Source organism: Peromyscus leucopus, chromosome X (assembly GCF_004664715.2).
Source record: "Peromyscus leucopus breed LL Stock chromosome X, UCI_PerLeu_2.1, whole genome shotgun sequence".
NCBI lineage: Eukaryota > Metazoa > Chordata > Mammalia > Rodentia > Cricetidae > Peromyscus > Peromyscus leucopus.
In genome coordinates, this window is record NC_051083.1 from 59298684 (window position 1) to 59442862 (window position 144179).

At 42.7% G+C, this 144179-nt stretch overlaps 1 protein-coding gene and 1 pseudogene across 1 annotated transcript; both read left to right on the forward strand.

Moving 5' to 3' along the window:
- The first annotated feature begins 36634 nt into the window (after window positions 1–36634).
- Window positions 36635–37642, forward strand: LOC114703157 (annotated as a pseudogene).
- Window positions 37643–54623: 16981 nt separating this feature from the next.
- Fam155b (family with sequence similarity 155 member B) lies at window positions 54624–81431 on the forward strand. The gene is made up of 3 exons (XM_028883903.2): window positions 54624–55713; window positions 78010–78181; window positions 78574–81431. The coding sequence occupies exons 1-3, from the start codon at window positions 54844–54846 to the stop codon at window positions 78927–78929; spliced, it is 1398 nt and encodes a 465-aa protein (XP_028739736.1). The 5' UTR covers window positions 54624–54843; the 3' UTR covers window positions 78930–81431.
- The last annotated feature ends 62748 nt before the right edge of the window (window positions 81432–144179 follow it).

Below are 144179 nucleotides of genomic sequence, written 5' to 3' on the forward strand. Positions count from 1 at the left end.
GTGTTGGGGCTTTTGTATTCTGCTTTCTCTCTGCTAGTAAAACAAAAATGATAATTGACGAAAATCTTCAGTGATCATAATGATAATAGATAACATTTATGGAGTGCATTCTGTGTGCCAGTGCTGCAGTAGATGCTTTCAAATTATTTTCTCATTTCATCCTCACAACAACCTTGCAAAGTAAGTACCTTTTTAATTCTCACATCACAATTGACAAAACTATGGCTCAGAAATTGAAAGTGGCAGTGGAAGGCTATTCTAGAATCAAATCATGTTCCACTATCTTCCACTTAAGCAAAGTGTATGTATAGAGCTTAGAAATAATATAAAAAAGAACTAAGAATGCCCTTGAGAGCTGAACTGTTGAATTAATGTAAGATGAATATTAATAAAAATATGCAATAGCACCCTAATAAGACAGAATGGCTCCCTTGCCAGCAAGAACTTGACTGTAACCTGATGGAAGTTATTGGTGTGTCTAAAGAAATAATATATCAAATAGAAAGGGAGCTGGCCAACTATAGATGGATATACAGAACAAAAGAGTGATGCATGCCAGACACTTTCCAAATAATATAGTTACCTGGCCTAAGGACCTATCCCTGACATCCCACAGATTTTAGAGGAGTTTTCCAAATTTCTTGGCTAGGTTCTTTTATATAAATAATGTAACCATATCCCTTCATTTTCTATCATGTCCAACAAGCAAGTTTCTCATTATAATTTTGAATTCTTTTACTCTTTTCATGCATGTAAGAGGATTTACAAGTATGGTTTATACGTGGCTGTTACAACTGAAAGGACAATCAGCCTAAGAGAACATGCAGATAATGACAACATGGCTACCGTGCAGAGAAAACAGCTGACCATACCTTGTACCTTACACGATACTATAGAGCCACTGAATTGAGCAGCTGGAGCCTTTTTTTTGTCTCCAGAGCTCTTGTTATGGGCGAAAAATACAAATTATTTATTATTGAAGTCAGTTGATTTAGAGCTTTCTTTTATGTTTGGAAATATGGCATGAGATAGATTCCAAAGTCTTTAATCAAGGGGAATGGGATAGAATATGGGTGGGATGAGGGTACTGGTAGACAGTAGCACTGAAAAGGGGGTGGGAGTGACATCCAAAATCATATGAGCCTCATCTGCAAGATTTTAATAGCTTCTGAAAAAACTGGGGCTGGAATTGATGAGTCAGTGATTTACTACTCTTCCAGAGGATCCAAATTCAGTTTTCAGGACCCACATCAGGTGGCTTACCACCACCTGTAACTCCAGCTCCAGGGGATTCAGCACCCTCTTCTGTCCTCCGTGGATACCCACATGTGGTACACACACACACACACACACACACACAACACACACACACAGACACACACACAGAGACACACACACAGACACACACAAATAAAAATAAATCTGTCCATAAGAAAAAAAAAACACAGGACAAAATAGGATATGTGCTTTACATTACTGATGTGTGTGGTATGAAAAAGCAAGTGCTATGCTAAGGGACCATCTGGACTATAACTTTGGCAGGAGGTTGATGGAAGGTTTGAAGAAGAGGCTGAGGGAATTTTGTCAATCACAGCATGGACTCCAGAATGTTAATCTGGATCAAAAGAGGAAGAAGCGGATGACCTGGTCAATGAAGAGGAAGTGCAGACTTACTGAGTGGGAACATTCTATTGAGAATGAATTCTCTATGGGCAATGCCCATTTGCCCCAGCTTCATTTGCTACTCTTCACCAATATATTGTGTGATCAGGTGCCCGTGATAACTGCTTTGGCTGACAGGAAACACTGGTGGGAAAAGAAGTCAGAATGAGGTATCCCCACCCTCTCTCTGAGAATTTCTGGCAGTGGCAGTATCTCCCTCCATAATTTCAGCTTCCCATGGCCATCATCATGACCTCAGATTCTATTAACCTGACTTGGCTTTCCCTCTTCCCGTGTGTTTTCCTAGTGTCAGCAATCCCACAGGCTGCAGACCTCATCTCTGTACTGTTTGGCCGTTCCTCGTTTGGCTTTTCAGCTCTTCTGTAACCTGTATTACCACATTTTTATACTTAAGTATCTAAAGCTGTTTATTTTTCTCACACTGACACCAGGATTTGAGCGTGATTGGTGCTTTACCTTTTCATGTTAGACTTTGAACACTGTGCTTTGGCTGGCCGGGAATTCCTCTTACATGGGTTAGTCCTAGGCTCAGTTTCAGTTTCATGTGGAATATATAATTCCAGGACAAGTTAGTGTATGTAGTGTTCTTTCAAGTATCAGCTTAGAAATCTATTTAGATACCAAGATGGTCTGCCAGCAAGCATTTATTGAAAATGTGGATTGCGTTCTAGAAGTTTAATAAGAGTCCTATTATGATATTAAAACCTGGAAATGCTCTTGGTATAAGAAAAAACATTGTCTATTTTGAGATTCAGATGGTTTTAAATATCTTACACTACCAAATACATTTAAATTGTCATATCTGCTTCTATATCCTAAAATAGTCACCACACAAAAACAGATCTTATACTTAGTTTTGAACCATTTTAAGGCAATCTTTTCAGCCAAGGCTGGCCTAGAACTTGTGCCCCTCCCGCGTCAACCTTCAAGAGTACCACTACATCTGATTTTGAATCATTTTCCTTATTCCATTACTTTACTTTCTTTGAGACTGAGAATGAGTCTCACTCTCTTGCTCCGGCCCATGTTTTCTTGGGTGACCTTGAATTCTCAATGATCCTCCTATCACAACTTCCTGAATGTTGTAATTACAGGGGCTGGCCACTATTCCTGCCTTTACATCATACTTCCTGATCTCTTTTCTATCCTCTTGATTTTAGACCTTGCCCCTAATCTCCTTTTAGCTTTATTTTGATTTCTCTGGCCTTGATGTTTTCATGTCCTCACTGATCACAATCTGGTTATGGGGTCATGGGATAGTTTAGGTAACTTGTAACCCCACAATTTTAGTTTAGGCTGTTTTCTATGCTGCTTGGTCACCTTACTTCAGTGTCCCATGTGTGGTGCTCCACTTGATTTTTATCCAATTTCTATGTATGAGATCATTTCTGGTAGGAGGGGCCATCTAAGACATCTGTAGAAAGGAGGAATTCAGCCCTGAATGGTCATATGCTTTTTATTTCTGACACAGCATCTCTTTAGGGAGTCATTCCTCCTAAATTAGTTCATGAGATCCAGATGGGGAAATCATCCCACCTGCCACATTCACAGAGTTGTAAATGACCTAACTAACCAGACTGGGTAGATAATTTCTTCAAAGTATCAACGAGGAATTTCATTTGCCAGACTATTATTAATCTGTTCTAGACTAATAACTAATAACTTCGCTGACTTCTGTCACTGGCAGTCAAAAGAGTCTTGGATGTAGTGTTCAAACTTACTTTTCAGATTTTACCTTAGGGAAGTATTGATGAAAACAGGCCCCAGCATTTTACATTTGATCATACTAGGTAAAGTCATGGGATTTATAGAGATGAGATTATGGCAAACTATAACTTTTTGTCCTTTTCTGACTTCTCTACCATAATACATAAATTCTTGGAAGATCACAAGAAATTAGATCTGTTTGATTTTACATGGAAGGGATCTGGAACACACTTGTTTTCTCTGTCTCCTTGGTCCTCTTGAGAGCTGAGGTCCTTGAAAATAGGCAAGGTCTTGGGATCAGAAGTCACATAGGATATTTTTATTCCAGAACTAAGAGCATAAGGCACACACACCAACTGAGTGGGTAGCCAGCGTCCATGCTACTGAGTCAAAGGTAATCTTTTCTAGTCTTTGGATTCTCAATCTTTGGATCTGAGGGGACAGTAGAGTATAAAGAGTGTGTGTGTGAGTGTGTGTGTGTGTGTGTGTGTGTGTGTGTGAGAGAGAGAGAGAGAGAGAGAGAGAGAGAGAGAGAGAGAGAGAGAGAGAGAGAGAGAGAAGAGAGAAGAGATCCTGAAAGAGTTACTGTAAAGCAGTAATGCTCTGAATCTATTTCTCCAACTCTAAAATGAAGAATGTGCCCTGTCAAGGTACTTGTAACGAGTAAATATGATATCAGCTATGCTGAGACACTTTACATAGCCTTGGTGCAGAGAAGAGGGGCTTGGACCACTGAATGTACCAGGTTCTGCTGACTCCCCATTGGAGACCTTGCCTTGGAGGAGGTGGGAACAGGGGGTGGGTTGGAGGAGGAAGGCTGGGGGTTGGGAGGAGGGCTGACAGGGGAATCTGTGGTTGATATGTAAAATTAATAGAAAAATCTCTTAATAAAAAAAGGAGGAGAAAACGTAACCACAATAGCTCTCTGATAAGCATCTTTGCGACTTTTGGCCCCTACCACTCGCTCCCTGTGCAACAACCAGAAAGTAAAATATTCATCTTATTGAAATACAATTTATGTGCAAAAGCAAATCAATTCAACAGTAGCCCTTGATATTTGGTGGTGTGATTTGACAGTACACTTTGATGGGTTTGGACAGCCATCGATACTTTAGAAAACATCACTGCCATCAAGATCTAGAACATTTTCGTTATCTCCCCCAGTTGCTAGTGCTCAGTTACTATCGTAGTTACCTGCTTCCAGCCCACAGCCAGAGTCCCTTTTGGACATATAACTCAGCTCTCTTGTATTTCATGCCCTGCGATGACTTTCCATCCCTCAGGAAATTGGATCCTAATTCATTGCCATGCTCTCCCAGTGCCCTTTGTGTTCTTAATCTTCACACCTCACATCAGTCGGGCCTCATCATTTACTTCCTTCTAGCCAAGTTGGCCTCCTTTGTGTTCACAAAGCTTGTCAATTCTCACCTAAAGAGCTTCACTGTTTCCTCTGTTTGGAATCTTCTTCCTTCAAATATAATCATCTCACTTTTCTTCTTTTAAGTCTTGGTTTAAAAGAAAAAACTCTCTCAGAGCAGTCTTTCTCACAATAATTTTTTAAAAATGGACTCTACTGACTTCCCCTTATTTCTTGGGGGATTCATGAGAAAAAGAGCCCCCCTTTTTATTTATTCACAGACATATATTCACTCAGGGGACTGTAGTTGCCAGGATAGGAAGGTCCATTCTCCATTGTATTACAGTACCTAGGGTATAGCAAGCACTCAATAAGTATTTTTGAGTGATTATAGAATATTACCTGGAATATAAAACGTGTGCAATATTACTTTCTTCTATCAACCCCATCTCCTCATTCTTTAAGGAGATAAAAGCCATGCATGAAAAACTCACAGCTAACATCATATTCAAGCAAAAGACTCATTTTTCTTCAAAAACCAGGAACAACACAATGATGCTTGTCTTCACTATTTCCAATTAACATAATATTACAAGTTCTAGCCAGATAGTTTGGCAAGAAATATGAATAAAAGGCATCCAAATGGAAAGGAAGGAGTAAAATTATCTCTGTTCACAGATGACATGATATTATATGTAGAAAATACTAGAAATTTCAGAAACAACTGATAATGCTAATAAATATGTTCAGCAAAGCTGCAGAATGGAAAATCAACATGTAGAAATGATTTTTATTTTATACCAATGAACAATCACAGTAATAAACATTTCAGAAAAGAAATTAAGAAATAGTTCTATTTACAGTAGCATCAAAAGGAATAAATATAACCACACAAGCAAAGGCCTTGTATGCTGAAAATTATGAAACATTGCTGGAAGAAATGAAAGAGAACATCAATAAATTGAAGGGTAACTTGTGATCAAAAGACTCAATATTCAGATGACAATAATGTGCAAAGATTTTTATAGATTCAATGCATTCCCTGTCAAAATTCCTCTTTGTCTTGTTATTTGTTTTATAGAAATAGAAAACTCATTCTACAATTCACATGAAATATCAAGGGACCCCAACAATCCAAAACACTCCTGAGGAAAAAACGAAGGGTCGGAGGACTAACACTTCTTGATCTGGAAACTCCACATCTATAGTAATCCAAATAGTTTGCTATTAGCATAAGAACAGACATATAGACCAACGGAATAGAATAAAGAGCCCAGAAATAAACTCTTGCATATGTGAGCAACATTTTATTTTTGAGTAAAATGCAACTCTCAGTCTTTCAGCACTGAATACATTAGCTGTGAGTTTTTCATGTATGTTTTTTTTATCATGTTAAGCAAATTAAAGCAGGGATTTGGAGAGGATGTAAGTATTTATCTCATGTATGTTATATACCAGGTATGCTAATGTATTATTAAGTCATTCAACAAATATTTATTGACTACTACTGTGTGCTCTAGGCACTGAAATACACAAGGAAGCAAAATGCATATTAAATTGGGGAAAAAACAGTCTTTTCAAAAACTGCTGTTGGAAAAACTAGATATCCACTTAAAAGGAACTGTACCCCTTACTTGATACTAAACCCCCAAAAATATAATAATTCAAAATACCCGGGCTGTGGTGGCACATACTTTTAATCCTAGCACTTGGGAGGCAGAGGTAGGTGGATCCCTGAGTTTGAGGCCAGCCTGGTCTACAGAGTAAGTTCCTGGACAGCCAGGGCTACACAGAGAAACCCTGTTTCTAAAAACAAAAACAAAAAGTCAAAAGGGATCGGAGAACATAAAATCTCCAACTAGGAAACTCATACAAAACATACGAAAAACTCTTCCTGAAATGCTATTTGGCAGTGTTACAAATGACACCAAATGACTAGCAACAAAAGAATCAGTAGGTAGGAAAGACTTTCTCAAATGTAAAACTCTGATTTTGAGACTTTTGTGTGGTCCAGGCTGGCCTGGAACTTGCAATCCCCTTGCTTCAGCCTCCTCAGTGCTGGTATCACAGTAGGGTGCTACCTCCCCCACCATAAATTAAAAGCTATTTTTATACTAAAGAATACCAACAAGAAAGTGAGAGGATGTAATGAGAGACAATAATCACAAATCGTATATCTGATAGGAGTCAATAGCCAGACTGCATAAAAAATTCTACAACTTAATAACAAAAGTAATATCCAAGTTGAAAATAAGTGATAAACTTTAGTAAACATTTCTCCAAAGTAGACATACAAATGGTCATAAAAACACATGTAGGGACATTAAGCTTCAGTTATTACTTTTTTCTTTATTAAGAATTTTTTTGTTCATTTTACATACCAACCACAGATCCCTCTCTCATCCCTCTTCCTGTCCCCCAGCCTTTCGTCCCCATCCCATCCCCATCCCCTCCTCCAAAAAGGTAAGGCCTCCCATGGGGAGTCAGCAAAGCCTGGTACATTCAGGTGAGACAGGACCAAGCCCCTCCCCACTGCATTAAGGCTGTGCAAAGTGTCCCACCATAGGTAATGGGCTCCAAAAAGCCGACTCATGCACCAGGGATAGATCCTGAACCTACTGCCAGGGGCCCTTAAGCAGACCAAGCTACACAACTGTCTCACTTATGCAGAGGGCCTAGTCTGGTCCCATGCAGGCTCCACAGCTGTTGGTCTAAAGTTCATGAGTTCCCACTAGCCTGGTTCAGTTGTCTCTGTAGATTTGCCCATCATGATCTTGTTGCCCCTTGCTCATAGAATCCCTCTTCTCTCTCTTTGACTGGACTCTTGGAGTTCAGCCTGGTGCTTGGCTGTGGATCTCTGCATCTGCTTCCATCAGTTACTGTATGAAGGCTCTATGATGACAGGGTATTCACCAATCTAATTACTGGGGTAGGCCAGCTCAGGCACCCTCTCCACTATTACTATTAGTCTAATGTTGCTGTAGGGCTTCTCTCCAGGTTCCACCAAGCCCCGCAGTCCCACAATCCACATATAAAATAATCACTCAGACACTTATATTACTTATAAACTGTATGGCTGTGGCAGGCTTCTTGCTAACTGTTTTTATATCTTTTTTTTAAGATTTATTTATTTATTATGTATACAGTCTTCTGTCTTGCACATATCCATGCAAGCCAGAAGAGGACACCAGATCTCATTACAGATGGTTGTGAGCCACCATGTGGTTGCTGGGAATTGAACTCAGGACCTCTGGAAGAGCAGCCAGTGCTCTTAACCTCTGAGCCATCTCTCCAGCCCCTGTTTTTATATCTTAAATTAACCCATTTCTATAAATCTATACCTTGCCATGTGGCTGGTGGCTTACCGGCGTCTTTACATGCTGCTTGTCCTGGCGGTGGCTGCAGTGTCTCTCCCCCTTCTTCCTGTTTCCCCAATTCTCCTCTCTCCTTATCCCACCTATACTTCCTGCCTGGTCACTGGCCATCAGTGTTTTATTTATATAGAGTGATATCCATAGCAGTCTAAGAAGGAGTCATCCTTGTGGATTCCTGGGAATTTCCCTAGCACCATATTCCTCCCTATCTCCATGATGTCTCCCTCAAAGAAACAAAATAGCAATCACAATATGCTATTTCATATTCAATTTTTAGTTATTTAAAAGAAAAATATTCTTCTTGGGTGCACCCTCATCTATGTAACCCCCTAACTTTGTGACATAATTTTAATAACCCTTTGAGTCTAATCTGTGCTTTCCACACATTCCCAGGTGTGCAGCGATCCACTGGAATTTGGTCAATCTACTGGGGGCCTTACCCCTTAGAGAAAACTGCATCTCCCTCTCCAAGAAACTATCAACTGTCAGTAACTCTTTAGTTAGGGGAATGAGTGGGTGAACTGACCTCCCCTTTAGGTGCTAGAATGTTGGCTATCTTGATCTTATGCGGACAACCATGGCTGCTGTGATTTCTTGAAGGAAACAGTCCTGTCATATCCAGAAGACACTGTTTCACTCCAGTCTTCCCAGACCTTTGGCTATTAAGACTGTCCACTCCCTTTTCTATGACTCCTCCTGAGACTTGAGGGGAAAGGATGGTACAGATGTTGCCTTATGGCTGAGCACTCAATAGATTTTTTAACCAGTTGTGAGTTTCTATGTTAACCACCATCCACTGACCAAAGAAACTTCTCTGGTGAGGTCTGGGTGCTGTGTTAATCTATGTGCATAGAGATATGAATTTACAGGGCTGTTTTATACTGTGTTCATTTAGAAGAATAATAGTAGTAAGTTCATTCCTGGTGTCTGTGAGTTCCCCAGCCATAGGCTTTGACCCAGATTTACAGTACTAGGCATGCATTTTTTTCCTGTAGAGCAGGCCTTAAAATTAACCAGAATGTCACCACCGTAACATTCTTGCCAGTATTGAACCCACAGTATATCTTGCTACACTGGTCAATATTGTAATTTTCAACATTCACAGCTGGGTAAGAGGATTAATATTTTCCCCAGAAGTTTATGTAACACCTTTCATTACTGTGAAAACCAGCTAGCAGGAAGGAAGCTTCCTAGTCAGTACCAACTTAATTTCTTCATGGCCTGTGACCAATGTATGTGGTATCTTTAGGAATAGGGTCTTACCATCAAGTTGTGGTGGGCAAACAATAGCAAGAGCAATAGCCTATATTGTCTTGGGGGGTGGGTCTCCAGGACAACTCTTACCAACAAGACAAGGGATGGTATTACACATGTGTTAAAGCCTTTGATATGCCAACCCAGGAGAAGCATAATCTCCCATGTAAGGCAACTCCAACTAAACTTTTGTATATAAACACACACATTTGTATTTAAATAAATATGTGCATGTATTTAAGGAAGTTTATACAATAATAGGATTCCATGTGGCTCTTTAAAGCATTCTTGGTGTTGGTTATTCTTCCTCCCATCCTCTTACCTACCTTCCCAAAAGGGTGGGCATGAAATCACAACTGCACTGCCTCTTGAGTAGTTGGAATTGTAAACAAACACCATTATGGGTCTGAAGATTTAGACAGACATCATTTGGCATACTCTCATGTATTTGAAACATACAGTATTTCTAAGCACATAATTTCAAATGTTTAGAACTCTACTTTTAAAAATCTATTATTTTTATCTTATGTGTATGATGTGTATGTCTGTGTACCACATGTGTGCAGTATCCACTGAGGCTGCGGAGGATGTCGGATTCCCTGCAACTGGAGTGACAATTATTAGCTACCATGTGGTACTAGGAAGTGAACCCGGGTCCTTTGGAAGAGCAGCCAGTGCTGTTAACTGATGAGCTGTCACTCTAGTCTGCCTAGAATTCTAATTTTGGGGAAAAATTTATTGTTGCTTGCTCTTGAGGAAACAGTTTCCCAAGAATTTTGACCTTTTCTGTTTTTTTATTTGTTGTTATTATTTATTCATCATAGAAAAACTTTTGGAAATGGTCTTAAAGTTAGAGAAAAGGTTCAATGTTCTACCAAAGAAATTTCACTTTCCAAACCAAATTGCTGACATATGTCACCATCCCTGATTATTTTAGTGTGTATTTCCTACAGGTCAGAACTTTCTGTGCAGCACATTTATAATAAGAAAACAAATGCTAACATGTTCTATCATTTAACCTTTAGATTCTTTTCCAAGTTTTGTTACTTGTCTATGATACCTTTTACATACTAAAGATCCCATCTATATGTATGTATGGCTTTGACTCCATTAGTAGTTTCTCTATAGACTCCATTAGTCTATAACATTCTTCAGTCTTTTGTGGGTCTTCTGACCTGGAATCTTTGATGGTAGAATGCCTTAGTGTTGGAATTTTCTGATTTACCATTATTATTAGACTCAAAACATTGCTTTGGGCAAGTATATCACAGACATAATTATTTTGTTTTTTTCCCATTGTACGCTATCATATGGCTATAATTTTGATACTCTCATTAGTGATAATTTTTAGATTGATCACTAAAGGTGGTATTGCTTAGGTTTTTCTTGCATAATGTTATTTTGCCTTGTATTTTAGTGCTTTGTGGAGTAGCTGACATTGTATTACTCACTAACAATTCCTCATTAAATTAAACTTTTAATTTTTCATTTAGAAAAAGAAAAATGACAGGAAATAACAAGCATTGGCAAGGATGTAAAGAAATTGGAACCCTTGTGAATTACTAGTGGGAATATAAAATAATATAGGTACTGTGGAATACAATTTTATGATTTCTAAACAGAATTACTACATTGTCCTATGTTTTCATTACCAAGTATATTCCAAATTGTTAAAATCAGAGACTCAAGATATTTGTACATCAATGTTTACAGCAACACTATTTTTAATAGCCCAAATTAGTAAATAACCTAAATGCTCATAAACATGTGAATGGATAGGTACATTATAGTAAATACATATGATGAATATTTTCAGACTTATAAATGAATTTAAATTTTGATATATGCCGTAACATGGATGGACATTAAAGGTATTATTATGCTGCGAAGTAAACCAAATACAAAAGGGCCAATGTTGTATGATTATATTTATATGAGACACGTATAATTAGTAAATCCAGAGACAAAATAGAGACTATGAGGAGTGATGAGTTGGAATTTAGTGAGTACAGAGCTTCTACAGGAAGTCATGAAAACATTTTGGAAGAAAATGGTGCTGGTTTCCACTCAATATCATGAATGGTCTACTGAACTGTGCATTTAAAAGTAGTATAAAAGGCAAATTTTATATAACAGACCACATCTAGATTGCCCATAGTAGTAATATCTGAGTTTCCAACTTTAAAAATTGTAAAAGTTGAAAGATATACCATGCTAACACTAACCAAAGAAACTTGAAGTCCATATATACACTTTATCAAAAGAACCTTAGGACAAGGAAAGTACCTGGGATGAAGAGGGCTCTACCTGATGATAAAGGGATCAGTTTTCCAAAAAGATATAAAATGCATATGTGTTTATAGAATGTCAACATAAACAAGAAAAAAACTAACTGTACTGCAGAGGGAACAAACAAATCTACTATTATAGTTACAGGCTTCTACTTTTGATAATTGATAGATCAAACAAGCAATACACCAGTAAGGGTATAGTGGACCTGAAGAGCACTATTAATCAACTGGGCATAGTTGACATTTACAGAGTACTTCATGTACAAGAGAAGAATAGTATTCCTCGGCTTCTAAGAATCATTCAACAATACGAGCCATATTAAGAGCCATAAAAATTTTATCAACTTTTAAAAATAGAAATATTACAAAGTATGTTCTCAGTACACAGTGGAATTAGGCTAGAAATCTGTAAATGGGAAGATACTGGAAAATGTCAAAATATTTAGAGATTAAGGCACATATTTATAAATAACACAGCCAATGAAGTCTCAATAGAAAATTTAAAAATCCTTTGATGTAAATAAAAATGAAAATACGACTTGTCACAATTCTTCTGATGCAGAGATTTTTTAAAGGCAAATTTCTAGCATATGTTGGATATATTAGAAAAGAAAATCTAAAATCAGTAATCAGAAATTCCACTTATAAAACAAGATAAAATAGAGTAATTTAAGATTCAATCAAGAAGAAAAAACGATATATCAAAATTAGTACAGAAAATCAAGAACTTGAGAACATGAAAAAATGCACAAAATTAGCATAACAAAAGCCTGATTTTTAAAAAGCAAGTATGAGCAATAAAATGGTAGTTAGACACACCAAGATAACACACAGATTTCCAATATGAGATGTTAGAAGGATAGGATGTTAAGGGTCATCATTACTGATCCCTTGGACTATAAAAGGATAATAAAGAAATAATATGGATCAATAATAATGTTCTAAGCTTAGTTTCAGTAGTGAACTCTTCCAAATGCTCAAAGAAGATATTAATTCCCGACAATATTTTCTAAAAAGTAAAATAAAAAGAACATCTAACTTATGTAAGGCTAGCAGAGGTCCATGGATAATTACAAGAACAGAGAACAACACAGACCATTATATCTCATGATCATTAATGAAAATCCTCCATAAAATACTAGCAAATGAGTCCCAAAATGTATGAAACTAATTATGTCAATAGATACATTAAAAATCCTTTCCATAAATTCAACATTCTTTTATGTCAAACATTTCTCTCAACAAGTTAAGAATTAAGGAACACTTCTCCAATTTGACAGACATCTGTAAAATGTATATCAGCTTACATCAAACTTAATACTGAGAAACAGGATATTTTCTCCACATGATAAGGAACAAAACAAGGACATGTCTTCTTACAACTCACATTCATCATTATACTGAGTCCTAGATAGTGTAATAAAAAACAAAGGGAAATAAAATATGCATATTTAGAAATAAAAAACCTCTTTGTTCATAGATGGCATAATAGTTATTAGAATATCCTAAGCAATTAATATGAAAAACAGAAAGGAGAAAATAGAGTTTGAAATTTTTTTTTTTTTGTTTTTTCGAGACAGGGTTTCTCTGTGTAGCTTTGCACCTTTCCTGGGACTCACTTGGTAGCCAGGCTGGCCTCGAACTCACAGAGATCCGCCTGGCTCTGCCTTCCGAGTGCTGGGATTAAAGGCGTGCGCCACCACCGCCCGGCTAGAGTTTGAAATTTAAAACAATATAATTTACAATAGCACCAAAAAATGAAAATAGTGATATGCAACTTTAACACAATGTGAATAGGATCAACATATAGAAAACTGTAAAACCAGATCAAAGAAAGCAAAACTCTGAACAAATGGGAAAATGTTCATTGTCCATGGCTAGAAAAGCATGTTGTTAATATATAAATTATTTCCAACTCCATTTATACATGCTATCTTGGTCAAAATCCCAGCAACCTATTTTATGGATATCAATAAACTGATTACAAAGTTTATGTGAAAAATAAAAAAAGTCAGAATAGACAATAAAATATTGAAGAGTAAAGTTGGAAGACTGTCACTATTCAACCTCAAGACTTCCTGTGAAGCCACAGTAGTTAAACTAGTGTGACTTACTGAAAGAATAAATAGCATAGACCAATGAAACAAAAGAAACAACCAAAAAATAAACTCATGCAAACATAACTGACTTATGACAAAAAAAAAAAACAAAGGCAACAAAATAGAAAAAGGGTGTCTTTTCAAAAATTGTGCTGGAACAATTAGATATCACATGCCAAAATGACTCTAGCAAAAGACCTTACAGCTTTCATAAAAATCTAACTTAAAGTAGAATGTAGTCTAAATATAAAGTACAATATTATAAAACTTCTAGAGAATAGTGAATGAGAAAAATCTATGTAACTTTTTAGGTTTGACAGTTCATCTTTAGATACAGCACTGAAAATGCAACTCATAAAAGAAAAAAATTGTAAGTTAGATTTCAATTAAAATTCAAAACTTCTCTGTCAATGATACTGTTTAAAAAATCAGTGGTAAGCCATACATTAGAAAGGAAATATATATAATCTGAAATCACATATATAATAAAGGACTTGCACCCCACATGTATCCATAACACTTTAGATTTTTTTTGAGACAGGTCTCATTGTGTGGCCACGACTGGTTTGGATCTCAACATGTAAACCAAGCTAGCTTTGCACTCAGAGATTTGCTTGCTTCTTCCTCCCAAGTGCTGAGTGCTGGGATTAAAGGCATGTGCCCACCACACTGGGCTTACCAATAACACTTTAAATTCAACAATATGAAAATGAACAGTACAGTTAAGAAATGGGCAAAATACCTGAACAGACATTTCAACTGTTAAACTAAGGAGATGACAAATAAGCATATGAACATCATCTGCCACTAGGTAATTGCAAATTTACATGAAAATCACTTATTATTACATACCTATTAGAATTGTTAAAATATAAAAAATGAAAACATTCACTTCTGGTAATGACATAGAGATGTGAGGACTCTCAGTCATTGATAGTTGTATTACTGAAATGGTACAATGAGTTTACGAAACCAATTGGTAGTTTTTCTGTTAATTGAGTGAAGAGGCAGCCTCAAGAATGGAAGACAATCCTTCCAGCTATACATCTGACAGAGGTTAATATCCAGAATATACAAATAACTTAAAAAAACCACAATAGACTATGGAACCAAACAGAGAAGTCTCAAAGGAAGAAATATAAGTGGCTAATAACCACTTTAAAAAGTGTTCAACGTTGTGCTGGAGAGATGGCTCAGCGGTTGAGAGTACTTGCTGCTCTTGCAGAGAACTGGGATTTGGTTCCCAACATTCACAAGTGACTCACAACCGTATGTAATTTCAGTTCCAGGATATTCAGCACCCATTTATGACCTCCTCTGGCACAAAGCATACAGTGACATGTATACATATATTCAGGCTAACACTCATACACATAAAATAATGAATTTAAATAAATAGAGTGTTTAAACACATCATTAGTCTTTAGGAAAATGCAAATTAAAAGTGCTTTGATATCCTTCTCACCCAATCAGAATGATTATCAGCAAAGGATCAAAGGATAACAAATGCTGTTGAGGTTGTGGGGAAATGGAGACCCTTATTCACTGTTGATGGAAGTGTAAACTGATATGGTCACTGTGGAAATCGATGAGCTTCCACATGACTCAGCCATACCATTCCTGGGCATCTATCCAAAGGACTCTGTTTATTGCAAAAGAGATGATTGCTTATCAGTGTTCAGTGTGACTATATTCTGGGCTACCTGTCAAGACCCTGTCTTTTCAAAAGTATACAGGATGAATAAAATGTCCCTCACCCCACCCTTGTGACCATTCACTGTCAATAGTTCTTCAGAAAAGGATAGGTGTTTCATGGATACTTCCCTCACAATAAGTAGAAAATGAAATCAGTCTACATATCCATCAATTGATGAATAGGAAATGAAAGTATGGTATATAAATACAATGAGATTTTATCAAGTTATGCAGAAAAATGAAATTTGCAAGAAAATGAATGAAACTGGAAATAATTATACCAAATGAGATACCCACATCCAGTAGATAAATACTACACGTTCTTTCTCATATATAGACCTTGGTTTCAAATTTTCAGATTTCTGTGCTTAACTTAGAGTGAGTGTCTGTAGAGGCCAGGAAGCAAGAAAGGAGCCAGAGAGCAGGGGTATGCATTAAGATGTATAGTAAAAAACAGAGGATCTGAAAGTAGAAAGGGGGACTACTGGGAGTGAAAAGGTTTAAATAGGATGGGGAGGGAGGGTAGGAGAAAGGGGAGATAAAAGAGGATTAACGAAAACAAAGGAGACAGGAAAAGGCCATAGAGAAACCTATCACTTTATAGTCCAACCAAAAATATAATTTGAAAAGGAGCTTATACAGGTAGATAATGCTGCTCCCTGAAATCATGGTGGTGGTTTTGTTGTTGTTATTTGTTTTATCTTCGTTACTTTAAAATCTTTTTGAGATTATAATTTGTTTAAAACATTCCTCTCTTCAATTTCTTTCCTCCAAACCCTCTCATATAATGCTTCCTGTCTTCCTTCAAATTCATGATATTTTTTTGCTTCAAGAATTGTTGTTACTACATGCATGTTAGTGGGGAAATTTCAGAGCCAGGTGCAGGATATATTCTTATAAGTTATTGATCAAAGAGGACCCACAGGCTCCCCAAATAATGCAATTATTGTATTGCTCTTGGTTGCCCACCAGGGTTAGATGGTAAGACACTATTGCCAAAACATCACACACCTTGTCCACCGAACACAGAGAATCCAAGATGGAACTGAATTGGGAGCTTTCTGCTGTTTTGTGTTCATAGTGCCAGAACTTGCTGTGTAAGAGAAAAGGTGTTGATGGTTTTCCCCAACTGTGCACCCTGTATGATACAATACTGACTTTCCAGGCAAGATATTCCCACTGGTACAACATTTGAGGGGTAACCAACAGATTTGTGATAGGACTTGAGACACACACAATGGGAAGAAATACACTCTTCGTACTGTAAGCTGAACCCAAACATATGGCTAGGAGGAGGGCTCATAGGCCCTAGTGGGGAGCCCATCACTGTTGTTTTGCTAAATGGACACATTCTCAAATATATTCTAAATAATTATGTTCATGCTCACAAACTAGTGCTACTCTTGACCTTGCGCAGAGATGCTGTTGTTGCAGAAGTCAGTGTACTGAGAATAAATGACTATTGAAGTTCAATCATAAACAGTACACTTATATTGTCCCTGCCAATGCCCAGGGAACACTATAGAAGAAGGAGTGGAAAGAATGCAAAACCTGGAGGACAGAGAGAAGTGCTCTGAAACTGCCATCCAGATACACAATGGCTGTTACAATCATAAATATATAGTATCTGTCCATAGCTATACAAGGACTGCACAGGATTGGGCCCATCAACATTCCATCAGAAGTGAGGAAATTGCCCCTGAGGTACCTGTCCTTTCCTAAAGAACTATTGGTGTTTAATGGTTCCAGGGAAGTGGGTAACATGAGTCGCCTATGTTCCCCCAAATATCCCTCTACCCATGCTTATGTAACCAGTTCTAACTAAACTCAGTAGATACAAATAGTCATGAAAGCAGGAGGGGACATTGTTGTGAAGAAAAAGCATTCAGAGGAAGGGAACTGGGGAGAAGAGAGAGTAATGCGGGAGGATGAATGCAATCACAATACATTGTACATTGCATAGAATTTAAGAAATAAAGAAAACAGATTGGCAAATTTCTTACAAAGATAAACATAATCTTGAATGATACATCAGTTGCTCTTTTAGATATTTACACAGTTGACTGAAAAAAAACACATCCTTACAAACCCTGCACACTGTTTAGAAGATGGGGTCTTGAAAGGTAGCCTAACTGGGCTTCAGACTGGTGCTCTTCCTGTGTCAGCCTCTTGAGTGCACTATCGTGTCTGTCTGCATACATGTTTATAACAGTATTGTGCATAACTGCCCAAACAAGGAAGCAGTCAAAATGTCTCTTAATAGGTAAATCTATAAACTTTGGTACACCCATATATTCGGTGCTAAAGCAGAAATGAATGTCAATTCATGAAAACACATGGAAGAAAAAGTAAACGTAGTAAAATAAGTCAACCGAAAGAGACTATATACTATACCATTTAAAGAACATTACCTTTTAGAAAAGAGGCAGTTTTAACCACAACAATTAATGATTACTAGTGCTTCAAATGGTGGGAATTATAAATTGCTAGGCTTTCATTTTATGTCTTTCCCACTCCAGTCCTAAAATCACCCATTTCTCCAAAAAGCTCTCATTCATTTTTTATTGTTTCTTTAAGAATGGTATTGGAAACCAAGATCTGTATGGTTCCCTGCTTTCAGACAGTTGTTTCAGAAGGGGTGTTTTAGGACACAAAAATAACTCCATAATAATGCAATGCTTGGTAATATATATTTATCAAAACCAATAGGGTGTTACAGCACAAGGAATAGATCTCAGGGTACAGCTTGCAGCTCTAAGATGTCAGCTAGGTGGTCAGGGATCCTGGCAAAGAATGCAGACTATGACAAGAGACTCTCAGTGCACCACAAGTACATGAAACAATTTCAGTGAAAGAAGTGGAGAGGAACGGGTCCTGACCCCCACAGCTTTGGAAACATGGAATGTGTAGGAGTAACACAAAGATCTGTTCATAAGTACTGTGATAAGGCAGATAAAACCAGTTTCCCATGGGGCTATGTGTTATCAATTATGATGGTGCTATGCATACATACTGAAGTGAATAATTAATTATACAGATAGCCTATGGTGGGAACCAGATTTTCCACTGCTGGTGTAGAAACATACAGATAAGCAATAGGGGAAGGCTAAAATGATCCATGGGGTAAGTTAAAGTTGGAGACATCAGTATGAATTCAGATTTAATTCAGTGTAGATACAGATGGTTAAGTATAGAACTGGTTATAGAAATATGTATATACACATATTAATATTCATGAATGTATTTCTTTGTTCTCTCAGCAGAAACTGTCTGAAAGCAGTGAACCAAGCATACAGGTCTTGGTTTCCAATACCATTCTTAAGAAAAAAAAGTGCATGAGAGCTTTTTGGAGAAATGGGTGACTTTAGGACTGGAGTGGGGAAGACATAAAATGAAAGCCTAGCAATTTATGATGTCACAAATCAAGGAAGTGCTAATAAAATGCATACACTGAAGGTATGTCAAAGTGGTACTGGCTGAGGCTGGATGGTTCTTTTTCTCCTTCAGTTAAAAAATTAAGAGACACTGGATCACATAACTCATCAGTTAAGCTCTTGTTACTTGTAGAACACATGTTGAATGGCTCACAACTATCTGTAGCTCCAGATACAGGGGGTCCAATGCCTCTGTCATGTGTACATACCCACACAGAGATATGCATGCATATACATGAGTAAAAAAGAAATACAATCATTAAGAAAAACTAAAAGATAAGAAAGCAGGTGAGAGCAAAGTGAGAGTGAAGTGTTTGGAGTAGAGAAGGGGTTCCACAGTTGGCCCCACTGATCCTGAGGGGGTCTAGGCTTTCTTTGGGTTCAAGAACCCTCTTCCTGGTGATCTTCTTGTCTCCTCTATTGGTCCAACGTGTCAATGTGTCCCCCTGGCACAGGGAATGGGCTGCCCATCTCTTTCCAAGTGGGTACCTGCTGGTAGGGTCCCTAGTACTGAAATGATTGCTGGTTGATTACTTTTGGAACTAACCAGGGAGGACCCTGTTGTGATAACTAGGAAAAAGAAACTTAACAGAGAAGGGGAATTGGAAATTTATATCTTACCCCCTTCTCCCTTTTCCTGGGTCCCAAGGCCTCAAAAGGAACATAGGAGCCAACTAAAAGAATTCCCAATGGCTAAACCTAGAATCAATCTAGAAAGAAAAAAAAATAAATTAAAATATAACCCAATCATAACCTAAACCATAAAATAGATATCTACAAGTCTATGCTAGCACAAATAACAGGATAAAGTAATAAATAGGGAGGAAACAAATATTCTTTACAGAATAATTATTAACATTTATGTAGATATTAAAATTTATATAGATTCTCAAGAAGGGAGAACAGAATGACCAACTCCTTAGGTGTGAGTGAGACATAGTGACTTCCTTCCAAATGGAATGACATGGGGGGGGGAGAAACAGCAAATTCTAACAATACTACCTTGGCAAGATGAACAGCAACAGACAGAAATCATGATCATATGTATCCTTACACTATGTCATAAAATGATAGGTACTGTAACTCTGTACTCTTCCTTCAGGAATCCATGATCCAATCTTACAGCCTGTCTGAGAAGAATATTTGACAAATTCCATAGTGTAGGTTCTAGAAAATACTTAACTGGTACTAAAAAAAAAAATGCAAAGAAATCTGAGAGATTACTGTAGCCAAGAACTTAGGAAAAGATGCTGTCAGCATGTCATCTATTCTCAGTGAGATCCTGGAAGGTAAGAGTGATGGATGTTAGGTTAAAAACTAGGGGAATCTAAATAAAATATTGTTAGATCTTAAACCCAGGACAACAGGCTAACTGAGGTGTCTATTTAACATATAAAAGTGGACCTGGCCGCCAGGTTATCCCAGCATCCCTCAGTCCCTATGTGTTAAAGGATATGGCTGGTTTACCCTGCCCCTCTCCTGAACTCTCCAGCCCAGAGGTTCTTTCCTTCCTCTTGCCCCTCCCCCCATTAGCTCTTTCTTATAAAATCCAGCTACTTTGGCTATATGCTAGTCCTGGTTTTCTTTTTACCCCTTAACCTCCTGGCCTCTTGGCCTCCTGGCTCTCCCCCCCTGCTCACACGGGCATGTTCACTCTGAACTCTCCCAGATGTCTCTGCCTCTGGCTATACTCTCTCTAATATTTACAATAAACCTTCACCTCCACCATACCTAGGAACAGTCATGTCCTTCCTTTTCTTTCTTTCTTTCATTCAGATATAAACTTTAGCAATAATAATGTTTTTACTGGTTCATTATTTTGGTGAACAATGCCATACTCATTTAAAGCATTAATAATAAGGTAAATTGGGTTTGGGGTATATGGGGACTCTGAAATATCATTTCATTTTTTCTAGAAATATAAAGCTGTTTTAGAAAACAAAAACTACCTTAAAATATTCCATAATCCAAAAATGATAAAGTCCATATCACTGTGTTTATTCTCAGTTTCTCTTAAAGGTGATGTTGAACAGCATTTCAGTGCTTTACCAATTATGCTAATTTTTTGAGTGACGTTTCTATTTGTGTCTTTCGTCCACTTTTCTACCAGAGTATTTGGACTTTGGTTAATAGCTTGTGAGATTAAAAAAGGAAACCTTGTTCTTTATATGTGCTCTTTCCAAACATGTTGTTTGATTTCAATCTTGTTTATGACATGTTCTGCTATATAGAAAATTTTCCATTTTTATTTAGCCAAATCTGTCAATCTTCTCATTATGGTTTATGCATTTCGTATCTTGCCCAAAAAGGCCTCTGGTACCATGAGATAGTAAAAATGCTGGCTTACATTTCCTTCTGCTTTTACTGATTTTTTTTTCATGTTTTCTATTGATACACCAAAGTTTTGTGTGGCATAGATGTGAGGCATTACTATAGCTTTATTTATTTTCAAAATAATTAAATAGATATATCAACACTCCTTTTGCCTGATAACTTGCAATTGAGCCCTTTAACACTGTAAATTTACATTTGGAGTTTACTTCTGGTTTTTTTTTATTCTGATTCTAATGAAGTACTTCTCTGTTCTTGGGATAATATTACAACATTTAATAACTGTAGGTTATAAAAAGATTTTACTTTTAAGTATGTGTGTGTATGTATGCATGCATGTATGCATGTATGTATGTATGTATGTATGTATATAAGCATATGTGAGTCGTGAACTTGGAGGCCAGAAAATGGTGTCTGATCCCCTGGGGCTGTAGTTACAGGCAGTTGTAAGCTGCCTAACATGGATGCTGGAAATCAAACTCAGGTCCTCTGCAAGGGCAGTATTTGCTTGTAATGACTAAGCCATCTCTTCAGCCTACTTGTAGCTCTATAATGTATTTCAGTGTATAGCTGGGTAAATCCTCTCTTATTTTTCAAAATATCCTTTTTTTCTTTAATACTTTTTCCTCTGGATAAGTTCCCTCAAAATGCTTAGAATTTTTGAGAATGTTTCTAATTTGTAGGCTAATTATGAGAAAACGAACAGTATTTACAATATTGTCTTTTTTATTTAAGAGCAAAGTATATCTTTAAAATCTTGTTTTATACTTGAGACTGTGGTAGAACATTTACCTAGTATGTACAAAGTCCTGCATTTGATCTCTAGTACCAGAAAGAAAGAATTTTATTTTATCTACCTGTGGTGGTTGAAATGAAAAGAAAAATGTCCCCCAAAGGCCCATCCATATATTTGAACACTTGGTTCTCCGTTGGTGGCACTACTTGGGGAAGACTGGGGAAACATGAAGAGGCACAGATTTGCTGGAGGAAGTACACCTGGGGCAGGGGTCCCTAAAGGTTTATAGCCTCACCCTACTCTACCTGAGTGCAAATGAGTGGGTCTCTATTCCTGGGCCTTTTCGTGGACTCTTGTCCTTCTGTTAATTTGTCTTATCCAGCTCAGATGTGATCATTTTCATTTTATCTTACTATATTTTATTTTCTATATTCCATTATTTCTTAGAAGCCTGTACTTTTTTAATGAAAGACAAAAAGGGAACAGATCTGGTCAGGAGGGCAGGTGGGGAGGAACTGGGAGGAGCAGAGGGAAGGGAAACCATAATCAGGATATATTATGTGAGAAAAGCATCCATTTTCAATAAAAAGAAAAATAGGCTGCTTATCATTTGCTATTGATTTATATAATAGGGTTTCTGAATGGTAGTATTGTTGGTATTGGGGCCAGATAATCTTTCTTGTATGTAGGTGTCCTGTACAATGTAAAATGTTTAGCAGCATCCCTGCCTCTACCTCCTAGGAAACACTAGAAACAAACCTCCCACACCAGTTATGAAAACCAAAAATACATCTAGACATGGTCGACTCTCCCCAAGATAAAACATGATTTATAGAGATTTATAATGATTTACAGAAATGATTTACAGAGATCCTTTATATATTCATGAGAAAATCTTTTGACATGCATATTTCTTGCAAAATTTTGTTCCAGTCTGTGGTATACTTTTAAATGTAGTCAGTGATATCTTTTGAGGAACAGAAGAGAAAGAAGGTAATAGGCTTGAAGTCAATGGCATAGGAAAGGACTTTCTGGATGCCAATAGCACAGGTATTAATAGCAACAATTAATAAATAGAACTCCTTAAAACTAAATAACTTCTTACAGAAAAGGAAATCATCATTTGAGCAAAGTGGCAGCCTACAGAAAAGGAAAAAATACTATTCATACATCTGATAGAGGCATATTATCTAGAATATATAAAGAATGTTTTTTAAAAAAAACTCTAAAGCAAACAACTCAATTAAGAAAATGGGGCATGGGACTAAACAGAGTTCTTAAAAGATGAAACACAAATGCCTGAGAAACATTCTTTTTTATTCTTCTCTCATACATTACATCCCGACCCCAATTTTTCCTCCATCCACTTCTCCCAGATACCCCCTCCCCTTTCCCCCAGATTCACTCACTTTCAAAAAGTTCAATATTTTTCACTGTCAGGAAAATGCAAATTAAAACTACTTTGAGATTTCAACTTACCCTGGTAAGAATAGCCAAGACCAATACAGTAAATCATAGCAAGTAGTGGTGAGGATGTAGGGAAAAGAGAATACTTATTCATTACTGGTGGGAGTACAAACTGTTATGTCAGCTATGGAAATCAGTGTGGAGGTTTCTCAGAAAGTTAAAAATCAATCTTCCTCAAGAGCTAGACATACCACTCTTGGGCATATACCCAGAGGACTCTACATCTTACTATACAGATACTTGCTCATCCATGTTCATTGCTGCTCTATTCATAATAGCCAGAATTTGGAAAGAGCCTAGATGTCCATTAACTGATGAATAAGATAATGAAAATGTGATCCATTACACAAAGGAACATTATTATGCTACTAAGACAAATGAAATTATAAATGTGTGTAAATGGATGGATTTAGACAATTATTCTGACTGAGGTAACCCAGACCCCCAAATTCAGATATTGCATGTTTTTTCTTGAATATGGATGTTAGTTTTTCATATATGTGCTTCAGTCTGACTAACCACAGATATTAGGTCCTTAGTGAGGGACCAGGAGGGAGGAGGGCATCTTCTAAGGAATGGGAAATAGAATATAGTGTTATAAAGAGATAAAGGGGATAGTAGTTTAGGAGGATTAAATGAGGCGAGTATGAGAGGGCAGGGTCAAAGAAGGAATATGGGGAGGGACAACTAACACTAAAGGCCTTTTGAAAAGCCACATGGAAACCCACTGCTCAAGACACTTCCTAAAATATGTACATATATTAAAAGAATTTAAATTGAATCACCATATACTAGAGGACACAATGCCCCAATTAGGTGTCTTATGCCTCCAAATGCAACCTCTAGAGCCAGAAATGGGTTATGTCATATAGAGTCAATGGGTCATTGGCCAAAAGGGTCCCATATACTCCCCCAAACATTACAGGCTGTTGCCAAGGCTGTTGATTATTCTCCATAATCTGTTGGTAAGGCCCTATTGCTGAAGACAGAACTTACTTAAGCCATCAAATATGGAGAAATTGAGCTGGTGCCCAACTAGATGCTTCGCTCCTACGGACTAGCATCAATGGAAAGTACTGTTCACCCTCCCAGAGGGAAAAAGTGATCATCAAGATCACCTAGCTATAAACCCTGTGACTAATAAATACAACCGACCTGCAAGATGTACTGGTGCAATAGTGGAACAAATATTATAGGAGTAACCAACCACCTTTTAATTGATTTAAGGCCCACACCATGGGATGGAATCCATACCTGAAACTGCTAAAGTGAGAACCTGATGCTAGATAAGTCATAGGCCCCAGGAAGAAAACTACTTTTGTTACTCTGCTAAAAGAACACAACAATAAAATAACTCCTTATAACATACTGCTACACTCAACCCTCATCAGAGAAGCTTCTTTTAGTGGTTGATAATCAACACAGAGAACCACAACTGGACAATGTGCAGAGAGTGAGAGACTTCAGAGCACTCAGTCCTAAATTGGATGTCTTTATCAAAGTTCTCCCTTCAAGGCTCATGGATCTATAGGAAAGAGGAGGCAGAAAGATTGCAAGAGCATGTAGATGACTCCAAGGAAAGAACATCTTTCAGATACAACAGGACTGATACACATGAACTCACAGAAATTGTGACAGCACACACAGGAACTGCACTGGTCCAAACCAGACAAAATCTCAGCACTGAAAAGAGGAAGTGGACACAAAGTCCCACCCCTAGCCAAGAAGCTGTTTGCTGAGAAAGGAAAATTAGTTTTCCCCAATAGAGTGTCCCTGGCTATATCCACTACACTCCAGGGTATACCCCGAGTCCAGGAGTAGTTGGCCAGCACCAAACAGACCGCATGTGCTTTTCATGGGCTTTTTGTTTCACTTTTGTTTGGGTATATTTTCTTCTGTTTTTTGTTTGTGCGTTTCGAGTTTTGTTTTTAAAAAAGGGAGAGAGACATATTAATGCAAAAACATGTATATTTGGTTAACTCTCTCATCAAAGAAGGAACCATATGTAAATGAGAAATACTTATAATCAACGCTAACAAAAAAAATGCCTCACATCAAAATGTGTCAAGTGCAGCAAATGAAGATCATACATAGAGAGAAATTAATAGTCTTTTAAAATTATTTATTTATTCTTCTCTCATATATTACACCCCAGCTGCAGTTTTCCCTCCCTCCTCTCCTCCCACGTCCCCACTACCCACCCCTCTTCCCCCAGATCCATACCTCTTCCATTTCCCTTCAGAAAAAAGCAGGCCTCCCAGGCATTTCAACTGAAGTTGGCATAACAAGTACAATAAGGCTAGGCACAAACCCTGATATCAAGGTGGGACAAGGCAACCCAGGAGAAGGATAAGTATCCCAAAAGCAGCCAAAAGAGCCAGAGACAGTGTACCAGGGCCAACAACCAGCTCCCAAATCATGACACAGACTTCTTATTACTTATGAATGCTTGGCCTACCTGAGGCTCTTTGGGGGCTAGCTCTTTTAGCTTAAATGAATAGGTTTCTCTTTATCTACCTTTTGCTTTGGGGCTTTTTACTTCTCTTTCTGTGTGACTTATTTCACTGCGTCTCGTGTCTGGCTGGCAGCTTCCTGGCTTCTTGCCCCAGCGTGTCCCTCTCTTTCTCCCTCATTCTCTCCTCCTCCTTCCTCTTGTTCTTCCTTCTTCTCCTGAGCCTAGAGTTCTCCTCCTACTTAGTCTCTCTGCCTGGCAGCCACACCTATTCCTCTGCTGCCTAGCTATTGGCCAGTCAGCTTTTTATTAGACCAATCAGGTGCCTTAGGCAGGCATGGTGAAACAAATGGGACACATCTTTACATTGTTAACTAAGGCAGCACAAACAAAAGTAACACACCTTCACACAGCTAAAGCAATATTCTGCAGCATACACAAATGTAACAAATCTTTACAGAGTTAATATTCCACAACAAGACAGCACCCACTCTCACTGTTAGGAGTCCCACAAGAACACCAAGCTACACAATCTTAGCATATATGCAGAGGACCTAGGCCAGACCTATATAGGCTCCTTGATTTGTTCAGTCCTGTGAGCCCCTATGAGCCCAGGTTAGTTGATTCTGTGGGCCATGTTCTTATGGTGTCCTTAACCCCTCTAGCTTCTACAATCCTTCCTCCCCCTCTTCCACAGGTCCTCAGAGCTCTGCCTAATGTTTGGTTGTGGGTCTCTGCATCTGCTCCTAACATTTGTTAGATGGAGCCTCTCTGATGACGATTATGTTAGGCTCTGTTCTACGAGTATAGCAGTATATCAGTAGGAATCATTTCATTGACTTTTTGCAAGGTATGTTTGGTTCTATTGTAGGTCTCCAGGCTCTCCAGCCTCTGGTTCCTGGCCATCCAGGCTGTGTCACGTATGGGCTTATGGGCTCTGTCTCATGGCATTGGTCTCAAGTTAGACCAGTCATTGAATGGCTACTCCCATAATTTCTGTGTCACCATTATCACCCATACATCTTGTAGGCAAGACAAATTATAAGTCAAAGGTTTTATAGCTGGGTCGGTGTCCCAGTCCTCCACTGGAGGCCTTGTCTGGTACAGAAGATGGCTGGTTCAGGCTCTGTATCCCCCATTACTAGGAGTCTTTGCTAGGATCACCTCATAGATTCCTGAGAGTTTCCATTGCACTAGGTTTCTACCTCAACCCCGAAATGTCCCCCAATTCCAGTTGTCTCTCTGAGTACTCTCTCTTCATACAGTCCTACTTGATCCCATCCATTCCCATCACCATATGCTCCCAGACCATCCACAAAATCTATTCTATTTTCCCTTCCCAGGGAGATCCATGTGTCCCTCCTTGGGCCTTCCTTGTTACTTAGCTGCTCTGGGCCTGTGGATTGTAGCATGATTATCCTTTACTTTACAGCCAGTGTCCACTTATAAGCGAGTATATACCATATTTGTCTTTCTGGGTCTGGGTTACCTCATTCAGGATGATTTTTATCTAGGTTGTTTCTAGTTTCTGGCTATTATGAATAAACCACTATGAACATAGTTGAGCAAGTGTCCCTGGGGTAGGATAGAGCATCCTTTGGGTATATGCTCAAGAGTGGAATAGCTTGGACTTGAGGTAGATCAATTCCTAATCTTCTGAGGAACCACCATGTTGATTTCCAAAATGGCCATGCAAGTATGCACACCCACCAACAATAGAGAAGTGTTACCCTTGCTCCACATCCTCACAAGCATGAGCTGTAACTTGTGGGTCTTAGCAATTCTGACACATGTAAGATATAAGATGGAATCTCAAAGTAGTTTTGATTTGTATTTCCCTGATTGCTAAGGATGTTGAACACGTCTTTAAGTATTTCTCAGCCATTTGAGATTCCTTTACTGAGGATTCTCTGTTTAGATCTATACCTATTAAATGATATTTTGTTTGTGTTCTGACAAATAAAGCTTGCCTGGAGATCAGAAGGCAGAGCTAGCCACTAGTTAACCATAGAGGCCAGGCAGTGGTGGCACACACCTTTAATCCCAGCACTTGGGAGGAAGAAGCAGGAAGATCAGGAGTTCAAAGCCACCCTGGGCTACACGAGATTGAATCAGTCTAAAATAGAAAAAGATAGGGCAATGGTGGCACATACCTTTAATCCAAGCACATGGGATCTCATGCCTTTAATCTCAGCACATGGGAGGCTCATGCTTTTAATCCCAGCACTAGGGAGGTGGAGACAGGATCTCAGGCCATTCAGTTTCAGGATTCATAGAGACAGGATCACCCATTCAGTCTGAGATTTCATAGGGGTAAGAAGTCTCTAGCGGCTGCCTGTTCTGCTTCTCTGATCTTTCAGCTTTCACCCTCAATATCTGACTCTGGGTTTTTATTATTAAGACTAATTAGAGCCCTGCTTCATGTACTCCATTTTTAATTGGATTATGTGGCTTGTTGATGTGTAGTTTCCTGAGTTCTTTATATATTTTGAATATTAATTGTCTATCAGATGTAGAGTTGGTAAAAATCTTTTCCCATTCTGTAGGCTGCTGCTTTGTCCAATTGACGTTGTCCTTTGCTTTACAGAAACCTTTCAGTTTCATGAGGTTCCATTTATTAATTGTTGATCTCAGTGTCTGTACTATCAGTGTTCCATTCAGAAAGTTGTTTCTTGTGCCTAAGCATTGAAGGCTACCCCCCACTTTCTCTTCTATCAGGTTCAGTGCATCTGGTTTTATGTTAAGGTCTTTGATCCACTTAGACTTGAGCTTTGTGCATGGTGGTAAGTATGGATCAATATGCATTCTTCTGCATGCAGAAATTCAGTTAGACCAGCACCATTTGTTGAAAATGCTTTCTTTTTTCCAGCTTGTATTTTTAGCTACTTTATAAAAAAAATCATGTTTCCATATGTGTATGGATTTATGTCTGGGTTTTCAATTAGATTCCATTGATCAATGTGTCTGGTTTTGTGCCAGTATCATGCTGTTTTTATTACTATAGTTCTGTAGTACAACTTGAAATCAGGGATGGTGATACTTCTAGCAATTCTTTTGTTGTTCAGGATGTTTTAGCTATCCTGGCTCTTGCATACGTGCGCACGTGCATGTGTGCGTGCGTGCGTGCGTGCGTGTGTGTGTGTGTGTCTCCATATGAAATTTAGTATTGTTCTTTAAAGATATGTAAAGAATTGTGTCAGAATGTTGATAGGGATTGCACTGAATCTGTAGATGGCCTTTGGTAGGATAGCCATTTTCCCTATGTTAATTCTACCAATCTATAAGCATGGGAGATTTTTTCATCTTCTGATATCTTCTTCAATTTCTTTTTTCAAAGACTTGAAGTTTTTATCATTCAAGTCCTTCACGTACTTGGTAAGAATTATCCCAAGATATTTTGTATTATTTGAGGCTATTGTTAAGGGTGTTGTTTCCCTGATTTCTTTCTCATTTTGTTTGTCATTTGTATATAGAAGGGCTACTGATTTTTTTTAGTTAATCATGTATTCAGCCACTTGACTAAAGATGTTTATCAGCTATAGAAGATCCCTGGTAGAATTTTTGGGAGTTGCTTATGCATACTATCATATCATCCGCAAATAATGATACTTTGACTTCTTCCTTTCCAATTCTTATCCTTTTGATTTCCTTTAGTTGTCTCATTGCTCTAGCTAGAACTTCAAACACTGTATGGAATATATATGGAGAGAGTGGACATCCTTGCCTTGTTCCTGATTTTAGTGGACTTGCTTTGAGTTTCTGTCCATTTAATTTGATATTGTCAATTGTCTTGCTGTATATTGTTTTCATTATGTTTATGTATGTCCCTTGTATCTCTCATCTCTCCAAGTTTTTTTTATCATGAAACTGTGTTGGATTTTGTCAACGTTTTTTTCAGCATCTAATGATCATGTTTTTTTTTTCTTTTAGTTTATTTATGTGGTGCATTATATTGACAGATTTTCATATGTTGAACCATCTTTGTACCACTAGGATGAAGTCTACTTGATCATAGTGGATGATCTTTTTTCTGTGTTCTTGGATTCGATTTGTGAATATTTTATTGAGTATTTTTGGATATATGTTCATAAGGGAAATTGGTGTGTAGTTCTATTTTTTTGTTTTGTCCTCATGTGGTTTGGGTATCAGGGTAACTGTGGCCTCATAAAATGGTTTGGCAATGCCCCCCGTTTCTATTTTGTGGGATAATTTGAGGAGCATTGGCATTAGCTCTTCTTTGAAAGTCTGGTAGAATTCTGCACTAAAACCATTTGGTCCTGGGCTTTTTTTGGGTTGGGAATCTTTTAATGACTGCTTCTATTTCACTAGGGGTTATAGGTCTATTTAAATTATTTATCTGACCTTGATTTAATTTTGGCAAGGGTACCTATAAGGAAAAAATTTCACTTTTTTTTTAGATTTTCCAATTTTGTGGAATACAGGTTTTAATGCAAATTCTTATGTTTCTCTGGATTTCCTCAGTGACTGTTATGATGTCCCCCTTTTCTTTTCTGATTTTAAGTTGTATATTCTCCATCTTTTAGTTAGTATGGATAAGGGTTTGTTTTACTGATTTTCTCAAAGAACCAACTCTTAGTTTCATTGATTCTTTGTATGTTCTCTTTGTTCTATTTTATTTATTTCAGCCCCCAGTTTGATTATTTCCTGCCTTCTACTCCTCTTGAGTGTGCTTACTTCTTTCTATTCTAGAGCTTTCAGTTATGATATTAATTTGCTAATATACAATCTCTCCAATTTTTTATGTAGGTATTTAGCGTTGTGAACTTTCCTCTTAGCACCACTTTCTTTGTGTCCCATAAGTTTAGGTATGTTGTGTGTTCATTTTCATTCAATTCTAGAAAGGCTTTAATTTCTTTCTTTATTTCTCTGTTGATCCATTTTTCACTCAGTAGAGTGTTGTTTAGTTTCCATGAGTTTGTAAGTTTTCTGTTGTTTCTGTTGTTGTTGATAGCCAGCTTTAATCCATGGTTGTCTGATAAGATGCAGGGATGTAGTTGGCTTTTGTCTTTTTTACTCTTTGGGGCCCCAACACAGCTCCCAAATAAGAACACACAGATTTATTTTTACGTATGAATGCCTTGCCTTAGCTTGGCTTGTTTCTAGCCAGCTTTTCTAACTTAAATGATCCCATTTCTCTTTAACTATGTTTTGTCTCTGGGCTTCTTACTTTTCTTTATTCTATATATCTTTTTTTCCTTCTTACTCTGTGGCTGGCTGTGTGGCCAAGTGGCTGGCCTCTGGAGTCCTCCTCTCCTTCTCCTTCTCCTTCTCTCACTCCTTGTCCTTCCTGTTCTTCTTTCAAGCCTAAATTTCTCCTTTCCTATTTATTCTCTCTGCCTGGCAGCCCTGCCTATCCCTCTCCTCTGCCTAGCTATTGGCTGTTCAGCTCTTTATTAGACCAATCAAGTGTTTTAGGCAGGCAAAGTAACACAGCTTTACAGAGTTAAACAAATGCAATACATAAGAATGCCACGTTTTTGCATCATTAAACAAATATTCCACTGCATAAAGGAATGTACCACATCTTAAACTAATATTCCACAACACAGGGATTTACTTTAATTTTCTTGTATCTATTGAAACTTGTTTTGTGTCCAAGTACGTGGCCAATTTTAGAGAAAGTTCCATGAGGTTCTGAGAGGTATATTCTTTCATGTTTGTGTTGAAGGTTCTGTAAATATCTGTTAGGTTCATTTGGTTTATAATGTCAGTTAACTCTACTATCTCTCCAGTATCTCTCTGGATTTTGTCTAGATGACCTGTCTATTGGTGTGAATGGTATATTGATGTCTCCCATTATCAGTGTATGAGGGTCAAAACGTGATTTAAACTGTAGTAGTGTTTCTTTTACAAAAGTGAGTGCCCTCATTTTGGGGGCATAGATGTTAAGAATTTAAATGTCATCAAGGTAGGTTTTTCCTTTGATGAGTATTAAGTGTCCTTCCCTATCTCTTTTGATTAATTTTGGCTCAAAATCTATTTTGTTAAATATTAAAATGGCTACAGTGGCTTGCTTCTTAGGTCCATTTATTTGTAATATCTTTTTCCAACCCTTTACCCTAAGGACATGTCTATTCTACATATTGAGGTGCATTTCTTATATACAGCAGAAGGATAGATACTGTTTTTGAATCCATTCTGTTAGTCTGTGTCTTTTTACATCCAGGCTGAAGTTTCCCCTCCCTCCTCCTCTCGCCCCATATCCTCCCCTCCCTCACCCTCCCTTCTGCCTCCCCTCATCCACTCCTCCTGTATTTCTATTCAGAAAAGGCAGGCCACCCATGGATATCGACAAAGCATGGCATAGCAAGCTGTATTAAGACTGGGCAAGGGTCTCAAAAGCCAGTTAAGGTGTCAGAGACAGCCCCTATTCTCACTGTAAGGAGTTCCACAAGAAGACCAAGCTACAAAACTGTCATATACATGCAGAGGGCCTAGGTCAGTCCCATGCAGGATCCCTGGTTGTTGGTTCAGTCTCTGTGAGCACCTATGAGCCCAGGTTAGTTGATTCTGTGGGTTTTCTTATGTTGTCCTTGACCCCTCTGGCTCCTACAATCCTTCTTCCCTCTCTTCAGCAGGATTCCCTGAGCTCAGCCTAATGTTTGACTGTGGGTCTCTGCATCTGTTTCCACTAGTTGCTGGACGAAGCCCCTCTGATGACTATTGGGCTAGGCACCAATCTATGAGTATAGCAGAATATCATTAGGCATTATTACATTGACTTTTTTCCCCCTCCAGTCATGCTTCTATCCTAGGTCTCTGGGTCATCAAGCCTCTGGATCCTGGTGCTCCAGGCAGTGTCAGGGGTGCACTTACTCTCACAGCATGGGTCTTAGACTGGACCAGTCATTGGTTGGCCACTCCCACAATCTCTGTGCCACCCTTACAGACCGTAAGTCAAAGGTTATATGGCTGGGTTGGTGTCTCAATCCCTCCACTGGAAGTCTAGCCTTGTTATAGGAGATGATCAGCTCAAGCTATGTATCTGCCATTGGTAGGAGTCTTAGCCGGGGTCCTCCATGTAGATTCCTGGGAATTTCCCTTGTTGGTTTCTACCTCACACTGAAATGCCCCTCTTGTTCCAGTCAGCTCATTCAGTACTCTTCCTCCACCTGACTCCCACCTGATCTCTCATGTTCCCATCCCCACCTGCCCCCAGCCCACCCACAAAAATCTTTTCTATTTCTCTTTTCAAGGAAGATCCATGTTTCTCCAGTTGGGTCCTCCTTGTTACCTAGTCTCTGGGTCTGTGGATTATAGCATGGTTATTCTTTGCTTTACAGCTAAAGTGAGTACATACCATGTTTATCTTTCTGGGTCTGGATTACCTCATTCAGGATGCTTTTTCTCCTCTAGTTCCATCCATTTGCCTGCAAATTTCATGATGTCATTTTTTTTTACAGCTGAATAATACTCCATTGTGTAAATGTACCACATTTTCTTTATCCGTAATTCAGTTGAGGGAAATCTAAGTTGTTTCCAGGTTCTGGCTATTACAAATAAAGCTTCTATGAACATTGTTGGGCAAGTGTCCTTGTGATATGATTGAGCATCCTTTGGGTATATGCCCAAGAATGATATAGATGGGTCTTGTGGTAGATTGAATCCCAGTTTTCTGAAAAAAGCACCATATTGATTTTCAAAGTGGCTGTACAAGTTTTCACTCCCACTTGTAGCACAAATCTTTAAATGTCTTATTAATTAAATTAAACATAGAGCCAGGTATTGGGGTGAATGCTGGAAGATCAGAAAGACAGAACAGGCCACAGCCAACTCTCCTCACCAATTCCTCAGCTGATTCTGTTTCCTCAGACTAGAAGCCTCTGAGTCCTCATCCAGAATGAATCTCAGTTGAACTGCTGTTCAAAAGCCTAAAAGCTTAACCAGCTCTAGTTCCTGGTCCTCACACCTTATATACCTTTCTGCTTTCTACAATCACTTCCTGGGATTAAAGGCTCTCTTTCTGGGATTAAAGGCATGAGTCACCATGCCTGGCTGTTTCCAGTGTGGCTTTAAACTCACAGAGATCCGGATGGATCTCTGCCTCCCAATTGATCGGATTAGAGGTGTGAGTGCCACCATTTTCTGGCCTCTGTATCTAGTGGCTGTTCTGTTCTCTGACCCCAGATAAGTTTATTAGGGTACACAACATTTTGGGGGACACAATATCACCACACCCACTAGCAATGGAGGAGTGTTTCCTTTGCTCTAAATCCTCTCCAGCGAGAGCTGTCACTTGTGTTTCTGATCTTAGCCATTCTGAGAGGTGTAAGATGGAATCTCAGAGTCATTTTGATTTGCATTTCCCTGATGGCTAAGGATGTTGACCATTTCTTTAAGGTGTTTCTGGGCCATTTGAGATTTTTCTGTTTCAAATTCTCTGTTTAGATTTGTATGCCATTTTTAAATTGGATTATTTGTTGGTTTTCTTTTTTTTTTTTTTTTTTTTTTTTTTTTTGATGTCTAGTTTCTTGAGTTCTTTATGTGCTTTGGAAATCAGCCCTCTGTCAGATGTGAGGATACCTGTGTCTCTTTATTGGGGAATTGAGACCATTGATATTGAGATATATCAATGACAAATAATTGTTAATTCTTTTTATTTTGATGTTGGTGGTGGTGGTGGTGGTGCAGTGTGTGTCTCTTCTTTTAGTTTTTCTTGGGTGATATTATTCATTTTCTATATTTTCAGGCATGTAGTTAACTTCCATGGTTTGGGGTTTTCCTTCTAGTACCTTCTGTAGGGCTGGATTTGTAGATAGATACTGTTTAAATTTGACTTCATAGTGTAATATCTTATTTTCTTCTTCCATGGTGATTGGTTTTGCTGGGTATAGTAATCTGGGCTGGCATCTGTGGTTGCTAGAGTCTAAGCACATCTGTCCAAACCCTTCTGGATTTTATTTTATTTTATTGATCTATTGATGGATTGATTAGTTGGTTGGTTGGTTTTATGAGACAGGGTTTCTTTGTGTAACAGCTCTGACTGTCCTGTAACTTACTTTGTAGACCAGAACACATAAAGATCTGCCTGCCTCTGTCTCTCGAGTGCTGGGATTAAAGGTGTGCACCACCACTGTCCGGCTGCCTTTCTGGAGTTTAGAGTCTCCATTGAGAAATCAGATGTAAGTCTAATAGGTCTGCCTTTATGTGTTACTTTGACTTTTTCTTTTGCAAATTTTAATATTCTTTTTGTTCTATGTGTTTATTTTTTGATTATTATGTTGTGGGATGACTTTCTTTTCTGGTTCAATCTATTTGGTGTTCTGTATGTTTCTTGTACCTTTATAGGCATCTCCTTCAGGTTAAGGAAATTTTCCTCTATGATTAGCTGAAAATACTTTCTGGGTCTTTGAGCTGGGATACTTCTTCCTCTATTCCTATTCTTCTTAAGTTTGGTCTTTTCATTGTGTCCCAGATTTCCTTGATGTTTTGTGTCAGGAATTTTTTAGATTTAGCATTTTCTTTGACCAATGTATCCATTTTTTTCTATTTTACCTTCAATGCTTGAGATTCTCTGTTCCATGTCTTGTATTCTGTTGGTGAAGTTTGCCTTTGTTGTTTCTGTTCGAATTCCTAAATTTTTCATTTGCAGAATTCCCTCAGTTTATGATTTCTTTATTGATTCTATTTTCATTTTCATATCTTGAACAGTTTTATTTATTTATTTCAATGGTTTGTTTTCTTCTGGCTTTCTTTAAGCAATTTATTCATATCTTCCAGTTGTTTGTTTATGTTTTCTTGGATTTCTTTAAGGAGCTTATTCATTTCCTCTTTTAGGACCTCTATTATCTTTGTAAAGTTGGTTTTAATGTTTTTTTTTTTTTTCTGTGCTTCAGTTATGTTGGAATATTTAGGGACCTGCTGTGGTAGGACAGCTGGGCTCTGGTCCAGAAATATTGTCCTGGGTGTTGCTGATTGTATTCTTATACTGGCATCTAGGCATCTGGGTTTGGGGTAATTATAGATCTAGCTGCTGGTATATGAGATTGTCTTTATTTGGTGGGTGTTTTGTTCCTTGGTTCCTGTTTCCTCTATGGATTTTCAGTGTGTGTTGGCTGTGTGTTGCCTGTTTTACTGGCCTGCTTGACTGGTGTGTTCAAGGGGAATGCTTGCTGGTGTTGGAGGCTGGGGGAAGGGGAGGGCAAGGGGAGATGGTCTGCTGAAGTGCTAGGGGTAACCTTGATAATTTGGACTTGGGTAACAGAGAGAGTTGGGAAGATCCACTGGCAGCCTACTTGGTAGTCTGGCAGGAATGGCCTGTGTTTGAGCAGGGGGTGTGGTTGAATTGGGGGCTGGGACACAGTGATAAAGTGGGGAAGAGAGGCCAGGGAGTGGTGATCTGTGGGATCCACAGGAGGTATAGACAGGGGGAAGGGGAGGCTGCTGCTGGTCTTCTGTTGCAGTTCTAGGGGCAACCCTGAGAATTGGGTATGGGGGAAAAAGAGAGAGTGGAGAAGGTTCATGGGCAGCCTACCTGATCTTCTAGTCCTACAATCTATTTTAAGATTTATTTTACTTTTATTTATGTGTATGTCTGTGCAAGGTGTGTGCACATGTATTCAGGTGCCCAAGACATGGGTATTTGAAATTAAACTTGTCTTCTGCAAGAACAGTACATACTATTAACCACTAAGCCATCTTTTTGGCCCCTAAAAGTCCCATAGTCTTTTAAAATTGCAGCATTTTAAAAGTCCAAGTTGGTCATCTACTCTGGGTCTTCACTACTGCTTCCACACCATGACCTGGGAGACTTTAACAGCCAGACCTTGCTCCTCTCAGAGTGTCTAGCTTCTTTCTAGTTGTTGCAACTCCACCACCATGTTTGAGGCCCATCTGGTCCACGGCTCCATCCTGAAAAAGGTGCTGGAGATACCCAAAGACTTCATCAACAAGGCCTGCTGAGATGTCAGCTTGGATGGCATGAACCTGCTGAGAGTAGACACATTGAATATCTCCTTAGTGTAGCTCACCTTGTACTCTGAAAGATGCACTGTGCTTCAATCACAACCAGGCCATGGGCATGAACCTTGAGCCTCACCAGTATGTCCAAAATATTAAAATGTATTGATAATGAAGACATCATTACATTAATGGCTGAAGATAATGCTGATGCCTTAGTGCTGGTATTTGAAGCACCAAATCAAAAGAAAGTTTCAGACTATGACATGGAGTTAATGGACTTAGACATTAAGCAACTTGGAATCCCAGAACAGAAGTACAGCTGTACAGTAAAGATGGCATCTGATGAATTTGCAATTATATGCCTGGACCTCAGCCATGTTGAGGATTTTGTTGTTGTATCCTGTGCAAAGGATAGAGTGAAGTTTTTGAAAGTGGAGAGCTTGGAAATGGAACAATAAGTCGTCACAAACAAGTAATGTTGATAAAGAAGAGGAAGCTGTAACCATAGAGATAAATGAGCCAGTTCAGCTAACTTTTCACTGAAGTACTTGAACTTTTTCACAAAAACCATTCTACTGTCTCTTACATGAACACTCAGTATGTCTGCAGATGGATTCCTTGTTGTACAGTGTAAAACTGGGGACATGGGATACCTACAGTCTTATTTGGCTTCCAAGACAGAAGATGAAGAAGGACCTTAGGCATTGCTAGAATCTGAGAAAACTAAGCCTTTGAGAGCTGCTTCTGAGATGCCAGCATGTTCTGAAGTCTTTTCTGTCACTGAGTTTGTTCCTGAGTACATACATATAAAGATACCTTCTGTAAATAACCTACTTCTTTCTCTCCACAATTTGTTTAAATAATAAACTCCAAAGTAAAAACTGGTTTGTTGACGTGAATATTTCTACCTTAGAAATACTGACTTTTTTTTTATAACGAAAGGATCTTGATGTCAAATGCAGTTTTAAGAGTTCTTTCAATTTAAATCAAGTTAACTAAATTTCAAGAAAAAAAAGGCCAATTTATCTTTAAAAACACAATGTCTCTCTAAAAATCCAGTCTCTCAAATGTGGACTCCTATAAAATAAGATAAAATAAGAAAATGTTGTGTGTTTTCTTACTTCAATAAATGAAGAACCATGGAACAGTTACAAAGAAAAACCAGAATTCAACAGTATAGGTTGAATCCTGTAGCTCAATATCCCACATCTGAGATTCACTCATAATCTCCTGGGCTCCTAAGGCTTGAGAAGCTCCATCTCTTGTGCTTTGCCATTCATAACACACACACAGCTCGTCTCCTGGGCTCAGGCTGGCTCCACTCCACAGTTGCTGCTGTCCTTGGCTGTCATCCCACATTCCTGGCATCTCTAATATGTAACTGAGACTGCACCTTCACCAATAGCCTCTCCCGGGTTCTCTTCAGGGATTCTGGCCTTTCCTCATGATGCAAAGCCTAAGCTTTCTCTCCATGACTGCTTCAATCTTGGGGTTTCCACTGCAACTGAGGCTGCACCTCCACCTATGGCCTCTCAGCCTCCCATGATGTCAAGCTTCAGCTGCTCTCCGTTACCCCTTCATGCCTTCAAAAGCAGTACCACATAGGAGATTCCCGAACTTTATCAATTTAAGCTGTCAGCATGCAATGCACCTTTTACCCCCTCTCCTACCCATGAACTGTAGCTTCTGTGTGCAGATCCAGGGGAAATATTCACAGAAGATTTCACCTCAATGATGCTGGTCTCTTAATCACAGCTTATTTCTCAGCCTCAGTTAACCTATGTCCCAGTAAAGCAAAAGTTTCATTTTAGTGATTCTGGTCTCTTGTTAGTCCCAGCTGATTCTTTATCTGCAGCTGACCAAAACTCACATATTCATCCTCAAAATACCACATAAATGGCCTCTTCCCTCTGAAACTTCACAAGCCAGGCCTCTATCATTTGCATCTCTCTCAGAATTCCTATCTTCTAAGCTCTTACAACAACCCATTAAGTCCTGAACACTCAATGGCTTTTTCCAGCCCAAAATTCCAATTCCCTTCCATAATTTCCCCCAACACAACATGTTCAGGTCAGTCACAGAAGTCCCCAAGATCTTGGTTTCAAATTCTGTCTTTGTTTGTTTTCTAATCCTGTGATTAAAAACCATGACCAAAATCAATTTGGAAGAGAAAGAGTTAATTTTAGCTTACAACTTACAGTCCATCATGCAGAGAAGCCAGGACAGGCACTCAAGGCAGGAACCTAGAGGAAGGAAGTGATGCAGAGACCATAGAAGAGAGCTGCTTATTGGCTTGCTTCTCGTGATTGCTCAGAATATTTTCTTATACCACCTGAGACTATATGCCCATGGGTGGTACCATTTTCATTGGTCTGGGCTCTCTCAAATATATTCAAGAAATTACCCTCCATGGGCTGAAGAATTGGCTCAGCTATTAAGAGCACTTATTGCTCTTTACAGAAGATGGGTTCAGTTTCCAGCAACTACATGGTATTTTAAACATAGTATGTTTAAACTACCCAACTATACATTTATGTGGAGAAATCATACAGCATATGGATTATGTATCAATGCAACTACTATAAAAAAAATGAAATATCTGATACACAAATATGTAGAATATCTTTGCCCTTGTCGATTTTCTGTTGGTGTAATCAAACATTCTGACCAAAAGCAATATAGAGAAGGAAAGTATTTATTTCATTTTACATGTCCATGTCACAGTCCATCAATAAGGGAATCAGGGCAGGAAATAAAGGCAGTAGCCTAAAGCAGAAACCATAGACTGCTTGCTGGTTTCTTGGGTTCACATTCAGATAGCTTCTGTGGTGGTTTGAATAAATCCCCATAAACTCATGTGTTTGAATGGTTGGCCCATAGAGAGTGGCACTATTAGGAGGTGTGGCCTTACTGGAGTAGGTGTGACCTCACTGTGGAAGTGGGTTTTGAGGTCTTAGAAGCTCAAGTCTGGCCAGTGTGACATTTCATTTCCTGTTGCCTGTGGATCAAAATGTAGAACTCTTAGCTCCTTCTCCAGCACCATGTGTGCCTACATGCCACCATGCTTCTTGCCATGACAATAGTGGACTAAACTTCTGAAACTGTAAGGCAGCCACAATTAAATGTTTTCCTTTATATGAGTTGTAGTGGTCGTGGTTTCCTTCACAGCAATAGAAACCCTAAGACAAGAGCTTCCTTACACAGTCCAAGATCACCTGTCCAGGGAATTGTATCGTCCACATTGGGCTGCTCCCTCCTACATCTATTAACAATCAAGACAATCCTACACAGACATGGCAACAAGTAATTTATAGAAGTCTGGTTCCAGCCTTGCTCTTTGGTTCTTTGTCTGCCATGATATGAAACAGCTTCTACCATCCATTCCTGCCACTGTGAAGTGAACTGTTCTATCATATGAATGGTCCGAAAACCCTTTGAAAGCATGTCTTATTTTATAGCAGCAACAAAACACCATGACTAAGGTAACATACAGAAAGAGATTGTTGTGGGCTTACAATAAAATGAGTCCCTGACCATCATAGTGGGGAGCACGGCAGCAGACAGGGAAACATGGTGATAGAGCAGTAGCTGAGAGCTTACATTTTATCCACAAGCAGGGCAAGCTACCTGGAAATGGTGTGGGCTTTTGTTTTGTTTTCTTTTCTTTTCTTTGTTCTTTTCTTTCTTTGTTTGTTTGCTTTTTGAGACAGAGTTTCTCTGTGTAGCCTTGACTGTCCTGGAACTAGCCCTATAGACCAGGCTGGCCTCAAACTCATAGAGATCTGCCTGCCTCTGCCTCCCAGGTGAGTGCTGGGATTAAAAGCATGTGCCACCACCACACAACTAGTGCGGGCTTTTGAAACCTCAAGGCCCACCCCCAGTGGATCCTCTAACAAGGCCACACTTTCAAATCCTTACCAAACAGTTTCACCAACTGGGGACCAAGTATTCAAATGTATGAGCCTATGGGTACCATTCTCTTTCAAACCACCACAATGTCCAAAGGTATAGTAGGACCAGAGGGTGGAATGTGGACCAACTTGAGCGCTGGGCTACCTCTGACCTTTTGGGGCTACCAAGCAAAGAGGCCAAAGAGATGTAGAATCCAAATAATGGCTCCTCAGTTAAAATTGGAAAGTTATTCTCCCTTTGTGCTGGGTTCTTGGGGTCCTCAGGCGCTTCAGGCTGGAGATTTGGAACATAAGAACAATCTAAGAGGAGCGGTTCCATTTCTGGTGTTTAGAAACCTCCCCCCTTCTCTGCACATTTCCCACATCCTCAGAACGATGCCGAGACGGTGAGTCTGCGTGCAAAGCAGAGGGGACAACAGCATCTCCACTACAACCCACATCTCAGTCCCCGCAGCAGCACTTCACTGAGATTTGTCCTGCTCTCGTCCCAGGAAAGAGTCATGTTCCTAAAGCTACTGTGCAGAATGAAGAGTGAAGACCCTGGACAAGTGACTAGAAATGTCACCCCACGTGAGGAAAAGTAACCTCAGTTACCATGGGGGGGCAGCAGAGGCCAATTTACAGAACCTTAAACCTAGACTAAGAACTCCTGGACTATGCTGTTTGGGTGCTCCAATTCATGTCTAGGATCAGCCCTATCCCACACTTGCATCATGTTCCAACACGGACCTGACCCAATGGGCAGAGGAGTGATCCAAAGAGCAGTCAGAGGAGTTCAAGAAGAAAAAGGTTCCAGGACAGTAGGGCAGTCTTTAGGATTCAAAATGTCACAATAGAGAAGTTCCTGGTAAGGAAAAACAGTTATTTGCATGCAATCCAGTTCCACCCTCACTGTGCATAGGAATTCCTCTTTCCCAACTGACTCATTCACACATTTTATTTCCCTCTTTTGATATTCTATGCTAAATTTTCCTAGTCTAAAACTGCTCAGAAAAATTGCCTGAACTTCTGCCCCAGATAACATTGTCAACAACTTTTTTTCCATGTCCACCATGCTGGGCTTTTCTGGCATGGAGGAGCTACCTTCTTAATTTTATGGCTCATGAATTTAGGATATTCAGGCATTGTAAGGATGTAATTTGCTGCTATTGGGAAGAATTCCATCCTCTTCTGACAGACCAGAGATACAAGTCATAAGTAATTTCTTAGGGAAGGAGATGAGGGTAGTTACCTTGCTTACTTATAAATTCAAAAGACTTGGCTAAACGCCAAAAACACTTTTGAACTAGGAAAGTTCAAAAGAAAGCAAAGATTACAGAACAGGAAGAAAAAGGCACTAACTGAGATGCCTGAGCCCCAGACACTGTCCACTCTGGAGGCCACATAGATAATGCAGTGAACTGGTACAGACAGGAATTTAGATCAACAAAGGAGGGTTCTGAGATTCTCAGAGAAATGTCCTGTGTTTCTTCATATGTATTTTCTCTTAAATTTCCTGACCATGGGCCAGGCTCAAACCAATCCTCCAAGACCTCCTTGGCTTCCTTACTCCTTCAAGCTGCTGGTAACAACCCATCCCTTTGTGTGAAATACCCTTCCCTTTTGGTTAGAATACAATAAAGACATCCTAACATACTCCCTGCAGATAAATCTAAAGACAGTCTTCAGGTAAAGGAATCTACCGACCACCATGAAAGCAAAAAAGAACAGAGGTCACAAGAAAAAACCGTTGTATTTACTAGATGTGGGGAATTGTTACACTGGAATAAATATAAAATGACAAAGGCTCCATCTTCCAGAGACTTCAGATAGCTGGCATTTGGAATCTATCTCCTAGATGGCCACTGGAAGCTCATTTAGACTTATTTTCTGCCACTTTCTTTATCCTGAAGATAGGAGTTACACCCCTCTCACCCAGGTACACAAATACAATCCTCCCAACCCACACCTAAAGCAGAGTTGTGCTGGCCTCCCTTCTTTGCATCAGGAATCTAGATCTCTGAGGATATTTGCACTGGGTGCTGAAAAGAAGCACTCAACCCACAAGCCTCAGCTATACATAGAAATCGTCCCCTCTAGGGAGTTTCCTCCCAGCAGAGAATCAGACTTAATAACCTGCCTGTGAATGTGTCCCAAGCAACAGAACAGCACAGAAAGACACCAGGAGGGAAGGAAAATGGAGTGTTTATCCTGTCCTACAAAGAATAGTTTAAGGTGGACTAACATGCACAGAGGGTTCTGTATAAAACACTATAGAGCCATCATGATGTTTAAGGATCAACCTTATAAAGCAGACATTTCTTCATTTTATTGAAGGAGAAAACGGTTGTGATCATTGGTATTCAGAAGTATTAGGCTGGGGTGTTAGGTCTGCCTGACTCCAAAGTGACTATTGTATCCATTACTCATAATTGGTTGCTTCCTGCAGATGGCGGGAGGTCTGAGATTCTCAGAATCGTAAACTAAGGCCCACAAGGCTAGATTTAAAAGGCAAGCTCAAAACGGTAGATAACGGCCCAAGTCACAGGAGAAGAACCAGAAGCTCTATGGGGCACAAGAAAGCCACAGAGCCAAAGTACAACATGTATAAGGTTATGCCTCCTACCCTCCCAGGGACAATGCAGAAGCAGGTTCTTGGAGGTGGTACGAGTGAAGCTCTGAGTCCAATCAAATCAAACCAACTGTCCTTGGAAACAAATTCCCAGTTCACAAATGGGTCAACATCCAAAGTGACATGGACTCTTGTGCACACACCCAAGTCTGCTGTCATGAATATTTATAGACAGCTTTTCTAGTGTCAAGAGTTGGGGGGGGAGTGATATTATATTGGTTTATGGAAGGTAAGATTGCTTTTTTGTTCCCCTGGGCTCACCCATCACTACCTCCATGAGATGGCATCCCTAGTTACAATGAAATGGGATGCCAAAGGAGAAAGTTTCTGGCCTTTACCGAGTCATCTGGGCCAAGGCCTTTCCTTGCCTACATAATGGCTCTGAAGAGTATCTAGTGCAGCAGTGCTCGTGGGGCCCCATCTACCCACTGCAGTGAGGAAGTCCACCTCTGTCTACATGGGTCGTTCTCTGCTGTGAAATGTGGGAACTTGCACTCAGCCATAACTATGGACTGGGATGTAGTTTAGATAAACCTCTGTCTAGTTATGTGTAAGGGTGTCTGAATCCTCTTTGCAGGATCTGTTGTCTCCATGGACTCACTAACTCTAGAGGCAGCCATAGGCAAAGATTATATTTCTACGTGCTGTGGTTCACGTTTACTATTAAAACACTCATGTTAGCAGGTGCATTAAGGTAAAGCTCTACCACATGATGGAGTGTGGATAGTCTAACTTAATGCATCTATTCACTGACTCATTCATTCTTTCAACAAATCTGGAGCAATATGTCCTAGCCACTGATCTTTGCAACAGAGAAAGGAAAAGAAGCAAAACAAGACACGATTCCTACTCTTATGGAGTTTGGAATATAGTGGAATAGATTGTAACTATCCAAGGAATTATACAAATATGGATGAAAATACAAATAAATGTTATGAAGAAGGAAGAGCATTTACCATTAGGAAAGTGTATAGTATTTGGAGAAGTGTTTGGTCAAGACCGCACATGACTTTGTAGACCACATTCATAATTCCTTCTTTGAGAGTAATAGGTATTATTGGAGATTTTTGGTACAATATGATAATATTATCAGATTTAACTTTGAAAAACTTTACTCTGGTAGCTATGTTTTTAAAAAGTGGTTGGAGGCAACTGGACAATGTGCAGAGAGTGAGAGGCTTCAGAGCACTCAGTCTCCCCGCCCCCCCCCCCTTCAAGACAGGGTTTCTCTGTGTAGCTTTGCGCCTTTCCTGGAACTCACTCTGTAGCCCAGCCTGGCTTTGAACTCACAGAGATGCGCCTGGATCTGCCTCCCAAGTGCTGGGATTAAAGGTATGTGCCACCACCGCCCAGCAAAAGTGCTCAGTCTTAAATGGGATGTCTTTATCAAACCCCTCCCCTCAATGCTGAGAGATTTATGTGGAAGAGGAGACAGAAAGATAGTAGGAGCCAGAGGTGGTGGGTGACTACAGGGAAAGAAACAACACCTTCCAGTTACAACAGATACATACGTTCACTCATGGAGACTGTGACAGCACACATAAGACCTGCACAGGTTTAAGCCAGACTGTATCCCAGCTCTAAGAGGGGGACACAGACACAAGGTCACAGGAACACATGGACATCCACTCCTAACCAAGAAGCCATTTGCAATTGAGATCTGCTGGGAAAGGGAAAATTAATTTTCTCTTGAAGTGTCACTGAATATATCAACCACACTGCAGGGCAGGCCCCATGCCCAGGAGTAGTTGGCAAACACAAAACAGACTCCATGGATTTTTTTGTGCACATTTTTGGTATACTTTATCTTATTGATCTTCTTTAGTTTTGATTTTTATTGTTTTGTGTTGTATTGTTTTTCTTGTTTTGGGAAAGAGAAGCAAAGAGAGAGGGAGAGAAAGAGAGAGGGGGAGGGAGGAAGAGAGAAGGAGAGAGAGAGAGAGAGAGAGAGAGAGAGAGAGAGAGAGAGAGAGAGAACATAAGAGAGCGTGAAGTTGTGTGAGTAGGGAGGTGGGGAAGAAGATGGTAAACATGGTGGCTGGAAGCGCAACTCCATATACATGGCTGGACTAAAAGACTTCCAAACACAGAAAACTTACTGACAGACTAGACATGAGGAAGAGGGAATGAAGATGACTGTAGGCTTCTGGATTGCAGAACTGGATATTTTAGAGTGCCATTAACTAAAAGAGAGGGAAATGGTATAATAGAACACAGCTCTAAGAGAGATTACAGCTTGGCCTTACATTATTATTATTTGAGCCGTATTTCAATCAGGTCAGTAAAAACAAAGATGTGAGATGCAAACCATGACCATGGATGCATGAGATTTTCCAAGGAAATAGATCAGCGGTAGAGAGAGAAACGGGCCCAAAGTCACCTTAAGACATTCTCAAAGAGATAGTAGAAAAACAAAGAAATGAAGTTAATGGAAGAAAGACTCGACAAGGAAGAAGTGGACTGAAGAGCCAGGTAAAATAAGAACTGAAAACATCCTTTGTGTTTACTAACATGAAGGTCCCTAGTGAGTTTGGAGAAAGAAGATTCCAGCTGTTTATGGGAAGTTGGAGTAGGCTGAGACAACTCTTCTGAGAAATTTCTTTGGAAGCAAAGACTGATAACTAGAGGAGTGCAGACTTGGGAGTGGCATTACTTTAAGACAGGAGGAACTATTTCACCTGCTACTAGGATGCAGCCATTTAAAGGAAAAAGGTTTACTGCACTGGAGAGAAAATGGAAAGACAGGAAGACATAAACTATGAAGCACCCATGGAAAGCATGGTCCCTGAAAACAAAGGATACATCCTCCACCATTTCAGACAAGAGGACCAACAGAGGAGCTAGATGAGGTGGTGTGTAAATAGAGTGGCAGGAAAAGGAGGCGCGGCATATTACTTGCATTTTCTCAATGAAATATATGACAAGGTTATCTGCTAAGAGTAAGAAGGTGGACATGGGGACTGAAGGTTTGAGAAAAGAATGAAGAAGCTTTTAAATAGCCATCCTGGAGAAGGAGAGGCATTGAAAAATTGTGGCAGACCTGCAAAGCAGTGATGAGGGCTTTAATGAGGTCAGTTAGTGACAGCCAGGGGAAGCAACTGGGCTTTAGAGGAATAGACGATGAGACTTAAGAACCAGGGCACTCAGGTGATGGCTGGATAATCAACTTATACATTGATATCACCGCTGATGATGTCAGTCCTTGTGGCGGTAGGTGGGGAATGAAGGGAGACAGAAACCAAAGTCTTCACTGAGAGAGTATGTGTATTCTTTTTCTATAGCTGACCTAACAGATTGCCACAAACTGGGTGCCTTAAAACAACAGTTTCTTCTTTCATAGTTAGAGAGGTCATAAATTCTGAGTCTGGGTGTTCAAATGCTGGCCTGTTTCTAGAAGTTTCGGGGGAGGATCTTTCCATGACTTTCTTCTAGATTCAGTGATCACCAATAATCCTTGATGTGCAACAGCAACACTCCAATCTCTGTCTGTTATCACATGACTGTGTTATCTCTGTGCACATCTGTGTTCAAACTTCTCCATTCCTTAAGAACTTTAACCATGGGACTAGGTCCACTCTAGTGTAGTATGACCTCATTTTACCTTGGTCTAATATGCAAAGATCCCATGTTTAAATAAGGTCATGGGTACTTCATATGTACTTTGGGGTTCGGATCTCAACACATCCCCTTAGAGGGCACATTTCAACTCACTACAGAAGATATGATCAGGCAACTGGTACATGACAGCAATGGGGAGTATCTAATATTGCCAAAGTGATATAAGACTAAAAAATGGTGGCTTGTACAAGAAAAAGCAAATGCTCTGAAAGTAGCAGTCAGAAACAAGCAAGACTCAGACTCTTTTTAGTTAGTGCAAGAGGTTTATTGGGGGAAGGGAAGAGCGAAAGACTGAAAGGCTGTGTCTGGGTAGGGACTTGAGAGAAGCAGACAGACAAAGAAGAGAAGCAAGAGAGAAAAGAAGAGACAAAGAGGGTAATGAGAGACAAGAGACAAGAGAGGTAAAGAGATGTAAAGAGGTACAAGCAAGACTCGTAAGCAAACTCCTGACCACACGGTACTGGAAAAGGCAACTTCTTCTAGGTCTCATAGAGGAAGGTTGCAGGGTAACAGAGTCCTCCAGCCAGAGCTAGGTTTCAGTTAGGCCAAAGGGCTTGAAAAGGCCGGTTGGGGAGAGCTGACAGAGTGGCAGTTTGGGAAGATAGAGAAAAATGGGCCTAGATTGACTGACGATAAAAGTAGAGCAGTTTGTGAATGAGTGTGAGGGGGATATGGAGCTTACATTTTGGGAGCTGACATGTAGGGCAGAATGAAGTAATTCCCAGGCACTTTGAAGAGGTTGGCTCTAGGCCTCAACCTAGTGGCTAGAAATGTCTGTGTTGTTCTCTGCCAAAGTTGATGGACTCTTAAGACTGTGTATACTGCAGGCTCTGGAACACTAGCAATTCTAGGGACAGCCATCTCTGCTCCTTTGTGTCCTAAAGTGGATATTGGGATGGTGCCATCCATCAGTTCCCTAGGGATCTGCTACCTTCTTCATATTAAAAATGGAAGAGTGCACTAGGAGGAAAAGCACATTGGGAGCTAAAGTGTAGACATTTACTTCTCTGGCTTTTGACTATGAAGATATCAAAATATTTATTTGGAATCTAGGCTGTAGACCTTAAAATGGCACCCTACACCCCTAAGCCCTGCATGCATCAGACTAATACTAAATAATCAAGAAGTGGAAGATGTTAGCTGACATGTCAGTCTAGGCAAGTACTCAGTCACTACCCACCTCTTCTGAAAGGAGGTAAGGTAAGCATGAACTTTGGAGTGGGACTACATATGTTTAAATTCTACTTCAGGCACTTGGTAGTTGTGTGACCTCTGACAAATAGCCTATCTGTACTTCAATTTCTTCATCTGGAAAATTGAGACAATAATAATTCTTACTTCACAGAATTATTGTCATAGAAAACTAAGTGGCATCACCCATATTTAGCACTATTCACAACAGGCAACTTATGGAATCTGTTTAGGTACCCATCAATAAATGACTATCAGTAAAGGAAATACAACACACACACACACACACACACACACACACACACACACACACACCACTGGAGTTTTATTTGGTCAAAAGAATAGAATTATGTCATTTTCAGAAAAATGGATGGAGCTGAAGATAATTATGTTAAGCAAAATAAGCCAGATTCAGAAAAAAAGTACTACATTTTATCTTATGCACAGAATCTACATTTTAGGAAGATATGAAAGAAAAAGGGGGATTAATTGGGGAAAAGGAAGGGGATGGGGATGGAGGGGCATATGAGAGGGTAATGAGGGGTAAATATGATAAAAGTATATTTCATGTATGTGAAATTATCATAATGAAATCTATTATTTTATGTAATTATTATATACTAATAAAAGCTTTCTATTTGGAGAGGAAAGGAAAGTTAAGTGACAATACATACAAATATATAAAACAGTATTGGATGTGTGTTATATTCTAGGTAAGTGTTTATTTTGATGTTTATTCTCTCTCCTGCCCTCCCATTTAATCACTTGATACCATTTTGCTTGTTAGCATTTCCATGGCTTTGGACTCTAACCTAAATGAGCACTTCTCAACCTTCTGTTATGTTGTGCTCTTCTTTGAGTCTGTTTACCTCTAGACTGCACAAGCCCAGAGCTTTCAACAGTTTTCCATATGGTGTTGCTGCTGTTACACCAGCCTAGTAACTCACTTTTGGACATCTTGCACTTTGTCATTGTATCTCAGTTTAAATGGGCCGTCTAGAATGGATCACAGTGCTCCAGGTAGGATGTGACAAGTGTAGGGAAGGGCAGAACCATCACTTCTCTTGTTCTGGTTCTATACTTCTATTAATGCAGCCTAAAAATCTAATTAGCTTTTTTGGCAGCATCATCACTCTGTTGGCTCACACTGACTTTACAATCAAATCAAGGTCTTCTTCACATATGCTGTTGTTAAACTAGGCAGGTCTCTTCTAGCCTGTGCTAGAGGAACAAACTACCTGTAATTGCTAGGAGAAAGTCCAGTGCAGCAATCATAGCCAAGTATGGAGAGAGTTTAGTTACAAAGAAAAGACAGTCCAGACAAGCTGGTGATACTTGAGGGTCATGGAAGATGTTACCAGTTTCTGCCCATTAATGATTTTCCTCTTCTTCCTTACTTACAGAATACTAGTTGTAGTCAAAGAGGGGTAGGTGGATGTCACTGGATATTGGATATCGTTGTGAATATAAAAGCAAAGGCTCTATAAACTGATCTGTGCCTTTAGTCTTCTTCCCATTCAGTGTCTAGAATACAGATATGAAGCCCAGAGCTGAAGCAGCTATTTTGTGATCCTAAAGAACAATGCAAATGAATGAATGCCTAGAATAAGAATAGTAGCGATGAAAAGCTAGAACCTTTATGTTGGGGTGGGTGTTGATAACCACACTATACTCTTCAGGCTAGCTTCAACTGCATTATCCTCCCAGCTCATCCTCTCAAGCTAATGGGATAACAGCAATGCACCACCACACCCGACAAAAGCCCTCATGTCAAGGATGCCATTGACTTGCCAAAGTAGCCCTGGATCAAGGAAATTTTGTTAAATGACACAAATAAATCTTTATCTGTTTAAGCTACAACTGTAGATTTGTTTATTATTTGTGGCCAAAGACATTCCTAACTGAGACAAAGTAATGAAAAACTAAGGATCCAAATGAAGGTCAAACAGGACTCTAGAAATCAAAAGAAGGGACTACTTAGAAATATATACAGGCAATTGGTCTCTCCAGGAGGTGTCTGCAATGGAGTTAAGATCCAGGTTCAGGCTCATTTCTTCCTCCCTAGAAGGCAGGGTAAAAGAGCATTACCAGGCCTGGGTCTTGCTAGGGGCTAAGTGTGAAGGTGGGACTTGAGTATAGGATGTGAGACTGAAGGCTAGGAGTCAGAAGAAATGGGGAATGAGGCAGAGGATCAGGAAACTTGAGACTAAACTCAGACCAGCAGCAAAAAGACAAACTGGTACTGTATTCCAGGTTGGTAGTTAGGCATGCTGTGTTTACTTTAAGCCTTCTCATCTTAGTATAGGGGTGGGGTGTAGACCAAAGAAAAATTCCTCAGATCATGGAAGGAGAAGGTGCCCCCCAATGTGATACGGGCAGAGCCTGACAAGCTTTGACTCAAGCTGTGCTTTAGCCATCCTAACCCTCTCCTTAGATCCACCCTTCCTTGCATGCTCATCTTCCCTGCTTCTGCCCAGGACTTTTAAAAGATCCGGCATTAACAGCCAGCCTCCAGTGTATGGACACTGGTCTCTTTAAACAGTTCCCACTTTGTCTTCTTCCTATTGTAAACATCTCACCGTGGAAACTTTCCCCTCCTCCTTCTACTCCAAGTTGTCTTCTCCCGTGTAAAATCTGCGAGTGCTCTTTCTAGGTAGTGTGTGTCCCCTCAGGCATGGCCACCCTTCAGCCTCTGGCCTTTATTTCGAGTGCAGATAGAGAGCAAGAGCTGGGAAAGAAGGCTGGCTGGAGCTTATCAGTTGCAAGGATTTGGTGCGCTCCAGTCCCTCTTCTCACCCGGGCTTCTTTGCTCCAGCAGAGGCCAGTGATTTCCCCACCCCCATTCCACTTTCCCCTGTAATCTAGCATGAGATCCTCCTCTGACTGCTAGCACGCTACCACTCCTCCTTTGTGTGTGCCAGGTGCTGTGTGCGTAAGCCATTGTGATATTGTGCTCCTATGAAAAATGGACCTCTGTGAGACACTTTTCTCCTTGTGTGTCCCCAGAGAGAGGGAGTCTTGCCTGAGGGACTTCTCACAGAAAGCTCCAGAGGTGCTCAGAGATGATAGCCTAGGCTAGGCAGGCTACTCTTTCAATTAGCAGTAGAGGGTGTCAATCACCATGGGCCTGCCAGTCAGCTCGAAACTAGGCAACTGTAGCCATTAGCCTTCTTTGGTAAACACAACACTGAATCCTCCAAAGACTAAACAAAGAATGGCTCCCCAAAGACAGTTCCTAGGCGGGCAGAAGCAGGTCTGCTGGTGTCACTAATGAAGCTCGTTAGTTTCACCCTTCTTCATAGAACTTGTCTCCATTCCTCACATCTAGGCCAATCCTAGGTCCTTTCAGTTCTACCTCTTTCATTCTCCTCCCACATGCGTTTCTTCTCCCCTCCCCCAGCTGATGCTGCCTTTATCCCGCCCTCGATGCCTCTCACTTGGACTCCTAAACAGTCTCCGAACTATCTCCCGGCCTCTGGGTGTGCCCCCTCCAATGCAGTCTCCAGGCCTCAGCCAAATCAATCCTTTGAAAACACAAATCTGGTCATGATATTTCCTCTCAAAAACTTTCCAACGTCTTCTGTGGCTTCATGTAGCCTTGGTTAGGATAAATTCCAAGGCTCTCATGATTAGGTTCCTGCAAAATGCTCAACTTCCATTTTGGCAGTGTTCCCACTTTCCACCTAGCCACAGCAAACTACTTTGTAGGTTTCTAAACTTGCCTTCCCTATCTTTGCTTCTACACCCCTATACATGACTTCCCTTCTTCTGGGATACCCTTCATAATCACTTCCTCTACTTTCTGGTGAGCCAAAACCCACTTCAGCTAACCTCTTTCCATCCTAAGATACACATTATCCTCACCTCTCTATCACTGTTACCTAATATAGCACATGGAATTTAATTCACATTCTCTGACCTGGCTATGTCAAAATTGCCTCTGAGGAAAGCTTTCAGAGTTAACTAGTCCATCTCTCTATGGAAGGGAGACCTCGCATTGATGCCACTCTTTTCTAATTGGCTACAATCCCTTCTTTAACATGTCTACTTCCCCAATTCAATTGTAAGCACTTCCATAGCAAGGCTGTGTGTGTCTGAACAATTCCAGCATCCTAAGTAGGACCAGTGACTGCTTAAATATATCAAATGAATAGGTCTCCTGAATGTCCAACATTTTTTTACTTTTGCCATATCTTCCTTTACTTTGCCTCTAAAGTCTAAATTATTACACTTACACACATACATGGTGCTTTCAATCCCTGAAATTTTTCTTTCTCATTTCTTTTATCTGGAATGTCCTTCTCATTCACCCACCCAATTCTGCTACTTCTTTAGGAACTAGCTCCATGCCACAACCCAAACTCAGATTTCCAAGCATGCTTTGAAGTTTACCTCTGAGTAATGCTAACAGTTCTCACCCATCTCATTTAAACCCTTGGCATCCCCTCACGTTGCCAAGATGAGGACAAAGCATGGTCAGTTTTAGAAGTATTACTTGAATCCAACTCTATCCATGAATTCCACTAGCCAACATCTAAGTCTCATTTCCTCATTTGGAGGACTGTCATTTCCTTTAAGGCAGGTCTGTGTCTTCTACTCCTTCATCTTTCTATGGCCTTTCTGGAGCTGTAGAGAGGTCTAGGGCCAGACTCCCCGGGTTTCTGTGTGTGATGCACTGGTTATCTTATGTGGTTTAAGGACACTAACCTTCAGCTTCCTCGTATGCAAATTAAGACAACGCTAACATCCATCTCATAAGATTGTGACGATCAGAAGAATAAAGCAAGTTAAAGTGCCAAGTGTAGTATCTAGCAAGTTGTATGCTGCTCTGTAAAGGCTCTTTTCCCCATTGTTATGATTAGTAACAAATCTTTGTTGTAATGATCCCTTTAAAACTACAAGCAGAGAGTTACAGAGGAAAGGGAATGAAGAAAGGAAGTAGACCACAGGAGATCTGAGATTTTTGTAGAGTCCAAACAAGGTTAGTAGCGCGGCAGGACATTTGTATGTCCGAGTTCCTAGAGCCATGTGACTCTATGAGCCGGGAGCACATGGTTCCACCCGGCGCAGCTTCCCTAACTCTGGCGCTCAGCTATTCTCAGCATCCTGTAGGGGGAGCCAGGAAGCTAGGACGGGGTTTTGGGGGAGGCTGCTGGATATCTTCCTAAGGGCAAAAAACAACAAAAAAAAAAAATGACCCCCCACCACTACCACCGGTCTCAGTGCACTGCCTTGCCTCCTTCAGGACGCATTCCTAGCTCAGTACTCTTCTGCGGCTAAACTGGGAGCTGTCCTTCAGCACCAGGGCAGCCTTGGCCTCAGGCAGGACAGTGAGGGCGTCAGCGGAGTTAGGGACTCCGGACTGGTCCGATCCCCAACCGGCTTCAGTGTCCCCTAGTCATGAGGATGAGGGTAACGCTACCCTGAGAGGTGGCAAGAACCTAAGGAGACGCCTCTGGCTTCTTAAAATTACCCTCAGAAGTCCCCTAGCCCTCGGGGGGGAGCGAGGGGCGGTCCTGGGGAGGGAGGCGGGCGCCGGCTTGGTGGGGGGAAGGGGAGCGCCAGGCCTGGGACTCAGCGTGTGGCGTGTGCACGCGGGGAGCGGTCGGATGAACGGAGGCGCTGAAGTGAATGGAGTTGGGGGTGGACTGGAAACATCCCCAAACAGCACAGGCTGCGGCCGGCGGGGGCTGGGGTTGGGGAGGGGGGAGTCCTGAGGCGCAGGCGCAGTCGGGGCCCCAGTCCCGTTCCCTCCTCCTCCCGGTGCCTCTTTCTCCGCCCTGCTCCCCCCCAAACACACTCGCACACGGGCTCTCAAGGTGTTCTCCGCACAGCGGAAGATGGCGACAGACTGAGGGGGCATGGCCAGCGGGAGCCACGGGGCCATGCCTTTGGGCGGCCGCCACAGCGGTGCGAAGCAGAGGCGGAAGCGAGAGGCGCACTAAGTAAAGCCGGGCGTCCGCGTCCGGCGTCTGTGGCGCTGCGGGGAGCCAGGTGGCCCGCCCGAGCCGGAACTCCGGGAGCCGCCGGTGCAGAGCCAGAGCAGAGGCGGCCCGGGACCGGCCCCGGCAGACGGCCGGAGCACGAGCGAAGCCCGAAGGGCCGGCAGCGGACCGGCCGGCCGGCCTAGGAGAGCGCGAGCGAGGCAGGGAGCTGCACGGAGCGGGCAGCGGGCAGCGGGCAGACGGGCGGGAGAGGAGCGGCGCGGGCGAGGGGAGCGGAGTGGAGCGGAGCGGAGCGCGGCGGGGCCCGCACGGCGGCGCTGAGGGGCGCAGAGCCGCGCTCAGCCGAGACGGCCGGAACAGAGTGCGAGCCGGGGGCCGGGGGCACGGAGTGAAGTGGCGCGGAGCCCAGGGCAGCTGAGGGGCCCGACACTATGAGGAGTGCGGCGCCGCCGCCGCAGCCGCCACCGCCCCAGTGCCCCGCACCGCCCCCGCCGGGACGCCGGGCTGCGCCTAGCGGGCCGGGCGGCGGCGCCCCGGCTGCCAGCGAGGGAGCGCGGGAGGGGCGCAGGGACGGCTCGAGAGCGCCCCGCGACTCCGGCCTGAGCGGGGGCCCCCCCGGGCCGGCTGGCCTGCCTCGCCATGCAGCCCCCGAGGTAGAGCCTGGACGGCGCTGAGGAGCGCGGAGCGGTGCGCAGCCCGCCCTCTTGAGACGGCCGTCCGGCCTCGCGCCTGTCTACTCCCTCCAGCCCGGACCCCCCTGAAATATGTTCAGGGGCGCTTGGATGTGGCCCGGGAAAGACGCCGCCGCGCTGACTATCTGCTGCTGCTGCTGCTGCTGGGCTCCCAGGCCGAGCGACAAACCTTGCGCCGATTCTGAGCGGGCGCAGCGATGGCGACTGTCCCTGGCGTCCCTGCTCTTCTTCACCGTGCTGCTCGCTGACCATCTGTGGCTGTGCGCGGGGGCCCGGCCCCGGGCCAGGGAGCTGAGCAGCGCCGTGCGGCCGCCCTGGGGGGCCGGCCGCGAGCGGCAGCGGGTGCCTCCCCGCGCGGTGCTGCCGCTGCCGCCGCCGTCGCCCGGCGGGTCCGGCGGGTCCAGCGCGTCCTCCTCGGGCACCTGCAGCCCGCGATACAGCAACCTGACCAAAGCCGCCCCCGCCGCCGGCCCCGGGCCGGTCTGCGGCGGCGTCCCAGAGCCCACGGGGCTGGAGGCAGCTTGCACCAAATTGGAATCTTTGCAGAGACTTTTTGAACCGACCACCCCAGCTCCCCCTCTGCGGCCCCCTGACGCCCCTTCCCGTAACCCGGAGTTCCCCTCCGCCAAAAAAAACTTGCTCAAAGGCCACTTTCGGAACTTCACTCTCTCCTTTTGCGACACCTACACAGTCTGGGACTTGCTGCTTGGCATGGACCGCCCAGACAGCCTGGACTGCAGTCTGGACACCCTGCTGGGGGACCTGCTGGCCGTAATGGCCAGCCCAGGCTCCGGGACCTGGGAGGCATGTAGCAACTGCATAGAGGCGTACCAGCGACTGGACCGACATGCTCAGGAAAAATATGACGAGTTCGACCTCGTGCTGCATAAATACTTGCAGGCAGAAGAGTACTCTATCCGGTCCTGCACGAAAGGCTGCAAGGTAGGGATTGGCCACCCACGCCACAATAGCTACCTGGCTAGAGGCAGTTTCTGTGGCAGTGGGACCAGGAAAAAAATAATAAAGGTCTCCCTCTCTACCCAGCAAACCACTCCAACCATTCCCAGTGTAGCACCGTGTCACCTCGAACCCCTCCCTAGAGAGGGACCCGCACGGATTCGGGTCAACTTCTTTTAAGTTTAGGTTTGAACATTTGAAGGCTGGAGCTTCCTGGTGTACTGCTTGCCACATGGGGGTGGGGGTGGTGGGGAGTAGGGCCCTGGACTGGCAAAGTGGTAGCAGGAGAGATTGTGCTCCCCAGTCTCAACACCCTGGTTGGCCCTGAACCCCACTCCTGGAGTAGGACTAATCCTGGGACTGGCTGTGGAGGAGGGGAGTGCTCGGCAGGAGGAAGACTATTTGACTACCTAATCCTCACCCTTTGCTTCCTGCCAATGGATGAGAGGCCAGGCCACGCCTGGTGACAGGGTACACCACACTGTTGACCTTACATGACCTGAGACATCTGGCCAGATCCTAGGCAGGGGAGCCCAGGGATGTGTATCTTTTCTTAAGGAGGTAACCTGTAGGCTTCTGCCTTCTGATGAGAGAAGACTCGGGGAACAGGGCTCATCAGCTTGTGGAGGGCCATGCCAGGTTGGTGCATCACAGAACTGCCAGGGCTCCTGGATGGTGACAGGAAAATCTGGCTTTCTGGCTGCTAGGGATGGGCACCTAGAGGAAACTGGAGCGTTGGCAACTGCAGGGGGGACCCTCCTAGGGAAGAACTGGACGTTGAGAGATTTCTTGACCCTCAGTCGGGTTTTTTCTGTATAGTAGGTAGGTGGGGCTATGCACATTTGAGGCCTGAAGCTGCTTCCCTGGTTTTCCTGCCTGGCCAGGTGGCCTGCTTTGGGGAAGGAGGAGGACAGCAAGGTCAAAAAGGTCAAGTGACAATGAGACCAGGGGTGTCTTACATTCTGTAGCTGGGGGCCACCAGCTGGAGAGGAAAGCAGTTGCCTCCTGGTCTAGATCATCTCCTTGCAAGGCTTTGAGGAGGGGTAGCAAGCATTTCCGGCAACCCTTGCCCCTGTGGACTTCTGCAAGGCTCTGCTGTTCTCTGTGGGCCCCTGAGGGATTTGGGGCGGAGGGCTGGGAAAGGAAGGAGTAGCTCCCTGATCCTCACTTCACTTTCTCCTTCTCCCTTTTCCTATTCTCGTAACCTAGCAGTCTCCTCCCGCCTCGCTCAGCCTCAGCTGACTCACTGCCTCACTCACACTACCAAATGAGATATTCCACTTCTTAAAGGTGTACAGACGGGTAGACAGACATATCCAGCCGTGCACCACCAGCAATACTCCAGACCAAGTCACACAGAGAACCAGAGAGGTTGTCACGTTCGTAAACAGTGCTGTCGAAGCGGGCACCATGTCACATACATCTCCCTACCGTGTCAGAGACATGCATACAATCACACGAAGAAAGACACATACCCTCAGTGAGAGCAGAGAGATATTGTCCCCTAGCCGACAGAATAAAGGATAGCCATCTCTTGCTGTCCTCTTTCCAAGCCTCTAGCCACAACAGTTCTTTTTCAATCTCCAACATGAATGAAAACCATGGCACAACTTTTCTATGGGGTTTTCTCCGTGTGATAGTTGGCTCCAAGCTCCTTCTGGCCCCACGCTCAATTAAAATCCCTCACACTGGTTGCTGATACAAAGCAGTTTGATGTCCGAGAAGGCAGTGGTTCTCTCTGATTCTGGAGGTCGTCCCACCTCTGTCGAGGGCTAGTTAGCAGTTTGCTCTTGGGCACGTTAATTTTCCTTCCTCGAATCTTTCAGTTCCTCATTTGTAAAACAGGAAAAAATATCCTTGCCCTGCCCAAGTCCTGAGTGTTTTGGGAGATTTAAATGGGAGATTTAAATACAAGATGCATGGCTAGTAGCATTTTGTGGTAAGAATCTAACACCTGGCCTAGATGTAATATTTAGGGGTTTCAATCATTCACACACGTTATGAGAGCACAGCTGCCTAGATTACCTCCGTTTACAGATGAGGGAACTGAGGCACACAGTTTGCTCTCAACAATGAGCAGGGATTCCAGTACTCCAGCTCCCTGTCCTCATGCTACTCCACGGCCTCCCATCAAGTTCCCCAGGCCCTTTCTCCTCTCTCCTTGTTTCTCCCAGCAGCAAGTGAGCTCTCCTGCTCTTACTTGTGTCTCATGCTGGCGGCAGGGCTGTGGCAGCTCCTAGGTCCTGTGTTTTCTACCTCTTCCAACGCTTTCTCCTTCAACCGAGGCCCAAACCTATGCTCTTGAATCCAGTTTTCTGACGACACGAAAGAGAAAGTCAGCTCTGATCTCCTTGTGGAAGCCCCATTTCCTCAGTCCTTCACCCCACCTTCTCACAGGCCTTCTTTACCCGTACTAAGCCTTCCCCTGAGCTCAGAACCCTCCTTTCAGCCCACACCCCAAATGGAATCCCATGGATCTAATGCCCCCCACCCAGAATCCTCTTAAGCGACAGTCTGAAGGCCTAGGAGGATGAGGAGGTTTCTTCTACATCCGTAAACCAAGTCTGGAGGCTGGTTTGAGCCAGGTGACCCCCTATCCTCAGGGCCCTTGTTCTAAGTGCCTCAGTCAGATCCTTCCTGTGTGGCCCTAGAAACCCCATTCTCTGCCTCCGAGATGTCTGCCCCTGTTTTGAGCCACACAGGGCCCCAGGAATCATACCTGTCCTCACTGCTGCCTATGACACCTCCCAATTTAGTACCAGCTGCAACATTTCCTTAATGTGCGACTGACTTCCTCTCGCGGAGCAGAGAGATGAGGCTAACCCGAGCCAATGCCCATCCCCATGCTGGCCTCTCCTAGGTCTGAGGGCCGTATCCTATCCCTTCCTTAGTTCCCTGTGAATCCCCTCCTCCTGCATACATGCACACTTGACTCCCTTGGCCTTGCCCAGGGTTACCATACAAATCTCCACCCGGATCTTCATCTTCCTAATCTTGCCATGCCCCTCCTACTGCTGATTGTCTCTCCCACTTCTCTGCCCTCCTCTCAATTCAGAACACTCAGGGCGAGGAGAATGAGGGCATGGGAGCCAAGTCTGGCTTCTTTTCTCACAGCTAGTCCTCTAAGAAGGCCGAGAGGCCCAAGATGAGGGACACCGTCAGCTCTTTGGGCAGCCATTAGCTGCACTCATCAGCTAATGAGGAAGGATGGGATGGTGCCCATCCGCTCCAGACTGTCTGACACTCACCTGGCAGCCTGCATGTTTGATACTGGGGCGCATCAACTGACAATTTGAGAAGGAAGCTAGAGCTTAAACTCCCTGGAGAGAGTTAAAGGAGTTTGACTTGGAAAAGAGGGGACTCGGAAAAATATGGCCTCAGATTTCACACCTCAAAAGGATTGTCCTTGTATAAAAGATGCATGTCTTGATTGGCCCCAAGGGACTACACAAAAAGTCCTGCATTCCAACCTAGATTTCCCTTCCTACCAGTGTAACCTTGAACCTATGAACCTCAAGTCTCTGAGCCTCACTTTTTCATCTTTCAAATGGGCTTATTCACCAGATAAGCCCTATAAGTTCAGTATTAATGACAAGTCTGTACAGCATCTAAGCTTAGCACATCAGAGGCTCTCCCTTCTGTTTTTCGTTGCAAAGAAGGAACAGACTGCCTTAGAGCTCCTGTCCCCAGGAAGTATCTAGCCTAATACAAGTGGACTGCTGGGTGAAAATACCATGGAGATGACTCTAGGACTGTATTTGCGTGGAAGAAGGGATTGGATCAGGTGACCGCGGAGATCTGCTTCTATCCAGAGGTTAGACATAGTAGAGTCTGCTCCCTGATCAGCAGCATTGGGTGGGAGAGGTTAGTGAAGGAGGTTTGGCCCCAACACCCCCACAGAGGGAGAGGGTGGGGGCTGCCAAAGCCAGCCCCTTGCCTTCTGCCCAAACCCACTGGGGCCCTGCTCTTCCTCCACTCCGGCTGGCAGCTGTTTCTGCCTCACTGCCTTCTCTCCTCCCACCTGCCACAGCTTTCCTGCCAAGCAGGACTCTCAGGCTAACACGGGAGATAATGGGTACTAAAAGCAAGGGGCTTGAAGTACTGGGCAAAGGGCAGGAGTCTTAAGTTGAATGGTGGTTCTTGTTGTCACCCAGGCGTTCGTTCTCTCTGGCCCAGAACTCTTAAAGCTAGAAAGCGTTCCCTGTCCCTGTTTGGAGGCGGAGGAAAAGGGAAGCCACCATCAATAAGCAGCCTCCTGGGAATCGCAGCAAAGCTGGCCCTAGGGGTGGAGCCTCCAGATCCACAGCGGTTCATCTCATCATCACTAAGGACTGAATGCATGGTGTTCTAGGAAAAGTCAGGGACCCAGATCTAAGCGCAGGCACAGAGAAGACGCAATGCTTACAGCTGGGACAAGGACGTAGTGAATTAAAGCCGGCAGTGACAAAGCAGCCACTTGTTGAAGTGGGCCTCTCTAGATCACTGACCTGCACCCTGACCGACTCCCTCCACTCTGCTCGACATGCCCACCATATTTCAGTGAGCGCTAACTGCACAGAGTTTTAAGAGCCTAGACACTTCCCAAACCACATCTCACACCACACTCTCTAACCCTCATCCATGTATCCACACACCTCTGCTTCTCCCAAAACTTACCTCTAGTCTTTCTGGCCTGATTACTTCCTGTTCCACTTGGTTCATCTCCAACAGTTGAATGTTCTCTTGCCACTCCCCATCTACCCCCAACTTCCCAAGCCTTCCAACCTTTACTGCAGATCTCTCACCCTTCTCTACCTCCCTTGCCTCACCTCCTTGGCACCACACTTCTTGCCTTTGACACTCCATGTCCCTCACCCCTTACATCCCTCACACTCTACTCACACTTCACCTCCCGTACCCCATCTCTCTTCCTGCCCTGACTTTCTTTCATCTTCCAATCATCTCTTTTTTTGCCCCTTTCCCCCTCCCTCCTCTCCTTCTCTGATTTCTTTACCCTCTTTCTCCCCTTGCTCCAGCCTACTGAGGGCAGACATATACATATACAGGGCATGCGCACATACTCATATACATAGATACACACAGGCACACACATCCTCCAGTCTTCATGGCTACTTCCCATCCTTCCCACAAGCTGGTGGCCCGACTCCTATAGTCACCATAGCAACAGGAACCTCCAGGGAGGATGTATTGGTAACTCCTGAAGATGGGGTTGTGGGGAGTAAAGAGGGAGGAAAGGAGCCCAGCAACTTCCTACCCAACATTGATCTGGCCGGAAGTGTCTGCTGAACATGGCAGAGGTGGGGGTGAGGAAAGATAAGAATTGGATGGGGCCAAGATCAAAAGAGAGTCAAGGATCTCTGAATACAACAAAAGGCGGGGAGGGTGCTCCCAAACGATGTGAATGTGTGCTGGTGCCTCCTGTAGTCAGTACCTCAAAGAGTATAACCACTCTTTAGAGTGTGGTTGGGGATGCAGGTCAACACCTGAGACTTGGGGGGTGGAGGTTGTCTTACAAAAACTTCACTGTTCGGGCAGGTCTTCTGTGATCCCTATGCTCCAAGGCTGTTTACCTATGGCATGCTTCTGTAGAGTGGCCAGCTAACCTGATCCTCAGCTCCTCTCCATCATGTAGCATGCTAGCTGCAGGTGTGTGCTGAATGCTAGGAGCCACCCCTCCTTCTGGGGACTCTACACAATCTGGGGACCCACAAACACCATTCTCCAACAATGGTCTGGTAGGACCCTGGAAAATGGTTATGTCTGTATCCCTCTGGTTACAGGGGTACAGGCCAGGATCTATTCGAGAATGACAGATCAGTATTTTGTCCCTGGGCAGAAGAGAGACTTCAGAGGAGCCTGAATTTATGAGACCTTGAGTCAGGCAGGATTTTAGAGGAAGAGCAAGGGCACCAAGTGGGCTGGACTTGTGGGGAGAAGGGGTTACTACAAAAGGAGAAGAAGGATTGCCACAGCCAAAGTTCTTGCTCAAATGGATTCTGGAACTGGGATCTGGAATCTGAGCCACAAGTTTTTGGGCCAAAAGATGAGTCCAGCTGGCTCCAAAGAAAAAAGGGATAAGAAAAGGAAGGCAAAAAAAACCCCAAGCTTTTGAGAACTTAGGTGTGTGTGTGTGTGTGTGTGTGTGTGTGTGTGTGTGTGTGTGTGTACTCAATCTTGACAATATTCCTAGCAGCAAAGCACCATTATTACCCCTAGTTTACAAATGTAACAGTTGAGGTTCAGCAAGAGGAAATGACCTCCCTATGTTACATAGGACAGGGAGCTGGGTTACAAACCAGTGCACAGATGTGTAAAGAAGATGTAAATATTCTCTGCCAGCTGCTGGAGGCAATGCCCTGCTAGCTATGAATAGACCGTGGTGAGAAGTTGGGCTGGCTATACGGGAGGCTAAGCAGAACCTATCGGGATGTTAGAGAACCCTCTGGAGTAGCTCACATTCAGAAGAAGGGGCTCACTAGCATTCTGTTTGTTCAGAGTACCTGTTTCTTGTCCTTAAGATTCAGTGACCGATTCTCCTTCTCTTGGCAGCCATTTTTTTTTTTTTTTTTTTTTTTTTTTTTTTTTTTTTTTGCCTATAGTTCCTCATGATAAGTTATCCAATTCCAAGTGGTCAGCCTTAAACACATAAACATATGAACAACGTTAAATGGACTTAGCAGATTTCTATGTGTGTATGTATGTATGTATGTATGTATGTGTGAGACAATAATAAAAGAAGCAGCCGTAAGTTTCAGAGGGAGGAGGAGGTAACATGGGAGGAGCTATAGGGGGAGGGAGGGTAGAAGTGATGTGAATGTAGTACAGGAAATCCTCAAAATTGAAATTCAAATTTGATTAAGAAGAAGATCCAGTGACAATCACTGAGGTTTCCTCTACAGGTAGTGACAGGAAGATAGGAAAGGGGAGCTTTGCAAAGAAGAAGGGAAGAGTGTGACTCCACGTGTCTTGAGAAAAGGTATTTCTGTTATTTTCTCAGTCTCACTCTACTGGAAGTACTGCCAGAGCAGAAAAGGAGAAGGTGCCCTACACAGCTAATGCCTGCCGGAGCCCCACCCCATCCCAGCACACACTGGGAGCTGGGAAAACAAATGCAATGAGATCTTGTCACCTAAAAGCCAGATGAGGCCTGGCCTGGAATTTGGATGTCTAGTTCCTGTGGCAGGATTTTGTTGAGTCCCAAGTCTTAGATGCCTCATCTTTGCCTTGGAGACAGAAAGAAAGAGGTGGCCAGTAACATTTCTGTGTGAGAGAAGGGCATGTGGTAGGTGTGACTTACTGGGGTTTCTATCTTACTTGGTTTGAAGTGGATAGATAGCACGTCTACCCAGCTAATTGGTGACATGTGAATTATGGATGCTCAGTGTTCAACTCAAGTTAATTCTTCAAAATTAGTTAATTCTTCAAGATATAGACTCAAACTCTTTAAAATTTTTTTCCTTGATTATTAAAAATGCAGTCTTTGAGAATTTTTGGAAACTAGAAATATAGGAGAGAAAAGGGGCTTAGAGACAGTTAGGGTTTTTTATTGTTATAAAGTATACATAACAGAACTTACCATTTTAAGGGTATAATTCAGTGGCATTCGGCACATTGCCATTTCATTACTATTTCTAAAGCATTTTCATTCTTCCAAACAGAAATTTTCTACCTACTAAACAATAATTCCCCATTTCTCCTTCACTCTATTCCCTGGCAACAAGCAATCTATTTTCTATCTCTTTTAACTTGATTGTTCTAGATAATACACAGAAGTGAAGTCATACATTATTTGTCCCTTTGTATGGCTTATTATATTTTATGTGTTATATAGTATATGATGCTTTTAAGGTTCATCAAAGGTTTAGCATCTATCAGTATTTTATTTCTTCTTTCTTCTCCTTCTCCTCCTTCCTTTTCCTCCTTCTCCTTCTCCTTCTCCTTCTCCTTCTCCTTCTCCTTTCTTTCCTTCTCCTTCTCCTTCTCCTTTCTTCTCCTTCTCCTTCTTCTTCTTCTTCTTCTTCTTCTTCTTCTTCTTCTTCTTCTTCTTCTTTGGTTTTTCGAGACAGGGTTTCTCTGTGTAGCTTTGCACCTTTCCTGGAACTCACTCTGTAGCCCAGGCTGACCTTGAACTCACAGAGATCCGCCTGGCTCTGCCTCCCGAGTGCTGGGATTAAAGGCGTGCGCCACCACCGCCCGACTTTCATTTCTTCTTATGGCTGAATAATATTACATTGTGTGTATATGCCACATTTTGTTTATCCACTCATTTCTTAGTAGGTATTTGGACTATTCTACCTTTTGGTTATTGTGAATAATGTTGCTATGAACACTGTATATTGCTATTTCTTTGAGTATTCGTTTTCACTTCTTTTGAGTATATTTAGGAGAGGAATTACTTGGCCATACGATAATTCCCTGCTGAAATTTGATTGGTTTGTTTGTTTTTGAGACAAGGTCTTTCTTGTAGCCTAGACTACCCTTGAATTCATGACCCACCTACCTTAGCCTCAAGTGCTGACGTTAAAGGCATACACCATTGTGTCCTGCTCACATTTCACTTTTTGAGTCATTGCCCCCTCCCCGTCTCTATAGTAGCTGTGTCATTTTCCATTCCATTCTTACAGTTTGCATTCTGCACCATTTTACGTACATGCCAGCAGTGAAGTGAGCAAGGGTCCAAATCTCTACATCTTTCTTAACACTTGTTATTTTCTGCGTTCTTTTAATAATACCCATATTGATGAGACCACATGCTTTCCTAATATTTTATTGTAGGTCTTTTTAGCTTACTGGTACTCTGAGTACCTTTCCATGTACTTAAATATTCATAAGCTCCATCCTTGATGAGTGGATAATATTCTGTCACAAGTTACATAATAGATTTAACAGGCCATGTACTGTTAGATATTTACATTACTGCCAACTTTTTACAATTTTAAGTAGTCCTGTGATGGATATCTTTGTTCATAGATTTGTTTCAGAACTATGATTTTTTACTAATAAAGGCTATCTCAATTCTTTTTACTTATTCCTGTTCTTTGCTGAGTTTTTTGAATCACAAATGATACATGCTTATTTTATCAAATATAACAATATGGAGATTTTCAAAGAGAACATTAATAATCCTCCTGTTCAGTCTTTCCTAGTTCCACTGCCCTAAGGTCGTGGATGTTAACAATTTTGTGTATACTCTCTCCTTCTCTGTAGGCTTACATAAACATCTATACAAAATGACTCTTTCTTTGTTTTGCATACAAATGAAAGTATAAACATCCATTCTGCAGAATGAAGTTTGAAACTAGACTCACAGAATCACAATATTAACCTTTTTTAATGCTACTGGCATACATTACTAAATCTCTTTCAAATTACTAGATTATTCTAATTTGTACCCTTAACAAAAATGTGAGGCTAATTTACTTGAAAAATGATCTAGCCTTAGTTTCTCGTTGGCGTTCCTTTGGTTAGACATTTGTTTTTCTTGTTTATAAGTCATTTGCGATGCTTGTTTGTGAATTGTTAGTTCATGTTTTCTGTTTTTATTAATACTTGGTTTGTTCCCCTTCATAAGGATTAATGATATTAGCCTTTTTCTGATCACATTTGTGGCATATTTGCAGAACTTGCTTGCTTGGATCTTAGAGCTGAAAGGAGAGAATGAAAAGGAAAGGCACTGTCCTAGTCATGTCATATCCTTTATCTTATTTAATTCTTACTCAGCCTTGTAAAGTGTACACATACTGTCCCCATTTTGCAGTGGACACTACAGTGGCAGAGGAGTCAAATGACTTGGAGTCATCTAGCCCATGGAGTTGGAGCTGGAAATTGCATGTTGGCAGACAGCAGTACTACTCAATCTGTGCTAGCGTGCATATGACTAAAGCTTTTTACTTTTGTTTTAGGGACATCATTTACAGAGAGGCGAGGGTAGGGCTGTTGCTGTTGCTGTTGTTTTAACAGAACACAGCTTGTTTATTTGGAAAGGGTGGGTCAGGGAGGTCAACAACCTTGCCTGTGCTTTTATTGCTGGCAAGGGCACACCTGGGGATTGGACTGCAGGTCTGTTCGAGTTAAAGATGCTTGTCCCCATCTTCCCACGACCTATGCTGCTTACTTAACAACCAGCTTCTTGGGTTCAAGTTGCACTCAGGAGGTGGTGGGGAAATAGTTGGCTCATAGTCATAAGCAAATTAGTAGCCATAGTTCCTTTCTAGTGATATGTCTAAGTTCACACAAGTAGTTATTGGCAGGGACAGAACCAGGAACAGAACCAAGCTTTGGCTAACTACCCATCTGTTGGAGCCAAGGCTTCTTGATAAAGAATATTTGTGGGGAAGGAGCAATTATGTGGCATGCATAAGATGTCACCTTTTTTCTGGTCTCTGGCATTTGAGTCTTCCAGGACAAGGCTATTCCAGATTCCCAAAAGCCCTTAGATGGTAGTATTTGGGACAGGAGAACTCATGCCCCAGGGGCAACAAAAAATTTCTACTGGAGACAGCTTCCAGCCCTGAACTAATTGTGCATGTGTGTAGGGGAAGAAGGGAAAGGAGTGCTTTGGGAGTTTGTTTTGCTTCTTGTTCATTGGTTTACTGGTTTGCATGAATTCTGGCCTTGCATTGGCAAGGCAAGTGCACTACCATTGAGCTACATCTGCAGTCTGAATGGAGTGCTTTGATGAGTGGAAATGATCACTTGTAGTATCTGAATGTTCTTTCCCTTGCACTCACTTACAAAGCTAACTCAACTTCTATAGGAAGTGGGGGTGGGTAGATTGATTTTGGAAAAATTATTCTCTATCCAAGTCTAGAAATCTCTCCTCAACATGGCCTGAAATTTGAGTAACAAGGTTTGATGGTCGTAATAAGCTGAAGGGACTGTCCCCAGGGCAGTATGGTTGGTGTGTAAGAACTCGGGCAGTGAAGTACAGGTGTTCTCTGTAGAACAGTTTCTGTGCTGTTCATTGCATTATGTTTGTTCCATTTTAAAGGTATAGGATTTGTGTGTATGAGGGTTGCACGTCCAACAGCACACAAGGGCAACTTCTGGGAGTCAGTATCTTCTTCCACAAAATGGATCCTTGAGTTTGAATTTGCTCATCAGGCTTGGAGGCCTTTAATGTATTCTTTACTCTCGCTTGGAACCCCACTTTTTTCACATTCAAAATTAAGAAATGGGATCACTATGAGGTTTAAGGACATTGATCATCCTAATTTCTTATAGTGTCTTTGTGGTAGAAGATGCTCAAGAAATGCTAACCACCATTATGATTATCATTGGCTATGAGCCTTGGATAAGTTATTTATTTAAACTCTTTGGTCCTCTCTGTCCTTATCTGTAAAGATTTGTTTCTCCCTCAGGGGGTGATTATGGGGAATCAATGAGTTAATAAATGTCAGGATTAAATGCTTAGAATAGAGCCTGACATATAGTAAGCACTTAATAAATGGTAGCTATTTTCTCATCTTAATTAGATGTGTTTAGTCCAAATGATTGCTTAATACCCAATTGAAATTCTTAACACTGAGGTGGGCTGCTGAGGAGGAGGAAAAGGTAGTGTTTGAAGAGGAGGTGAAGTGTCTGGGGTGGGAATGGGAATTGGAAGCTAGAAGGCAACTGGAGACATTTTGGTGAATGCATAAAGACCTGTTTAGGTGGATGAGGTAGGAGGTGGAGAGAGAGAAAGGACTCCCAAAGTCCGTGCTTCCCAGGTCTCACTTCTTCCCAGTCTGGCATCTACCTGAAGGAGGGAGGTGAGGCAGGGGAAGGGAGCTGGTTTTTAAGTGGCCTAAGTGATGGTGAAGATGGCGTTCTGTAACAAAACAGGGGTGCTGCAGAGAGGGGAGTGTGTGCAACTCAAAAGAAGCTGGAGTTGCCCATGTCACACGAATGTCATTCCCGTGGTGACCAGCGCAACCACTGTGCCCACAAGTCTCCGAAGCTTCCCTCCTCCCACCTTAGCTTCTCTCTTTGTCTGTAAGACTCTTTGTTTGCTCTTTTAGTTTGTGAAGTACACCTGGATGGAGCCCAGAGCCCAGACACTCTGATGGATTAGATGAGCCAGGGCCTCTGGGGCAGGGCCACGGGGACTGAGCCTGGCAAAGATAGTCACATCAAGTCTTAGGTGTTTTGCTTTGTTGTTTTTGAGGTTCTTGACTGCAGATGACTTTCTTTCTATTTATTTTTCACTTTATCAAAGTAATACGTGTTCCTAATTTTCAGTTACCTTTATGCTACACATATACACATGTATGTGTGTATGTCTCCAGTTGCCCTTGGTTTTGCTCTTCAGAGTTAAACACTTAAAACTTTCCTGGTTGCTTCTGATTCTGCCACCACATTATTAAATGTTATGCCAATATTATAATACTACTGGATTTTTTCTATGTGTACATACACATATAAACAGACAAAAGTCCACCACATATGAATATTTGTGCATGTATATGTCTTTTCAATAATATATAAATATGAATGCTCGTCATTGAAACAGTAGCCTAATTTCATCCTTGAGCTCACTCGAGTGTTAAATATGTCTGATTCTTTTGACTGTTTTTGTTGTTGTTTTGCTAATATTTCTTCGAGTTTCTAAATGGCACATCAATATGCTATTTCTTGTTTTTTTTCTGTCTTAAATATCTATTGACTTTTTTTTTTTTAAACAAAAGTCTGGTTAGAAGAAGATTTTGCTCTCTTACTACTGGTAACACCATATGTGTGCTCACACTTTCCCTCCCTTCATACATCCAATATTGGTATAGCCAAATTTCAGGTTGTAACAGTTTAACGTGTTTACATTCATTTTATAACTATTGTTTACATCTAGCAATAGAAGACTATATGATTAACATTTCATTCCTTGGTCGACTTGCTTTCTTGGAGTTAACAGTGGCCACTTGTTTCCCCCTTTGCTTGGTTTTCTCTGACATTTTGCTAACATATTCCCAATTTCTTCATTCACTGTAAAAGTTCACGAAGATATATTCATAACCCATTATTTTCATTTTTCCATTTCCTGGAGTTCCTCACATTGTTCAATCTGGGCTAGCTGCTGGGAGCTTGGTTTTCAGGTACTTAACGAACATCTTCTTGTGCATACATCCTCCAGTCTATATCAAGAGACCCTGAAAAGAACACACATCTAAGTAAGATATGATCTCTGTCCTCAAAGAGCCTAAACTCTTAGTGATGTCTCATTGGAAAGCTTGAACTCTATCCTGGGACTTTGAATTAGGCCATCTCTTCGGTCCTGTACTTGAGGCAAGTCTCTCCCTCTCCTTCTGCAATGAGTTATCAGCAGGTTAAGATATAGTTCCAGAGAGCAAATGGTATCTCAGGCTACATTAACAGACACAGTTTTGAGGACAAGAGGGCCAATAGTTCTATTTCACTTTGGGTCAATAAACGTATTTGAGGAGTGTATTGAGTTGCAGAAAAAACAGAGGCTTTTGTAGCTGAACGACCATACAGAAAAGGGAACTAAAAACTCCATCCATTGAAATGTTGGGAAAACCTGGGGATGTTTGACTTCGTGGAAGCTTTGTGTACCCATACTTACCTCTATTTTTCTTTCCTTGAATGCTTCTTAAAGGGTTGGGACTGTAATTCAATGACAGAACCCTTGCCTCTTGTGCTAAAGGCTCTGGGTTCGATCCCTGGCATTCCCTTTTCAAATTCCTACAATCTGGTTCCTTCCTCTGCTGCTCTAATGAAACTGTTCTCACTGTGAGGAGACTATCTTAATTACCCAAACGAATGTGTTCTCACCTACATAAATCCTTATCTGCTGACCGCCCCCCAGTCTTTGACAGTCTCTCCTCTCTTAATTTACGGAACGCCACTCTTCTTTTTCTCCTCTAATTGTTTTAGAGGTTCAAAGCAGGGCCTTGTGCATGCTAGGCAAATGTTCTACCAGTGAGCTACGCCCCCTAGCTCTCCTCCAATCTCTTAAACCACTCCTTCACCTTTATCTCATTGCTTTCTTCTACCTGCACTGAAGTTAGTGTTTTCCCAGGAATCTACTGCTGCGCCCTTTGTCTCCTCCCTTGAGTTCTAGATTGCCTTCTCACCAAGGGTGCGCTAGGTTACACTGTCATAAAATGTAACCGCTGAATATCAGGGGCTTAATACGACAAATGGTTATTTCTTGTATGATTCACGTCCAAGACAGGTCAGCAGGGATGAAGCATCTCTTCATAATGATCACTGTATAGGGAAGAGGGATCATCTATCTCAACTTTGCTTCCACAGTTAAAGGCAGAAGAAAGAATATGGCAAAACATTTGTCAGCCCTTAAACCATCTCCTCAGAAGTAATCTGTATCACTTCAAGGCATGTTTGATTGACTATGTAAAGCTTATGACCATACCTAACTTCAAAAGGAAAGCATAGTCCTACTGTGTCTCTAATGACTAAACCCTTAGCTCCCTATGTCTCAAGACCCCTATCTTTTTTTTACACTTAATTTTTTTGGGACAGTGTCTCATATAGCCCAGATTTTCCTTGAATCCACCGTGTAGACAAGGCTAGCCTTGAACTTGCAGCCATCCCTTTTGTTCTGCCTCCTCTCTAAGTGCTAGGATTATTTGGCATGAGCTACCACATCAGGTTCAGACCCTTCTTTAGAGCTCAGGCCATTAGTCCAGCTGCACCCTTGTCAATTCCATCTAGTAGACCGCATATACCTCAAAGTCACATGACCCCAAGTTGAATTCATCTTCTTTCTCGGTTACACCCCTCCCCAATTTCTTTCCTTAATAAACGAAACCGGCCAGATGTGGTGGCACGTCTTTGATCCTAGCAGTTGGGATCAGAAGACTTCAAGGCCAACCTTGGATACTTAGTGAGTTCGAGAGCAGCCTAATCTACATGAGATCCTGTCTCAAAACAACAGATTTTTAAAAATAAAATGAAATTAGTATTTATCTTACCACACAATCTGGAAGTCTAGTAGTTATCCTAGACCCCTCCACTGAGACTGATCACCACATCTATAAGTACTCTTGTTGGTTTCACTTCATTAACATCTCTTCTCACATCTATGCCTTCCTCCCAATTTTTTTCCCTCAGGTGAGAAAATTTTAAATTTTATTAGATCATTCTCATAACCATTGTGAACCCAAAAGTCTCACAGAAACCTTAATATTGTATCTTAACATTCATTCATTTAGTGTGTACTATTGCTAACCTCAATGTTAGGGGAGGTTCCTACTCTCATAAAATATATTTTTCCCTTATTACCTTCACATTATTTTAATACTTGTATTATTTTTGTACTCTGAAATTGTAAATTCTGCTGCTACTGCCTTAGTTGAGGCCCTCATAGTATCTTATTTAGACTTTTGCAATAATCTAGCTTGTCTCCCTGCCTTCAGTCTTAACACTCCATACTCCACACTTGCAGACAAAAGTCTGAAAAGTTAGTTACAAAAGTGATAATAAATCTCTCCCCAAACCCCCAAAACAGGATCACACAAAATTGCCCAGACTGGCTCAAATTTGTGATAGTCCTGACTAGCCTACAAACAGCAGGGATTACAGGCCTGCACCATCAGGCTAGGCATAAACATATTTAAATAAGCATTTCTTCCAGCTCATTAAAAGCACTCCAATACCTATAGGAAGGATCTTAGTTCCTCCGCAGTCTTCAAAGCATGTTGATGTGGTCATGTCCTTCCTGTGCATCCCCTGCTCCTTCATAAGCTCCGGTTCACACCCTCTAATTATACTGAGCTACCTGCATTATCGGAACCCAGCATTATTGCCTACTTGCAGGTTATTATGCCTGCTGATTCTTTTGCCTGAAGAGTGCTTTATTCCCTCTCTATGTCACCTACTGAGCGTCTACCCCCCACTTTTCAAGTCCTAACTCAAGCCTTCCCCACATGGAGATGTGTTTTCTGTCCTTCAGCCTTCAAAACACAGTTAATCATTCTTCTCTTTATCCTACCATGGTGTCAAGTACATTCGACTTCACACAGAAGTTGATACTAATTAATTCACATGGTTGTTTCCCTTGCTCAAGACAGGAATCTTGTCTTATTCATCCCGTTTATCTGTAGCTCCTAGCATAGAGCCAGGTACTCAGGTATCCAGGGTGTGTTTATTGTATGAACATATGAATGAGGAGACTAGATTCAGAGAAGTTTACAAATTACTAAGCACTGGCCCAAGGAACAGGACTTTGAATGTTATATATGGCTCCAGAAGAGCTAGTAAGATACACGAGTGAAGTCACAAAAAGGTATTTCTTTCAGCTCCAGAGAAGGAAGAACTTCATTAATCACCAGAGTTCTCTGAAGCTATGGGCTGCCCTATGAAAGAGTGAGCTTTCGATGACAACGTTTGCAATTAGAAGCTGGATGGCACTTCACTGTGATGTTTGGGTGGATAATGTGGTGGAGTGATGACTCTCACAGTCCTTTCCATTCTGGAGTAGTTATGAACTTGCCTCCTCTGCTCATCTAACTGCCATCACTCATCTCATTGGCACTGTTCATCTAGATTATAGATACTCCTCCTCCATTAGTCCACCCTTGGCCAGACTGGGTACCTCTAGCCTTCGAGCAGATGGTCTAAGAGGCTTGGAAGGATGAGGACCCTCTGGACTGAACTAGCTTTAGGCTCTCACCCACCTCTTCAGCTATCCCCGCCACCTTTCTTTCAGGCCAGACCAGGCCACTGTGACTCATAACTGCTCATACTAAGAAGGGGGATAGCTGTTGCTTATAGACCCTTAAGTAAAGCCCTGTCATTACCTAGATTTGCCCCGTAATGCCTCTAATCTGATTCTGACTTTGCCAATCCCAGCGGACTACTGCTATCTGCAGAATTACATCCATGCTTTGACACTGACCTTACTCTCTTCTGATCCAACTCTGTTGGAGTCCAGAGTAGAAAAGGAGCACTTTCTCCTGCCCAGTAGATTCCCTCCCATAACTTGAGGTTTGCTCATAGATGCTGGCCAAGAAGGCATCAAGTCAGTAGTCAGGCTGTCTCTCACATCTCTAACTCAGGCATTCCCTTTGTATGGAGCTCAGTTTCCCTGTGGGTAAAAGCTGGGGTTAGGTTGGTAGCTTGTATCCTGTGCCTTTTACAGCCCTAGATTTTGTCCGAAGCTCAGCCCTCCTTGCTGCTTTGCTTTTACAAGCAGTGCAGCTGCGGCTCCTGGCCAGGGGTCCCACGGGGACATTACAAAGATAAGCAGCCATGAAGAAAGGGTCTATAGGGAAGATTTGGATGGGGAAACAGACCCTAGGGAGAGAAGTGAGTTGGAAATCAGGAAGGAAAACGCTTGCTGCTTGGTTGGAAAATAACCGAAGCTTTCCCCTTGGAGGGCTTTCCAGCCCCAAATCTAGGCTCCGCCAATGGCCTCCTCTCTCTAAGCCTTCTGGCCTTGAGTCTTGACTTTGGGGTGTGACTGTGCATTTACACAGTCCTCTATGAAGTCAGACATTTCTTTCTAGAGGAATGTAGATCTGAAATGCCCAGGCCAGGGCTACAAGCCAATAAGCTGAGGATAAGGCTAGCTGGGTCATTCTAGTCCTCTGTAAATTGACAATTGTAGAGCCCAGGAGGGGTGGGGATCCCCTTTGTCTCACCCTTCCCGTTTGAGGGGTGGTTCTGTTGCCCAGCTAGGAGGAGGGGTGAGACAGCCTTCCTAGCTTCCTTTTTGGGTTAATTGGTGTTCCCTCTAGTTACTCCCTGTTTCCTTCCCCTCCCAGTTCCCATAGCAACTGGGCTGTAGCAGCCAGAACTTGATTGAGACCTGTGGTGGCCCTACTGAGGTGGGGAAAGGGGAGCACTGGTAGTTCTGGGTTTCCTAACCACCTCCTTATCCCCATCCCTGCTCCCTCGAGGGTATAGGATGGTTCCGCTCAGAGAACAGGAGACGGCTTTTCTGACAGCACTTGAGTTTGAAGATTCTGAAACTGTAGAATAGGCCTGGTTCTCAGTTCTGTTCCTGATGTCTGGATATCCAGCCCCTGGTGTTGTTAAGGGTCCAGTTGCTGATGGGAGTTTTCAGTAGGAAGATTCCTGGAGTCAGAATTATGAAACCCGGTTTCCAGTTCCTTTCTCTACCGTTATTTTATGTGGTTACATTTAAGTTCTTCTCCCCTTTTTAGGTCTCAGTTTCTCTATCTATGTAATGGTAAAAACTGACATTCTCAACCCTGGCTGCATGATGAAAATTGCCTGAGGTCATTTTCCAATTACAGATGTGTGGGGTTCTGCCTGCAGGGATTCTGACTTTGTTGGTCTGAATGCTATGTGAACTGGTGTATATATATTTAAACTCCATAGCGGTCCTGATATACAGCCAGAGTTAAGAATCTGAGAGCAAAAGATCTCCACAGGTCCCCCAGCTTCCTTTACCTGGTTCTAAGACACTTCCTCCTCTTCCTACAATGCTCACCTCAGCAAGCCTTTCTAGCCCTTTCCTATTCTTCTAGAGGAGTGCCCGGACCTCTTATCACAGCCCAACCAGCCAGCCTCCTGACACAGGCATCACACTGATAAGACAGGATAAGGTATACAGGATGATCTTGGGAACAGGGTTTCAGAGTCTAAGGTGGGCTTATTGCCAGGTGGAAGCACTGTGAGTCAGACTACTATCACCTGAGACAGGCCCCAGGCCACCTTAAAGCATATGGGCCCGCAGTGGCTCAGCTGGCCAGCTGTGGGACTTAGGAATTAGATTACCTCTGAGCTCACCGTGGCTCTTCTACTTCTATTCCCCTCATTAGCTTCTTGCCTCTTCCTGCCTCACCACCCACAGGCCTGGTGTCCTCCCCAGGCAATCTGCTCACCCACTTGTTGCCATGGTGACTCCAACTGGGGGTGTGAGGACTGAAGGGGGGTCGGCTAATTAAGGAGAAAGGCCATACTCCCACTGTCAGGCCACCCCTTCTCCCTCCCCCACCTCTCAGATGAAGGGAGTGCCCAGACTCTAGTTTGTCACTGAGCTAATTGCAAATGCCTGTGAGGAGAGCAGGGCTGTCTCTGGGAACTCCTCATCTAGAAGCAGGAACACTGGACTGGAAGACTCTCACGGGGCCCTCTGAGTCCCGGCTCCATTGATGAGCACAGAGCAGGGGGCTGATTACACAGTTCGGGGAGAGAGTGAGGTGGGCTCTTGGTCCAGGCTCCTAAAGTGGGATTGTGACTATGGACCAAAACACAGTTTGGCACTTAGGGGCCCAGAAGATGGAGGGGCTTCTTAGGTGCTGGGGCCCTTGGCTCTTGAGATTGTACTTTCTTTTCTGCCTCCCCTTTCCTCCCTCTAATCGACGCCGATCCTTCTTTTAACATGTATCTTTCTCGTCTATTTTTGTCCTTGTTTATCCATCCCCACGCTCTCTTGCTCCTATCTTTTGTTACTCCCTTCCTTAACCCTTCTCTCAGCATCCCGCTCTTGCCTCCATCTTACCCCTTCCGACTCTACCTGAGCTTATCTTCCTGCTCTTCTTTACCCTTCTCGCACATGCCTCTCACTCTTTCCCCTGAACCTCATGTACAGCCTCCGTCTCTCCTTCTGTTCTTTCTTCACAACTGTTATCTTACCCCAGGGATCACTATCATCTCTTCCTGTGTACCCCAATTTTGATTACCCTCTTCCTTACACACCCTCTCTTTTACTGCCGATACCCTTACCACCTTTTTCCTGCCCTCTCTACCCTTCCAGCTCTCTGTCCCTGCCTCTTACCTCTGCTTGTTCTTCTTCACTCTTCCTTGATTCCATTCTCCTTCCTTTGTAGATATGTTTCATCTCTGTTGTTTCACCTTTAGAAATTTGTATAAATAAAACTGAAGACGTGTGCCTTAGACATGTGTGCAAAGATATCCAGTGAAGCACTGTTTATCATGGTCACAACTTAGAAGGAACTCAGATGTCCATGAACAAGAGTTGACTCACCTTTCCATGCCGGTCATCTGAAGCTATTCTCTTCTCTTAGTCCATGTGTACTTGTGCATCTCTAGCTTAGCTAAAACTGTTGCCTCATTGGCACATCCTACCTATAAAAATCCTTCTTTGAGTCCAATCTTGGTTTTTGTTTTTTTGGTTTTGGTTTTTTTCTTTTTCTTTTCTTTCCTTTCTTTTTTTTTTTTTTTTTTTTTTTTTTTTTTTTTTTTTTTTTTTTTTTTTTTGCTGAGACAGGAGTTCATGTTTCTTTGGCTGGCCTTAAACTCACTATGGAGAGAAAGATGACCTTGAACTCTTGATCCTTCTGCCTCCAACTCCCAAATGTGGGGATTACAAGCACACCACCACACCCAGTTTATACAGTTCTAGGGACTGGATACAGGATGGAATCACAAGCACATCACCACACCCAGTTTATACAGTTCTAGGGACTGGATACAGGATGGAATCACAAGCACATCACCACACCCAGTTTATACAGTTCTAGGGATTGGATACAGGATGGAATCACAAGCACATCACTGCACCCAGTTTTTGAGATGACAGGGATTGAGCCAAGAGTTTTGTGCATGCTATGCAAGGACTCTACTAACTGAACCACATTCATAGCACTCAATCTCAACTGCAATCTCCTCATTGAAAATTTTCCTAGTTTACTATTAGCCACAGTGAACTATGATTCACCCCTTGCTGTGGAATAAATCCTATTTCGCAGATTGTTAGGTGTGTCTACTCATGAAACTGGAGTTTTCATGAGAGAAGGGACCCGCCCTCAGTTACTTATCCTGTTCATTCAGTCATAAGATTTTTTAAATGTATGTTATGCTGAATGCGCAGTGGTTAATAAAGAAGCTCACAGTCGTATATGCAACTCACAGTTTAGTGGAGCTGACAGAAACTAAAACAAGAATTCAGACAAAGTAGCATCTGTGGTGAAGAAACAGTTAAGAATAATTAGGGCTGTGTCCTCTGATGAGAGCAGTGAAAGAGACGCTCTCAGCAGAAGTGATATTTAATCCGAGCCTGAAATATGTAAAGGACTCATGTATACCAAAGGTGGGGTGAAGAACATTCCAAGCCAGCAGATCACATGTGCCAAGCCTGGAGGTAGAAAGAAGTAGGGCACATTCAAGAAAAAGAAAGAAAACCTGTTTTGTGTAGCATGATGGGCTTGAAGAGAGATAGAAAATGAGGTTGGAGAGAGATGGGCAGAGGTGTGCAGGGCTTTGAAGTCTCTACTTAGACATTAGGCTTTTAGTCTAAATGCATCTAAGGGCCTGAAGCAGCGGAGTAACATAATTTGATAGCAGCTTGAATCCACTCTTATTCCCGTGCAGTAGATTGGAACAAGCAGAAGTGGAGGTGGGAGGCATCTGTCATCCAGGGGAGAGATTTATTGTGGCCTTCAAAAAGGCGTGGCTTTTGCTTCCCCCAGGAGACATTTGACTGAGGCTGGGGACATTCTTTGAGAGGAGACATTGCTACTGGGATCCAATGTGTGGAGGCCAGGGATGCTGCTCAGTATCCTAAAAGGCACAGCACAACCCCCAAGACAAAGAATTATCTGTCCCAAAGGGCCTCACGTTTCTGTGGGACACCGTAGACTTGAGGAGAGACAAGGTGTGGTGCAGGGGGGCTTTCTCACTAGAACCAGTGCCTGGGGTGGGGTGGGCTAGGGGAAGGAAGGAAGGTACACACTGATGAAACCACAAAGGAAGATTCCAGAAGCAGTGGAGCGGTGTGCGTGGTGGCTGCTTGAAAGCAGAGCTGAAGCCAGCAAGACAGAGCCCGGATTAAGTAGAGCTCAGAGACACATGTGCTGCCTGGCAAGGCAGATTCCAGTGTTTATTCGGAATAACCCCTCACATTTGTATTGCCCTTTGGAGTTGATAAAACATTCTCATATGTGCCATACTGTTTAATCCCCAATAGTCCAATGAGGTAGAGCATGAATTAGTCTCATCTCTTTCTTGAATTTCGAAGCTTAGCGCCATCAGCAAAGGAAATGTTTATCAAGTTGAATGGAACTGAGATTTGCCTCATTACATATAGGTAACCTCAGAGGAGTCAAAAGGCCTCTTGGAACCACCTGTAAAATGATAGAGTCGCATGAAATGATTGGTAACGTTCCATCTATTCTGACACAGGATTAATTTTGTGATTTTGGCTGACAATTCTAAAGCTTGGATGATGGTGGATTAGAGGACTCAGGAGCCCTGGCTATCTTAGGGGAGGATGCAGACACTTCCAACAAGGCCTCCAAACTCCAGGGTTAAGTTGCCTTAGCCCCATAGAGGGATACAAGAGCCCCTCTCCCACATGGCACATGAGCTGATGCTGTTTTGTTTCTTCTGCAGGCTGTCTACAAGGCCTGGCTGTGCTCAGAATACTTCAGTGTGACCCAGCAGGAATGCCAGCACTGGGTGCCCTGCAAGCAGTACTGCCTGGAGGTGCAGACCCTGTGCCCCTTTTTCCTCCCTGACAATGAAGAAATGGTGTATGGAGGCCTCCCTGGCTTTATCTGTACAGGTAAAATCAGGGTGCTGGGGAAGAGGGGGAGGTGAAAGAGGTTAGGGGCGTGGGGACAAGAAAGACATCAAGGGGAGTCTGGCTGGATGGAGGTCAGTGGCAAGAGGAATGGGCAATCAGGTCCCCAGTTTGAGATAGGGCCAAATGGAACAGGGCAGAGAGACCTGAGTGGCTGTATCTACTCAGAATATGCTGAGCCACAAGTCACTCTGGAGAAACTGGTGTCGTCCCTGGAAGAAGGGAATTTCAAGGGGAGATGTGAGGGCTGGCAGGGAGGGTTTCTTTAGTAGGGTACCTGAGCCTCAGCTTTGAACATCCCTTTTCCAGATAAGGCAGAGCCGTCAGCCCCCTAAGCAGCCCCCGACACACACACCTTCCTTATCCGTTGGCAGGGTTGCTGGATACTTCCCCAAAGCGGCCGGAAACCAAGTGCTGTGACGTGCAGTGGGTGTCCTGTGAGTCGGAGAAGAAGAAGTTCAAGGAATCGGAACCCCCCCAAACCCACCACCAGCAATTCCACCATTCCTACTTCCACCACTACCAACAGTACCAACACTACCACCCCCGCCATGAACCCCCAAGCCGTGTCAGCAACAAGCCCCCCCTGCTGCCGGTCTCTGGGGGCTCGTGCCTCAGTCCCAGCAGGATCCGGCTCTGTGTTCTTGTTCTTATGCTCCTCCATACCGTAGTGTCCTTCTCCAGCAGCCAGGGGGTGGGGGCCTGGGGTTGGAGACACTGCCTGCCCTAGAGAAGGGCCTCACACAGGAAGAGTGACATCGGGGAGGGAGGACAGACCTCCACCACACACTGATGTCAGCTCCAGCCCTGCTCCGGGTGGGCTGGGGAAAGGGAGGACCAGGTGGGGGGTGGGGGAGACGCGAGGGGGACCAGATACTGCCCCCAATCTACCCCTTCCCTAAAAGCAGCTCCAACAGAATGGCCAGAGGGCCCACACGGAGCCTGCAAAACTCACCCAGGAGAAAAAGGTAGGAGCAGCAGGTGTCCCCTCCCAGGCCCCCCCCCCTGTGGGGCTTAGTAAAAAAACGGGGAGAGTGGGGGCTGGAATCGCCCCCTCCTGCCAAGAGCCCTGACCCCAGGGAAGGAGGCTGCTTACCCAGCCTCAGCCCTTCAGGGAATGTTGGGGGCACAGAGGGGAGGCGTTCTCCCCCCTCCACATTCCTTTCCTTGCCAAGATCCTTAATTCCCTCCTGCCCATACCCCTACAGGTGACGGCAGACAGTGTGCTTGCCCTCCCGCCGCCTGAGCACACCCTGAGTGCGGGGCCGTCACAGGTGACGCGCCCGTCCGTCCGTCCGTCCGTCCGTCCGACTGGGAGCTGAGGCCCACAGGGCTGCAGCTAGAAAGGTGGCCCCGTTGAGGCGCCCCCACCACCCTAGGCAAGGAGGGGTTGGAAGTGGGTGTGGACTGGGTGGTGGAAGAGAAGAAAGCTAGGGAAGGGAAGAAGAAAGGGGAGAGGTAGGACAGAGCACGAGGAGATGGGTGGACTACCTGGCTTCGGGGAGGTGGGGGTTAGTGTTGAGGCAGGCTTCAGAACGGCCCCTCAAATCAGAATGAGGTGCCTAAGGAGACCCCTGGGGAAATAGCCCAGGAAACCAAAACCCAGAAGGCTGAGGGCACATGGTTGGACTGCCGCTGTCTGGAGGGCCATATCTTACAGAAGGTGCACACACTCCCTAGGGCTGCTCTTGCCCTGGAAATCTTGGCCTCGTGGCCACAGACCTTTCATTTCCAATCTCCACGGGGAGGAGGGACTTGAGCCCAAGTGCGTCAGGCCTGGCCTGGGTCCCTACACTCCCCCATCTTGTCCTAGTCCAGGCCTCCATGAAGGAGAACCGGGTGGTGTTGCCCCCAGAGCTCTCCAGAGATGAGCCTTCCCTACCCCCACCCTGTGCCCATCCCCAGCCTACCAAAGAGTATTCCTCCCTTCCCATCCCTGACCTTGTGGCCTATTGTCCCCCTGAGGGACAGCTAGACTCCTCACCCTTTAGCGGGCCCCTTTCTCTAGCCACCCCTTGCCCTTGCTGGACAAAATTCAGAGGCTGGCAAGAGGACTTTACGTGGAGCTAATGTGCTGCTGACGACGGTTGGCTGCGAAAGTTGTTTAGTCAGGCTAGAGGGACGAGTGAGAGGAGGCTTGGGAGCCTTTGGCCTTGCGCTGATCTGCTGGGGAAAAGGGAGGCCACGTTGCCTTGGCATCTAAAAGCCGATGGAAGCTGACAAGAACAGGAGGCAGATTCTTTGTGGGACAGGCCAGGGGCTTTCAGAAATCCAAAGGATGAATAAGGGGGACAGTCCTGGAGCAGCATTTGAGAGAAACAGGCGAGGGCAAGGGAAGGAGGAGCTGTACCTTGCCAGCTTTAGAATGAATGGAAGCCTCCCTAGTAGATTAGGGTTCCTTCATTCAAGGGCCGTGGTTGGATCCCAAATCAGCTTCATGAGCCTATGGAGCCCTCCTCTGCCGGTTTACTCATATCTCACAGCCTGTCCTCTGCCTGGACCCTGTGTCCTCCATCTTTGGGCCCTCAGCACTCTAGGCCTGGCCACACACCCCAGCCCTAGAGTGCTCTTTTCAGCTGGGGAGGGTAAGAGGTGCTGGACCCTTCCCAGACGTGCTTATGTATAAGTGAAAGGCGGGGGCTTGAGCTCCAGAGAGACCCCAGTACTGCCTTGTCACTCCTGCATCCTCAGGAGGGGACACGGGACTGGGCAGCAAAGGGGGACAATATAGTCCCAGGGAAAGGCCCCTTGGAGACTCTCATCCTCTCTTCCCCCTCACCAAGTGCCCTGGAGACCCCCGGCTCAGACCAGCCCAAGGCCTTGCCCAGTGGCAGGGGAAAGGGGCACCACACTCCACCTCAAAGTCATTTGACTATCCCCATCTCCCCCACCCCTGAACTTCCGCCACCTCCCCAGCTGCACCCTGCCCTCCGTCACAGGAAGCAGAGCTGGGCAGCTTTCTTACGCCATTTTCTACACTGTGCTTCATGAGTAGGACTTTCTTGCACTAGTTCCTGTGACTGAGTCCCCCAGCTGGTTCCCTAGTAGTCTCCTCCCAGCCCTTGCTCCTCTCCCTGGCTACAGTTGAGTTGTCTCTGCCCTCTCTTTTCCCTGCCTCTGTGTTCCAGTGAGAGTGTCTGTGTGTGTACCTGCTTTCCGTTTTGTTGCAGTGTGGGGCAGGGAGCGCCCTGCCCTTGTTGAACCCCCTAAAGAAATAAATGGTAAAACTTGATAACCCTCTCTTCATGAATTGACTCTGTAGACTTGCGCCTGCTGCTCTAGGAAACACTCTAAAGACTGAGGACAGCAACACTCTAGTTAGTTTAAATCTCGGGGGTGGGGGTGGAGGCGGACTTTGTAGTGCACCGCCCTAGACAAGGAAATCACAAAGCCATCCAACGGGCAGTGGTCGAGCCAGTAAGTGTAACATGGAAGGCAAAGCGGAGGCAAAGTGCAGGCTCAGCCCGGAATGGAAGGAACTTCAGAGCATGTGGAAAGGCCCAAGCTCAAGGCCAGGGTTCTACTGTGGGAATATGAGGCCTGTGGCCAGGCCTTGCTTGGAATGCAAGGGAAGCCAGGACTAGATTTTGATAGAATGTCCCATCATTCCTAAAACTAATCAACCACCCTCCCTAATTTCCTATGGGCCGCTGCGCCAGGCTCATCTTCCCACTGCAAGAGCAAGACATGCTCAGTAGTGGCTGCTGAAGGAGCAGCAGACGGGCCTGTGCCACCAAGGCTCTTTCATTCGCATTCTTAGAACGGAGGAAAGGAGAGCGTTAGAATCAGCTTCCAGATGACTTTTCAAGGAAACATAAGCCCCACGCCCATTTCCATCAACATAATGGAACAAGACACTTAGTACATGGCCTTTGAAACCAGACCGGATCTAAAAAGTCAACTCACCACCTTATTGTGTGTGAGGAAAAGGTGATGTGCATAATCACTTGACACAACAGCTGGTGATCTTTGATGATTCCGTTTTCCTTTCCTCCCATCTCAGTCACCAAATTCTGTCACCTCTGTACTACGTATGTATCAAGCCCTTCTCCTCCTTTCCACCTTGAATCCCAATAAGCCACGTCAGGACCTCTCCTTGGACTATGATAGTAGCCTAACTATTGTCCAGCTAATCTCTTGTCCAATTACTCTGCCCCAGTCAATATTATATATACCTAGCACACTTCCAGGTACTGTGGGGGAGTTCAATACAATGGCCATATCTGTGGCTAGAGAGATGAATGGCTCAGTGGTCAAGAGCACTCGCCAGGGGGGACCCCGGTTCAGTTCCCAGCATCTACATGGTGACTCACAACCATCTATGACTGCAGTTCCAGGACATTTGGCATCCTCTTCTGGCCTATCTGGGTACTAGGCACATGCATGTGGTGCGCTTATATATGTAAGCATATACACAAAATAACAATAATAAAATGGTATGTTTGAGTTTCCTAAAGGACACAGCTACTCTTCCTAAAGCTGACATGACTCCAAAACACCAAGCACACACACACAAACGCACACACACACACACACACACACACACACACACACACACACACACGTACGACATCAGAAACATCGGATGGCTCCTCACTGCCTGTAGAATGAAGGCAAGTTCTGAGCATGACACTCGAGGATCTCTGCTTTCTGACCCTATCCCACCAGTGTGATAGTGTCCCATAATGCTGCTGTACTCGGGTCTTAACCTATTTCCAGCTGTTTGTTCTCTGAATGAGCCCTACACCTTCTCATCTCCTGCCCTTTGCACTCATCACTTTCTTCTTCCTGGAATATGTTCTCCCCATCACTGCCTTCCCTAGATTTCAAAATCCAGCTTAAATATCCTTTCTGCCACGAACACTTTCACGTCCTTTCTTTTCTCCAGCAGGAAATACTCTTTCCCCGTACTTTGATAATGCTTTGTTCTTTAATCATGGTACATATCACATCCTGCCTGTGTTCAACTTGTTCATTCATTGAACATATACCTATGGAGCAATTACAATATGTCAACTGTGTTGGATGCTGGCAGTACAGCGGGATGGATGCGTTCTAGACACACCACATGATTTTTAAAATTAATTCGTAATATGCTCACTATAATACTGGCCACACACATGTCCAAGGCTCTACTGGCCTTGGGCATAAGACGGAGAGATGGACTCTATAAGCTACTACCCACAAAAACTCAAGGAGTAGGGACTATGCATCTAGGGAGTACAGGGTATAATGGCTGTGCCAAACAAGTAGCTCTACAAGTCATAGGTCCACCCTTTGACTCCTGCAACAAGCCAGCATCACCCTGCAGCTACCTCTCTGTGTGCACCCCTTGATCTAGACCCAGACCCTGACACTCTCCCTCTGGTCAGCGCAGCTACAGCCAGCCTCCGTCTCTTAGCACAGCAGGAAGGGGTGGGGCAGGGAGGACTGCAGTGGCCCGAATCCCTGGTCATGCATCACGATCACCTGGAGAGTATGAGCACAGGCCCCACCAGCAAAATGTCTAGTTTAATTAGTGTGGGGGGAAGGTCCCAGGTTCAGCGTTATTTAACAAACACCACAAGTGGTTCTAATGTGCAGCCAGGCCTGGCCATCACCAGAGAGGAGATGTTCATGCAGCTCCACGAAGTCCTTGCTATTTCAGGATAAGTGGTGCTAGAAAAAAGGCCACAATGAAGCGGCTTGAAGTGGGGACTGACATTTCATAGTGGAGTCAGAGAAAAGGGAAAGTCTCAATTGAGACTTTAACCTGGAAATGAAGTTGAACATTTTAGAAAGAAAATGTATAAATAATTGCAAATGTGTACTAATTCTTAGAATGAACAAAAAAAGGACTCAGACGTTGCAGGATAATGCAATTTTTCCAGACCAAAGTGCCCAAGAGCACAATGTTGACTTTTGCAGCACCGTCATAAGCAAGGTTTTGTTTTTCTAAAATTAGAGAGCTTCCTCAATTATCCAAAGGACCTGTTCTGTTCTTTTGAGAATTGACTTGTTCTCTTTGAAACCTTGATCCTGTTATTACCCAGGTCAATTTCCCAGTGGGAACTAACTGGTGTATCCCTGCCAAATCCCCATTTAGCAAGGATTTTATGTAACTTTCATTGACATCATGAAATCTTGAATCTTTTTTAAGATTTGCAATTTCACCCCAAGATTCGCTTGCACTGTGCTATACAGTGGATATAATAATTAATGAGAGGCTAAAAGTGACCTTAGCATAATGGGTGCAGGTAGACAATTGGAGTAAGCGGGAAGAAGGGCCGATGTGAGACTCAAAATAGCCAACAGTTTATGCTATGATGACTTTGATTTTCTACCCAACATTCAGGGAATCCTTTTTCTCCTCTTGAGTTTGGTCTTTAAAACAAAAGGATGGGATTAAACGTTAAATCGGTAAAAACAACTCAAAGCAACGTATGTGAAGGCCTTGGGTCTGGTTGCTAGCACAGAAGACACTGGGCAATAAAGAAAGAAAATGGCAGAAGTCCATCGCAGCAACAGGCTACTATGTCTGTCATGTTACGAGCAGTGGGTCAAGTCACACGGAAGTCTATTCACTTAGTACTGAACGCCATGAGGCTAACTGCTTTGAGTATAGGATGAGTGTCAACAGGTTACTCAAACATGGCATCTTCCCTCAAGAGCTCCTGGCATGGATAGGGAGAAAACCCTGAACAGAAATCTTTCGAAATGCTTGTATATTCTGAGAATGTCTTCCGATGCCCATTGGTGTCAACCTAGTTCAGGCCACTAATGACTCTTAGGCCAGAGTCAACCATGTCTCACAAATGACCCATTCAAAAAAATGAACCTGAGATCTGAACAGAGAGCTCTCAAAAGACAAAAAATAAAGTTATAGCAAAGAAATATTTAAAAAATATTCATCATCCTTAGCAAATATAGAAATGCAAATCAAACCAACTTTGAGATTTCATTCTACCCCAGTCAGAATGGCCAAGGCCAACAGCACAACTGACATCCGGTACTGAAGAGGGTGTGCACAAATTGTCTTTCAGTTTCTGAGTGTGTATCCTTCCTGCAGAAGTCTTCTGAAGATTGAAAACCATCCCATATCCCCCTGCTAACCATTCCCGATGTTTCACATCACACAGAAGAAAATCTGAATTCCTTCCCGTGGCTCACCAAGCTCTACACAGCCCGAAGCAATTTGCCTTCTGCTCCCTCCTCATCATTTCCCCTCACTTCCAGTCACCCCACCTATTTTCTTTTTCTGCACTATGCTACACTTGTATTTGCACTTCCTCAGCCTCAAATGTTCTTTCTCCGACTTTTGCAAGGCTGACACTTTATTATCAGGTTTCAGCTCACATGTCAATTCCTCAGAGGGCTTCTCTTGACTACTCAACACATAATAGTGCCCTTCTTGCCGCAATAGTCTAACGTGCCACCTTGCTTCTTATACCATCTAGACTGCATGGAACTATTTTAAATGCTAAGTGGACACGGGACAATGGGTTTTACATCCGCTTTGTTGGTTTTTACATCCTGTTTGTTATCTCTGCATTCGAATGGAAGTTCCAAGGCAGACAAGGACCTTTTTTGTCATTTTTTTTGTCATTTCTCTAATGTTTTAGTCAACACCCACACAGTAAATGAATGTGGAGGTGGTAAAAGTAGTTCATTTGGGCAAAAGAGAGTGGTTTAGGATGTGCAGAGTGGGGTGGCAAGAGACGAGCTTGAAAGATTACCTAAGGTAAAAAACATGGAAGGCCTTGAAGGTCAGTCAGACCAGGAAATCTGAGCTGACTTCACATCGTGGCCCACTGGGAGCCATGGAAGATTGTTGAGGCTGCGAAGAATATCATCAGCTGACCTGAAGTGAGAGTCAACTAGTGCCACGTTCTGGATGGATTGATGGACGAAGTGAACGGAGGGTCTGGTTTAGAAAGTTCATCAAGCACAAATTGTCCAGCCTTTGCGCTGGCTTTCCTCCAGGCGCTTCCCCCAGGCTCTGCACCACCCAGCTCCCAGCTCTTCCGGGGCAACGCAAAAGCCCTAACTGCCTTTCCCGGACACCGGCCGCTGGGTGGCGCTGTGGCTCCTCCTACCCAGGCGGGAGGCGCCAGGGAGGCGGAGGCGCAGCCGCTGAACAAGGCCCGGGCGCGGTGGTCCGCTGCAGCCCGCCTGGCCGCCCTTCACTCGTTGGCCTCTTTCTCCTTCTTCGTGCTTTCCTCACGTCTGGGCCATTTCCCGCCTTCATCCGCACCCAGGCCCACGGTTGCCTGCTCCCACTCCGCCTCTGGCTGCCTTGGCTTTCCCACCGCCCTGTCAGGCCAAAGGCAGGCCGAGGCTGGGGCATGGGCGGGGCGCAGGAGTCTGGGCGGGTGCGCGGGCCTCGAGGCCCCTGAAGGCTGGGGCCTCCCGGAACCCAGGCCATGCAAGGCAGCTCAGTGCCCCCAGAGCCTCAGCCACAGCCTGGGAACCGGCCGCCCCGTCCAGCCAGGCTGGGATGAAAAGATGGACCAGGCTGCATGGGCAGCCTTTTGATGCAGAAGGAAGAGAGGCACTAAGTTTGTGCTAATAGCCTGCCTTTCCCTTTAGCGATTAGAGCAAGAAGCCAGTCAGTCATCATCTGGGATTCCTTTGGCGCCTTCCACTCTCCCATCACATGACCCAGATAGTGTCTGAGTGTCTGTCTGTCTCTGTTTCTGTGTGTGTGTGTGTGTGTGTGTGTGTGTGTGTGTGTGTGTGTGTGTATGTGTGTGTGTGTGTGTGTCTTTCCCTCCCCTCCATTTCTCCCTTCCTCTCTGCCTCCTCTCTCCATTTGCCCTGCCTCCTTCCTCTCATCCCCTCTCCCTCCCTCCTCTCTTCTACTGATCCATCATCATGTCTGCTATTTTGTCCCCAGATCCTCATTCTTTCCACACCTGCCTCCAGCCTCCTGCACTTGAAGAAAAGACGCCCTGGCACAGAGCCAGGAGCCTTCTAGAGCTTTGGTCTGGCTTCCTGCCCTTGTAATGGTTCCCACTGGTTGGGAAAAGCAAAAGCTGACATTCAAAGCCCTCCACACTCTGACCACACCACTTTGGCCAGTTGGCTTCCACTCATAGACTCAAAGGCCTACTTTGGTGGGCTGCCCCGAGTAGGCCTAGAACAGTGGGAGATTCAGCGAAACTCTGCGTGTGAAGGGTTCCAGAGGCGTCTGTTTGAACAGTCGTCTCTCAGGAGTATGTTGTGACAAGAACATGTGCCTGCCTTCCCAGAGCACCGGAGTCCATCTACATTCTCTGTGTTGTCCTCTCGTAGTCGCCTGCATTGCTCGACTTTGTTACCTTGACCCTCCAACTTCTTCCCCTCCTGACCTTCCTGTTGCTTACTGGAGGCTTATTGTCAGCAAGCATACATTGATCTTATCCGAAAGTTGCTGACGACATGCAGGATCAAGTTTCTCCACAATGTTGAGTCTCACTTTCAGCAGGCTGCTTCTGTTTTTGTTATTCTTATAAAGCCTAATATTTACAGAGTCTAAGACAACATATAGTTCTTCATCAGGAAAAGATATATTCCCTCCCCCCACCCGTGTGTATGTGTGTGTGTGTATGTGTGTGTGTATGTGTATGTGTGTGTGTATGCTTTTTGCCTTGTTGAACTCACATCACAAACCTGTAAATTAATATGAAAAAATATGAAAGTGGAGTCCTTGAGATAGCTCAGAGGGTAAAGGCACTTGCCACCAAACCTGAGTATGATCGGGACCCACACAGTATAAAGCAAAACCTTGCATGCATGCATGCATTGTGGAATGTGTGTGTCCATGTAAGCACACACATGAATGAATAAATAAATGTAATAAAAAATTTAAAAAAACTGAAAGTGAACACAAATGACAAAGGGAGATTTGTTGGCAAACAAGCACTTTTGGTAAATTTCAAAACGCCCCAAGCTCTTGAACTCCAGAGATCAGTACCCATCAGATGTAGCCATAGATGTGGCCTGGTGGATGAAAGAGCTTGGAATCAAAGCTAGAGCTCTGGGAAGGATGTGATGACAGAAGAAGACAGCTCATCATCCCTGGTTCCATTTCTGGGTAGCTTTCCCCAGGAAATGACATCTTGTCTATAAACAAGCCCTAATGCTAAGAATATCCTATTTGTACTGTTCATGTGCACACAGTGTCCTGCTGATCCTCACAATAACCCTGTGCAGGACAGATTACTAGTTGGGGTTTACAGGTGAGAAAACAGACTGACAGACACCAAAAGATCCGCCCACTCCAAACAAACAAGCCAACAAACCAAAGTCAGAACTAGCCAGGCATGGTGGTACATGCCTGTAATCCCAGTACTTGGGAGGCAGGAGGATCACTGCAAATTCGAGGTCAGCCTGGGTTACCTAGTGAGGTTCATGCCAGACGGGGCTACCTGGCAAAATCCTCTCCCTGAAACCTAAGGGCTAAGGATGTAGCTTGATGGAAGTGCACTTGCCAAGCATGTTCAAAGAGGTCCATCCCCAGCACCACCAAAGAAGAGGAGGAGGAGGAGGAGGAGGAAGACCAGAGGAGAAAGTAACTCCAATGGTCAGCATCGTTCTACCTCTAGTACTGAGACCTCTTGTGGTCCCAAAGCTAGGCCAACTGACCCAGCTCTATGTCCTCACCTTGTTCCCAAAAGCAATTGAAACGGCAGGCAGTATGACTACAGCCAGGTAAGAGGTTTGCTCCTGAGCCAGACCTTGCCTCAGCAGGAATGCTAGCAAGTAAACTGGGCTAGTGTAGGGGTTTCTAGGAGCATCAATGACAGCCAGCCTCATTCCAGAGTAGAGTAGAGATCTCTTCAGGAAGCTTCCAGAAACATTTAGTTTGGCTTGGTAGTGTTGATCTCTGTAGTATTCATGTTTCAGTTAGGGGTCTGCAGTGAGTGCATGTACAGTATAATTGTTGAGATCATAGCCTAGGGTTGTATCTAGACCCTGCCACTCGGTCTGTCTGGCTCTGGGGAGGTTACCTAAATTATCAGAGCTTTCTCTAGCTCATCTGTAATATGGAGATAAACAACAGTACTCTTATCTCCCTGGGTTACAATCAATACTACTATATATTTTGATCATGTTTTCCCCCAACTCCTCCATATCCTCCCTACCACCCAACTTTGTTTCTCTCTCTCTCTCTCTCTCTCTCTCTCTCTCTCTCTCTCTCTCTCTCTCCCTCCCTCCCTCTCTCTCTCCACAAAATGAAAACAAAATCAAACAAAAAGACAATGAGACAAAAAAAAAAATGCCTAAATCTGGAGTATGGTTGATATACCCAGCGACACTTCATTGGAGAAAACTGACTTTCCCAGCAGGTACTAATTCCAAATAGCTTCTCAGTTAGGGGTGGAGCCCGTGTCCAGACTCTTAGAACATTGCCTGACACATAGTAAGGTCTTTGAGCGTCTGCATTTTCTATGCTTTTTCTGTCCATGCTGGGAGAGAGAGCTCACTGAAAGCCCAGTTCCTGACTTCTCCATTCTGCCATCTGTCATCCTACATGAAGCTGCCTTCCTGGATTTTCATTATCTGCCTGGCTTCTAAAAGTAGCCTGCCATCTCTGGCCACTGCTTCAAGCAGTTCAGGAGCAAAAAATTGTTGCCAGTCGGGAATTGTTAGTTAGTGGGTACATCTCAAGAGACCCTCTGCCAGGCCAGGCTCAGCTTTTCTGGCTTCCTTTTCCATAGTGTCCCAGAAAGTTGTAGCCTCAGCAGACCAAAGGTCTGGAAGAGCATCAAAACTGGTAAAGGGCAGCAAAATGAGGAGGCCATAGCATTCCAGAGCACTCTGCCCTGCCACCTCACAGTTGACTTTAAGAGGTAGCACAAGGACTCTGTGAGAAGATATGATTACACACTTATATCTCTGTTGAAGGGTGTGTGTATAATAGCTGCTGTAAGATCATGAATCATATAAATAACTGGAACTCAGATTTAAACAAAAGAAGAGATGTTTGATAAATGTTGATGAATACATACAAGGGCATATTTTTTTTTCAAGACAGGGTTTCTCTGCGTGGTTTTGGTGCCTGTCCTGGATCTCATGCTGTTAGACCAGGCTGGCCTCGAACTCACAGAGATCTGCCTGGCTCTGCCTCCCGAGTGCTGGGGTTAAAGGCGTGCAAACACTGCCCGGCTACAAGGGCATATTATACAGCCACTTTAAAGACTATGAACAGCAGTGTGGACAAGATACTTTGGCATTTCTAAGAGAAAGGAATGGAATATAAGCATACATATATGCACATTTTCACTATATTCCTTCATATTCTTATTGATTTTGCACTATTAACCTAATAAAAACGTACCTCATTCTAATAAGTCCTCTTCAATATTCTCACAAAGGGACCTGGAATTACCTTCCATTCAAGGAAGGCCCCACAAGAAAAAAACAAGAACATGTCCTATTCAGAGCTGTGCTTTGTAATGCCATTCACACAGTCAGCACTCTGTGCCCAGGTGGGTTTAGATCATGCCCACTCTTCAACTTCTTGTCTAGGTAACTTTCTCTCTTTGGTTAGGTTGGTTTCACTCAAGCTCTGAAACTTTGTGGTGTGGGTCACCTCCTTAGCACCCAGATGTGAAGACTTCTGGGGACTGTAGCCAAAGAGAAAAGGGGTCTGGTAAAAGCAGTGCACCCAGAGACCAGACTGCTGTGAGGCTTCCCCCTACAAAATCCTTCTAGAACCATCTGGGGTGGGAGCACTGAAACAGGCAAATGGCATGCCTCTGGCAGTGCCTCTTTTGCCTGATCAGAGGCCCACAGTTCAATTGGATGCAGTTGAGCCAAGCCCCAAGGCAGGCATGAAAGGCCCCAGGGCACTGTGAACACAAGAGAAAGAAGACAGATACTTTCAGGATCCACAGTATTCATTCTGGAAGCATCCGTGTTGGAAGGACTCTAGAGAGAGAACCTTGTGGATGGCTTTTGCCCAGAGTTCTAAAGTGCCCTTGGGCTTCAAGGGAAGATTTTGGGTAGCAAGTGAGAGCTGGAACCTTTGATTTCAAACTACTGAGTTGTTACAAATGCCCCCACAATTCTGTTAGCTCAATTGACTCTATAATAAGGTAAATAAGGTAAATGACATATTTTTAACCAAATGGACATCTTTCCACCAATCAAATATTGCTTTCTCTCGCTTTCACAGAGTAGGATTCTATGTAAGATTTCATTAAAAGAGAGCATTCAATTGCTTCAGAAGCTCTCCCCTTTTGATAGAGGAGGAATTCAACTCATAGGAAAGAAAAAGACTTTCCCAAGATCACACAGCCTGGCAGAGGTATAGTTAGGATGAAAGGAGGCCCCCCTTCTCCCAGCTTGGAGAGTCTTAGGTCTCAGTTCAGAACTGTGTTGACCTAAAGACTTTCTTCCCTATAGGATGATTGCATGGCTGGAATGGATATTCCAGGACTCTTTGGCGTTCAACCCTAGCCATCATTTTTCTTCATCATGCGGCCTTCTTATGGAGCCTGAGCATTTACTAAGCCCCAATCTAGGTTTCTTTCTGTGAAGGCACCACCCTGCTGCCAGCTCCACTCTCCAGGGCTTCCTGGGATTCCCTCAAGCCAGGACTTGGGCCAGGAAAGCCAAAATTTACTACTTGCTCAACATGCCTTGGCTCCCAGCACCTGGGTCTGTGCTCCAAGCCTCTTGGCCACACTTCCTGGGGGCTCACATCCCTGGCCTTGTTACTGCTCGTCCACCCCCTCGCTCCCAGGTGTTGGCCCTGTTAACACTCCCTTGCTGGCAGACATCCTTGCAGGCCCCTCCCCCCTCACCGGCTCTCCTGAAACCACTGGGGCTGCCTGAGACCTCCTGCCTTTTATCTTGCCCCAGAAGCCGAGCCCTCCGGTTCCTTAATTGTTCAGGTTGCTCTTTTCTGAACTCACTCCAATTGAGCTCCATAAATTGTAGATAATTGGACTGTCTCACTCAGATTACAAGCCCCTGGGGCAGTGTCTTCTTGGTCTGGTACAGCCCTGCCCACAAAGGGAGGAGGCAGGGGAGGGACTCAGGAGAAGGCCATCCCAGTAGACCCCTGGGGAGAAGGCAGAAGGTCACAAGACCCCATTTCTCTGGCAACCACCTCTGCAACCTGGATCCCTGTTGCTTGCCTTATCCTTATTGGTCAGTAGCTGTGTGAAGGGCACACCCTTCTCCACTGACCATGTTGGCAGCAACTGGCTACAACACAAAGTGGTTTTTCAAACACTGTCAAAGTCCCTGGATTGGATGAAAGAACCTCCTCTGGGGACATTAGAATGAGTCACCAGCAAACAGCTAGGGGGTTACGGGAGAAAGTTTAGAATACAGAGAATCCTGGGCAATTTCCATGTATTATTCCTTTCTCAAAAACAAAACAAAACATTATGCTACTTCCTATCTTAGGCACAGCCAGGAAGGTTGGCTTGGCTACATCCTAGGCATCCAGGGAGATGCAAATGATTGTTACAACCAAGATATAGTTAAAGCAAGGAGTGAGGGGCTGAGGTAATGAATCTCTACAGACTCAAGTCACCCCATCTGCCCACCATGTCATGATTTCCCACCACTCTGGTAGTCTAGTGGTCAGGACCCTCCCTAGAGAAACTTGTTGGCCATTTTCACTGGATATGGGAGGCATTTCACCCCACCTCCATTCAGCTAATACAGGCTTATACTTTTGACTGTGTCAAAAATTCCTGTCACTGTCCATCAAGTCTCCTGAAGGCAATGAACTCACCATCATACCCTCAATGTGTGGAGCAGATCCTGAAACCAGGTAACTGAAAAAAATTAGTAAATGCCCTTGTCAGCTGAATTCTTCCACGTTCACAAGTGACAGAGAATCTAGCGCTTTCCTTCCTCTGTGTTTCTAAGACTGTGGAATTAACTCATGGGAAGTGAAATGTAGAGGTCCTGTTCCCTAGCTCTCACCTCCTGATGGTCTGTGTACAACTGCTCTCAATTAGAAGGTTTCTAAGACTTCCATCAAATGAGACTGAGAGAAGCAGCTGAGCTCAAGTTAAAGGAGCACTCCATTTTTAATCAAGGGCCTAGTCTGAGAACGTCGCTTACCTAAGATGTAAATGTCAACAGGCAGGCGGAAGGGTGCCAGACTGGGAGCTGGCTTGGAATACTGTTTCGAGAGGATTTGGACATTCATTCATCCATCAGAATTTCACTAAGCAGCTACTGTATTTCTAGGGGCGGTCCATCACTCTGGCTGCAGGGAGGGAAACAAGTCTCTAGGTGGTGTCGCCATCACCACACTCAATGAAGGCAGTAGCAACGGAGAGAAATGATGGAGAAGTAAATATGCTAGAGACAATTTAGGAAGTAAAGCTGTTTGGACTTGATAAATTGCACGTGGAGGTTAAGAGTAAGATCATTTTGAGATAGCTAAAGCTCAGTTTCTGTTGTTAATGATGTCATCAGCAAAGATAGGAACATAGGACACTGATTTTGTGGTTTTATGGGAGAAGATTCTGGAAGATAATAACCTTGGTGGGGAACACATAAAATTTGAGGAAATGGAGGAGGAAAGATAGAAGATGCACAGGATCTTGAGCCATGGTACAGGAGAATCATGAAAGCCAATAGAGGATTTTCAAAGGCAGAAGTGGTTAGCACTGATGGTTTACAGAACGTGAAACAGAAAAGGTCTGGAATGCCTGTATGAATTCTGCCCTAACCATTGCTTGTACAGTATGTGGAGTATCAAGTATCAGCCCCATAGTTGTGGGCTGAAATATAACTGAATGGTGAAGAAACGGAGACAGTTAGTAGACTACACTCTCCAAAAGATGAGGTGGGATCAAATAAATGAAGACCGTAGCTGAAGGGAAATACAAGCTCAAGAGAGGAAATGGGAGGTTGTGTGTGTGTGTGTGTGTGTGTGTGTGTGTGTGTGTGTGTGTGAGAAAGAGAGAGAGAGATCAGAAGAAGAAGCTGACAGAAGTTGAAGATTCAACACAGAAAAAGACATGATGATATGATACACAACATAGAAACCAGTAATGGGAAAAGGTTTAAAATAGTGGCCAAGGAACATGGGAGGGAGAGAAGGAAAGAAGGAAGGAAGGAGAGAGAGAGAGAGAGAGAGAGAGAGAGAGAGAGAGAGAGAGAGAGAGAGAGAATTCACGGGGTAATATATTTAGCAACTAAAATTAGAAAGCACATATTTGAAGTAGCACCCACACAAATGGCATCCAGGTTTCCTCCGGACATTCTGACTGAAGAACAAGAATGTTGGCTGTCATATTGATTCAAGGTTTGGAATTTTTAAGGTAAGAACAACAAACAGACAGGCAAGAGAGCCTGGGTGATAAGGTGATGGAATGATCGATCCCGGGAGTCAGGATAGGTTGGGCATGGAGCAAGGATGGGGCAATCAATGGTCTAACTTCTACTGAGATAGAAGAGGTACTGGAGGAGGGAGGTAGCGAATCCAGAAGATTGTCTTATTATTCTTGGCATGTCAAAACGTTGAAGTAGTAAAATTCTAGGTGATTCTGATGTAGGAGGGCAGGCAGTAGGCTGTTTTTCTGAAGTGTAGTAGAGATGAGACTCTTTAGAGTTCAAGCACTATGTGACCAGGTGGCTTTAGATGGATGTGGCGATGGAAAGCTTAAAAACATTCCTTGCAATCCTGGCACACTAGAATCCCTTTAGAACTTAGAAAGTCATGAAGAAGTTGCAGCTCTGAAGATGCAGATTCAATCGGCTCAAGCTAGTCCAAGAAGCCATACTTCCTAAAAGTTTTCCAAGTGATTTCAGGTTCTGAATGACAGAGATAGAAACAGGAGTAGAGCAAAGCATGTACAGTAACAGAAATCAGCCAGTACTTCACCAGGAATTGGAATGGAGAGGGCTGTAAAACCTGCCCCGACACTTGGTTGATAAGCTGCACTAATCTACGGGTAGAGAGATAAGAATTTAGAGGACAATTTGATATCATATGCATTAAGCAAAATAATAGCAGTAATTTCACTCTCAGAGGCCTGTGAGTTCCCCAGCTACAGGTTCTTGGCCAGATTTATAGTAGCAGGCATGTCTTCCCTCCTGTGGGCCTTAAGTCGCATCAGACAGTAGTTGGTTGCCACCATATCATTTATTGCCCCTATCGGCCTAACTTGCCATGCTGGTCATTATTGCATTTCACAGGGTTCACAGCTGAGTAAGACAGTTGAAGACTTTCCCCCACAGCAGACTCCAGAGCACCTTCTAGTACTATGCAAGCGAGCTAACAGAAGGGAAGCTTCCTAATCAGTACTGACTTGAGTTTTTCCATATCTTCTGACTAAGGTATATGGTGTCTTCAACAAGTTCTGGTGGGTGATCAAGAGCAATGGTGATAGCCTGTATTGTTTTGGGGGATTCACACCTCTGAGCAACAACGGGAGGGGAGGTGTCTCATACCTGGCAGGGGGGCTTTGTAGTGGCCAACCTGTGGTTTCTTGGAGAGACATAATCCCCTATGTAGGATAAGTCTAAATTATTGTATAGAATATATATATATATGTATATATATGTATATATATATATATAGGAAGCTTATAAAATAGGTTTCTGTATGTCTTTTTCAAACATCCTTAGTGTTAGTTTTGCCTCCTCTTACCTCCTCCGCAGCTCTGCACTTCCATCCCTCTCTCCATTTAAACCCCATTATTGTCCCTTACCCCTTCACATCATCTATGTCCTACTACCCGCCCCCTTGGTTAATGCAGAAACTCCCAACTGGTGAAAGTGCAGAGGAGTGTCTTTTGAGTGCTTGGCTGTAAGTAGGACATCTCTATCACTCCCTCCCCACAAAACTTAGGCTCCATCTCAGAAGAGGGGACTGAAAGATTGTAAGAACCAGAGGTCTGGGAGGATTAGGACAAAACTTTTTGTTTTTCTGGATATGATGGGACTGCTGCTCATGAATTCACAGCAGCAGTGGTCACCTGCACAAGATCTGCTTAAGATCAGCACAGTCAAGATTTCAACACAGACGAGGAAGGGGCTCATAATCCAATTCCCTACCCTTTGTTAAGGAGCTATTTATAGTCTGCTGGGGGAGGGGAAGTCAGTTTTCTTTAAGGATGTGGCCCCTGGTAGGTAGGCCCTATGCTCCAGTGGGTGGTCTCACACCCGTGACTATATGGGCATAAGAAATTGAACTTGGTAGATTATAAAAATTTTTAAAGGAGGGCATGAAGTTGGAAAGGGGTGGGAGAGAGGAGCTGGATCTGGAAGAAGTTAAGGGGAGGAGTAGGAGGTGACTATGAACAAAATTCTCAAATTTAATAAAAATATGATATTAAAAATCCTCTGACAATGGAGAAAATAAAAGGACAATGTGGGCAGATGGAGCAGTAGAAAGGGTGATAGCCCCAGAAGAAATGCCTATGAGAGGAGGAAGAGACTGTACATAGAAGTGCAGATCAATGGTGTGGAAGCACCTGCAGAGATTAGGGTAACGTAGCCCCCCCCCCATTTTGAGACTCTGCACTGCTTGGTTTGGGGAGGATCTGAGTGGTGCAGGAAACAGTGCCAGATGAATCTCATTTTTCCAGTTGGTGTGGAAGTTAGAACAGGAACACTTAACAAGAGGGTTTGAGAGCGGGGAAGTCTGCGGACCTTTGAGCTTCATTTCCATAGCACCTGCTGAACCCAGGACTGGCACCCTGCTATGCCCCGGGGTGCCATTTGCATTGGTAATGACAGAACTTAAGCATAGAGATCCCAGAGTAGGATAGGGGTCAGAGAAGAGAAGTATGTGATCCCATGAGCTTCCTGTGTTTCTCACGTTTTCCCACCTCACAAGGGGCTGATTATTTGGGGACCCCTTTATTTCAAGTGGGTTTTTTTCTAGTGGCTGTTCCCTTATATCTCTCAATCAAGCTCTTCTCGGGTTTTTCTTGACTTCCCCAGTCTTTTATTCTCTACAATCTTCCAGGGACCCCCAGCTTGAAAGGACAATCTTAAGACTTGATTTCAATCTGCTGCCTTTTATTCATGAGCCAGAGAATTCAGGTTGATGATGTGGCTCACAAAACCTTATGTTCCATTCCTAGTACTGCAAAACAAAAAGTCAGAGAACCTGCCCAGGGACCCCGTGGTTGTAGCTGGCCTGCTAAGTCTGCCTGATCTTGGGATGCAAAGCTTGGCCTGGCATTTGCTTCCACAGGCTTGGTTCTTTCAGGCAAGAGACACATTAGAGGAGTCTCAGAGAAGATAGGAAAGATCCCAGAGTTTAAAAAGTCATGGCTTTGATCTCCAAACACCCCTTTCTAACTTAATGGCAGTGCCAGAACACTGATTTGGGTGAAGTTTAGAAAACAAACTGTGAAAGAATCCTATGTCAGTGAGGCCTATGACGGCTTCTGCTGTGACTACTTTCCCTTCCTTCCGTCCTCTCCTCCCTGTAGTGGGTAGCCATTCTAGCTTGGATCTGGAAGTTCCAACCCCCATTGAGACTCTGGCAACTGTCATGCCTACGAGGCGGGGCCAGGGGAGGCGCCTGGGGACCCGAGAGCTGGATGGGCCAGCGCTCTCTCTGTGCGCTCGCTCGGTGCCTGGACGCTGAACGGTGGAGGTTGACTGTGCAGAGCTCTGGAGAACACCGCTGGACTGCGTTACACCTTCCCCAGACCCTGCGACCTACCCATTACTTAATTTGTGAGTTACGCCATTAAATAAATATCCTTTTAACTACGTGGAGTGGCCAAAATAATCTCTACAATACCTCCCTCCTTACCTACCCTGTGCCCTGCTTTATTGAGAAAGAATATGTAACCCAAGCTGGCCTCGAACAAACTCGTAATGCCCCTTCTCTCAGGCACCCTCCCAAATCTATTTTCAAGGAAATGTCTGTTGTGATAACACTCTTCCCTCTTCATCAGAGCTGTTTAGTCCAAACAGTACCTTAGCCTAGCCTTGCTAGAAGCAGCCAATTATTTTCCAAGAGATAGAAAAAGTATCAATGGAAGGTTCACAGCTGGCGACGTGCAGAATTTCAGGATAGCTTTCCCCCTTAACATCACAGTGCTGCAGCATCCCCTTCCCTGCAGGGAGGGTGAAACCTATAAATATAATGGACAGTAATTCATATTATTACATTGTTATATGGGAAAAGAGATATTTCATGTGTAATTAAGGTCTATAGTCAGTTGACTTTGAGTTTAAAATAAATGGATATTATTCAGAGTGGATCTAATTTAATCATGTGAGTCCTTAAAATCAAGAAATAGTGTTGCTGTACTTAGATAGCCACAGGCAAATGATAAAACTGTGCATGAAGTTGACACGTTATATTAAAACTAATTGAAAGCTGGAGGATAGGCTAGGGTATAGCTCAGTCTTAAAGTATATTCTCTTTGTGTTTTTTTTCCAAGACAAAGTCTCATGCAGCCCATAGCAGCCTTGAACTTGTCATGTAGCCAGAGATAACCTTGAACTCCCAATCTTCCTTCCTCCACCCCCCCCCAATTGCTGGAATTCTATGCCTGCAACATCACAGGCAGTTTTCAGTAGTAGACCATTGTTAGTATGTGCAAAGCACTGGATCCAGTCCCTAATGCCAAACCAAACCAAACAGAAACAAGAGCACACCCTCAACTCAGAGTGAAATATAGATTTAACTATGAAATGTAAGACCATAAAAAACAGGAAACATAAGAGAGCTTTAGGATATAAGAAACGACGAAGCATATCTTAGGCTTGATATGAAAAATACAACCCATGAGAGAAAAAAAAGGAGTAAGGTTGACTTCATCAAAGACACAAATTTTGAGGGCAATGAGGTGGTTCAGCAGGTAAGAGCACTCGCTGTGCAGACCTAACTACCTGAGTTCACTCCCTGGAATCCACAGTGAAGGGGAGAATTGTTTTCTGACTTCCATGTGCACTACGACACAGATGCACCCATACTCACATGCATAAAGTGTGCGCACGCACACGCACACACACACACACACACACAAATAATAAAAATTAAAATACAATCTTTTTATCTGATTAATAATACTGCTAAGAGGAAGAAAAGCAGCTATATAGAGAGAAAATGTTTGTAAAGCATGTATGTGATAATAGTCATCATCAAGACTACATAAAGTCTCAAAACAACAGTAAACAGATAAACAACCCAATTAGAAAATGAGGAAAAGACATGAAGAAACATGTCACTGAAGAACATCTGCAGATAGTATGTAAATGCAAAGATGCTCAACATCACTAGCCATTAGATAATTGCTAATTAAAATCACCTATCCAAAAGGTTGAAGGAAATAGCGACAATGCCAATTGCTGGTGAGGCTGTGAGAGACAGCATCACACATTCCTTGCTGACGGAAACACAAATGTGTACTTTGAAGAGGACTGGACCAATTTCTTTAAAACTATACATCCCATTACCACATAAGCCCAAACTACACTCTTGGACATTTATTACAGAGCATTACCACATCAGCCCAAACTACACTCTTGGACATTTATTAAAAAAAACTGTGTTGACACAAAAATCTTTACACATTTGCTTATAGCAGCTTTATCTGCAGTGGCCAGAATTAAAAACTACTAAGATGTCCCTTCCTAGGTGATTAACTGAACACCTTGTACATTCATAATATGGGATAGTACCTAATAATAAAAAAGAAATGAACTATTGATGCTTACAAACACACAGATGAGACTGAAAGGCATTAAGTTGAGTGGGCAAAAAAATCATTCACAAAAATGCCACATACTATTTGGTATATAACATTCTCAAGACAATTGCAGAGTTTGTGGTATTACAAGGTAACCTTTAATGCCAGGATCAGTTCTGAATCTTGGCTGCATTGGTGGGTGGTTTAAGGAATCTACCCATGATAAAATGGCATAGAACTTAACAGTGCCAGTCTTCAGGGTGTTACAGTGCACTATCATTTTATTAGATGTGACTATTGGTCTGGCCATAGAGGGTGCTCAGTGGTTAAAGACACTTGACATGAAAGTCTGCTGACCTGAGGTGGATCCCTGAAAAAAGGTGAAAGGAGACAACCAACCCCACAAACTTGTCCTCTGACTTCCATATGTGTGCCAAGGCATACACACACCCACTGGGCTGGCTGGTTTTATGTCAGTTTGACACAAGCTAGAGTCATAGGAGAGGGGGAAGCCTCAATTGAGGAGATGTTTCAATAACATCTGGCTATAGGAAAGCCTGTAGGGCATTTTCTTAATTGGTGGTCATAGGAGAGGGCCCAGCTCATTGTGGGCCACCCCTGGGCTGGTGGTCTTGAGTTCTATAAGAAAGCAGGCTAAGCAAGTCATGAGGAGCAAACCAGTAAGCAGCAACCCTCTATGGCCTCTCTATTAGCTCCTGCCTCCAGGATCCTTCCCTGATTGAGTTTCTGTCCTGACTTCCTTCAATGATGGACTACCATGTGGAAAGCGTAAGTCAAATAAACTCTTTCCTCCCCAACTTGCTTTTGGTCATGGTGTTTCATCATAGTAATAGTATCCCTAACTAGGATACCCACATGTCACACAGAGAGTGGATAGAAGGGGAAGGAGGGAGAGAGGAACTGTTTTTGACATTGGAAAAACAATCATATTGGGAATTACACATGGCAGGATCCTCATGACAATGACCTCAGGTTGACCTCCAGAGTAATCCTTGACTAACCACTGGCAAGAAGATGGGGGCTTAAGTCCTTCAATCACAAGAAACTGAACTCTGCCAGCAACCAGATGAATGGCTGCCCTGCAGACACCTTGATTTTAACCTAGGGAGACCTGAACAGAGAACCAGCTACGCTGTGCCCAGATTCCTGATGCATGGAAACCATGAGCCAAGAAGCCCTGCTGTTTTAAGTCATTAAACGTATGGTAATTTGTTACACAACAGTGGATACTAATGCACACCCCCAAGGCCGAGATGCCATTAAACAACCGAGAGCTTTGCTCCCAAAGGCCACAGCCTAGACCTACATAGTCTGACATCTGACAAAAGAAAGCAGCAACATCAGGAGAGAGGAGCCAGTCTCAGAGTTGAAACAGATGCTCATGGTCTTTCCCCAAAACATGACTTTTCAGTTCAGAGTCTTGAACTGCCTCCAAAGCACCCCAGCTCTGCTGGCTGCTTGACCCTGCAGTCTGCTGTCACATCCCAAATATGCTGTTCCCAATCACAAATGAATTGCACATTGATGGCACTATGCACTTGCCCTTCTTGCCGCAGATGTTCAGCTGTAACTAATTCCCTTTGTGACTTTCTTGGCCTCACTTGGGGTGGTGGCCTTGCACCCAGAGTCCCAGCTGCTCTCACAACTCTGCCCTGTCCACAGACAGCTGCACTAAGCCAGCAATCCAACCCAGCAGGACACCCAAGCTGGCCCTCAGTGAATGCTAGAAAGGTCAAAGACACAGTGCACTGCGAACTTCCTTTTTCTCTTGGTTTCTGCTGCTGTGTATCATGATCACTGAAGTAGTTAGCTTGGGCTGCCATACCAAAAGTACTCCAAACTACATGCTGAAACAGAAAATTATTTTTACTGTTCTGGGGACTCTAAGGCCACAATCAAGGTGCGGGGTAATTGGGCTTCTGCTAAAGCATTTTTCAGGCTTGCAGGCTGATGTCTTCTCATCAAATTCTCATGTGGTAAAAATGTTGGTCTGGTGCCTCTTCCTCTTCTACAAGGGCACTAGCCCTGTCAGATCAAGGTCTAGCCCTTATAACCCCATTTAACCTTTACAGCCTTATCCCAGGCTCTGTCCCCCAATAGTGACATTGGAGGTTAGGGCATCCACACACTAATTCAGGTGAGACACAGCTTTCAGTCCATAGCAGTCACCCTCTACTATTCTGCCAGATTTACAAATTCCAGTGGCAGGGTTTGGTAGGAAATAAGTGCCAGAACCGCATGGTCACGTCTTCACAGACAGGCATTGTCTCAGTTCCAGCTTAGGAGGCAGTTCCAGGCTGGCGTTGAATGTGTGTTTCTTCTTATAGGTGGTAATGCCTTGGACAGGTTTCTGAGCTTCAGTTTGCCCCTGTCAAGTGGACAGACGAATACATTTATTTCCCAGTTTGTAAGCTCAGCATCAGCACCTTGTACAAAGTAGGCGTGTGGTACAGGTGAATGGTCTAGCCCACTGCACCACTCAGCTCACTCTCTGTTCCTGTCGCTGCAGGCTTTCTCTGCTCAAGACAGTGTTCGCCTTTACTCTGGGGTAGGAAAAAATATTATTCCATATCCTTGGAGTCGAGACTGAAGTAAACAGAATTTCTAAGACTATCCCTAGGATTCCAAGTCTTAATTCCTGGAATCTATGAGCTATGTCTCCCACAGTCATTTATTTCATGGCTCATTTGTCCTTATAAAAGGGAGACCCTAATACATACTACAGCATGGACAAGCCTGTAAAACATTATGCTAAGTGAAAAAACTCATTAAAACATATATATGCCAGGTGGTGGTGGAGCATGCCTTTAATCTCAGTACTCAGGAGGCAGAGGCAAGTGGATCTCTGTGAGTCTGAGGCCAACCTGGTCTACAGAGTGAGTTCCAGGACAGCCAGGACTACATAGAGAAACCTTGTCTCAAAAAACTTATAAAATGTATATGTACATATATATAATGCTGGATCCCAACTTGATACCCTAGGTAGTGAAATTCTCAGAGATGGAAAGTAGAATCGTGGGATTGTCCTAGTTAGTTTTCCCCCCTCAACTTGACACAAGCTAGAGTCATCTGTGAAGAGGAAACTCATTTGAGAAAAATATTCCCACCCAACTGGCTTGTAGGCAAGCTTGTGAGATATTTTCTTGATTGGTCATTGTTATAGAAGGGTCCACAGGCTACCACTGTGGGTTGTGCCCACTCCAAGAATGTGGTCCTTGTCTGTATAAGAAAGCAGGCTGAGAAATCCATGAAGAGCAAGTCATTAAGTAGCATTCCTTCATGGCCTCTATTTCAGTTCCTGCCTCCAGATCTTGCCTTCCTTGAGTACCTGTCCAGTTTTCCCTTTGTGCAGGAATGTGAGCTATATAGTGGAATGAATCTTTCCCTCCTCAAGTTGCTTTGGTCATGGTCTCTATCACAGCAACAAAAAGCAAAGCAATACAGGAGGTTTTGTTTGTTTGTTTGTTTGCTTAATAGGTTCAGTGTTTCACTTTGGGAAGAGGAAAAAGTTCTGAAACAAATGTTAGCAATGGTTACATAACAGTATAACTGTATGTAATACTACTATACCATACATGTAAACGAGGTAAGTGGTATATTCTGTGTATATTACCACCATAAAAAAGATATCTGATCAACTGATGTATGGATAATGAAAATGTGGTACATTTACACAATGGAATATTATTCAGCTATAAAGAAATATGAAATTATGGAATTTTAAGATAAATGGATGGATCTAAAGAAATCATCCTGAGTGAGGTAACCCAGACCCAGAAAGACAAATATTATATATTTAATCTTGCTCATGAATGTTAGATTTGAATCTTCAGATATGTGTATTTCATTTGGAATATCCACAGAGGTCAGGAAGGTAGTAAGGGGTTGGGGTGTGCTTTCAAGAGAGAGGAAAAGGAGGAATAATAAAATAGAGGGGTTAAATGTTGTTGGGGATGGGAGGGCAGTGGGTAGGAAAGAATAAGGGGAGGGATTGCTAACACTAAAGACCTTTTCAAAAAGTCATGTAGAAACTTACTTGCTATAGAAACTTCTTGAAATTCACACACACATATATGAAATGAGTGTAAATGGATTTGTCCTGTAACGGGGTGAAAATGCCCCTACTAGACAACACGGGCTAACAAATAAAAGCCCCAGTGCCAGAAATAGATTACCTCTTTTAGCATTATTAGTCACCGAGGATCCATTGAAATCCCAAACATTATAGACTATTGCCAGTGCTCTTGGTTATCCTCCATAACTTGATAGTGATGGCTTACTACTGAAGATGCCACATTACTTGAGTCATAGAATATGGAGAAATCAAGCTGATGCTCACCTGAAAGCTACATTCATACTGACTAGCTGTCACAGGCTAGAAGGTACTATACACAATAGAGGAGAAAGTAATCTTGTAGTAGTAGTAGTAGTAGTAGTAGTAGTAGTAGTCTTGAATAGCTACAGTAATGACTGGCCTGGAAAGACGGATCCACTGCTGCACTAGTGACAGGAATGGCATCCGAGTAGCCCATCAGTTTCTGAATGGATTTAAGGCTTACTCCACAAGCTAAAACTCCTGTCTGCCACTGTTACTGGAGCCAAGAAGCTGTGGCTAGGTAGGCCGTAAGCCCTAGGAGGAGACCCTACTAAACTAACTCCTAATGACTTATTCTTTATAACCAGAGGTTAATACATTTCTCAGTTATCATCAAAGAAACTTCTTTTTGTGGCAGGTAGTGATTAACACAGAGACCAAAACCCAGGGCAAGGTACAGAGAACAAGTGACTGTGGGATGTTCATCCCTACAGGGGACATCTATATCCCACCCCTCCTCCCAAGGCTCTGGGATCATTAAGAGCCAGAGACCGTAGATGACCATAACCAAACACTGTTTTCTGAACCCAGCAGGGTAGTTGCATATAGGAACTCACAACGGGGATGTGATAGCAGACCCGTGGAAACTAAAGCCAAGCAAATCTCAACATGGAAAGGGGAGGTGGGCAGGAAGTCTCACTGCTATCTGGGAAGCTACTCACAATTGATAGAGGCTGGAGAGGAAGAGTTCCTTTCCTGTAGGGATGTGATCCTGGTTGGCCAATCCCACTCCAGTAACAAGTCCACACATTTAAGACTATGGAGACCATACAAATTAGACAAAACTGGATCTGGGAGGAGTTGGGGGAGGGGAAGTAAGTATGATCAAAATATATTGTTGGAAATTCTCAAAGAACTAATACAAAAGGAGGACATCTGGATGGATCTAATCTAATTATGTGAGTCCTTAAAAGCTGAACTTTCTCCATCTGTTGGCAGAAGGGAACCACAAAGAGATGAGAAAGTCTTGAGGCACGGTTGCCAGTTTGAAGAGGGTGCAGGAGAAGAAATGCAAGCAACCTCTCCAAGCAGTGAGTGACCTCCAGTGACAGCCAGCACGGAAATGTGGTCTGAGACTTACAGCCACAAGGAAGTGAAGTCTGCCAATAACCTAAATAAACTTGGAATTCAATTCTCACTTGGCTCTAGATTTCCAAGCCAGCTCAAACCTTGATCTTAGGCTTATGGGACATGTAGAGAATCCAGCTGAGCCCACTCAGATTTCTGATCTACAGAGCTGTGAGCTTGTCCACGGGTGCTGTTATAAGCTGCTATGCTTGTGTTAACGTGTTATAGCATTCTCAGAAAACTAACTCGTGAGTCTAGGGAGCTTAGTTATAGAGAGAAGGTCACAGCAGGCCCTGCAATGCATTGCTGCAGCTTTATTCAGTTAGATGTTTCTCCATACGCATATTCAGCATATTTGAGTGACTCCTATGTGACAGATACTGTGCTAAGGCCCGAGAGTGCAATAGTAGGACATGGCTCTATCTGTGAAACTTGCAGCCTGGTCCAGGGACTGTGGACAATGACGGTCCATGCTTCTGGCCAAGGCTGAAAGCTGTGACACACAGGAAGCCTCACCCATTATGAGGCTCTCTAAGTATGTAAATACTCGGTACCAGCCACTAATGGTTCCTGAGAATGGCAGAAAGGGACAAAGATGAGAAGGTGCAAGCTGGGACTCAGAGCCTGGGTGCTGTAATTGTCCTACAGCGTATAGGCACTCCCCAGTGGGGCTGCAGGAATTGAACAGGGCTCTTAGTGTCTTAAGATAACTTAAACTATATGCCAAGGATGCTGAAACGTTAGAGAAGGGCAGGAGGGGAAGTGTTCCCTGTGGTCATTTTCACAATTCCTAGTGGGCATTTGGAAAGGGAACCCATATAGGGGGGAACGTTATGGCAAATGCACTTTGTGGGTATTAAAATGTGGTTGAGGATGAGGAAAGACGGCCAAAAGATGGCAGAGATACACAGTAGAGATGGGCAAGAGCCCAGGCTTGCAATGCAAAATGAGCTGGAGTGGGATTCAAGATGGAGAGGCCAGGAAGAAAGAGGCAATGATTGACAGGGAGGCCCCAGCCATCAGCCTCAGCTGCTCAGAGGTTGGGTGGAGATTAGGTTTTGGACACCAAATCCCACTTCCAGGCCCTCCTGGGCAATACTGAGGCCTAAGCATTGGGGTAAGTGCCAGGGACAGCTCAGAGCTCTCCAGCCCTTAACAGCCCTTCCTGACTCACTGGTAATCATTGTTTATATGTTTATTTGCAAGATTGGTTTCTGCTTCAGCGAGGAGAGCTTGGATCCCTGCCGTGGGGGCCCAGGTTCTGAGTTAAACAACCCCTCTTGGGGCAGACTGCTGCCTCCCTGCCCCGTTTGGCTGACTTTCCTCTGCCCTCGCTGTTTGTTAGGCTCATGACCAGTGGACAGAGACGTTTGAAGTGGGAGGAGTCTGGTCCTTCAGAACTGGCCAGAAAGCAAAGGGCTCTGGTTCACCACAGGCCCAGACATCTGTGGGGGAGCTTTGGGCTGGAACTCAGGCTCTATGGGAACCCTGAGAAAATCAGACTGAAATCCTGCCCAGAGAAAGCTGCAGTTGTCCAAGGAGAGCTCCGTTTCAATGCATGTGGTAAGTTTTTTGTTGTGCTTATTCAGTCTGTAGCAGCTGCCGAGGGAGAGGCCCATGAAGGGGGCCATGGAGCTGGAGCTGGGTGGCAGGGAGGGGACATGGTAACTGGGTTACTACAAAAGGAAGAGCCTAGCAAGGGGAAAGGAACAAGGGGAGACAGCCAAGGCTGAACAGGGCAAGTTTGGGGGAAGGCAGGATTGTTTGAAGGGAGGGGGCAGCTGCAGCCTATGGTTGGGGTGTGAGCCTGATTGGAGTGGTACATGGTGTAGAGATAGAGACAGGGCCAGAGCAGGGAGGGCATGAGAAAGCAACTCTTTTTTTGCCATTGATGGATTTTGTCTGTTACTAAAACTCAGCATGTGAAGTGTTTTCCTATTGCAAAACTGAAGAGATAAAATTCTGGAAGGTCATTCCCAAGGATAAGAGAGGGGGACCTGAATGAATCATCAAAGAAACCCTGGGGAAGTGGGTGGAGTTGATAACTTGAGCAGGAACGGAGCGGAGCCGGTGACACGTGAGGCTCAAAGCCTGTCAATCCTCTCCACACTGCCAATGAACAGCGAACCAGAGATACCTCGCAAAGAAGCCACTAGAACTCAGTGAGTTCTGTTGTGTGGGGGAAGGACAGGGGGGTGAGCAGGAAGAGACGGGGTGTCTGCTGTTTGAAGGAGGCGGACGAGATTCACAGAGCTAGCAGAGACCTTGTGATGGTCTGACCCAGCCTCTATGTTACACTCAAGGAACTGGAGCTCGGAAAAGGGGGGCATTTGTCCAAGGTCACAGCTTAAGAACTAGGCAAACACTTCAGAAAGAGGCCACAGAGGCTCATAGGCAGGAGTGGTCCCAGATATTATCTCAGAGAAGGTTTAAAAATACCTGTCAAATAATGTGACTGTCCACCCCTTCACCATAGTAGAAATCTAACCCTAATTTCAGTGCTGATTCTACTTCAAAGTCATTCTTAACAGAATAGCTAGACAAACACTATTATGAGTCAGCCTTGGCATAAGCAATAAAAACAATCACTTTTCAGGCCCAGGATAGCAGTGTGTCACAGAAGGGCAGACCTGCCCATGCTACTCAACTTGAAATGGCTGTATAGCTTGATATACCCACCATAAATTGAAGATACTATAAAAGTTAAAAACACACTTGATGCATCTAACTTATTGAACAATGGTTTAGCAACATGTTAGATGGTGGGGTGTGAATTGTTTAGCCTTGTGATTGTATGATTGTCTGGGAACTAGGTCAGAACTAGTCTGGGAACTGTCAGCATCTTGACAGGGGAATATCGCTATGACATGGCATAACACTAGCTCCAGAAAAGATGAAAATTGGAAGTATGCTTTTTACCGAATGTGTATTACTTTTGCACTATACAAAGCAGAACAGCCAACATCGTAAGTGGAGGACCATTTGTGGTCCTGATACCTCACTGGTTACGTGCCAATATCTAAGCCTCATTCAGGTGCAAGGAACAGAAGGAGGGCTTGTGAGTAAGGGCAAGAATCAGTACTGTTCTGCAGCCCCAAACAGAAGTGGGTGGTCCCTCTTCGTTAATGCATTATTACTCATGAGGACCCAGCTTTAGTGACTGGCTGCCATGCTATGTATCCCAGTACCAGTTTCAGGTTCCAGAGAGTGACTTTGATTGGATTAACTTGAAACAGAGTACTGAATCCCGAAGCCACAAATGATGTGGAGGGAATGGGATCATAAAGCATAAAGTTGGCTTGGTCCCTGAGCCTATGAATGGAGGAATTCCTATTGAATGTGAGTCAAGACCTACTCAACAAGAGGGATATCACACCTGGTATTGGAAACCCAGCTAATTATTCAGTGCTAGTGAAATCATGGTTATTAGGGGATCTACAACTACTAATTTACTAAACCAGCATAATCCCTAACAACAGTCTATAAACATTTGTCCTTATACCCACAGATAAGTGTAGTCTTCACCCCTCATCAAGGAAACTTCTCTTTGCAACAGACAGAGACCACTACAGAAAGCCACAACCAATCAAATGCAGAGTTGTGGAGCCCAGTGCCAAGGCCTCCATCTACAAAACAAGCAGATCCTGCACCTAAGGCTCAGGAAACACTGGGGAACAGGAGGCAGAAAGATTGGAAGAGCCAGAGGATCAGGAACTTTGTTGTAAGATTATGTCTTCTAGTCAAAAAAGAAGCTATACCCTTAAAGTCTCACCAATTTGACTGCCCAAATGTGAGCTGAACAAGGATGATACCAACGAATACACGAAGAATTACAGGCAATTGAGTAAAGCTGAGATCAGAAAATTATGGTCCTCCCCAGGGAAGAGCACACCAAGTGGTTGTCCAGTGCCTGAAAACATACATACAAGCAACCTTGTATACACAAATGCATATACACATGCAATAACAATAAGTAACAGTAACAATAAAAAGAGTCAATGAGTTTGAAGGACAGTGGGGAGGTATATATTGAAGGGATGAAAGAAAAGGGAGAAATGTAGTAATTAAATTATAATCTCAAAAAAGTGAAAATTAGGAAAAAAGAAACAGGCAATGAAAAACAAAGAAAATAACATTGTATTTATTTTTATTTTTTATTGTTGTTATGATTAGCATAAAAATAATGGTTTCTATTATGATATCTTCATAAATGTTTAGCGTTGTAATTTCCTCACTGAGCCAGCTAAGAAGAGTTATGGAAATGCTAGCTAGACAGTTTGAAGTGTAACAGGGGCCTCTTTGGGCTACAGAGGGAAAAGTGCCATCCTTACCCATGGAAAGAGACTAATTCTCTCACGAGCCAAAAAAGGTACCCTGGGCAAGTGCAGAGTTTTGTAGAGCCAAAAGATAATGTAGTGAGCGATACTGCCCAGTCCTCTGGCAAAGCTAGATGGATAAAGCAGATTCTGGAACGGACAGGGAATCCTACCAGGCTGAGTAGTGGCACCAAGCCAGACTTTCCAGGTAACAAGTCTGAGTAAAATGGTCCAGCATCCAAGTCAGACAGGACCAAGGCCAAAAATAAGAATGGGGATGGAGTGCCCTATAATCTGTGCCAGCCGGGCCCATCTGAAATCTACCAGGAAAAAGAATCACCATAAATTGTAAACTCATTTGTTTCTAGGCCCCGTGGGTAAAGATGGTAGTTCAGCCCCTCTCACCAACATAAATACTGAATGGGCCTGGAGGCCAGTCGGCGATCTGAATGCACAGGAGGCAGAGACAGAGGCCAGAGCAAGCCTGATATGGTGATCTTGGGGTTCAACTGAAAGTCTTTATCTCAATATATAAGGCATATAATAATTGAAGGAAGTGCTCAACATCAACTTTAGCTCTCTGCATTCATGCATTCATGTGTACACATGGATACACACATGCATGCATACACACATGGGTACTCATATATATGGGAAAACAAATATACACATATGTATACAATTCACATATATACAAAAATAAAAATAATAAAGAAAATTATCATGTAGTCTTAGATCAATTCCATTGAAAAACATTTGGCTACAGAAAGATCAATATGACTAGAAAGTTTATGAACTATCCAGAGGAGAGGAATGGGAAAGGCTTGATAGGCCCAGCTGAAGTCTCAGACTGAAGAGATGGAGCCCGAGACAGATCTCAGAAGGGGGGGTTCATTTTGATGAGATTTAAAGGTTCTTGCAGCTTTGCCTTTTGAGAAGTGAATGTAGATGGACGTGGTCTGTAGACAGGACACAGTGACGAAGCTGGTAAGAGCTGGGAATGTTGCTCAGTGGGAGTACCTTAGCACTGGGGGGGGGGGGTTGGTCATAGTGGGAGTACCTTAGCACTGGGGGGAAAGCTGGTGAGGATTCTGGTCATAAAACACACAAAACCCTGTCTCGAAAAACCAAAAAAAAAAAAAAAAAAAAAAAAAAAAAAAAAAAAAAAACACTCCTAGAGAGATTTGAGTATTTTTCATCTTCTCACTCTTGCCCTACACACACACACACACACACACACACACACACACACACACACACACACACACACACACGATAGCCCACAAGTTACCTAGTCCCATAAAGCCCCATTTCTCAACAGACAGATCGATTAGAGGATTAAGTGAGGATTAAGTGAGATACAAAGTTTTTTAAAAAATCATTCTTGGTCCACAGAAGATGGATAAAGTACCAATAAACGCAATAAAGTTTACTTTATTCTCTCCCCCTCCCTCCACACCAGTAATAAACCTTTGTGCTCCACACTATGCTAGGGGCTAAAGAATCCTATGGGAAATGATCACTGCCTTCTGTTATTTTATGGTACAGATAGAAAAGAAAATAGGTTAGGACGCATCCTCGACAATGAAGTCTCTAAGAAAGTCCTAGGTGTTTGTACAAGCTCTGTGGGAACACAAGGATAGTATGACTACTGTCCACTAAGCCAGAAAAGGCTTCATAGAGAAAGGTACATTTGACATAGGCTCTGAAAGATGAGCAAGATTTGTTTGGTAGACAAGAGGCTTGGGAAAAGAATTTGAAGAAACTACATACCCAAGGCCCAGAGGGTTGAGAAAACGAACCTCATTCAACATGGCTGAGGCATTATATGCTACCCTGTTAGGCAAAGAAGGTCAATTTTATCCCACAGCCTATGGTATATATGTACATTATCAAAGAATTTTGATTAAGAAAGTGGATTATCTAATCTGGAGAGATGACTCAGTGGTTAATAGCACTGGCTGCTCTGCAAGAGGACTCAGGTTCAGACTCGAGTCTCAGCACCTGCATAGCAGCTCACAACTGTCTGTAACTCCAGTCCAAGGTAATGTGATGCCTTTTTCTTCTTTTTACCTTTTAAAATAATTTATTTATTTTATGTGTATTGGTGTTTTGCCTGCATGTGTGTCTGTGTGAGGGTGCCAAGTTCCCTAGAGTTGGAGTTACATGAGGGTGCTGGGAACTGAACGTGGGACCTCAGGAAGTGCAGACCATGCAGCTGCTGAACTATCTCTCCAGCTCCTGATGCCCTCTTGTTACCTCTGTGGACACCAAGCATGCAAGTGGTGCACAGATACACATGCAGGTAAAACAGCATACACATCCAAATACGTATTTTTAAAAAGTTAATTACCATGATAACTGTGGTATTTAGGCTAATCTGGGGAGTGAAATTAAAGGTTAGAAGAAAGACATTCTGGGAAAAATTAGACTAATTGGATCTGTGGCAACTGGAGTTGAAGAAAGGGTTAGTGAGTTGTTGGGAAGACTGAACCTTTGGGGCTTAGAAATAAATTGGATATAAACAGAGCATGGTGGCACAAGTCTGTAATCTCAGCACTTGTAAAGTGGTAGCAAGACGATCGTGAGTTTGAGGCCAACCTGGGCTGCTGAGTGAGTGCTCTGTCAACCCAATTGGGGAATGGGGAGAGGAAGGAGGAAAGGGAGGCGGGGGAGAGAAGCTGAGTTTGAAGACTGTGGACTGTGGGAGGGGGAAGAGTCTCATGCATGGCTGGTACTTGGGCATCTGGGTAGATTAACATGTTACATACTGAGGTAGGTAACATGAGAGGGAGAGAGAAGAAATATAGTATGTGGTCAGGCAATAGAAGATCAATTACATTTTGAAATGTTAGGTTCAAGAATTCTTGCTATGATCAGGGAGAGCAGTTCATAGGCAGCTCCAAGAGAAATCTGAGCTAGGGATTTGGGAAATAACACTGATAGGAACAGGAACATGGCACTATTTCAATGATACAGAGTACTTAGGAAGATAGCCTGACTGTTCTCCAGAAGGTTAAACACAGAGTTTCCACTTGGCCCAGTAATTCTGCTAAATATATGTATTAGTTACTTGTCTTGTTTCTGTGCAAATACCTGGAAAATATATCTGGGGAAGGATGGGTGCTTGGACTCATAGTTTGAAGGGATAGTCCATCATGGTGAAGGAACCATGGTGGCAGGAATTTGATGCAACTATCACATTGTAGCCACAGTCAGGAAGGAGAGAGAGAGAGAGAGAGAGAGAGAGAGAGAGAGAGAGAGAGAGAGAGAGAGAGAGAGAGAGAGAGACTGAGAGACTAGTGGTCAACAACCTGTCAGGATCCACCTGGCACGAGGTAGTGAGTCTCCTTTATCTGACCATTCATCTGCCTGAATAAAGGAATAAGATAAACAGACACACATTAAGTAACAAGAGCGCTTGTAAAGGTTGGAATATAGAGCTGTTGAATTTCCCTAGAGAGGGGTCAGGGAGTGAGAAAGGACAATGCACCAGATTTAGTGGAAGAGGGTGTAGTGTGCAATGGCAGTGAGGAGCAAGCAGAAAACAATGCACCTGAATATTGCTGACAGTGTGAGACAGTGGCTAGGGATGAGCCTGGGGAATCAGGGGATGCCCAGTTCATGGACATTCCAATCCCATCAACTGAAAAACACCCACCAAGCCAGAAAACTGCACAGCCAACGTTGACCTAAGGTATCCAATTTTGCAAACTTCTTAGAGAAATCTTCTTAGAGGATGTAGAAGTTGGACACATTTGCATTAAGAAAGAAATGGGAGCCGGGCGGTGGTGGCGCACGCCTTTAATCCCAGCACTCGGGAGGCAGAGCCAGGCGGATCGCTGTGAGTTCGAGGCCAGCCTGGGCTACCAAGTGAGCTCCAGGAAAGGCGCAAAACTACACAGAGAAACCCTGTCTCGAAAAAAACCAAAAAAAAAAAAAAAAAAAAAAAAAAAAAAGAAATGGGATTTGTGAATTATGGGATACGCATTCCAATGTTAAATTATGGCAGTTTGCTCTAAGGAAGGGTGCTTGGGAAAAGAGAGATGAGGGGCCAGCCAAAAAAGAAAGATGAGACTGGGCAAATGAGATTAACTGGAGCTGCCAGACAGGAGGCAAAGTCCTGGCAAGGGAACAATGAAAAATCAAATAGGGGAGAAAAGGCAGAAGGTTTCGCTTCCTCCACTGGACACTACTGACTTAGAGAACAATGTAATTGATTACTAGGGTGCTTGCTGTACCACTATGCTGAGCCCAGGGACCATGCCCAGCTCTTCTGTGCATAGGCTTCAATGCCTTGCCAATGTTTGTAGACTGAATCAATGTAGCCTGAATAGAAGACCAAATGAGAAGAGGCATTTTGACATGATACAAAGTTCAGGAAACCATTCAAATGAAGGAGGGGGCTCTATGTTTATTGTAACATCATCTATAGCAGTGAAATATAGAAATAAGTAAATGATGTTATAACCATTTAATGGAATATTATGCGGCCATTAAAATGATCATGATGAATACACTGTAACAACACAGCAAATGAATATCATATAATGCTAAACAATGCACACAGAATACGAATTTGTGTCCATGCTATGATTACAAATGAGCTATGTATATAACCAAGCCCTAGAGAGGGGAACATAAAAAATGGACTCATTGTGGTAACGGTATTGTCAGCAATTTTTTCTTTCCTTTGTCTTTATATTGATGTTTTTTATGCCATTACAAAGGAGAAAATAACGAATCCATGACCTTGAAAAAACATAGTGCTGGGAACAGAGATGGAGATCACACAAAGCTATTTTACCCAGCTGAAAGTAGACAAGGACTGGAGTAGGGGCTGCTGCCAGGTAAAAGAGGGGGCATGCTTGGAAGACACACATGGCTGTTGTCTGCCTTCTGCCACTCTGATCATCTGTAGCCAGGATAGATGTACATGTGATCTAACTGAGAGTCGGGAGTTTGAACTCAGGTGACTGACGTTCTGCTCACTAACAGTGGGATCTTTTGGATAAATTAATTGACCTCTCTGAGCCTCAGTGCAAGAATCTATAAAGTATAGCTAACAACGTCACCTCCCAGGGTCACTTAGTGGGGATAAATGCAAGAAACTTGGATGAAAAGCTATTTGGAAATGAAGAAGCCCGCATAACTATACAGAGCTAGTAGAACCATTATTTACATCATTTTGGTTATTACTATGTCTTCTAGCTTAGCCTGGAGTTCTCTCCATAAGGGAGTTGTTTCAATAACATGGACACCTCTCTTGAAGAATCCAAATGAAACAAGAACTCAAGATAAGCCAAATGAGTAGCCCACACCTGAAACCTTAGCAGTAGATAAAACTGGATGAGTTTGGACCAGCCTGGTGCTACATAGCAAGTTCCAGGCTAGCCTGTGTTATATGGTAAGGAACCGTCTTAATATATATATATATATACAGTCAAAATAGCCAGATCTAATATCTAATAGTTCTTTACTCTGGTTGCTATTTCACCCAGGAAGACTATTTCTTCCTAAATTGATGAGCAGTTTTTAAGTCAGACATTCTGAAGATAGGGTCTAGGCAGAAGCACTTTTTAAAACTCTAAAATTTTCTCTTCAGATTCACCCACAAAATGGTCCTTGAGGCAGACAGTCCTGGTTTTGAGTAACAGATTTAATTTTCTCTCCTCTAACTTCTATGTACTTGGATTTGGAATAGATATATAACCTCCCCATACTTCACTGTCTGTCTTTGAAACAGAAATACCCATAGTACCTCTCTCACAGGGTTGTGGTGAAGATGAGAGGTCTTAGCACACGGAAAACATCCTAGCACAATGACTGACACACAGACCTGCCATGAGGCATTGGCTATTTTGATATTTGTGGACTCTGCTTCAATTCCATATGGAGGGACACATCCTGACTTTTGCAAAGAAGAATATACAACCTGGAGGCAGGCTTATGGCCACTCCATCATGGACTCTCTACTGTAAAGTTCGTGTGGCTAGCCAGACATTCTTAAACCTTGTCACTGGGTCCCTGACTTACATTGTATTTTACTACTTCATTTGTTAGTGAAACTGGTTGTGTCTCCTGACTTCATATGCCCATTTCTGGCATTATCACCATCCACACACCTTCTATATGCTATGGCCTGGTTTGCAATGCAGCTTGAACCTTGCCTCCCAGAATCCTTCAATGCAGACAGATCCCACCATCCTACTTTGATTTCACTCTTACCTCATCAGTTTTCACTTAACTCAAATCTTGCTTTGTAGGTATTTCTGAAAATAAATAAATAAATAAATAAATAAAACAAAAAACCACTGGATGTCTATCTGTCTCTCTGGGACAATAAACAAAGACAAGTGACCCCAGATTTATTCCCTGATGGGAAGGTTAGAAAGCATAAAGAGGCTGGGCATCTGTCTCCACTGTGCATAGTCTGTACTGATGACAGACTAAAAAGTGCCTGAACATGCTTTGCACTTTAAATAGTGTTAGGTACAAAGGAGACCCCAATCCCCCAAACTCTAAATGGCAATCTAAATATCCAAACATGGGCTCAACTAAAGAAGGATATCTGGTGGTTAGATAAAAGTCAGCATTCCTCAGGAACCTGTGAAGCTTGTTCCTCTCTACCAAAAGAAGCCATTTCCCTTATAACTGGAAGAAAGGACAAATGGTGCCTATGAGCATACCAAAGCACATGCTGGCCTCCAGCCTCTCTCAGTATCACAAGGACCTGCTAGAAATTTCAAAGTTCATGCTAGTATCTTAGCCCTTCTCACTTTCTCCCTTACCCTAAACTCCCTCCAGCTCACAGGCTTCTCTCACCCTAGCTATTCATTCTCCTTATAACCCTGCTATTATTGATATGCTCACTCCTTCTCTCCCTCTCTTATGTTTCTCTCTCTCTCTCTGTCTCTCTGTCTCTCTCTCTCTCTCTCTCTCTCTCTCTCTCTCTCTCTCTCTCTCTCTCTGTCTCTCTCTCTCTCTCCCTGCTTCTCTCCTGGCCAGATCCAGTCTGCTGGCCATGTTCAGTCTACTGCTTTCTCTCTCTGCTCTGGACTCTTCCAGATGCCTCTGGTTATCCTTTTTCTCATACCCAGAATAAAAACCTTTCCCTTAACCATACCATGGAGCAGTCACATCTTCAAACACACACACACACACACACACACACACACACACACATATATATATATATATATATATATATATATATATATATATACACATACATACACACACACACACACACACACACACACAGGTATAGATGGTCCATCACTTACAATGGTTTGACTTTTGGCTTTTTTTATTTTATAGTGGTGTGAAAGCAATACACATTCAGTAGAAATCATTCTTTGATTCCTGATCTTTGCCTAAGCTAATAATATGCACTATACTGCCTTCTTGTGATGTTGGGCAGAATGCAAAAATGACAAGAGTGAACAATTGACAGCTTGAGAACATGTCCAACCAGTGGCCAATGGGCTCCATGTGTCCCATGATAGCTATGAATGTGATCCAACATATTTGTAGATGATAGAGTCATGTCACAATATCAAAAGGTTAGGCACCACTGCTATAATGTACTGTGTTGCTAATCTGTAGCATTCAGTAGGGTGTGTGCAGTTAATATATTTTCAGCTTAACAATATTTTGAAATTAGAAGTCTGATGGGATATAATCCAATTGAAAGTCAAAGAGCATCTGTTTTAGTGTCATCTGGCTGTGCTAACAAATTTCCACAAACTTGGTGGCTTAGGGCAACACATTTATTTTCTCATACTTCTGGAGGCCAGACATTCAAAATCCATATCACTGGGCTGAAATAAAGGCATTGACAGGACCATGCTCTTTCTGAAGGCTCTAGGGGAGAATCTGCTTCTCATCTCTTCCAGCTTCTGGTGGCTGCTGGCATCTCCTGGCTTGTGGCCACATCACTCCATCTCTGTCTCCATGGTTGCACTGCCTGTTCCTATTATCTGCATGTCAAAGTTCCCTCCGCCTCTCTCTTAGAAGGACATATGATGCATTTAGTGCTTATCCAGATAATTCAGGATAATCTCTCGAGCTCATGATCCTTAACTACCATCTGCAACCTTGTTTTCTGGCATAAAGCAACCTGTACAGGCCCAGAGGATGATTATGTGGAAACACTGTTAGGGACCATTTTTAGCCTATCTCATAGTCTGAGGTGTTTTCTCCTTTAATTCCCCTCAGGCTCTCTGCCTTGTCCTCTGCTGCCTGAGAAATGAGGCCATTCAAGCTTCATGACTTTTGTTTGTGTCTCTTCTGTCTATGTTTATGGTCTGTTTGCTGTCTGTTATTCGTTTGAATGGCCACTGCAGGGCTCTGAGCACCCTGTGGCTGGGGAAATTCTAGTTTTCTTAAAAGAAATGTCCTCTTTGGTTGTGTGGTTCTGGGCCTCCCAGGGACAGACTTTGAAGAAGCTGAGTGGTTTTTCGGAAGAGGAGGAAGAGTTGCAGGGCCTGGAGCTTCCTGTGCCTGTCTGTGCTACCTTTCCCACTCAGCTGCTTCGGTTGGTCCCCGCTTCCCAGACATCGCCTGTTTTGTGCTGTTCGGTAAGGCTGCTGCACTGCAAGTTAGAAACAACAGAAGCAACACTAAGGGGGGAAAAAGTAAACGCCATTTAAATGAAGCATGCCGAAATGTAGTCCTAGGATGGTGTAGTGTCAGGGGAGGTACGTATGTGGGTCAAGAACTGCCTCAGATGCCATGGCTACCTCACTTTTTCCAATTCCCCTGGCACCAAGGTACTTCAGGCTGTGGAGTGCAGGTTACCGGAATTAGTATACTTCAATTGGAGTCCTGGCTTTGTTATTAGATTGCTATTGGACTTGGCTAACTTGCTGTGCTTTTTCAGCCTCAGTTTCGTCTGTGCTAAAATTGAAGAGAGGGAGTGTTCATAACACCAATTAGACTAGTAGGCTTTTGTGTGGAGTCAGTGAACAGTCTACGTGGAGGGTTTTTATAAAATATTAAACGTCATAACCTGTTCTAGTTTATCAGTCTTAGCCACCACTCACTCTTTTTCCTACCTGCCCACTCCTCGGTCTCCCGAGGGTATTTCATGCTAATCTTTTGTTTCAGCTAATTCAATCCTGATTCTTGCTGTTGTTTCCTGAGTCAGGCCTTGCTCTCAACATATCAGGGAACAATTTGCTTCTCACCTATTGTTCTGCTTCCAAGGCAATTGCCTGTTGGTCATACATTAACATTTGCAAACAATGTGTATAGAGAAACATTACTTCAAAGAGGATTGTGGTGATTTGATTGGAAAAAGTCTACCCTAGGTTTATGTATTTTAGTACTTGGGAATCAGTTGGCAGTTCTGTTTTGGGGGATTATAGAACCTGTAGGAGATGTATGTAGCCTTGCTGAAGGAAGTATGCCACTGGAGGCTGGTATTGAGGGTTTCTAGCCTTGCTCCACTTCCTGTTCTCTTGCTCTGTTTCCTGTGTGTGGATGAAGATGTGATCAGCCAGCTTCTTGCTCCTGATGCCTTGCTATGCCTTCCTTGCCATGGTGGACTCTAGCCCTCTGGACCCATAAGCTAAGATAAACCCTTTCTCCCTTAAGTTGTTTTCTTGTCTGAGTATTCTGTCACAGCAACAGAGAAGTAACTAATACAGGGCTTGTTTTTCAACTCTCCAAATTAATGCCCAGTCTAGATCAAACATGTCCATGGACTTTCATCCACCCAGTAGAACAACAACTATCTACTAAGTACTGTGTTACTCATTTAAATGTACACAGGAGAATAAGACAGTCACAGTCTCTAGCTTCAGGAAGTTCACAGACTAGTGGAAGACCTAGGCACCTAAACAAGTAATTTAAGTTCAATGTATAGTTCAGTGATATAATATTGCCTTACATGCATGAGTTTCTGAGGCTTATCCCCAGCACGACCAAAAAAAGCGTTCCTTCTTCTTATTGTATAGGGGAATAGATTGGACCTAGGATTGAAGCAAATAAATCCATTTGTAAGGCCCACACTGGCATGGGAATGAGAGCCAGGCATGCTCTGGATGGGATGGTGGCAGCAGGGATAGAAAAAATTGGAACAATGCACTAGTATTAAATGGCCCTGATTGGATGGACTAGGGTGACCATTGATCAGATATAGGGATTGAGGAGAAAAAAGGAATCAGAGTTTTCAGATTTCTAACTTAGCCTCTTAGGTGGATGATAATACAATGTACTAAGATAGGGGCACTGGAGTAAGGGCAGATATAGGGTGAAAAAATGGTAATACATATCTAAGGTGCTTTGGTTTTGAAGTGCCTACAAACATTCAAATAGATCTGTATATAGAGATATGCAGAACTAAAGATCAGGCAAGAGATGGGGTATGTTAGGGTTATTTGATGAAACCACCATGCACACATAGGTGACTTGGAGGAAAGGGTTTATTTGGCTTACACTTCAGCATTTTTGTTCATCACTGAAGGAAGTCAGGACAGGAAGACCAATAGGGCAGGATCCCAGAGGCAGGAGCTGATGCAGAATCCACAGAGGGGAACTGCTTACTGCCTTGCTTCCCGTGGCTTGCTCAGCCTGCTTTCTTATAGAACCCGGAACCACTGGCCCTGGGATGGCATCACCCACACTGGACTGGGCTCTTGCCCATTGATCACTAATTAAGAAAATGCCCTACAGACTTGCCTATAGCCGATCTTATGAAGGCATTTTCTCAATTGACGTTCCCCATTCCCAAATGACTCTAGCTTCAGTCAAGTTAACACAAAACTATCCAGCACATGTGGGCTTTCTGATAAATATGGCTGGTCATTGAAGCCACAAAGGTGGTTAGGATAGCTTAACAATAGTGTTTAGGAAGAAAACAAAGGGGACATGGGAAAAAGAGCTTTGTGGAACCCCAGTCATTAATAGATGTGATGAAGAGAATGAATGTGCCTTATAGAAAGTATGTGATAAACATGTATGCTATTAGACTTTTCAACACTGACAAAATGCTTGATGTAAACAACTTAAGGGAGGAGGATATTTGGGCTCCCGGGTTTAGAAATTTCAGTGCAAAGGTTCTGGGCTCTGTTGGTTCTAGGTGAGGATGAGTAGCATGGTGGTAGAGTCGCTGACAACAGGAACAGAGCTTCACAACGCAGATGCAGCTTCCTGGAGAGTTCTTTCTGGAGACCCTGCCCACTCTAAATTGTCATTGTTTGAAGAAAGAAATTTATTTTAGAGAAAGTCAATACAAAGCAGAGGCTTTTTAAAAAATAGAAATAAAGGCACTATGAGAGGTCAGAGATAGAGGAGGGGGAGAGGGAGGGAGGGAGAAAGACAAAAAGAAACAGAGACGGCGGCGGCAGGGTCCAGGGGTGGCATACCCTTTAGAACAAACATAGGCTTCTTTGAGAAACTCACAAGCAGGTTTCTTTACAATAGTTACCTGTATATCATGTTTTCTTGGCTCTCAAGTTTTATCCCTAAAAGTTGCTAAGAAATCTTCCTAACATTGTACAAAGAATATATACTTTGTAGCAAGATTAAAAGTTTAAGGAGTTTTTCCCAGTAAACCAAGTTGTAAGGTGAATTTATGAGGGGCATCATTGAAGCCGAAGAGAGGTTAAGGGGATTCTATGAACACAAGGTTATTCATCATTTTAGTCCTAAGTGAGTGTGGCTTAATTATTTTCTTTAACATCCTTGATTGAGATCTTTGGGAATGTATCATCTGGCCTGAAGTAAACACAATTTATTTATTGTCTTTAACAAGACGCCTTTTAGGAAAAAAAAAAAAAACATATATTCTCAGTGAATGTTAGATCCTTATCAGTGGGGTTTGGGATTTGCTGACTTTCTCAGCCACAGAAATAGATCAGATCCCATGAGCAGAGCCTCCTCCCTCTCCTGGGTTTTTCTTCCTATGTGATCATAATTCCACGTCCTTCTCCCCTGCCTCAGTAAGAGCATGTGTCTATTTTAAGGTAGACATGAAGAAGGAGGAGGAGGAGAAACAGGAAAGGGCACAGGCAAGATTCAGTTCTCAGGAACATGTCTTTTTTCATCAATTCTACCATCCCCTAATATTCCATTCAGATTTGAATCCATTGATGAAGGCAGAGTGTAAGCCCCTTAAGGCACAAATGGCCAGAACCCCCGCTCCCGGACTACTGTAATGGCCACTTCCAGCCCATTGAGATGCAGGTAGCAAAACTCCACCTTACAGAGAAAGAAAAAAAAAACCTAGATCAGGCCACACCCCCCAGAAACCCTATATGAAGCCTGCCTCCTGTTCATTTTTCCTGCTGCTTCTCTCCTAAGCAGAGGCAGCCACTCTCTTGCGTCTTTCCCAATAAATCTTGTGTGAGGTTTGTTGTGCAGTGTGACTTTGTTGTATTCCTTGGTTTCTTACTGCCAGGATACCTTTCCCTTTAGAGCCTTAACACTTGCATTGGGGAAACCTTTCCCCTCAGCCTGCAACACTTACACAGAGTTCTCCTGATACAATCACTTCCCCCAAAACCCATCAGCTGCCAACCAAACCCCAAGTATATGTTCCCAATGTAGGAGGCATTTCATGGTCAGATCATAGCAAAAGGAGACAGAGAAATAACTAAGAGATAATTAACCCCCTTTAGAATAGGGAAAAGGGGGAATGAGACCTCAGAAAGAAGGTCAAGCTTATGATGGATTCTGAGGCATGTGTAGGCACTCCTCAGAAAGGTGAGGGATAAAAATGTCATTTCAAGAATAAGGAATATACATGGTCAGATTCAGAACTATAAGAAATCATGGCTTATGCACACTAATTTCTCCAGAACCTACATGTATCTTTTTCCCTTATGGGTCGTTTATGTATCTTTTTCCCTTATGGGTCGTTTATGTATCTTTAATAAAAAATATCCTTAGAAAAACCCTATAATAAACTTATTCATAAATGAGTGTGTATGTGTGTCATAGTATATTCAGAGATTTTTTTCAATTTACAAATGTCTTACTCTTATTTCAGACCTTTATTCATGATCTCTTCTCATCCAAGGGAACCTAAGTTCAAGATGGCAAATGTATTTTACCATGCAACTAAGTGGTAGGAATTGCTTGGCATGATATGCTGAGGAGACTGAGGCTGCCCATGGACCTGATCTTAGAGCCAGGATTGATTAGCAAAGTCTGAAGGGGTGAAGGAAAAGGAGTTTTAGTACATGCATCGTGGATTTGTCATGTTTGCACGGTCTTCTCCCTCACCATCTGAACCTTGGGGCATGAGGGTGCAGTCTCTTCAGTTAATCCTGAATTGGCAAGTCGTCTCTCCTTAAATAATTTGGCCTTCATGAAAATAAAATGAATCTTTGTTGAGAACTTACCTACTGAACAAACAGCAACTAAGCTGTCTATTCCAGGAAGTGAAACTAGCTCCTAAGGATTCTGCTCCGCCATGTACTTCATTGTGTCGAACTAATAGAGTAAATCTCAAATGTTGGTATTCATATGGGAGTGAAGCACGATCATCTTTATTCCCAAAGAATGAGTAATGTCCACATTTAACCTACGGTATGCACACAGTGAGGATCTCTTTACTATAATCTAGTTCTATATTTTTACTTAACGTATGTTGTCATGTTTACCGGCCAGTGAACACAGGGGGAAAAAACCAATTTCCTTTTTACAAAGACTTGTGAATCACACAGCCATAGTCAGCACAGCCTAGCATACTTCCTCTCACACAGTCACTGCTTAAAGCTTGTTCTGTGTCTCCTCTCTTGTTTAACACCACACTCTTCATCTTTGTATTCTTGCGAATACCTCTGCAGAGTTCAAATTCTCACTTCAGGCTTGTTCCGGGTATGGTGTAGTGCCCTGCAAAGGGAAGATAAGAAGCGCTCTCCTGAGCTCATAGAAAAAGCTCCAGGGCCAGTTCTGGAGACTCAAGAGTGATAATCATTCCTCTCCAGTAAACTGGCTACGAACTGGGTAGTCACTGCAGGCCAGACACCAGAATTGAAGTGTGAACCCTTTCAAGGCTCAGGAAATTGGAAGCCACAGAGTGAAGTTTTTAGCTGCTGTTAGTTAGAAATGGAAAGACACAGGTGGTAGAGTTTGGGCCTGACACATTTGCGAGCAGACAATGGGGAGGATGCAGGGCAGGGGAGGAGGAAAACATGAACTGTTGATGCTGCCAAGCTGCATCAATTCATCAGTGCCTCTCAGTCACCTGCCTGCAAAGGGAGCTGCGGCCTGCTAGAGTGAGGTATGCAAGAGAGAGCTGTGGGAGCAGAGGGAAGCCTGGGACAACTGTGCTAACCATCCATTTATGTCAAGAGAGGGTCTGATGACTCAGTAAAGAAAGTTTCTCATTGTCGCAATTGTGGGATTCAGAAGCTTTAGTATAGAAACCCGACTCTATGTACACTTACTATTTTCTGTTTTCCCTTGGGATTCAGTAAAATTCCTGTAGAGAATGTAAACTGTGCTAAGGAAAACCAGAAAGTGTGATTGTTTTCCAGTGTGGGCCTCGGTTTTAAAGGGAGAGCATGACAACCCAAAAGGTTGGGCATGATGTGTTCAGTTATTAATTCTTTCAGCAAAGAGTTAAGTATCTGTGTGTGCTAAGCACTGTGCTAGCTGCTGAAGATTCAGAGAGGTTTCTAATAGAGGGAGACATTCATGAAAACAAGCCAGTGAGCTAAATAATTAAAAATGGCTCTGAGACCTAGCAACACACACACACACACACACACACACACACACACACACACACACACACAAATGGTGCTGAGATATAATCAGGGTAGAAGATGGTGTAATAGTTGTGGTGAATATTGTTGGTTGCTGTAACAGATGAACTCCCAAATCTCCATGACTAAGCACAACAAAAGTTATTTCTTCCTCTCAGGAAGGGCAGGTTCACTCCACAAAGACCTGTTGCATCATTCACTGTGGGCACTGAGATCACTTGGGTAGAATATTGGGAGAAAGACAGAATGGGCAATACTTACTCTCTCCTAACTGTTTCGGCCCAAAGCAATATGGCATGTGGTTCAGGTGGCTCTATACAGATGTAAGGAGTCCCAGAGACACAGTCTAATGATATTTTGATGATATGATACTTGAAACAGGGTATGGTGACGATGTGTTCCTGCCGCACATGAAATGGCCATTCTTGGGAAGGCCAGAAGCTTCAGAGAGAAGGTAGTCTTTGAGTTGGATGTCTAAAGAGAATCAGTTACTGGACATTAGAGTGCTATGGAGACTAGGGATACATGAAGGACTAGGGGACGAGCTGGGGTTACAACTACATCCATTTATTCCTACCTAGAGAGTGCCTTCCCAGAACTCATTTGACTGATATCATCTAACTCTCCACTCCATACCCACTTTTTAAAAAAATAATTTGTGAGATTATAATTATACTATTTCTCCTATTTCTTTTCTCTGTCCAAACCCTCCTATGTAAACCGTTGCTCTCATTCAAATACTTGGCCTCCTTTTCTTTAATTGTTACTACACACACACACTCGCGTGCGTTCCTAAGTATAAAATACATCCTGCTCAGTCTATTTAATGTTACTTGTATGTATATGCTTTCATGGCTGATCATTTGATACCTGATAACCAGCTGGCGTTCTCTTCCCTGGGTAAGACTATTTCTCTAGCTATAAGCATTCCTTAGTTGCCTGTTGTTCTTTTTCTAGAGTCGAGGCTTCCTACGCTTTTTTCCTCTTTCATGTTAGCATGTCTACTGGTGTCGTCCTTGTTCAGATCATGTTTTGATAGTCATGTTGGTAAGACTTCATGTTTATAGCTTCCCTGACAATTGTAGGAGACAATCTCACAGCAAGCTTCCTGTTCCTCTGGCTTTTACAGTCATTCCACTCCTTTTTACATGATGATTCCTGACCTTTAGGTGTAAGAGTTGTGTTATGGATGATGGATGTATCTGTTGGGATTGGGCCTCACCTACTCTGCATTTTGATCAGTTGTAGGGTTTTTTTTAATGGTCTCCATCTATTGCAAAAACAAGTTTCCTTGATGAGGAGTGAGAACTACACTTATCTGTGGTTGAAGAATAAGTATTTAGAACATTGTTAGGGATTATGCTGGTTTTGTAGAGTGGTGGTTGTAGGTTCTCCTCCAATATTCATGAATTCACTAACCCTGGGTAGTTGGCTAGGTTTCCATACAATGCATAATTTTCCACTTGTTGAGTGGGCCTCCGGTACAATTAAAGAGCTATTGGTTACCACCAAGGTCTGTGTGCCACTATTATACCCTTAGGGTTATTGTGCCATTCTGCTCATTGCTGTGCTTCATAGGTGTCACAGCTACATAGGACTGTGGTTTGCTTCCATCTGTTGGAAGCTTGCATGGTAGCTTTTCATAGTACCTTCTAGTACCATGAAAGCTTGTCCCCAGGACTGATCCAGCTTGTGTCTTCTACATATCCATTTTCTTCACTTCTTGTCATCCTGAAATCTTGCCTTTACTATAACTTCGTTCTAGACAGTCTTCTGTGGTCAATCCACTAAAGAAGGTTCCCCTTGTATATGGTCCTATACTATGCACTGATTTTATGTAATTATTTAAATTTCTATGTTTCTATTATATTGTAAGTACCCTAAGGTCAGGAAATATGTCTGGCATACAATGAAAAGTGATTAGCATTTTCTATTATACAGTAAATTCTTAGTAAATATCTGTTAAATGAATGAAACAACTTTTACAACATTTCCTCTCATAATATTTTCTTCAGTCATTGGTTTGGTTCATCAGTCCACAGATAGTCAGTTCTTCTTAAGTGTTAAGTGTTTTCCAAGTACTGGAGTCAGTGATAGAGAAAACTTGGGGTTTTCTTTTATCTTTATTGCCTTGAAAGGATAGGGTGGCCATTCTCTTCTACATTATAGAATGCCCTCCAGCTCCAGCTCCTCCCTTATTCCCTAAAGATGAGTCACTTTGGGGAAGACCTTTCTAAGTACACAAGAATATTCTACACATATATTATGGTGACAAATATCTCTGATTATTACTGTGGCTTGCAAACATCTGCTCTTCCTATTAGGTATATGGATATGTAGTCAAGTGACTTCTAGCTGATGAACTTCTTGAGGCCCAGACTCCTTTTCCATGAAAAGAAAACATTACCTATCTCTTTTTTTGTTATTTAATTTTTTTTTAATGCCAAATGCTGTTTATTGAAGGAGGGAAGAGGTCTTAAGTACAGGCTTACAGCACAATGGGGAACCCTGGAGGGCAGAAGTTCGCTTCCATACGGATGTGGATGTTTTACAATCTTGCATCTAAGCTGTTATGCAGGATACACAGACAAGGAACTTCCCTAAGCATTCAGGAGGGTGGAACCCAGCAGGGAATTAGCATAGGAAGGATATCAAGGTCAAGGTCAGCAAGCAAGGCAACAGTTACCCAAAACGGGGGGGGGGGGGGGGGGGGAGGAAGGGCCCTACAGGTCCCCCTTTTACTAAAAAATGAGCTTCTGACTTAGGTTGCGTGGGACATAAGCAGGTCATGGAGACGCCTGCCCAGGCTTACCTATCTCTTAAGGTTGTTGGAAGGATAAAGTGAAATTCCATAGGAGTCTCCTAATACACTGCTCAGCACAAGTAGGTCTTTGAAGAAATGTCTGTTGCCTCCCTCTTTCCCTTCTTTAAGGAAAGAATTACATATTGTGAGACCAAAATGAGCCATCTTAGAAATAAGACCAAAATGCTTTCACCCTAATATTAAGGCCTAAGATTTCTCCTTTTGGGAATAGGCCTTTAGTTACTGAAGCCAGTCAGTTCAGATTCCAGAAACCAGGAAGTGTAAAAGTACAGAGTCACAAGATAGTCACGAGGTAATGCCTGCCAGACTATGGAATGTCCTCTCCCTGGTTTCCAGGGTAACTGACCACAGAAATGCCCCCACCTGAGGGCAGCCAATGAGAAATGGTGGCGGGCAACCACTCCTTAGAAGTAATTTCTAGAAGTCCTTAGAAGTGAGCCAATCAGAATTGTACCCGTACTAGCACCCCTAAATGATGTAACCTTGTGACTTTTCCCTTTAAAAACTGAGCTTGCAGACAGGTAGGCGCTTCCTCCAGCCTCCACTGCATTGGATGTATTGGACAAAGTCCCTGCCTAGGCTTGTATTGCTTTTGGATATCCAGAATTAAACCTTGCTTTTGCATTCTGGCATGCTCGTCTTTGGTGGTCTCTCTGGGGGTCACGATCTGGGCACAACAATATTATTTTTTTATTTTTGTATCTCCAGTTCAGTTCATGGCATAGTGGGACACAAAGTTAGGACAAGTTGAATTGTCAAATATTATTTTGAGGGGTGGCAAAGGCTCAATTACTATGGAATTGATATAAAATATGGGAAACAGTAAGAGGGGGTCTGGCAGAAAACGTTTACAGAGTTAAACTCAATCTGTGGTCATTTCCCCGACTTCTGGCTTTACTTTTTGTAATAGTTACTTTTCTTGTCACTGTAGCCAAGTACCTGACAAGAAGTAGTTTAAGGGAGGCAGGCTTTGCTCTGGATCATGGTTTGAGGGTGTATAGTCTATTATAATAGGAAAGACATTGTGGTTCTAAAGGGGCAGGAGAATGAGGCATCTTGCTCACATCTGTGCAGACCAGAAAGCGAAGTGGACAGCTCAGGCAGGGAGTAAGGCCAGACTCTAACTCACAAGACTCATATCTAATGATCCATTTCTTCCAGCGAGGTGCTACTTCCTAAAGGATCTAAATTGTAGATTTTACATTATCCCAAACCAGCACCACTGGCTGGGACTCAAGTGTTCAAATGCATAAGCCTGTCGGAGACATTTCACATTTAAATCATAACACCACTTCTACACTAATTGTGCCACTGGTGTCTTTTATTCTCTCTTTTGTTCATATTGTACAATTGCATCTTAGCAATTATCATATTATACATGTAATAATAAAATTATGTACCTTGTGTTTAGTCTTCTCAGGTGAATTATAAATTCCTTAAGGGAATATGCTTTATGCTTTTTTGTAGCTTCCATATCTTGAACAATGCTTAATAAATACATTTATTCTATGTATTGTGACAGTTTAGCTGTTCCCACTTTGACGTATCTGCCTTTGATAAGAAACCTGTTCCTAATATGTAGGTATCATTTCTGTTCAACTAAACTGGAAGTTCTTTTCACAGTATAAGCTCTATTTTTCCTGCAGGGCTCAGTATTTGTTCAGGCCCATGGTGGGTGCTAATTACATGCTATTTAATTGATAAATGTGTGTTTCCCCACAAGAGAGAGATGCCATTTCATTCCATATTTCTAGCCAACTAAACATTTGCAAGTTTTAGCATGTCATGTGAAATTTTATTCTAGTATTTAAAAAGAACAAATAAAGTTTTCTTCTGAAAAATTAAAATTGTATTATCATTACTATAAAAATTTGAAAGCCCAAAGATTGCCCTAAATATCATCACACAGAAGCAATCAACCAATGTTAATATTTAGTGAATACCATTTCAGACATCTCCTTATGCACACATTCAGAAAAGAGATAGATGGCTAGATAAAAATGATTTTTATGGAAATGGAATCTTGGTGAGTAGGCCAGTTTTATTAAAAGTAGTCAGTTTAATTTTACTACAGTTTAGCAGAAGTCTGATTTGAAATCATAGGAATTGCCAAACTTTGGATAAATATTATATCATCTTAAGATATATTGGCTCCGTACTATGGAAGATAAGATTCTCACTGTTATATTCACATTCACCTTCTCTTTCTCAAATTCCAAGTATTTGTTAGTTATGACTTTCCTTCTTGAATAGAGTTAACTCTAACATGATGCTCTGCCATCAACACTACTCCATTTATTTAAGGTCTGTACATAGACTATAAATATTTATTTACTTAAATGAATTCAATACCTGCATTCTATTCCTTTATCATGACTCTCTCTTCTCTGGCATTTTTAAATTTGATTTTTCTTGTTGTTGGATGGGTATCTTAGAAGATCTTAGGAATGCTTTATTCCCTGGGTTATGCTTTTTGCCTTTGTATTTGAGAAGTGGTTGATTAGATATGACATGTTTACTTCACACTTGAACGTTCAACATTTTATATTGGCTTCATTGTCTTTTGACTTGGGTAATCCAAGACTTGGCTGATTTTTCCTTCATATAAACAGTTCACATTTTCTATCTAAAAATCTGAAACCTTGTTTCTTTATCTTGGATGTTCCAAAGTTTGCCATGGGTCTTGATATCAGCCACTCTTCAAGTATTTGTCTAGGGCATAGTATGGCCCTTTCTACAGATTCAGTTCTTCGCTTGTTTCATGGCAGTTTTCCTATATTATATTTCTAAATACATTTTCTATACAACTTGCTAGTTTCTCCATTGAGAGTTTGGGGATTGTTACCAGGCCATTTAAACTGTGTTTCTTTTCCATAGCTATCAGCTATACATGAGTGGATAATCTCTCTTTTTTTTAAATCTTTGATTCACTACAAATACCACAATACTCCCATAAATGCCAGTGGTTTTATTTTCAATTATAACTATTTTATAAAATCTTGTTTCTGTGTACTATTTCTAAAACAAGGTTATTTTTGCTCATAATATAATCACATAGTTCTATTTATTTGTTATGCTATATATTATTTTTTTCTTAAGTTGTTATTTATTGGATTCATATTCCAATACAAAATGCTCCAATTGTAATTGTTCTTGTGGTCCTTGAGCTATGTTCTCCCCATGTGTTTTTCTTTCAAGTAAATGTTTATTGGAACCTTTGTAGCTTCACATTTTGTTATAAGAAATAATATAAGGAGACCTTATATAGCTTTTATCTAACTTTCCATAAAGGTAATGCCTTACAAAACTATAGGATGGAGTGTGTCAGATGTTGGAGTAGAAGCCACCTCTCTGTGATGCTGAAATTTAGAAAATCACGGAAACAAAAGAAAGATGCTATACTAAGAGAGAAGGTAAGAGCATCAGAAGCAACAAAAGAGATCACAGTTTAGCTCAAAGACCTGAAAAAAATAGAAACACCAGACAGGGAAAATGAAGATTCATTCCTGCAAGATTTTTAGGGCAGTGGGGTAGAGATTGAGCCAAATACTCTTCTGCAAGGTAAGCCGGACAACCATGGTTTCAAAAGAGACTGGCAGGCAGTTCCTGCCACAAGACAAAGCCACAGGTGTCATAAATCTTTTATTTTATTTATTTATTTATTTATTTATTTTTGCAGACAGGCTATCACTAGGTAGCCCTGGTTGTCCTGGAACTCACAGAGATCCACCAGCCTCTGCCACCTGAGTGGTAGGATTACAGTGGTTTGCCACCACACCCGGAAGTTGTCCCAAGTCTTAAATCCAATTGGGAAAATTGGTGTGAGTGACTACTTTGTGACAAATCAACATTGAAGAAGAAGAAGCCCATTTTGGCAGCCTCTGTATCTTGGAGACTTATAACAGGTACCATCTGGAGAGAGGATATATTGTAAGAGACTGATCTACTCTGGGTACCTGAAAGTCAATCACAACCCAACAAGGCTGGGGAAACAGAGCCACAACCCATAGGTGGGAGATGGCTACACAAGGAGGTCATGGTTGATGAGAGGGCTGGACACAGATGCAGTAAGAAGCTCATGTGGCAGGGAACTCAAGCAATGAGGACTAAACTCTTTCTTGGTGGCACCAGCCTCTTGGGCAGGAGTGCAACCGCTACAAGAATAAAACCTCCCGGCCATAGAATAGTAGCTATTCAAAGTTTGCCTTTCACAGGACTGAGAATGCTGAAGTTGAGTGGACATTCCCCATGGCCTCCTCCCTTCCACGGGATGTTTAATTCTAAACAGAAAGAGCGCTGGGACAGGTCATCCAGTTAACGTATCTCAGTGCTCTATCTAATTCCCCTTATCCCAACACACTCAGGAGATACATTAGCCATCTCAAAGTATTCAAACTGGAGAAAGCTAACAATGGAAAGAAGTAACTGTTGGAACTTGAGGGAGAGAAGCTCATAAAATGATTGGTATCACTACTGAGACAGTAACTTTTTATAATCCTTTGAGAACTTCATACAATGTATTTTTTTTTTTTTTTGGTTTTTCAAGACAGGGTTTCTCTGTGTAGTTTTGGTGCCTGTCCTGGACCTTGCTCTGTAGACCAGGCTGGGCTCAAACTCACAGATATCTGCCTGGCTCTGTCTCCCGAGTGCTGGGATTAAAGGCATCCCAGGATCCGGGAAGAATCTACAACCAGCTGATAATTAATCTTTGATGAGAAGAAATGAATCTATGTACATGAAACTCCTTAGTCCATATACTTTATTATTCTGTGTCAGTTACAAGCTTATATTCTGCTTTCATATTTAGGTCATCTTTAGCCTGATTTCTCTCTACACTTGTCTGCGATCCTCTCTAGGTTCTATCTTAATTCCTTCATCTAGTTCTGCCCCTTCTAGGTTCTCATCCATCTTGTTCCTTCCCATATCATCTCCTCTCCCATCTCCTCTCTCCTCTTCTCATCCTACCTCATCTTTTTCTTCCCCATCTGGCTCTTCCTCATCTTCCGTCTCGTTCCTCTGGTACTCTCTTGTAGCCTTTCAATCTACTTCTTCCCCATCTCAGTTTGTTCCTCTCAAGTTCTTACCCATCTAGTTCTTCCATTCTCTTTTTTTTTCTCTGTCCTCTGCTTTACAGTTATATATCTCCCCAAAATCACAATCCTCCCCTCCACCCAGGACACTCAGCCTGAACTTCCTCAGGCAGTGATTGTCCGCTATCAGGATCAAATGGAGGGTTGATAAGAATTACAAAGAGGGGCGCTAGTTGTTAATTACCATTTGCGACCCAAAGGGGAAGTGGATAATGAATTAACTAAAGGCTAAATACTGGTAATATCTAAGAGGAGGGATCTTATGCACACAACTATAATCTTAAATGTGTTTGGTAAAAGATGTTAAAAATCTATAAGTTGCTAGGTCAATGGGAGAAAATAAAACTATCTTCTTTTTTCCTGTGGCTCCTATCTGTCCAAGCTGTCTGCCGTTTTTCTGCAGGATGGGGGAAAGTGTGCTCAGTCTCTAGGCAACCTGTGCACAGCTAGATGCCTCTGGTGATAGTTAAAGGGAGATCTGGAACTGGAGGTAAGATTTGGGAAAGGAGGAAGTTAAGCTTAATTAGCACATCCGCCAGGCCTTCTCAAACAGGTAGCCTGGATGCTTATGTCTGTTCTAGGAGAATACAGAGGTGTCTCTGATAAGGTACTTTCCTCCGTCTGGGGATGCACCTGGCTGGATGCTGCCAATGATGATAATTACAGGGAGGCTTGAACTGGGGTTCTGGCTGAGCATAGCTGTTAGCACAGAATGTTATCTAAATATTCCTAGAAGTGATTAGGTAAGTAGTTAGAGGTCTATAAAGTTAGTAAGGCTGTAAGAAAGGAGGGGTCTGAGCTTAATTGTGTAAAGCTATTACTTAATGTCTACCTGACCTAGGCGGTGTCCCCTTGTGGAATTTACCTTAAGTCAGGAGACTCGCCTGTGGGTTGTTATCACTGTTAATCCTCGGAAATTGGGTGACCACCTGGGTGATGTCTCCTTTAGTCCTTGAAAGTGGCTAGGGGAGATATCTGATTCCAGAGAAAGCCTTTCCTGAGGCTGTTCTCCAAATGCCTGGAATGTGTATGTCTAGAGAGTGATCAGTCCACATTGTTAGCCCTTCTTAGGGAAAAATCAATTGGGAAAACTATGAAGGCACACATGATTTTCATAACAGAATACAGCTGATATATAACAAGCCAAGTAACACCAAAAACTCCTTGGGATTTGGCTTCCTCTGGAGGAATTTCCTGATTCCTCCAGGTAGTGACTTTGCCATAACCAGCTGAGTTCTTATGATATTCCTGCGGCCCGCAGCACTTCCAGTACTACCCAATCCCTCTACCCATCCAACTTCATGTGTCTCTCTTATAAAAACTCATTTAGTCCAGATTGTGCTGCCCAAATACTCTTTGATGTGGGGCCCTCCGTGGAGCATGATTCACACCCTCAATGAAAACTGATTCTCACAGTAGCTATCAATTGTCAATAGCTCCCCCAGCTAGTAGTAGGACTTCCTTGCTTCATTCTGGGTTTTTGTCTGGCTTGATTATCCATGGATCTCGTGCATGTGTATGTTGTAACATACATATGTATGTTGCTGTGAGTTCATAAGTTCAATTGTCCTATTGTTTTTGGAAAACACTATTTTCTTATAGTCATCCATCACTCCTGACTCTGACAATCTTTCTTCCCCCTCTTCCACATAGATCTCCAAGACTTGGGGAGAGAGGTGTGATAAAGATGTCTTATTTAGGGCTGAGCATTCCATAGTCTAATTTTCTTCACTTTAACCAGTTGTGTCTCTATGCTAATTGCTATGATGATTCTAATGAGAATGTTCCCTATGGGCTCATATATTTGGATATATGACCCTCAATTAATGGAAGTCTTTGGGAAGGATTAGGAGGTGTGGCCTTGTTGGAGGAAGTGTGTCACTGGTGACAGGCTTTGAGGTTTCAAAAGACTCATATTCCCAGTGTGCTCTCTCTGCCTCCTTACAGACCAAGATGTGAGCTCTTAGCTGTTTCTGTTGCCATGCCTTTGGTTTACCATCATAGACTCTAACCCTCTGAAACCATAAGCCCAATTAAACATTCTCTTTTATAAGTTGCTTTGCTCATGGTATTTTGTCAGAGTAAGAGAAAAGTAACTAAGACAATTGCCATCTACTGCAAGAAGAAGCTTCTCTAATAAGTGCTGAAAGATGTACTCATCTATGGATATAATTTTAAGTCATTAGGAACTAGTTTAATGCTATTCCATTTAGCACAATTATAGTACTAGACCCTCTCTTAGTGCCTATGACCTATCTAACCACAGAATCTGATCCCTGATAATGGTGTCAGATATGGGTTCCATTTTGTGGAACAGACCTTAAATGTAATCATAAAGTGGTTACTCCAATAAAATTCATGCGACTATTGCACCAATGGACATATCTGACTGGATAGTCATTACTGTACCTGTCAAGGTTCACAGCTGTTCATGGTAAGATTGTTGATTATGGCTCTCATCCTGCAGCATGAAATAGCAATTTCTCTGCATGTGAAAGGTAGCCAGTAGGGATGAATTTTCCATGTAAGTATCAGCTTCATTTGTTCATATTTTATATGGTTTCTTCAACAATAGGATGTTACCATCAAGTTCTGGAGGATAACCAAGAACATTGGCAATAACCTGCAATATTTGGGGGTTTGTCGGGCCTCACTAGCCAATAGAGGTAATCAATTCCAGGCACACTGGGCTTTGTTGCTTTGTTTTGCAACCTTTTTATGTTTAGCAAGGGCATTGTCATTCCATTATTGGTTAAGTCCATTCTCTCTCTCTTCTCTCTCTCTCTCTCTCTCTCTCTCTCTCTCTCGCTCTCTCGCTCTCTCGCTCTCGCTCTCTCTTGCTCTCTCTCCTCGCCTCCCCTCCCCCTCTTTCTCCGTGTGTGTGTGTGTGTGTGTGTGTGTGTGTGTGTGTGTGTATGATTCTGTAGTAGTAGGTTCCATATGGCTTTTCCAAAATGCCTTCAGTGTTAGTTATCCCTCCCTGTACCCTGTCCTCTACTCTATCCTCTCATCTCCCACCCCATTTAATCCTTCTTGTCCCATTATCCCCCCTTTCCCCTCTCTACCACTGTACTCTATCTCCCCTCCCTTGAAATATTAACCCTCACTCCCCTTACTAGTTTCATAACCTCTACAAGTATTCCAAATGAAATATACATACCAAAAGATGCAAAGCTGACATCCACATATGAGAGAAATCAAGTGATATCTGTCTTTTTTTGTCTGTATAGCATCACTCAGGATGATTCTTTCCACCTCCATTTTTTTTTGCACATTTCATAATTTAATTTTCTTAACAGATGAATAATATTCCATTGTGCAATTCCCATTATAGACCCACCAGTTGATGGACATCTATTTTGTTTCCATATGCTGGCTATTGTGACTAGAACATCAATGAACATGGAGGAGAAAGTATCTCTGTAGTAGACACTTTGGCTATATGCCTAAGAGTAGTGTATCTTGATCATGTGGTAAATCTATTTCTAGCTTTTTGAAGAACCTCCACACTGATTTCCATAGTAGCTGCACTACTTTTCACTCCCACCAGCAGTGAATAAGTGTTCCCCCTTTCCCATTTCCATACCAAGACAGTAATTCTTGTTCTTTCTCAGCTCCATGCCAGTTTTATACAAGATGATACAGTAATCTCCAACTGCAACTAACCAGTGATCACATGTACTTGGCAGGCTCCAATATTAGAAAACTAAGAAAGAAGTTGCTTTGATATGTCATTTTTAAGTTTTGTTCCCTTGGGTTTTACTTTATCCCCATTTGTTGTACTTTTACTATTATTTTGTTTTTCAAAGCCAGCTCATAGGACATTTTGTGGTGATAGGTATTGAACTCAGGCCTCTGTACTTGCTAAGCAGTACTCCACTGAACTAACTGCCCCCTAGCTCCAGGTTTTATTTCTTAGATTTATTCATTTTTTCTAGTTTTTTGAGACAGGGTTTCTCTGTGTAATTTTGGTGCCTGTCCTGGATCTCGCTCTGCAGACCAGGCTGGCCTTGAACTCACAGAGAACTGCCTGCCTCTAACTCCTGAGTGCTGGGATTAAAGTCATGTGCTACCACCACCCAGCAGTTTTATTCTCATAGTTATCTAACTTGTGTGGGCCCACAGAGGCTGCTTAGTAAGGTCTTACTCAAGGTCAGACAGTCTGAGCTTGCTTTACCCAGCAGGGCTGCATAATAGAATGATTTGGCCAAAGGTGTAGTTATTAGGTGTTTTGAAGGGTCTACACTTGTTGGTACTTTATACCTCGACCTTGAGAGTGGGAGGTCTTTTGCCCCTCCCCTTGCTGATGTATAAAATGCCCATCATGAATAAAGTTGGGGTGGCTGGGTGTTGACTCAGGGCCCTCCCAAAGCTATCCTGTATCTCTGCCTTTCTCTCCTCATATGTCTGTATTTCTTCCTATTACTTCTCAATTCTGCACTCCTCCCTCCATGAACCCTTCGACAGATTAGGGCTGGACCCCAACACTAACTTTACTTATGTGTTTTTCTTTATTTTTCAGTTATTTATCTCTTGCTCTCCCCTTCCATTTTGTCTATGCTTGTGTCCTCTTTTAACTTTTAAAATCTGTTTGATCTTCAATCTTCTTTATGGTTTCCATTTTCCCACACCCTTCAATTATTATTTCTGTTTTTAGCCCAAGTAATTTTAACTTCAGAGCTTACACTACATTACTTGTACCACTTTGTTTCTTATGCCAAGTCATATAATAGTTGACTTTAACCAATTTAAAGCACATTTTTCTACCTACTTGGTTTTGGTGTCATAACTACTATAGCAATTTATTTTCTCCTGTTTAAGTAGTATTGGGGATTGTGTCTTTCAGTGAAGGCCTAGTACAACAACACATCTAAATACAAATGGAAGAGCTAGCCATCCTTTCAGTTGCACAAACTGCAACACAACAGTGAACACAAAAAACACGGTAAACAAAGCAACATGACTTCTCCAAAAGATAAAATTCCTCAACTACCAAACCAAAGATACTAAAATGGATGAAATGCTGCAAAAAAATCAAATATTTACTTGTAAAAAGAATCAATGATTTCAAAGTAGATACGATTATGAAAATAAATGGAATAGATGAATCTATTCAGAAACTTGATTAGAAAGTGATCAACATGGGTGAGAAAATTGGCAAAGTTTTAGAAAAATAGAGATGTTGAAAATGGGGAAAAAAGCACTAAGAAATCATTACAAATAAACTAGACTAAGAAGAAGAAAGAATATCAGGGATTGAAGAATGAGTAGAGCAAATGCAACACTCAGATGTCAATGAAAAGTATGACTGCAATTTCCAAGAAATTTGAGAAATGATCAGGAGATCAAACCTAAAATTCTGTAGGGCAGAAGAAGGAACTGAAATAAAAACTAAAAAAAAGGCACAGAAAATCTATTCAGTAAAATTATAGCAGAAAAATATGAAATCTAAGGAAAATAAATAGACATCTAAGCCCATAAGAGACATTTAAAACCACAAATAAACATTACCAGAGACATCTCTGTAACATAATGTAACCAAAGTACCCAAAATTCGAAACAAAGAAACAATATTAAATGTTGCAAGAGAAAAAATCTCAACTCACTTATAAGAGACAGATGCATTAGAAGAACATCAGACCTCTCAACAGAAACTCTAAAGGGCAAAAAAAGTATGGAACTGCTAACCAAGATAGCTGTATCTAGCAGACTTTTCCTTTTTAATTAATGGAGAAATAAAGACACATCAGAACAAATTTAAGCTAAAGACATTTATAATCACCAAACCAGAATTTCAGGAGATAATTAATAGAATCCTAAACAAGACAGATAAAACAGTTGAAGCCATGAAAGAGCAGGAAATAATAAATTTCCTAAGAGAAATAAATGAATCAAGTAGAATCAGGAAAGAATCAATCATTTCCAATTTAGAAAAGCACCAAATCTCTACTACTGGGGAGAAAGGAAAAACAAACAAGCAAAAAACAAGCAATAACCTTTAACTAGAAAAAAGAACATTACCAAAATGAACAAATATCTGTCAGTAGTAATTCTAAATATAAATAGACTTAATTCTCTAATTACAAGTTATAATCTATCTTACTGAATTAAAATACAGAGCATGATTATCTATTGTCTCCAAGAAATACACCTCAATGGCAAACACACATAGAAAGTAAAATGGTGGTAGTCAATTTATTAAGAAGAGGGAAACTGAGAATAAGAAAGCATGGCTATTTTTATATCAGATAGCGCTGACTTCAAGGAAAATTAGTCAGAGAAGATAAAGGTCACTACATATTAATAAAGGGAGCAATATATCAAAAAGATACAAAGATACAATGCATAAGCATTGAACTATGGTGCTCATAGTTTCATAAATTAAACACTCTGGACATAAAAGTTCAGATAGATAGATATTTCCTCTTACAAAAACTAGTGGGTTACTTTCATATTCCATTCTCATCAATAGATAAGTCATGGGGACTAAAAATCCACAAGGGAACTTCAAAAATTAAACTATATCATAGCTCAAACAGATGTAACAGACATCTACAGAATATTCCATCTGTCAGATGCAGAGTACATACCCCTTTCAGCAGCCTGTGGAAGTATTCCTAAAATGAAAAATATTTTGGGTCATAAAGCAAGCCTTAAATACAACAGAGTAAAAATAATTTATTTTATATTACCAGATGATAACAGAATAATACTAGAGACTAATAACAATAGAAAACATAGGAGTACTTTGTGGTTAAACAGCATATTCCAGAGTCACTGAAGAAATAATGGAAGAAATTATAAAATTCTGAGAATCAAGTGAACATCAAAATACAACTTATCAGAGCCTTTGAGGTACAATAAAGACAGCTCCAAGAGGAAACTTTATAGTTATGAGTGTTTCTATTTAAAAAAATCAGAGCAGTCACAGTGTGTGATTTAATGATATATCTCAAGTTCTTGGATGAACAACACAAGCAAAACCAAAAAGTAGTAGACAAAAGAATTAAAGATCAGGACAGAAATTAATTAGATGGAGATTCTTGCATAAAGAATCAATGAAACAAAACATTGGGGGATTTTCATTTTGAAAAAATAAAATGAACAGGATCAACAAACCCCCAGCTAAAATAGCCAAAAGAAAATAAACATAGAAATGAAAAATGGAACATTATCACAGATTCCAATGAAACCCAGAGGACCATTGGTGAATTCTTTGAGAGCACATTCTACAAGACTGGAAAAATCAAGAAGACATGAATAAATTCCTAGACATGTATGACCTACCAAAATCAAATCAAGAGGATATAAACAATTCAAACAGATCTATAATAAGCAGCAATATTAAAGCATTAATAAAGCGTCTCCAAACAAGAAAATCCCAGGTTTGAACAGATAAATTCTTCCAGACTCTAAAGGAGAGCTAATAAAATGCTCTTTAATTTATTCCATCCAACAGAAATGAAAAGAACATTACCAAACTCATTCTATTTATTTTTTAATTTTATTTTACTACCAACCACAGTTCCCCCTCTCATCCCTCCTCCCACTCCCCTTCCAACATTCCCCACCACAACCCACTCCCCATTCCCTCCTCCAAAAAGGTATGGCCTCCCATGAGGAGTCAGCAGACCCTGGTACATTCAGCTGAGGCAAGTCCAAGCTCCTCCCCCTGTATCAAGGCTATGCAAGGTGTCCCACCATAGGTAGTGGGCTCCAAAAACCAGCTCACTCAGGGGAATAGATCTTGCTTCCACTACCAGGGGTCCCTTAAACAGATCAAGCTACACAACTATCTCACTTATGCAGAGGGCCTAGTCCAGTCCCATGCAGGCTCCACAGCTGTTGTTCTAAAGTTCATGAGTTTCCATGAGTTTGGTTCGGTTGTCTCTGTAGGTTTCCCCATCATGATCTTGATGCCCCTTGCTCATAAAATCCCTCTTCTCTCTCTTTAACTGCTGTGGATCTCTGCATCTGCTTCCATCAGTTACTGGATTAAGGCTCTATGATGACAGGGTATTCACCAATCTGATTACTGGGGTAAGCCAGCTCAGGCTCCCTCTCCACTATTGCTTAGTAGTCTAAGCTGGGATCATCCTTGTGGATTCCTGGGAACTTCCTTAGCACCAGGTTTCTCCCTATCCCCATAATGTCTCCCTCTATCAAGGTATCTCTTTCATTCCTCTCCCACTTGGTCAGTGTTCCAGCTCAACTATTCTGTTCCCTTATGTTCTCATCTCCCATTCCCTATCCTCTATTATCCCCCTCACTCCCAGTTTACTCATGGAGATCTCATCTATTTCTCCTTCCCAGGGTGATCCATGCATCCCTCTTAGGGTCTTCCTTGTTAGCTAGCTTCTCTGGAGCTGTGTGTTGTGGTCTGGTTATCCTTTGCTTTACATCTAGTATCCACTTATGAGTGAATACATACTATGTTTGTCTTTCTGGGTTTGGGTTACCTCACTCAGGATATTTTCTAGTTCTATCCATTTGCCTGCAAATTTCGTGTTGTCATTGTTTTTTTACTGCTGAGTAGTACTCCATTGTGTATATGTACCACATTTTTTTTATTCATTCTTCAGTTGAGGGGCATCTAGGTTGTTTCCAGGTTGTGGCTATTACAAATAATGCTGCTATGAACATAGTTGAGTAAGCGTCCTTGGGGTATGATTGAGCATTTCTTGGGTATATGCCTGAGACTGGTATCATTGGGTCTTGAGGTAGATTGATTCTTAATTTTCTGAGAAACTGCCATACTGATTTCCAAAGTGGCTGTACAAGCCAAACTCATTCTATTAAGTATTACCCTGATATAAAACCAGATGTCTTAGGGTTTCTGTTGCTGTGATAAAACACCATGACCAAAAATAACTTAGGGAGGAAAAGGAAAAGGTTAACTTGACTTACCGATAATATTCCATCATTGAGGGAAGCCAGGGCAGGAACTCAAGGTAGGAACCTGGAGGCAGGGACTGAAGCAGAAGCCAAAGAAGAACTGTGCTTATTAACTTGCTCCACATGGCTTGCCCAGATTACTTTCTTACACATCCCAGGACCACCTGCCCATTAATAGCTTTGGACCCTCCAACGTCAATCATCAATCAAGAAAATGCTCTATATACTTACCTACAGGAAATCTGACCAAGGCATTTTCTCAGTTGAGGTTCCCTCTTCTCAGATGACCCTGGGTTGTGTCAAATTGACAACACAACAACAAAAACAAAATGATAACCAGGATACCAGATAAGGACACAACAAAGAAGAAAACTACAGACCAGTGCTTTTTAACCTGTTGGTCATGACCCCCCTGGGAGTCAAATGACCTTTTCACAGGGGTTGCATATCAGATATTTACTTTACAATTCATAGCAGTAGCAAAATTGCAGTTATGAAGTAGCAATGAAAATAATTTTATGGTTGGGGTTACCATAACATGGGGAACATATATTAAGGGGTCACAGCATTAGGAAGGTTGAGAATCACTGATACAGAGCATTTTTTTTTTTGCTGAACATAGGCACAAAATTTCTTAATAAATATTTATGGACTGAATTCAATAGCACATTAAAAAGATCATCCTGACTGGGGTAAGATGGAATCCCAGTGGTTTATTGCAGCACTATTCCCAGGAACTAAGTTATGGGCAAAACCTAAGAATCCAACAACAACGGAATGAATAAAGAAAATATGTCTTGGATTTTTTTTAGTGGGAAAGAAAAATGAGGTTATGTCATTTGTAGGAAAATGGATTCAATTGGTGGTAATCAAAGCAAGCAAATTAAGTCGGTCTCAGAAACACAAATGTGTTTTCTTTCACTTGTGAGTTTAGATTTTATATAGTTACATAAATTCACCAGAGCCTATATAAAATGAAAGCAGAAATTAGGCTTTCCAGGGAAAAGAATTTTTAATTTTTTTTAAAAAAGAAAGAAATAATCAGAAGGAAGAAAGAAGAGAGAGAGAAGAAGGAAGGAAGGAAGGAAGGAAGGAAGGAAGGAAGGAAGGAAGGAAGGAAGGAAGGAAGGAAGGAAGAAAAGATCAAGAACTATGATGAAGACAGTTTCATTCCAGGGATGCAAGGATTATCCAACATATGCAAATGAATATAATAAAATACGTAACTACAACTCAGGCTAGAAATCACATGATCGTCTCAAAGGATACAAAACTGACCTTTGATAAAGCTCAAATCATGACAAAAGCTCTGAAGGAACTAGAAATAGAAGAACTCAAATTGAACATAATAATTGTAATATATGGCAAATACATAACAAATATGCTAAAGGGAAGGGGGACTGGAAGCTTTTCTCTAAAATGAGGAATGCGATAAGGGTATCCAGTTTCTCCACGCTGATACATTTCTTGAAGCCTTAGCTAGAGCAATAGGCATATGAAGTGATATAAGCCAGAATCACAAGATAAATATTGCATGTTTTCTTTCCTATGCACGACATAGATTTCACACATGCACAGAGAGAGAGAGAGGGAGAGAGGGGAGAGAGGAGAGAGAGAGGAGAGGAAGAGGGAGAGGGGGAGGAGGAGGGAGGAGAGGAGAGGAGGGAGAGGAGAGGAGAGGAGAGGAGAGGAGAGGAGAGGAGAGGAGAGGAGAGGAGAGGAGAGGGAGAGGAGAGGAGAGGAGAGAGACTATCTGGACTATCTGCCTGCTGGATCCCCGAATGATCTACCAGCTTCTGTAAAGGTACTGAGGCACACTCACATGCACACAAATACAGAATTTTAAGAAATGTAAAGAAGGTTCTCTAGGTCAGCTTTACTTTAAGAAGTGCCCCCTTGTATTTCAGATGCTGTTTTCTTAATTCATCTTTGGTGCTGAAGAGCCCCAGACTGGAGGTGGCCAGCTCTTTAAGGAGGGCAAAGGAATATAACAGAGTCGGGTAGTCACTGCTCCCCAGGACTAGGAAGAGGACATAAATTAGAAAGCATTGCCATGGCATATTCAGAGAGCCCATCTGGGACTTCTGGGTGCATATGAACCTTGCTTTCCTTTATTCCTCTCATCCAACTCTTTCAAAGTTCTGTCAATTTGCCTCCAAGTTCTCTTTCAAATGTTACTTTCCTCTGTCCTGTGGTCATTATATTCACATAAGCCCTTACCATCTTTTCCCTGAATTTCTATATCATTTGCCTAATTGGTCACCATTCCTACAGATGCTTTCCAATAGTGACCATCCTCCTTTGTTAGCAGTTTCTATAAAATACCACTTTGATACTTGTGATGAGAGTAAGAGATAGAAACTGGTCAAACAGTTTTAGGGGCAGGAACCTCAATTCTTGTCCTTGACCACAAACCAGAAATATCTTTTGTTCCTTCAGCGTCCTTGTCCTTACCAGAGGAAAAAAAGCACCAAAGGCTTTAGGGATAGTGGTCTTTGATTTCATTTCTTGTTGTTCATTTTACACAGCTGCCTGGAAGCTACTTGTGAGGGTGTGTCTGAACTTGAGTGCAGACATCCATATCTTTGGTGGACAGCTTCAGAATTGGATCTCTGGATCTTCATGGTGGAAATGGGTTAAATATATTATAATCTTAGTAGTGATGCTATTCAGCTCTGAACCTTGTGTGCTCAACTGCTATCTAACTTTTATCTCTTCTTATTTACAGTTGATCCACACTCAGATGGTCTATAACAATACAACTCCACCTATCGGTGTCACCTGTTTGTCCTCCAGTGCCTGGAAGTCAGCAAGAGTGGAGAACATAAACCCCTCTATGCCCCAATTTTAGCCCATCTCCTAAAGGATTGTTAGGGTTTCAGCTCTTGAGATGGGAAATGGTAGAGTAGCTAGATAAGGATTGACTAGCTCAGAGGCCATCAAGGATAGACCTCCCTTCTTCATAATCAACCTTGCCACGTTCCAGTTTCCAGGTAACATTAGAAAGGGAAATATCATCTTTGCCCTTCCTTAAGAATGAAAATACTACATGAAAAGATGGAG

Coding starts and splice junctions, on each gene's coding strand:
- Fam155b (XM_028883903.2), top strand. CDS start 54,844: ATGTTCAGGGGCGCTTGGATGTGGCCCGGGAAAGACGCCGCCGCGCTG. Junction 55,714..78,009: donor CCTGCACGAAAGGCTGCAAG/GTAGGGATTGGC, acceptor TTTCTTCTGCAG/GCTGTCTACAAGGCCTGGCT. Junction 78,182..78,573: donor CCCTGGCTTTATCTGTACAG/GTAAAATCAGGG, acceptor ATCCGTTGGCAG/GGTTGCTGGATACTTCCCCA.